The sequence below is a fragment of the Apis mellifera genome, linkage group LG2 (assembly GCF_003254395.2).
Source record: "Apis mellifera strain DH4 linkage group LG2, Amel_HAv3.1, whole genome shotgun sequence".
In the NCBI taxonomy this organism is placed as follows: Eukaryota; Metazoa; Arthropoda; class Insecta; order Hymenoptera; family Apidae; genus Apis; species Apis mellifera.
Genome location: NC_037639.1, coordinates 15,340,586 through 15,484,764, shown reverse-complemented (window position 1 = coordinate 15,484,764; position 144,179 = coordinate 15,340,586). Strand labels below are relative to the sequence as shown.

The following is a 144,179-nucleotide window of genomic DNA, read 5'->3' as shown; positions in this document are numbered from 1 at the left end:
AGCTCGGCGCCGTCAGTACACGCGCCTCGATGCCCGGGGATGCGTCCGTCGGCGAAGGGAGGATAGCGCGCGCGCCCACCTCGTTCCGTGTTCGAGCTCGGCCGGCCTCTCGGCTCGATCGGTAGACGTGCGTAACAATCGGCGGAGTGCGCGGATAATAGAGGAAAGAAGGGAAAGAAGAGAGAAAGGAAGGAACCGCGTATCGATCGGGACGCCTCTCATGGGAAGCGCGTTCACTCGCGTCCATTCGCGTATATATAATGCTACACGTTTCTCACGAGGTAACCGAGTCGTGACCATCACCGCGCGCGGACAACTCTATCCGTCGATCGAGCAGATCGATCGCTCGGTCGGTCACTCGCTCGCTCGCTCGACGAACGGGGAAGAGATCCGCAAAATTCGATGGAGGGGGGATCGAGGTGGTGATTTTCCGCCTGGGACCCATAACGCGACGGCTAGCGATATTTTCGAATGAGGAGGGGGGGAGGAAGGATTCCCCGCTGAATTCCAAGTGAATTATTAAGGATCGTAGACGGGGGAGGGGGATAACGAATCTCTCGATTCAACGACGGTGACGGTTGAACGATTCGAAAATCGAACAGAGATGATAATAATAATAATAATAATGATAATGATTCAATTTTCGCTCGTATCGGAAATATCGGCGAATCAAAATCCGTCCACGATGTTGGGGATGGAAGATGGATCGAAAATCGAATTATCAACGACCGTTAACCGATCGATCGAAGGGGGGAAAAAGAGAGAAAAACGAGAAGAGAGAGAAAGAGAGAGACGAATATATATATATATATATTCGTGCATGAGGCATTTTTTACCGACCGGTCACCGGTAGACGGTGATCGCGGGCTAATGGGTTTGTCGTTGACTTTGATAAATTCCTCCTCCGAACGGGATTCGTTATATTACGCGGTAATATAGGATAGAAGTATGAATTTTCAATGTCGCGCCCTCCCTCCTTCCCCCCTCTCCCCATTTCTCTTCTCACGCCTTCTTCGCCGTGCCGTGGATATTTCCACGTTTCCTCTTTCTCCGCGTTTAAACACTTCTAAGATTTCTGAAGCGCCGAGGAGAAGATGATTGATCGCCTGGATCGGCGGAACAGGAAGAAACGGAACAGGTGAAAATATCCGGTTAACGATCTTAACGATCGACACCGACCGAGGAAGGAGGAGGGGGGATTGTTAGGCAAAAACGGATACCGGTTGCTCTCGACACCGTTCTAGACGATTAATCCGTTTCCACGATGTAGTATTTGCATAGCTACACACGTATGGGTATGACGTATGCACGTATGCACGTGTGTGTCGTCGTCTGTCGCCAAAATTATTCTTCGGATTACGGGGCGACGCAACGCGATCGCGGGAATAAATCTTCTCCCACACACGTGGAAAGCGTATGGGATCCAAACTCGAGAGGGAGTTGAAAGTTTGCGAGTCGACCGATCGAAGGAGGAGGAGAGAAGTGGAAAAACGGAGATCCCGCTATCGTTCTTCCCGTCATCGTCGTTATTATTACTATTATTATTATTATAGTCGTATTAATACACGTTTTCCAAGGAAACGTTGGTAATTAGAAAATTCGAAGTTGATGGGTCAATCGAGGATAAAAAATGATGAGGTTGACGTTTCCGTTGATTGTACAGTCGGCAGGGAACAGTTGAAGGGGAAGAAGTAAGTTATCGGCGGGAGATTCGCGATCGTCGACTCCGTGATATTTAAGCCGCGCTTAACGCCGTCTCATCGTAACGAAGACAAAACGAGGAATTCCAATTTTTCGGGATTACCAAATTATCAAAGGGAGGCCATTCCTCCTCTCAGACGAGAGGAATGGATTCATACGAATCATCAAGATCAACTTATTTCCAGTACAATGCGAACCGAGCTATTAAGCTTTCCCTCTTCTCTCTCTCTCTCTCTCTTTCTTTATGTCCCTTCTGGTATTTTATCTATCTATCTATCTCTCTCTGTCTCTCTGCGAGCGAGTGGAAGCAAGCGCTCGCAAAGGCATTTCCCCCACCCCGGCCATTTCGTCGACGGGGCTTTTAAATCGGTCATAACGTTCGTTCGCGCGATTCTTTTCTGAGCGGAGACTATGTTTGCGAGCAAACAGCTCATCACACTGTAAACAAACGGAAGACGGTCGGAAATGGATGGAATTTTCCTTCGAAAAGTGAAAATCTCTCGCACCCGGGATCCTTGTATTACCAATCTGCTTTAGGAAGGGGGCAGAGGGAAAGCTTTTAACGGTGACGAAAATTCGATTTTCTTCCCCCTCCCGTTCCAGTTTTCTTCCATTCCAAAATTGTTGTAAAATCGGGCGCAAAGTGAATCGACCGCGAAACCGATACCCATCCTCGAAAGATTAAAGATTTCGAGGATACGAGAACGAGTCCAACAGCTTGCTGGGACGTGTCGCGTGTCCGTCAAGTGTCGCGTGCTCGTATCCCTTCCCTTCGTCCGAGCTCCCCCCACCACCACCTCTCCTCGATCGAGAAGGTTCGGTTCGTTCTCGAAGGAGGGCGTAATACGTCTGAGAAATAATTTTTCTCTCTGTTTCCGAGGATCAAGAGGAAAGGAAAGGGGAGCTTGATTTTCAACGAGCCGACGGCGGCCGGATTTCGTCCGTTCTCATCTCTCTCTCTTTCTCTTCGTTCTCGAAAAGCATCGATCACGCGTCAGCGAGATAAAACAAAGAGCTTATAATCTGACATCGGTTCGGAAAAGATTCGAGCCGATATGTATGGGGAGGGGGGCTGGCAGAGGGAACGGCGTTGTTCGTGAATCGATGTTTATCGAGGAGAGGTCGTGGCTCTTTTCCCCCTTCCCCTAATACGAACACAGAGAAAAAGAGAGAGAGAGAGAATTTTTCATTTAGTCCCGTCGTAAATAAGAGGAAACGGAGGGAGGTGCGCGTACATATAAGCTCGTTCTTCTCGTCGGGGAGGTGGTAAATTCCGCTTCCCACTGAAATCTGCGCCGCTGCTGTTAAATGGTCAGAGAGATAGTTATTTACGAAATGGCCGTAAAACAGATAATTATTGTCCCTTTCTTTTCCCTCCCCTTCTCTCGTGCGCGAAATCGCGCTTGTAAAAATTGGCAACAGCCTGACGAATGAGTCATCGATCGAGAATTGGAAAGGAGTCGTGATGATGAAAGAAAGAAAGAAAGAAAAGAGAAAAGAGAAAGGAAAGAAAAACCGGTAGTGGATGGTAGTGCACGAGGGAAGAAATAAGCGGTAAAAGGAGTAGAGGAGGGGGGATAGGCGAAACAGAGAGGTGGTAGAGGGAGGGAGAGAGAGAGAGAGAGGAGTCATTATTATTGTTCAGGTTTCTTTTTCTTCTTCACTTTCAGAATGAGGGTGGCACGGCTATTACTGTGCTACGTACTTCTCGAAGACTACAGTACCAATCTCGGCGGGGCTACAATTACCAGCGACGCCGCGCGCCAGGACGCCTCTGCGACGAATCCTACGTTATCAGGTACATACTTGTACATATACGTATATATATATATATTTTCTTTTCAATTTTTTTCTTTTTTTTCTAATCTAGAAGAGACGAGAGGCGATTTTTTTGGAATTATCGAACGATTAATTACGGGAAGATGGACGATCGAACGGTTGTTATGCGGCGATCTCGATCGAATCATCTTTTTCGTTTCCAGTTTCGATGTTTGCGCCGATGCGCGAAATTAATTTCGCGCCCCTAATTACGCGAGTCGAATCGCGAATTACAACTATTACCGCGGCGGCGGAACGTGTACCGAAACGATTTCGCAGGATTTTGGCTCGCGCGTACAACCGGTGATAACCAACTCGTGGTCCGAATTCCAAAAACCGATGATGACTGTGTTGCGGGCAGATTATTCTCGAGAATTATTCTCCTCTCCTTTTTCGTTTCCCTCCTTCTATTTTCCTCTCTTTTTATTTTCTCGAATTCGAGGACCGAGTGACAGATGTGCTCGAACTCCCGTCCAAGCAGGCACGCACGCACGTCAAAGGGTTTAATTACCGCGGCGACTTGGCTGGACGGTGGATGGACGGTGCTCGGCTCGGTTCGGTTCGGCTCGGCTCGGATCACCTAATCGCGGTTTTTCATTGGTCGCTTCGGTTTCATCCTATTGCCCGCTGCGACGTTGCTTTTATTTCGTGCCACGGTGCCGGATCACGGCTTTTTGCCGTGCGCGCGCGTTATCTGCCACCAACTCGCCTCGTATTTTATAGGACTAATCGTCACCTGTATATATATATATATACGTATTTTATTCATGAAAGAGAAAATGAGAAGAAAAAGAAAACGTTTCCTTCCTCGTATAATATTAGTTTCGTATGCTGATCGACAAAGAGAGAATAAAATAATCAAATATATATATATATGTATATATACGATGTATCTTTTCGATCGTAATCTCGATGACAATGGCCCTTTGTTTCGGGGGAATTGATCATCCGCGCGATCTGGATTACTTAACCCTTTTAAACGAATGGAAACGAAATTAGAACGGAATTAACAAACGGATGAGAACGGATTATCGTTCGATGGAACGGTTTTTGTTCATCGACTCGATAACTTCGAAATTACGGCAACAATCGATTTCATTCCGCCGAGAAGTTGGAGGAACAGGCTCCGATTCAAAGGATATATGTACGTTAAATTTAATTTAAACTTTGTCAGGCTTTAACGACGTCTCGGTCGTCGCGTCGCCGCGTCGAGAACGAAGTTTCATTACGCGAGAAGAGAGAGAGAGAAAGAGAGAGAGAATCGCACAACGCGTCTTAAAAAACTCGTCTCTAATACGCGTCTCAATTTTAACATCACGGTAAAGAGAGCCATCTTCGATCTTATTCGGGAACTTCGGTCGACTAGCGAGTGGGATGGGAGGAAGGAGAAGAGCGGTGCGAAATCGGATAAAGTGGTTAGCGATCATACGTATCCATCGTGGGATAACGCGTTAGCTGGGAAGCTTGTGCGCCGTTAAACGAGCGTAATATCCTTCGCGACTAAGCTATAAGGGAGAGGCGATAAGATGGAATCGAGGAAAGGATAAAAATTCGCGAAAGGGAATAATCTACGTCGAATCGAAATTAGACGGTGGCGCCGCAGTTGAGAATCTTCCGAATCTCGCGTTTCGGACTCGTTGAAAACAGCGTGGGAAAGGAGAAAGTTTACGGGTGGCGCGTACATCGAGAGAGGAAAGAAAGCCGCGAATAACGACGACGACGATGGTGTCCCTGAAGTTGAAGTAGCTCCACTCGGGCTCCACTCTTGCTGCTAGGGGCCCTAGGTTACTTCACCAAGTTTTTCCCTTTGAGGATGAAAGATATTAATTAAACTGTCACAGACACGGTGAGCGGCGGAGAGTTCCAACTTTATTTCACCGCTTACAAGTTTACCGCTTAAGCGATTGTCGCGCGTGCGCAGATCTTATCCCATGCCGGGATTACGAACGCCAACTGACCACCTATTCTCCGTCTCCCTAATTTCAATCTCCACGTTCATTCCACTCGTACGCGTCAAAATTACTCAAGAAGCGAACAGGTGTCGTTCGCGTTTCTCCTCTTCGAGAGAGATTATTCGATCAGCGTGAGGATCGAATCGTGGCTCGATACGTTCGACGATCCTCGGAGGGGGGGAGGAATAATATCAGGGCGGAGTTAGCATACTCGAACCCGTTTAATATCGGAGGCATCCGTGTGGCTCGCGTTAGAGAGACAACGAGGTCGGCGTTAATTAGCGACAGGTAATGCGGACGCACGTGACCACGCGTGCGAGGTATGCGCGCGGGATTCGACGGTTTGGCGCGTCTTAAGCCTCGTGCCACGTGCGGAATAATACGCGCGTAACTTGAGGTCGGGCCCTCGCATACCCGAATACATCGCGCAAAGTAAAGTTTTAAACGCAATTTCCGTGTTCGCGCTCGCACGCTGATCTCGCTCCTCGTTGAAATAGTTGCCGAAGTTTGGGGTTACGTAGTCGTCTTCTACCAACTCCTGCGAATTCCCGCTTCTTTTGTCTTCTTCCCCGACTCGGCTCGTCGAAAATTCCACGTTCGACGCGATTTTTCGAAAACTCGAGGACAACTCGTGCAACGTGCGGCGGATGGAAGGGGTACGGCGAAATTAGATTTTCGGATGAACGCCCCCGCGAACCTGCTCTCGCACACCTTGCATACTTTCCACCAACGCGCCCACCAACTTCCCATTCTTCTTCGCCCTTCCTCCGTTTATACCACCCCCCCCCCTCTCGGCCCCCGTCCCTGAAACGAATTCAACGGCTTGGAACGCGCTAATATATCCTACTCCCTGGATCCCGAAAACGATCCCGATTTCAATCCGTTCTCCCCGCGCAAGCATTTACTCGCGAATTTTCCGTCCTCCAAACTTTTTAATAAACCTTTTTTTCCTCCCCTCCTTTTCTGCGATGCAAGAAGGACCGTCTATCCGGGACGTATTAAAGGCGGAGGAAGCGTGACGCGAATAACGTCCAAGTATTCGTCCACGTACATATATATATATATATATATATATAGATACATACATATATATATATATATATATATATATATATATATATAAAGCACAGTTAGGAAACCTTCGTGTCCCGCATGTGCGATCTTACTAATTTCCGGCAGGATCGAAACCTGTCGTGGGAAGGGAGCAGAAGGAGAAGGAGGAAGAGGAGGAGGATGGTGGTCGGTTGGCAGATCCCGGGGACACGGGCGCGAATTCGATTAATTAAAGTACGAATTCGTGGGAAATGGAATTATCGCGGCGTTAGTCGTCGTTGACGGTGGCTACTCCTCTCCGCCCATCCCCCTTTTACCGGAAGAAGAACCAGAAGGGTCGAACCGTGTCCCTTCCTCCTCCTAACGAAAATACGTGGCGAGAGAGAGAAAGAGAGAGCGAGAGAAGAGAGAGAGAGAGAGAGAGAGAGAGAGAGAGAGAGAGAGAGAGAGAGAGAGAGAGAGAGAGAGAGAGAGAGAGAGCGGAAGAGAGAGAGAGAGCGGGAGAGCGGAAGAGAGAGAGAGAGCGGGAGAGCGGGAGAAGAGAGAGAGCGGAAGAGAGAGAGAGAGAGAGAGAGAGAGAGAGCGGAAGAGAGAGAGAGAGCGGGAGAGCGGGAGAAGAGAGAGAGCGGAAGAGAGAGAGAGAGAGAGAGAGAGAGAGAGAGAGAGACAACGAAAGAGAAGAGAGGAGAGGAGAGCGAAAGCGAGAGAGAGAGAGAGAGAGAGAGAGAGAGAGAGAGAGAGAGAGAGAGAGAGAGAGAGGAGAGGAGAGGAGAGGAGAGCGGGAGAGAGAGAGAGAGAGAGAGAGAGAGAGAGAGAGAGAGAGAGAGAGAGAGAGAGAGAGAGAGAGAGAGCAGGAGAAGAGAAAGAGAGAAAGGAGAGGAGAGCGAAAGAGAGAGAGGAGAGGAGAGGAGAGGAGAGGAGAGGAGAGGAGAGAGAGAGAGAGAGAGAGAGAGAGAGAGAGAGAGAGAGAGAGAGAGAGCGGGAGAAGAGAAAGAGAGAAAGGAGAGGAGAACGAAAGCGAGAGAGAGAGAGAGAGAGAGAGAGAGAGAGAGAGAGAGAGAGAGAGAGAGAGAGAGAGAGAGAGAGAGAGAGAGAGAGAGAGGAGTTGTATATTTACGGCCCTCTATAAAGTTTCGCGGTAAGGAAGATTCGAGCCGTGAGAATTTAAAGTCGTGGGGAATCGGGGGTAAAAGAGCGACCAACTTTTCCCCACGAGTCCGAGCACCGTCCCTATAATCCGCTTTCCCATCGTATTCCGCTTAGCCCACCGGGAATACTCCCGCAACTCCCGCACTCTCCAACGTTTACCGTCCAACGAGGACCGTCGCGGGAACTCGCCCGATCCAGGATCGATCCGATATATCTGTCCAACGACCGGTCGTCATCATTCAGTTTCCGTTCGGTTTGCCAGTTTCGATCTCCTCCTCCTTCCTCCTCCTTTCCCTTTTTCGAAAGAACGGAGGAGGGGAGGAGAGTAACGGTCGAAATAATAATAGTGATAATCTCGTTGCTTGTTGCAACGTTGCGAAACGCTGCAAAAACTTGCAATAATAATATATATATATATATATATATATGTATATTCTCACGATACGAAACCGCGAATCAACTTGTTCGGATGGATTTCATCGTCTCTCTCTCTCTCTTTCTCTCTCTCTCTCTCTCTAGTTGCTGCGGAACCTCGAGTGTTATTTTAGTAATCGGCTTTAGTTCTGCCCGCTACGATACGCTGTTCCGCGTCCAAGTTTCGGGGGAGAAGGGGCGTTTCTTGTACAACGAGATTCATCGATTCGTTAAGTTGGTCGGAATTCAGCTGTGCCCAGCTACAACATCCAGTCCGTGGCGCGAGCAACGGCGGAAGACGAAGTTCGATATTTGGAATTTTCTAGGAAATGGTGGGCGAACGGGATTAAAAACGGGGAAGGATATAGGGCGGCGAAGATTACAATGGCTAGGAGGATACAAAGCGCGAGAAAAATTACGCCGATTAAGAGGAAGATAACAAGAGCAAATTTACGACGTTGAGAGAGAGAGAGAGAGAGTTTTCGCAACGCGTAAAATCCGAGATTAACATCGAGGTTTCAGTTAATTTCCTCTATTTCGAATTCTTCTTCTTCTTCGAATCAATTGGAACCAATTCAATTCTCTTCCTCGTCGGAATTCTTTCAAATTATCTCCCTAAAAAATATCTTCTTCTAAATGCGTCTTTCGACGGATTGGAACGAGCGGTAAAAAAAAGAAAAGGAAAAAGAAAACAAGAAAACTCGTGTCACGCGATAGTTGTACTATCTCCTTTTTCTTTTCACGACAAAGACAGGCTACGATGATAAAAATCCTTTTGCGTCTGCATAATATCATAATAACTATGTAAATCAGAGCGACGAACCAGTCCACAAACACAATTGGGCATTCGTATGCTAACTTTCCATCCCTTCCCGCTCCCCCGTCCATTTCACTTTGCCTAGGTACTACCTATATACATATATAATATACACGTGTATATATATATAGATATATATATATATAGTACGTACCTGGTTACCCAACTCCGATAACGAGTTCAGTTCTCGAAAAAAAAAAGAGAAGGGAAGAAAAAAAAATAATAAAAAAAAAAAGAAGAAAAGGGCATTCCATACCACCTACTTTTCGACCATTATCCATAGCGAGTATCGCTGCACAGATTTATAACGAATCCTTTCTAGCAAAAACCGTTGGACCACGGCGCGTGTTGGAGCACGGCGGAGTTTCGCGGCGAGGTTATATTATATCCGTCGTCGGGTCCGAGGGGCGACTCGATTTTTCCGATAAAAGTTTTCTTTCTGGAATAAGTAAATAATAACGATGATTACGAGGAAATAATACGCGTATAATAACGCGATGGTATGGAAGGGAAACGATCGAGGTAAGAGGTGGTCGCGTTTCAATACGGATACTCGATACGCGATTTGTGCGTTTAATGAATTTAATAAGCATCGTAAACGCGTTGCAACGACCGAGCCAACGGGGGAAAAGGGTGGAGGATGGGGGAGGTGGAGGGGAGCGGTCGAACGAGACTTTAAACGGGCGGTCCGCAGATGGTGGCTCCCTCCTCCTTTCGCCGAGTGTTCGATCCCGCCGCATTTATTAATCGTAACGGTTATATAATTGCGCCTTGTGTACCCATCGTCGCGGTGAAATAGCTTTTATTATTCGTTGGCTCGCACTGACCCATTTTACACGCCGATTCCTACTTTTCGAGATATTAACGTATCAAATATTATCTATCGGTTGCCACGGTGAATTTATATTGTTCGCGGAAAATGTAATTAAATTGATCGAATTACGTGGCGAGTCGCGATTAAAAGTCGCGCGTATTATGGAAAGGGGCCGATTCCAACTGATGCGCGATTAATTAAAACGGCGCGGCCGGCACGAGATTGATTTTCTATACATATTTGTAATACGTAATCTTTTATATTCGAGTGAAATACGTTTACGATCATTGCCGTTTTCATTGCCGTTCTACCTTTCCCGTTCCGTTCCGTTCCGTTCCGTCCCGTTCCCCCGTTTCAGTGTAACTAGCTCAAACATTAATATCGTCCCTTTAATAAATGGATCCTTCTCTCTCTCTCTCTTTGCCTTCCTTCTCGTTCGTCCGCTCTCCGGGATATCCTTCTCTCGATTTTTATATCCTTTATTCCTTGGAAACGGGGGATAACGACAATGATACGACAATTCTCAGATTTACTCGTCAAATATGCCAGAGGATTTAATAAATGCAACGTCTCGCTAAAGTTTCGCGATGAAACTTAAATATCTCGGAAACGCGAGTTAAAGAGGGAGGGGGAGAGGAGGAGAAGGCCGCGACCGTGCCACGAAATTCCTATACTTTTATCTCTTCTTTTTTTTCTTTCTTTCTTTCTTTCTTTCTTTCTTCTTTTTTCACAAATTAATGCTTTCGTCGGAATAAAAATTTGCCGAGCTTTGCCCCGAAAAGAAGAAAAAAAGGAAGGGAGAAGAAATGTTTGCTCTTTCCGAAGCGAAGTTGCCTTCCCTTGAAAGTCAAGCTTCCTTCTGTACTCTCTCCCTCTTATCTTCAAAGTTCCCTGTTCCATCGTAATAACATGGAACTTTGTTAAACTCTCGTTTGAGGAAAATCCACGTCGCCGTGGATCTTCAACGTTAATAGCCGATTCGAGATACCCTTGCTTGCGACGAGAGTTAACGGGAAACGATACTCGCCGGATTTCTTTTCTTTTTCTCTCGCGTTTCTCTTTCTCTATCTCGGCCGCGACGTCGACTATTTCTCAGATTGCGCGCCTATCTTTCGATGGTAAAAGTAACCCACCGAGAAAATAATTTGTCGAGAAATAGAGAAATGCGTATCTTTACGAGCGAAACGGAACGATTCCTCTTTATTCGTGGTAAGTTGTAACGTAACGTGAAAAAAACATGTTCCTCGCGCGGTGGAGAAACAGAGAGAGGGAGAGAGAAAGATATTGCAGGATAGATAGATCGTGGACGACCGTTACCAGTTGCCGTCCGCGACGAGCCTCTCTCTCCCCGCAAACATCTCGCCTGAAATACGCGCTACGATATTTTATCCTGTCTCTACCGATGCTTCCTCTCTCCGTTCCAAACCCGTGCTATTCGCGATTCGATCTTCGGCGTTCCTTCTCTTCCGTTTCCGCTTTCCAAACTATCGGAGAAAAATTTCCCAATTTACGAGTGAGAGGGCGAATCCGTTGGTCGGAGAATATTATTTCGCCGGACGTATACGGCCCTCTCCTTCCCCGTTCCTCCTTTTTATTTACGAATATCCGCGCATCGATCCATCCTTGTTTACTTCTTCGCGCTGCCTTCGTCGGTGCTTCGCAACGAAATACGAAGATATCAACACGAGCTCGGTTTCGTTTCGGCTTCCACGCTGTGCTCGTTAATTTCATTTTCGTTCGCCGTTACGTTTAGATCAGGGGCGATCAGAGCCCCAAATGGACGGGGAAAAAAAACGGTCGCTCTTAGAAAAATCAGATTCGACTTTATCGAAGGCATTCGAATTTGTCCAAAGGTAAAAAAAAAAAAACTCTCCGTTTACCGACCGAGAGCATATCTCGGGATAAAACTCTAACGATAACCTGTACAGAAGCGGAGATTGAATTATTTTTCTGCCAGAATAATTTAGCCATAAAATAGAGGTGGGGGGAGAGTGGGCACGACTCGGTGCACCGCCGCTTTCCATTCCCTCCCGGTTTCTTCCTCTTCCTCGCCGCCCACCGCCACCTTCCTTGCTCGCCATTTTCCTCCACGTTTCCTCGTATTACGTTCCGAGATACCGACGCTGCAAACCTGAAAATTCCCTCCCCCTCCCCCCTCCCCTATTTCTCTCGGTGAATATCTTATCATAATAGGAACGGGAACTGTTTTCCAGGTCCGCCGGGCCCAAACTCTTCGAATAGCAAGAACCTCCCCCCCCTCTCTCTCTCTCTCTCTCTCTCTCTCTCTCTCTCGCTCTCTCGCTCTCTCGCTCTCGCTCTCACTTCCTCCCTCTCTTTTCACAAGCACTTTCGACTCGGATACATCTTGAAGCCTAGCACTCGACTCGACGCAGCTGCAGCCTCGCGTTTTTCCGTTCGATGCACACCGCTCGAACGAAGCGACGTCGCGTTGGACCGATATCACGCGCGCCGTTCCTCCCATTTTCGAACTTCGGTTATCGCGGATATCGCGCCATGTGGCCATCGCGCCTTCATTTTCGTCTCCTTTCCTTCACCCTTCCTTCTTCCTTTCACGATCTCTCCTTTCCACTCGGACTTCGAGAAACTTTCGAAATGAGGGGGGAGGAGTGTGCGCTCCCGGTAAAGTGAGATAAGAGATAAGCGAATCTTCCCCTTCGATTTCTAAATTTCGAGATCGACATTTCCCCCCCCCCCCCCTCAATTTCTTCCTCCGTCGATACACTTTTCGCATCTGCTCGACGTATCCAATTGAAGGAGGAGGAAGGAGGAGGATGGAGGAGGATGGAGGAGGATGGAGGATGCGGTATCGTCTTTGGAAACTACCATTCCTCTCCCTGATATCATAAAACGGGTCCAACGAGCTGTTAATCGTTGTCGTTGTATCGTCACGTACGCTTTAACGAGGGGCAACGAATCACGGGGCTATCGAATCTATCGCGCTCCCCCCTCCCGTTTGTAAACCATGTGAAATATGTTTCGAGTTTACGCGAAATATCGCGCACCTATTTTATCGGGTCGCGCCCATTTTTCCATACATTTTTCCCCTCCCTCGGTAAGTTGGTGTGGCGACGCGTGTTCGCGCCGATAAAGAACGGCGATCCACGGCGAGAGAGCGAGAGAGAGAGAGCGAGCGAATGGGCGAGCGAGCGAGAGAGAGAGAGAGAGAGAGGGAGGCGAGCTAATTCTAAATGGGGCGGGTTACGGTGCAAAGTTGTATACGCGTTGTTGGTAACGTTGCCCGCGAGAAGGAATGGAAAACGTTGTTGCGTGTATAACGAGACACCCTTTGACCGAAAATTAACGAGAAGCTCGCGAAACGCGAGGATAATGAACGAAACAGGAGGAGGGGAGTAGCGAAAAGCAACGGCGGAAAAGCAGCGAGAGTTCCATTCGTCGGACCTCCTCCCCTTCCCTTCCCTTTTTCGCTTCTCGCGGAATCGTTTTAAAAAAAAAAAAAGACACTACCACCATCACCACGATTCCATAAACCAGGAGAATGAAAACACAAGGATACTGGATTTTTGCAGATCTGCCGAGTTTCGCGGAGCCGATCGGTAATGTGACCGCGGCTATTGGGAAAGAGGCCGTTCTGCCGTGCACTATTCGGAAGCTAGGGAATCACAAGGTAAGGGATACGAGGAGAGAGAGAGGGGGAAGCGAGCGAGAGAGAGAGAGAGAGAGAGAGAGAGAGATATTCGCGCGATCCGTGACGGCGCGACAAATGGGTCACGTGGATGCTCGTGGCAGATGTCGCGCCGTCTTTCCCCCACCTCTCTCGCCAATCGCCTCTTCCTTCTTCCCTTCCCCCTCCTCTTCTTCTTATTCCAACGGTTTCTCGGCGTGGAAGGAGCAAAGGACGTACGAATTTTCGCTCGACGAGACGGGACGAAACTTTTCGTCGTCGAATTAATTTCGATAATCTCGAAATTAAGGAGGCGAGTTTAATCGCGTTTAATCGATGGACAGATAAACAGATCTTGTATTTTCTTACGTTTCAGCTTCTTTCACTACCAGCGGATAAGTAAAGAATTTTCAATTTCCAGCTTAAATTAAACACGTTAGTTAAACGCCCACTCTGTTTTCCATTTCCTTGTAATCAATGTACAAACCTTATAAAAATAAACCTTTGTTTACTTTTATTAATTTTTCAAGTATTATAATCTTTTCCTTAATTCATTAGGACCAAACAGAAATCGATGCCTAAATTAAATGTTCAGTCTAACAAACATGTAAAAAGAGATACGCGTGTGGGAATAACAGGAACGAAAAGTATAAAACATTTTATATTCTAATATTTTACGTTTAAAGAAGGAAAATTTGTCGAATATTAAATCTATAATATTAATCTATATCTATATATTGTTTCGCGTGTTTGTTCGTGGCGTTTAATGTGTTAAGTAACGTCGATCCGGAACGCAACTTTTCTTTCTCCCTCTCTCTCTTTCCTACACGCGCGTACACGCGCGTATCGCATTTAATAATAATAGTTAGATTTGATAGATCGTTGTTGCGGAGAAAACGGTAAAATACGAAGGGAGAAAAAAACGGAATGCTGAAGAAGGGCGCTCGTGGAAAGTTTCCGGGGGGGGGGAGTGGGCGGGTGCCGTGCGGCTTTACATGCTTTTTTGCACGACAACAACGCGAAACATCGGACTGAAAATTTTCGAAAGTTTATTTAAACTGGGCTGCGGTATACCTCTTCGAGTTCACCGATATATATATATATATATAAAACGAAGGAGGGGGGAGAGAGAGAAAAACCCCCCCGTTAAAATAACGAATTGGTATCTACACCAAATATGAAAAATCGAGTATATCGTTCAACGAGATGGAAAAAAAAGTCGCGAAAATTTGTTAAAAAAAGGTGGGGGAGAGGCGCGAAAACAACGGTATTCGGGGAAGGAGAGGGGGATGGAAACGTTTGAACGAAGGGGAATGCCGATTCCGACCGATGGCCCGAGGTTGTTTCGCGATACGTTTCCCGAGTAAGAAGGAGTTTTGAGCGCGAATCCACCCTAGGCTATTAATCGAACACGAACGACGACTTTCGACGGACGACGAGACAGAGAAAAAGAGAGGAAAAGAAAAGAAACATAGATAAACAAGATCTAGCCACGGGCGTGAAAACGTAATTTCTTCTTCCGATCTCGCATCGCCCGCGTTACTTGTTTCGTATATCTCGGCCGGCCAATTCGATTCCTTTCCACTTCTTTCGGCTTTTTTCGCTCGGCTGAAACTGCTCGCGATCTCCCGCACTCTGTCGGGAAGTGAAATTTTTAACTAACTTGGAATGATTTCACGTACAAATTTTATATCCTAATATTTTACGTATCTTTACGTGTAAAGGAAGAAAATTTAGTCGAATATTAAAATCCATATCGTTGTTTCGCGGGATATTTTTAATAATAATGTAATTATCGAGATTCTCAGGGTAAGTATCTGTTTTATTTTTCATCTTCTTACACTATATTTCTATTTCTATCGTTATTTTCTTTTTCTCTATCCTCAATTTTTCAACGAATAAAAATAATTTTGTTATTGGATAACAACTCATCTTGAACTAATATCGAACAAATAACTCGCATTCACCGTCTTTTTATACTACATCACTTTTTCCTTCTCCTCTCTACCAATCCCTTAATGAATAGAAATAATTTATTGAATAACGAAAAACTCATCTTGAACTAATATCCCAATAACGCGTTTTCACATTCACTGTATAATTCTTATCTTTCACCTTCTCTTATTACATCTCTCTATTTTCATCACATTTTATTTTATTACATCTTTTCCTTCTCTCAATTTCTTCAACAAATATAAATAATTTCATTTAAATAATTATTAAATAACGAAAAATCAAACTCATCGAATTAATTTTATTTTATTGTATTTCATGTTTACAAAAACTGAAAAAAATTTGAAAATAATATTTTTATCGCCATGACTGTCAAACTCGGAAGCATAAATTCCATATATTATTCCACGCTTTATAACACATTATACGTAAAAAGCTTAAGAATCTATTCGCGAAGCGACAATTTAAAAAAAATCAAACAATTTCTCTTAAATAAATATCGTCGCGATCGATACAAGCGAATGTGCAACTATTCGATCGCGAAGGATTAATCATCGAGTTGAAAAAAAAGGAAAAATCTACAAGCAACACACGTATTCGGCGTCGAAAGAACGGACGGTTCTCTCCCGTTTCGATCGAACCCGTTCAAAATCCGTTTACGCGTCCGCGCCTCGTCGTTCTCCTGTTATTTCGCATTATTTTCGGAGGATATGGAGGGGGAAGGATAGGGAGGGGGGACAGGCACGCTTTTAACGGCAGCCATCTACGACGCGCGAACGAAACACTCACGGAACGGCCAACTAGCCGAATAATACCCGACAACCGCAAATTTACATTCGTGCGAATCCATTCGGCGTAACTGCTCTCCTGGAACCTGGATCGCCGCGTTGTTAGCCTTCGACGCGAAGCCACTCTCCCATTTGTCCCTTAACCAATGTGTAGCGATATCGGCAACACCGCGCTCCACTTATTCGCACACGTTCTTCGTTTTTAAAGCAACGCAACGCAACGGTCGGTATACGTCGGTTTATTAGTGCAATTTTACCGTCCGAAATTTAAACGGTCGACGCGATAACTCGAGAAGTTGGCAATACTTATTTTTCGTTCGATTTCTTTAAAATATCGAATAATTTCGGCTTGATCCGAGTTTGACGCGGGAATAGAAATATTATTTTCAAATTTCTTACAAAGTAAGCGTGGAATACGGTAAGATTAAACTAATTAAAAGCGGAGGATGAGTTTGAGTTATTGAATAATTAATTATATTCGTTAAGAAATTGAGGATAGGGGAGAAATAGAGATGTAGCGTAAGAAGATGAAAAATAATAGTACCAGACGAGGATGCATCTTGGTAATTTATTATTAAATTACCGCGCGAAACGACGATTATACAGACTTCATAATAATTTCGACGAACTTTCCTCCTTCTTTGCCCATAAAAAGTGCGTAAAACGTTAAAACATAAAAGTTTCATACGTTGATCCGCGCGCGAGGAATACAACACCGGGAAACGATAAAACGATGATAATTTCCTCGCTCGCGCGCATGCGTCCTCGTCTCGTTCGGATTACTCTAAAAACGCGTGCATTATTCAGACGCGAATAATGCCTGGCGAGATACGAGAAGCGAGAGCGTCTCGGTTGATAAACAAGGGATCGCGATTCCACAGAAAAGCCGAGAGAGGGAAAAGCAACGCGCGCTAGTCGCAGCGCTCACCTCCGTGCAAGGGAAATCCAATTCGAAGGAATGCCGGCAAGTTTAACGTCGCCCCTCTGATCAAAACTTCACACGCGCCTCCCTCCTCTCCCCCCTCCCTCCCTTGACGCGGTTCCCCGCGAAACTCCTTTGATCCATTGTTGTTGGAACGCCAACACGCGCGAATTTTAAGACGCCTCTGTTCTCTCTTCTCCTCCTCTCTCTCTCTCTCTCTCTCCGCAGAAAGAAACCTTTCTCCATTCTTCTTTCACACGGCTCCTCCTCTCTCCCTCCGCCGCCTAAACCCCCGGTTAACCGTTCATGAATACGTAACGCGGATTCGCCGTGGGCCGTGCTCTTCACAAGAATTTCACAAAGGGAAGAATTTCGAAAATTCTTCGTTTTGTGACGAGAAAAAAAAAACGGAAGACGAGATTTTTTATTTAATTCGCCGATTTTTGTCTTTAATATGAGAGAGTATGCTAGAATATCGTTTCCTTTCGACGGATGAAACGACAGGGAATCTTTCCTCCTCCTCGGTCTGGCTTTTTCGAAAGATGGATGGATCGAGGGGGGGGAGGGTGGAAGGGGAGAGGGAACGATAAAAAGAACGGGAGAAGAAACGACTCCTCGAGGCTCGACCCGCGGTCATTTTTACATTTTCACCGGAGGAGGCGGAGGCGGAGGGGGGGATTTGAAACGAGAAATGTGCCGCCGCTTCAAAGGCGCGATTCTCAGGCAGACAGACGGACGGACGGACGGACGGGAAAGGAAAGGAAAGGGAAAAGTTAAAGTAAGGAGGAAGATTTATAGCTCTCGAAACTTGATCGGACGGGTTATATACAGAGTCGGGCCGAAAACATCTTTTCCCTCCCGATCGTTCTATCGGGTCCATCCGAATATTAAACGGTTTCTTTCTTTCTTTAAAGGGGTTATAAAGTGAAACTAGAGATGGACAATTTCTCTGTTCTCGGGAAAGTGGACTGGTTTCGAAAGCGAAAATGAAAAAGAAGGGGGGAAGAGATCGAAGGTCGATCGTAATCGGTTCCTATTCCCTTATTTATAGCCGAGAAAATCCTTCTTCCCTCGTACGTTCTCGCATAAAAAGCTCGTAAAACGGGGGAAAAAAAATACGATCTCGAGTTTCTCGAGGGTGGAGGAGGGGGAGAAGGAGAATCCGTATCCTGTATCGAGGGGGGAGAAAAATTCACCTTCCACCTTCACCGACGACTCGTCGATTCGATAATAAACGACGAGGAATCGCGTTTAAGAGACGAGGGACTCGTCGAATCGATCTCGTTCGGGCCTGCGACGTTTCCCGCTCAAACAAGGCAAATTAGCATGGGAGAAGCGGCTACCAGATTCGGCGAATCGCTCCAGGCTGTTCCAGTTTCCTCCTCCAACTTTAATTGCCCTCGGTTCCCACTCGTCCTTTCGTTCTCCACCTTTTCCTTCCCTCCCCCCCCCTTCTCTCCTTTTCCTCCTTCCCACATCATAATATTATAATTTATTAATATTATATATTATATATAAATATTAATATTTATATATAAATTTTATTGATAAATTATATATTAATATTAGTATTTATTAATACTATATATATGTAATACAATTATATATGTAATATAATATATATTTCCAATGCATCTACTCGTCCTTTCGTTCTTCTTTTCCTTTCCCCCCTTTTCTCCTCTTCCAATATTAATTTTATATATAATATATATATATATATATATATATATACGATATTATATTATAACAATTATATATATAATATAATATATATTTCCAATGCATCTACTTGTCCTTTTGTTCTCCTTTTCCTTTCTCCCTTTTCTCTTCTTCCAATATTAATATTATATATATATATATATATATATACACACGATAATTATATTATAACAATTATATATATAATATAATATATATTTCTAATGGATCCACTCGTCCTTTCGTTCTCCACTTTTTTCTTTGCCCCTCTTCTCTCCTCTTCCGTTCCTCCTCCTCCCACCATAATATTATAATTAATATTATATATTAATAAATACTAATATTAATGTTATATATTATATATAAATATTAATATTTATATAATAATATAAATAATATTTATATATAATAATTTATATATTAATATTAGTATTAATAAATATTAATATTATATATACACGATAATTATATTATAACAATTTTATATATATAATATAATATATATTTCTAATGGATCCACTCGTCCTTTCGTTCTCCACCTTTTCCTTCCCCTCCCCCTTCTCTCCTTTTCTGTTCCTCCTTCCCTCACCATAATATTATAATTTATTAATATCATATATTAATAAATACTGATATTAATGTTATATATTATATATAAATATTAATATTTATACATTAATATTAGTATTAATAAATATTAATATTATATATACACAATAATTATATTATATTATAACAATTATATATATAATATAATATATATTTCCAATGGATCCACTCGTCCTTTCGTTCTCCTTTTCCTTTTCCCCCTTCTCTCCTCTTCCAATATTAATATTATATATATATATATATATATATATATATATATACGATAATTATATTATAACAATTATATATATAATGTAATATATATTTCCAATGGATCCACTTGTCCTTTCCTTCTCCTTTTCCTTTTCCCCTTTTCTCCTCTTCCAATATTATAATATTATAATAATCTTATAATAATCTATATTATATATAATCTTATAATATTATATATATATAAACGATAATTATATATATAATATATATTTCTAATGGATCCACTCGTCTTTTCGTTCTCCTTTTCCTTTCCCCCCTTCTCTCTTCTTCCGTTCCTCTTCCCCCACCACCAATATTAATATTATATATATATATATATATATATATATATATATATGTATATAATATAATATATATTTCCAATGAATCAACGAAGAGGAGGAAGGGAGAGGAGAAAATGGAGAGAGCATGCAACGCAACGCCTAAAGTTGATCTCGTTCCGCGTGGATTCGTACGCGACGCCTCGTCCCCGATTAATGCCGGAAGTCTGGCAACTTCCCCTATCTCTCTCACTCCACGAGCCACCGGTACACCATCAACCATCGATGAACCGGACTATTTTCGCTGGCTATGGAGTTGCTTCTGCCAGCCGCCCATCCACCACCGATCCAACCTGCCTGTTCGAAGAGCGAAGAGATAGATACAGAGAGAGACAGACAGACAGACAGACGGAGAGATAGCGATAGAGAGAAAGAGAGAGAGAGAGAGAGGGAGAGAGAGAGAGAGTTGGCCGGAGTGGTGTTTCCCCGGGGTAAGCACGAGCATATACTTGCCCGGGGGCTTATTCAGACAAATCGGTGATTGCTGCGGGAGAGGCGAGCGAGAAACGGTATATAGGCGCGCTCGCCACACCGGCGGAGCATCGTCGCTTCCCTCGCCCGCCCGCTCGCCCGTCCGCGCCACCTTCCTGCGGGCGAACGAAGACAGGAGGCCGGGAGAGGGGACGACGGGGGGTTTAGCCCGAAATCCGCGATGGAGACGAAAAGGGAAGGAGACGAGAAAGATGAACGGATATAGATGTGGGAGGCGAGCGAGTTTTGGGAGAGGGGGGAGAGGATGGAGGGCGGAGGGGGGAGGGAGGGAAGCGAGATCGCGGAGGTTAGAGCGAAGAAGCGTCTGAGGGAAGGAGGGAGAGAGAGAGAGAAGAATGATTGTTTCCATGATTACAATGGAACGGAAGAGGAAAAGGGATGGAGGGAGGCTGGCCTGGGAAAAGGGTATGGGGAGCAATCTCTTAGCGCTAACGTAGATTCGTGGGCCGGGGTCTGCTCGAAATATTACACCAAAGGGGAGGGGGAGGTGAGGGAGGAGGAGGAGGTACGGCGAAAGGCCGCGCTTACCCGTCGTCGTATTCCCCACACAGGGGAATTTCCCGACTCCGTGGATAATGTGTGTCACCCGTCGAATCGCCGGAGCCGCGAAATTTTCCAAAGAAATCTCACCCGTTTATCTTCCTCGGCCGTGCGATGTAAGACGTGTACGTACGTGCGGGCTAACCCGTCTATCAGCAGGGCCCGGTACCACCAACACTCGTTTCCGATCCCCGCTCGCCGTTTATTAGGTAATATAGAGCGGGATACAGGCGAAACATCAACAATTCTCGAGGCAATTATCGATCGAATCGCGATATGATTTCGAAGGGCGAAACGTTTCTCCTTCGAGGAGTTCTAAGATCGAAGATCGAAGATCGAAGATCGTTTTGACCGAATTCGAATCACTTCCCGTTCGTGGAAAGAACATTGTTTTGTTTTAATCCGAACTTTCGTTACGTATGATTTCTCCAAAAATGTGCTCAGAGTACTCGAGAAAGATTGTCAGAGTTTATGGTATTCTTTTTGCTGATTTTTATTTTATCGAGGAATCTCGTGAGAAACGAATGATAAGAACAAAATACCGATGCTACATTTCCAGAGAAATATATTCGATAATACGATAACTGGAATCGCTCCTCGTATCTACGATACGCGGCATCTTATGCAGAGCGGCTATAGTGGCCCATAGTGTATCAGTGACATTTTACGTAGAGCGACTTTAATCGCCCGTAGTACGTCAGTCGCATTTTACATAGAGCGACTTTAGTCGGCCGTAATACGTCAGTAGAATTTAATCGCCCGTAGTAACAAAAAGGTTAAGTCGCGATGACTGCTGTAATAGTTTCCAGTCCCGTGCAACGATTTCGAGCGACACGCCGCGCGAGAAATTATTCGTTGGGAGAGAACGCGAAAAGATTCGAAGCCGGAAATTTTAATTTTCGAGAGACATCAGTGCACGGAATAAGTTGGACGAGTTCGACGAGTCAGAAAAATCGATATTCATCCGACCGAAATAAATCCGATTTACGTAATAAAATTTGAAAAAAAGAAGCACACCTAATAGCAATAATAATATATAATAAGACTCGTATCGAGGGGAAAGAAACAGATGCGCGAAAGTTGAAGCGACGATTTCGACGTGGATTCAAACGCTGGTGACTAGACGACTAATTCGATCGAGAGGAGGGGGCTTCTCGTTATTATCTCGGAGAGGGGATCGATCGAAGGTAGCGGATACATAGACGACGATAGACGGCCGTGTGTCGTAGAGAGAACAAGGGGAATTTCGCGGAATATCTGCGCACGCCTTGAGAACGGCGAACGCGTTAACCGATTCACCGAGTGGCGACGAGGGGATTGGGGGGAGGCGCGCGTACGAATGCGGTCGGTGCCGCGTGACATGGTGTAACCCGACCCATACGGGCACATACCTAGGCATACGGGGCATGTGCGCGCCACGACGCTCGGCCTCGGATTAATTACCAAGTGCGGCGTTATAGATAACGCGTAGGAGATGCGGGGAGGAGAGGGGGGCGATACGACGACGTTAAATTGAACCTTTCGCCGGGGTTTGATTCCCGCGGTGGCAACTCCTCCCTAAAACCAATTACCGCTATACCGTTGGCCCTATACGCGCCTATATAACACCTATCTGTCCTCGATATATCGGCTCGCCGCCACCCGTAAACACGCGTATATCCTTCATATATCGACACTCGAGTCGTCGCTTGTACGCTCCTTTTTCGACTATACGCGAATTCGTTCTTAGAAAGAATAAAGAATAAAGAGAGAGAAAGAAAGGAAGGATGGTATTCGACTGGCTGGAAACTTGTTTACATCGTTAGATGAGCATCGTCCGTTTGCCCTTGCTTTGTTACCAATACTGCTGCGTTTAACCACACCTCCCCACACCCGTTCCGTATATAAATAACATTATACGTATTTGAATGGAAACGTCGATATAATTAACCGCGCGCATATACAGGGGACAGCGCGCACGTGTGCGTTTATTCGGGACGGGGAATAACACGTACACGCGTAAATCTGTTGGATGTATCTAATTAATATTAACGCAATTAGGACAACGAGATATCTATACACGCATCTTATCGTATCGAAATGAATTTTTTGGAACGATTGCCTCAGGTGGGATGGATTCGGGTGGAGGACAAGACGATACTGTCGTTGGGCCAGCGAACGGTGACTCACTCGCCCCGATTCTTGGTCACGTTGGAGAGCGCCAAGTCGAAGAATCAAAGCGAGTGGAGGGACGAGGAGGAGGCCACCTCGCGGCTTCACATCCGCCAACTTCGGGAAGCCGACCGGGGATGCTACATGTGCCAGCTGAACACGAAGCCCATGTTGAGCCAGCTGGGATGCGTGGATGTCCTAGGTATGCCTAATTGCGCGTTATACCGCATTCCTACGGCCAGATACAGTCGGGTGTTTGCGGTCGCTCGTGTGCACACACGTCACGTACGCACGCACCGGTTTCGATTAGCCTATCTCAGAGAAGGGATGGAAAATATGCGCGCCTCGCCGCTAGAATACGTTTCAATGGGACCCCTGTACCACCATGCCTCACCCGTGTTGCTCGCCCGCCTCGCCTCTATTCGTTTCCACCATCCTCCGATTCCTACTTCCCTCCGACTTCCCCCCCCCCCCCCCTGTATACGGGATACAACGCGACCCAACCGTACATTACCCGTCGACCGTCCCTCTCTTTCTCTCTGCGCGTCTGCTCCCTGCCACTGGATAGGCGTAGTTGTGTAGCGTGCGTGTGCGTGGACACCGCGAGGGGAGGGGAGAACGAGAATTCATCGAGAGTGCGTATGCTTGCCTCCGGTATTCAACTCGAAAGAGCGATCGGCCCGAATGGAATGAAATTCCTTTGTGGGCAAACACAGGAAAGGTCCCGAGCATCCTTTTTTTCTCTCGCCCAACCCGAACTCCCCCCTATCTGTACGATATTTGTCCAACCTGAATCGCGTGTAATTGAAATGGCCTCTCTCTTTCTCCGTGCCTATCCTGAAAGAAACGAGATCTCATTGGGAGAATGTTCCTTCTGTTCCATCTCCCACGTCGAAAGGATAGACGGTATTTCATTTTTCTCGGGAGCAGGGAGCAGCAGTTTTGACTTGATTTCAAATCGAGAAGGGTCGGAGCCTCCCCCCCCACTCACCTCTTTCCCCGGATTTACGCCCGAAATTTTTTCGATACAACTCTTTCCTCTTTGTTTCCTCCTCTCTCTTTCTCTCACTCTGTTCACAGTTCCGCCGGATATACTTAGCTCTGGCACATCGGAAGGCGAAGTATCCGTTCTGGAGGGTGAAAACGCTACCCTCTCGTGTAAAGCTACCGGGAGGCCGGCACCTCGTGTGCTCTGGAGACGCGAGAAAAGTGGTTCCATACTTATGAGGGGTCTTCACGATCCGCTGATACCAGGTAAGATATTACATTTTTATCTCGAGTCGAGCACTCTCGCGAGCGTCGTTCCCGGTGACAAATAACCTTCGATTCTCTTCTTTTTATTAATTCTTAAGACCGCTCGAAACGTCCGCCGCCGCCTCCTCCTCCTTCTCCTTCTTCGATATCACTCTTCAAATATCGCCCATCCTCGAGTTTCCTTCGATTCTTCTTCTCCTTCTTTCCGAAAAATTATCCCTTTTTCTCTCATCTTCTGCCCGATACTCGATTCGATCTCGATTCGAGCCCGATCTCGATTAAAAAATGTCAAGATTTTCGTCGAGGCGCAAACAACGCTACACTCTTTCCACGACTGATCGTTCAAGATATCGAGGAGAGGAGTGGGGGAAGGTGGGAGAGAGCCGCGCCACGACTCCCGGCACGCCATCTAGATTCGGTTTAAACGGAACGTGAAGACATCGTAAATCCGGCAGGCCCACGTGATGCCGGTCGAAAGCAATTACGTTGGAACGCGAATCTCATCGAATGGAGATTAGTCCGTTCGAAACGACTTTCGATATATTATTTCCACGTGGTGCACGTGCTCCCGCACCACGATCGCTGCGCCGTAGTATCGTAGAATTCTAGACTAGCTTTTTCTTCGTCTCTCCCCGAGATGATCGACGGTACGCCGCGAAAATAATTCGGGAGGGGGAAAACAGTGTTGCCGTCGAACGAAATTTTTCGCTCGGACGCGTGGCAAATTCCGTCCGTCGTCGATCGTCCCGCGCCATATTAATGGTTACGAATTCTCGAACGGTTGTTGATAAATCGATACGCAATATTTTGAGTATACGTTGCGACAAAAATACACGTATTTTGAATCGAGAGAGAATGAGAGAGAGGTAGATGGAAACTTGTCAACGCGAACAATGAATCTCCCATTTTCGATGGATCTCATTAGGCGGGTTTGACACGTTTTATCGGTACGCGACGAGATGCGCTCGACGATTTATGTCGCCCGCGTTTCCTCGATAATAATCTAATTAGCGAGAGGTCGGTCGATTTCGAAAGCGTTGCGAGCGTGCACGCATAATTAAACGATAATACGATAAACGATCGTCAACTTTCTCTACGCTCTTGCCGCGCAAATTTCCCAGGAATTTTACGATACGGATCCTTCGCGCGGTTGAAGTATCGATTTATCATATTCGCGACACCAGTTGGCGAATACTTGTCGGTTGTACGTTTCAATTACCATACTTTCGCTCGACAGTTCGCATATGCATACCGTGTCACTCGTTCAACGATAATTCTTCCTTGAATCGTTCGTCCGATTCCCCGTTAACGAGTAATGAAATTTAAGGTCGTAATAGGCGGTGGTCTCGTTGTTTTAACGCAAAGGACGGTATTTCGCGTGTAATTCGGTGTAGTCGCGAACGTTGGCGTCCGGCCAGCGATATGTATACGAGAGCTTTCAACCAGATATTCATACGATGCGAGATTTTATAGTGGACAACCAGTCCGGTGAGAAGCTGGAATTAACAAGAGTGGACAGGAAGCAAATGGGAGCTTATCTTTGCATAGCGAAAAACGAAGTACCGCCGGCAGTCAGTAAACGAGTCTATCTAAGGGTAAACTGTGAGTATTTTCGATGATATTATTCTTCATAATGCTTATGCATCGATGAGATCGAATTAATTATTGAGATGTTTGTTTTATTTGCTTTTTTGGGCGATTTCAGTTCCACCTAGCGCAAAAGTTCCCAATCAAATATTAAGCTCACCTCTGGACACGAACGTATCGTTGGTCTGTTTGATCGAAGCTTATCCAAAGACGATTAACTTGTGGACCAGGAAGGAACAAGTTATTATGAGTGGGTATGTGTTATCACAGAACGTGTATTACACTTACTTTCTTTACGATTAACGCGCGGCACGTGAGACCGAACGTGTCCAAATATGACTGAAATTGATTCTACGCACACATACGTATACACATACACGCACGCGCACACACACACATGTATCCTCGAATTGCAAAGTTAAGCGATGTGTCAACACAGTGGTAGATACGAAATCGACGAACGGGGACATCCGGACGAAGAATGGAAGACAACGAGCGAGCTGAAGATAAGCCGTTTAGAGAAAACGGATTTGGGAGAGTACACGTGTTCAGCGTCCTCAAGCATGGGGAAAGCCGAGGCTACCCTTAGGGTTTACGGTGAGTCGACATATACGTATACGATCGACGAACACTGTCATTTTTCGACCGCCATTCCATGGAAAATTCTCGTCCCCTCTCCAACACTTTAACATCCGCTACTCGCTATTTCTTCTCTTGCCCTTCTTTCGAACAACCATCCACTCGAATAACCAACAAACTTCGATATCGAACTTTGCACAACGTTCACGTTTCAACGCCATCATTCGTTTTTGTGAATCTAAGAATGCCCCCTCCACTTCCCCACTCTTTCCTCTCATTACACGATACGATATAGGGAAACTGTTTTCAGAAATCGAACGAGCAACGATACGGACTACTTCGGCCAGTTGGAAGTTGAGCAAAGGAAAATCAAAATTTGCTCAAGTTACTAAAAATCGAATTTTTCACCAGATGAGTACACCAGCGATGCAAAAAAGTACCGTGAGAATCGTTTACAGCAAACACACGATCACTTCGACGACGGTAAATCCACGCGCGCCTTTCGTCAAAGACGAGAACTTATTCAAGAATCGCGACATCTCGAACGAGAGGAATTGTGCCAATGCGAGGAACGATAGCGGTATGCGAGTTTACGTCGTCTGCTTCCTCTTCTTCTTTACCATTCGATAAATGTTACCAACCGATCAGATTGATAGACGAGAGAAGAACTCTGTCGATAATGTTAGACGAACGAAATACAAATACTACGGGTGTTCGTTCGCGTTTCACGCGTATTGGAATGAACGAGAGATCGAACGATTGCGAATCGTCGATAGAAGGAACCGCGATTTTCAAAGTTCGTATTTCGTTTCATTTCCAGCGACGATACAGCGAACAAATCGATCCCCTTTCTTCCCTCCGCCTCCTATCTTTCTCTCCCCTCTCTTTCTCTCTCTCTCTCTCTCTCTGATGTATATTTTTCGCCAAGATAATAGTTCGTGGCGAATAATGTTGCGAATTTGAAAAGATAAATGCTTACGAATGTATTTTTTATGACCCTTTTATCCGTTTTGGAATACGGGGAAAAGAATAAAGTCGTGAGCGAAGTGTGTTCTTTAGTTCGACTATAATAATGAAATGTGACATTGTCGAGTATTTTTTTAACAATGAACAAAGTGAAAGAAATGCAAGATTTCTCGTATTGAAATTATTATTTACGATTTGTGGAATTATTAGAAGTTACGATGTAATTTTTATAACTTTAGCATCGAAAGCCTTACACATGCAGGGTGTCTATCTCAAGTGGGCCACCAGTGTCATTCACGAGATCATCGTTCGATCAAATGCGTTCGGAAAAACTTATACTTTCGATTGATTACTCCACACTTCGGAATTATTTCAACAATGGCAGTGGCGATCCAATTAAAATGAACATCCTTTATAATATCTCTTTACGTCGTAATATATATATATATATATATAATTATCAACGATTAATTATATTTCCAAGATTTCTGCAAGAAAATCGCGCTTTATCGCGATATTGATGCTGTTTAATCAACTATTCGATTATACTCGAACACAGACAAATAATTAGCATACTAATTTGTACGTAAGGGGTAATGAGATAATATCTTTATTTATCGGTACGATAACACGAGTGAATTGAGATTGCAAGTGGCATCTTAACGAATGTTAAACCCGTCATATCTAAGATTCATATCCGTAGAGGGCGCATAATACGGTATTACATATATTTTAGAAAGATATTAGACCTTACTTTTATGTATTATTTTATGTATTTTTTTAATTATCCGTAGGCACAAATAACGTACCTCATATGCCAACGATTAAACGAGACCACAATTATAAATATAATCAATCGGGGTTCACTGCGAGGAATCTATTTATTATCTATTTAAATTTTATTATCGCGATCATCGAGTTCATCTTCAAACTATTTTTTTATACATACATCTCGTAATCGATTGATTATCGTTATTTATCGTTATTTAGTATCTTTTCATTTTTTCCTTCTTTCTCCATTTCTTTTTTTTTTTTTTTTTTTTAATTCCCATATACATCACATATATATATATCGTATAATACGTATTTAAGCATATAAATTATTTGTGATAATATTAGGAAGAAAATAATTTTCCTTCGAGAAATGGACAATAAGCGTTCCTAATAGGTTGTGCTTTCTATCATTTTTCAATGTTCCTCGCAAAACCGCAATTCATACGTTACTCTGTAATTATGATCTATGTGCGAAATAGTGCGATTAGAAAGTCTCGATGTTTTTTACCGGATAACATTTTTAATCCGAGAACGTTGAAGCTTTCTTCTTGTACAGTTATTATCATGAATGTCTTCTATTACAGAGTACAAACTTTAGTCTCAATGCGTGGCTTATTATTATTAATAATATAATAGTATTTATCCGCGAAATAAACAAGAAAACACACATGTTAAATACATTTATTTAACAAATATTGTATATCGTAAAACACTGCTCAATATAACGACTTTACAATAACTATAATAAAAAAATGTTGTTGTTTATAGAAAAAAAAAAAAAATATATTATAAAAATATGATGAAAAATGTGCTCAAATTGGATAATTATATAGCTTTGGAGAAAACCAACATGTTGACAAATAAAACATACCATGCAACTAGTAGAGATGTTATTTTCCATTTTAAATTACTTACAAATAATTTACATTCTCTTTAAATGATTTAAATGATGAAAATTCAAATGCAAATATGTACGTTTATTTATAGTAATTGAATGAAACTTACTTTTTATTTACATTTAAATTAATTTACACCATTTTCCTTGTACAGAATTATATATTTATTTGAATCTTAGTTTTATTTGATATTATAATATTATGACCAAAACAAAATATTGAAAGCCATAAAAAGACAACTCATTGCCACATATGGACTTTTTCTTTCGCCAATTCTAGCGCACTTCCAAAGAGTACCCTGAAAACTAAACATAATATATTAATATTAATGTTATTAATATTATATTATAATTATATATTAATATTAATATTTTATATATACATATATATAAAATAAAATTATCACAAAATATACATACCCAACTTTTCCTAATCTACTGTCCAATAAACTGGGAACAATAGATCTAATGTAAGTACAGGTACATATCAATAACAAAATTACCGTCAATAGACTCTGAAAGTTAAATAGGGCAGACTATGTCCCCCAAAAAAACAGATTTTAAAAAAAAAACTACTAAATTAATGCATTCTTTTTAAATATTAAAGAGGTTATAAAAAGTTAAGGGATTTAAAAGTTGTTTATGATCAATCGTAAAATAAATATTTAAAATATAAATTATATAATTCGAAAATTTATCATCTTACCATTACGATTTAATAAAGATAAGTTTTGATATCGAATTATTGTAAATAATCAATTTGCACACAAGAAACAACTTCACATAGATCAAAATAAAATTTCGCCATAACAAAGGGTGAATATACAAGAAACGAAAACTTTTCAGAAGAATTAGCGTTTAACATAAAACTATCTTTATAATTATATGAATGATTACTTAACTTATTATATTATAATTTAATTAAAAAATATATATTATTTACTGTCGAAGATCTACTATATATAATATTATATTTAAAAATAAGAACAATTATTATTAGCGAACTTAATCATCTATATAAATGTATTATGTTAATGGCTTATTAGTTATAAAAGTGCTTTTAAACGAAACGTTATTTGATACGTAAAATATTTATCTTCGAATTAAATGATAAATGAATAATTATAGAAACATGTTGTCAGTATTTAAGAATATTTAAAGTTTATGATAAATATAAGACTGACTCCCTCTATGTATTCTACGATCAACGCGTGCAGTAGTAAAATGGCTGCCGTAAAACGTCAATACATTTTATATCAATAACAGCGTACTTTTGTAAATAATCGTGGTAAGGAGGATTGCAATAAAACGAATGCCGTTCAATTAATATTTTTAGTTTCCTTTTCATAGTCGTGTGTATGAAGGAGTGCATGTGAACAGAAAATGGCAGAATTTGTGCGTGGAGGTCCGAGCGTGTCGAACAGTGCTAAGGTATGTACGAATATTATTCATTCTACTTATTCATCTAATATCATGATAATATTAAAAATTCGGTGGAAAAAAACAAAATATAATTATATATTTAAAAATTTGTTCTAACTTTTAAAGTTTTAAAGATTTTTATAAATTCTTCATTATTTTTTTAAATATTTCGACGGAAAAGTGTTTATTAGACAAAGGTATTATTTATGAATAATACTTTGATAAGTTTTTGATAAGTTTCTATATTTTTCAAAAAAATAAAAAGTGGTACGTATAAAAAAAGTTATAAACAAATATGTAAACATAATATTTATGTTTTGTTGACAAAAGTATATGTTATCTTTGATATATAAAAATGACAGTCCATTTTAAAAATAAAAATATTTATATAATATATACTTAAATTAAAAAAATTTCTATTATTATGTTATGTTATAAATGCTTAAAACTTTTATATTTAATTTTATCTATAGATGGATCACAACAGTAAAGGAGGTTCTCCTAGCACTGGTAGTGAAGATGGTGGACAGAATGAATCTATGAATGCGGAAAATGAATTTGATCCTTTTCTTGAAAATATACCAGATGATATTCAAGATACAGAAGAACCTGATAGTGCTAATGCAACATTATTAACAGCTCCACCAGAAAATCAGTGAGATTTAATATTAATAAAATTTTGATTTATAGAATAAAGATATTATTTTTAATTATATTTGATATTTAATGAATGTAAAATTCTTAATAAGTGAATAATTTTTTAGATGGTATCATGGTAGATTAGATAGATTTACTGCAGAAGAAAGACTATGGGATGCAAGTAAAATGGGCAGTTATTTAGTACGTGAAAGTGACAGAAAACCTGGAAGTTATGTATTATCCTATTTAGGCAGAACTGGCATTAATCATTTTAGAATTACAGCTGTGTGTGGAGATTATTATATTGGTATTGTAAACATTTAAATTTAATGAATATTTATAATTTTAACTGATGAATTAATATTATATTTTATTATAGGAGGTAGACAGTTCAATAGCTTATCAGATCTTGTTGCATATTATACTCACTGCTCTGATCTTTTAAAGAGGGAAAGACTTATTCATCCTACTCCACCTCCTGAACCAGTGAATGATAAGAAGCGAATAGTTGCAATACTGCCATATACAAAAATGCCTGATACAGATGAATTAAGTTTTCAAAAGGGTGACATATTTTTTGTGCACAATGATATGGGAGATGGTTGGTTATGGGTTACTGCACATAGAACTGGTGAACAAGGTTTAATTTTTCGTGAATTGGTGGAGGATTTGGATGATTCCATTGATCCTAATACCGTGTTCTCTTGGTTTCATCCTAATGTTACTAAAAGTGAAGCTGTCGACATGTTGGTGAAGGCAGGACCTGGTAGTTTCTTGGTAAGTTGGTAATATCATTTTATAATCTAGAATGATTAAAAATAATAATTTTTTTATTTTTTATTTCATTGTATAGGTCAGACCTTCAGACAATAGTCCTGGAGATTATTCACTTTTCTTTCATATAAACAATCAAATTCAAAGATTTAGAATTGAAAAAAAGGGAGTACGTTATCTTATGGGTGGAAGAACTTTTGAATGTCTTGATGCTGTTATAAATAGGTATAATATTTTTTCTATTTTTTCTATTTCTATTTAAACTTTTATATTTATACGTTATTACGAAAATATTTATATTCGTAGATATCGGAAAGAGCAAATAGTTGAGGGTCATACTTTAGTTCAAGCAATGGTAACAGAGCCTGATGGTAGTGTAAGGGTTAATAGAGAAGTGCAACACGCGGAAAAGATATATGCAACTCTTAGAGAATGTCGGGAACAATCTGGAGCAAAGAAAAATAAAGGAATTAAAATGCAAGGATATTTAGAAAAAAAATCAGAAAAAAATAAAAAATGGAAAGCATTGTATTTTGTACTTTTAGTGGATGCAACTGACACTCATTTGTATTTGTATGACAATCCAAAAAGGACCAAACCTAAAGGTCTTATCGATTTAAGCTGTGCTTATTTATATCAGGTATAGCAAATTTTATAAATGTAAAACATATTTCATTTTTCCATATGATTGTGTCAGTTTTCAGACTGTCCTATCTTTAAAATATATATATGTCGTATGTATGTAATTATACTAACATTGAAAACAGCAAGTAAGAATTAATATTTAAATTGTTATTGAGATTCATTTCTCAGATATAGTTTTTTTAGGTTCATGAAAGCGTGTTCGATAGACCTCATTGCTTTCAATTAGTTGAACGTGCTTTACCATGTTTGGCAACGATAACATATTTGGCTGCTCCAAATTCAGAGAATGCTTTAGACTGGATTAATGCCTTGAAACCATTATGTGTATCACAACTTACTCGTGCTCCAAAAGTTGCTCGTCTACGTGAATTACGTTCATTACATCTGCATATTTTAGATGCTCATAGACTTCCATATAAACTAGTACCAAATCCATTCATTATAGTGGCTCTAAACAATGTAAAAGTTGCTCGCACAAAAGTCAAAACAGGATTACATCCAATTTGGGATGAAGAATTCATTTTAGAGTACGTATATGTTTTGTCTAAAATATTGATAAAATATTGATTAATATTTAAATAATATTTATCATAAATTGCTCTATAGGGATGTACCACCAGATGTTATGTCGTTTTCTTTAACATTATACAATAAAGGAAAACGTAGTAAAGATACCGAAGTGGCAGAATTGACCGTTGAATTGGCGAGTTTAACTAATGGAGAAGAAATGGATGAATGGTATCCATTGTCAGGTCTTACTCCAATAGGCGAATGGGGTGTACTTCGTTTACGGATAAGGTGAAAATAGATTCTTTATGATTTTTTCTTTTTAAAGAACAGAATTTTTTATACATTGCATATTGCATTTTTAAGATATCAATATAGGAATGTTTATATATATTTTCTATATTTATTACATTGCAGATATCGGCACGATCTAGCAATGCCTCCAGAAGAATATAGTCCATTGCAACAACTATTATTAGATCCAGAACTGCATGTTGTTAGAGCATTAGCAGATGTTTGTCACTTGGATAGAGTACCATTGGCAAATAGTTTACTTAGAATATTTAGGTATATAAACAAAAAATATAACATTATATATAATATTAAATATTCTTTTTTTTTTTCCTTTTTTTAATAATAAGATTATAATTTGAATGTTTATATTTAGGCATGAAAGAAAAGAAGCAGATCTTCTGAGATCGTTAAATCAAGCGGAAGTATGTATATTGATCTATATTGATATTTATAAAAAAGTAGATTTTTTCTTCTTTTTTTTTATTAAATATAATTAATTATTTTATTTAGGTGGATAAAGAAGATGAGACACCAACACTTTTTAGAGCTGCTAGTCTTACAACTACGTTAATGGATTTATATATGAAATCAGTTTGTACCTCTTTTTTGAAAGCCGCTTTACGCGATACCATAGTGAAATTAATTGAAAGTAAACAGAGCTGTGAATTAAATCCAACAAAAATGGATTCTCCGGAAGATGCGTGCAGCAACGCAGAATTTTTATTACAAGTAAAAATAAATATAGATTAATATTAAATTATTTTAAGTGAGTCATACTCTTTAATAAATATATTTTAGGTTTTAGACGAAGTGACATTAAGCATTTTTACGAGTCCTGATGCATGTCCAAGGACATTGAGATATATTTGTGGATGTTTACAAAGAGCAGTTGTTGCCAAATGGCCACATGAAAGACTAGTCAGAACGCGAGTAGTCAGTGGATTTATATTTTTACGTCTACTTTGCCCTGCCATATTAAATCCTAGGTCATTTAATTTAATAGCTGAACCGCCACCTCCAGCTGCTGCAAGGTAGGGTAGGTCTATATTAAACGTAAGAAATTTTATGTTGAAATTACTTTTTCAGTTAATTTTTATTAACTGATTCTGTAGATCACTGGTAATGGTTGCAAAATGTTTGCAAAATTTGGCTAATTTGGTAGAATTTGGTGGTAAAGAACCATATATGGAAGTAGTTAATCCATTTATTCTTAAAAATAAAGAAAGAATGGTCGTATTTTTGGATCAATTATCTGTAAGTATAAGCAAATTTTAATATTATGTAAATTTTATATATATATATATCATTTTAAATATAAATTTAAATATAAAATAATTTGAATTTACATAGAATGTAACCGAAAAACCAGAATCTGAAGGTGCAGATCCGAGAAATAGAAGTTATGTTTCGGATACAGCGAGAGATTTAGCAACACTGCATCATATTTGCGTTTCTCATTTAAAAGAACTTCAAGTTTTATCAAAAACTCAGGTATGTTTTGCAACTCTTAATATATACATATTATTAATAAATTATATATGTATTCATAATTTTCTTTTTTTTTTCTTTAGCCAACAATAAAACAATTAGTAACCGTGACTGAAATGCTAAGCAAACATAAACAAAAATACATGGAAATGATACGGTAGTGCTAAAGCCATTTGCCATGACTAATGCCAAACATAACAAAACAATTCATAAGATTTGACAACAGATACACGGTAGTATTTAATAATTACTTTAAGTGGTTAAGTAATTAAACGTACAGACTGACGTGCCATATATATATATGTATACATACATACATACATACATAGATACATACATGCATACATTCATACATATATATGTCTGTATATACATATATATATATATATATACATATATATTATTGTATACACACAAGCCTACATTTACTATTTCGTATGTAATTAGAAAATAGCTTATACGTATAGTAAACAGTACCATGACAGTGATATAGTTGACATACAGAATCATATAGGCGTATAACAATTTTATATTTACTTAGGTGCTCGAAAATAAATGCAAATTAAACCAAAAATATTGTGTTGTACATATAGTTTCCCAATTTTATTTTTATTTATTTTCCAAAAAATAGTAATAATTTTACTTTTAAAGCGGGTTAAAAAATTACATTTTTTATACGTATAAATGATTTATTAATTTTAATTATTTTATAAATTAATTATTACACTTGTATCGTTGCAATAGTTTTATCATGCCATTAAATGACGAATATTGTATTAAATTTAAGGTCCTAGTCAGTTAATACAAAAATTCTTAGAAAATCTGTTAACAAAAATATATATTAAATATCAAGATAAAAAACTAAGATGTATACGCACAACATTTGACACATTAAAATGTGTTTTTTTTATATTTGACTAATGTATATAAATGGTGGTACTATGTTACGATTATACATATGAAGTATATATTTTTGAATAAGGCTATTTTAAATAATGGATAAAACATGTCAAATCGTTATAAATTTATTTTCTGCTCCTGACATTAACGTGAACGAATTCATGAACATTGCAGTTCAATTATATTTTTTTACATTCACATTCTTATCTATTGATATATGCGGCTATTATGAATGAATATATTTTAGAATATGTATTGAATAAAAGAAAAAAAAAAGAAAAAAAAAAAAAGAAAAAAAAAACATTGCTTTATAATTTGTACTTATTGTGTATGCTTGTATAATAAGTTTTTATTAAATGATGTATTTCGAATAAAATAATAAAAAAATATTGAATAATGAATTACAGGCTTAAGTTTTTTAATACACGCCCATAAAATTGTGATAGTAAATTAGTACATAGTACATAGATATATAATAGTATATGATATAGAAAATGATGAAATATAGTGAATTTTGATTTAAAAAAGTAATTCTTCAATACTTTAGTACCGTTTGATATATATATATGATATATATATAAAATATTTTAAAATAAAACTAATGAAACAACAATTTATCAATTGTTCTTTGAATATTATAAAACCAAACAGCATAGATGACTTAAAATTGATATTTAAAGATAATCATTCGAGATAGAATGAATATAAAGAACATTTTTTGTACAAGATTTTATTATGAATTTGAACTACATAATAACACCTATGCTGTGCAATTTTATATATACACATATTCAATATTTGAAAAAGCTAATATTACAAATTTACGCGTTTACATATATGTTATGTATATAAGAATATTTGCAAATTGTACTATTTAGATCATTTAATAAAGTATTTAACCCTTGATTGTTCAAGTTCAGTCAGACTCGAGACATGATTATATAAATTGAATCTTAAATATTTCATTAATAGATTTTATTGAAAAAATTAATTCTTATATTATAGATTCATGTCTCGTTTAAATGAGATGATGATATTGTCTGAACAAATATTAAAATGTTCATAATTACAATAAAAGTTTATTATTGATATTCAAAATGTCTTAAAATTATATACTTTTCGTAATATAATTGTGATTTAAGAAAATGATATGAAAACGGCAAGATGAAGAGATATAAAAGTGCGATAAAAAAATATGGTATCTCTTAATTACTGCATAAAGATGATGACAGACATTTCAATATCAATTTAAACTTTCATTTCATTGTGCTTGATATAATCCTTAAATAAATTATATAGTCTTGTGTTTTTAATTGAAATAATAATGATTAGTAGAAATGACACTTACAATTGTACAATAATCACAATATGTAACTTCATACCTACCAATATTTCTCTACTATAAATGTATAAAAAAGTTACTATAAAAATTAACGATTTGTATTATTTTCTACAAGAATTTTCAGCGATTTAAAAAAAAAAAAAACACAAACAAAACTATATATTCTTAAAATGATAAATAGGCATTTTATGTAAAAATTGCATACTTAATTACAATAATATCTAACTAGCATGGCATGCTTAAGAATACTTAATCACAGCACAAAATGAGTTATCCAGGTTTATTTTCTTGTGTTTTATGGCTTATACATATATATATATATATATATATATATATATATATATATTTTAGAAAAATGGAATTTTTTATTATGCACTCTAAAATGTAGAAATAAAAATTAAAAATATATTTAATCAATGAATTAAATATATATTTAAAATTATGAACTAAATTGAATAAAACATGTAAAAAATGTATATGATGTTAAATTTGATGAATTATATATTTTTTACACTCACAATACTTAAAACTACAGAATTCTTTTATTGAATAATACTTTTGCAAATTTAATAAATTTAATAATAAAATATGGATAAATATGAACTTTAAAAAAAAACCATTTTTTTTTTTGATACTGACTATTCTAAGCAATCAAGGGTTAAAATTTTTTTTTGCTAATGGAATATTAAGAGTTATATGGCAGACTGTTGAACAAATAATGTATTTTATGAAATTTAACTTCAAGAATAAAAATGTATGTGATATATAATACAATACTATTATATATTTTGTTCTTTTTTTCCCTCCCAATGTATAGAAAAAATTGTGCTTGTAATATTACAATATTCTAGAGGAAGCTGCAAAAAATGTGCGTAAAGTGAACATAATCTAATATTTTTTTACAATCTATTTCCATATTAATGTATCGAATGAGGGAATTAACGTGATTCAATGACTTAAAGCAAACAGCATCGATGTTTTCTACGGTTCGCGTTACCTGTCTTCATACGTTTCTTTTTTTCTTTACCTCTATGTTCTTTGTCTTTCCGTATTTCTCTCACCTATAATTTTATTAATTATATTCTAATAAAAAAAAAATCAATATAAAGTTGAAATTATAAGTAAGAATATCAGAAATAATAATTATTTAATAATTATTTAATAAAATTTATAAAATATAAGTATATATATATATTTTTATATTTATATATTTATTTACCAGTGTATAAAAAGCATCATCTACTCCCATTCTCGTTTTAGCTGAAGTTTCAACAAAAGGCACACCATATTGACGGGCAACTTCTCTTGCTTGTGTCATATTTACTGCCCAAGATTGTTGAAGATCACATTTATTTCCTACTAAAACCATTGGTACTTCTTCTGCATCTTTTACTCTTTTTATTTGTTCCCTATATGTTCCAATATCCTATAATAATATACGATAATATTTTTTTCAGTTTTTATGCAGAATATAAAAATAATCTGAATAAATAAAAAAAAAACATACTTCAAAACTTTTTGCTGAATTTACAGCAAATACTAATAAAAATCCTTCTCCAGTTCTCATATATTGATCTCTCATTGCACTGTATTCTTCTTGACCAGCTGTATCTAATATATCTAAAAGGCATGTCTCTCCATCTATAACTACCTATATATAAAATATTTTATATAAATATACTATTGAATAATTAATTAATAATATGATAACTTATATATAACAACTTACTTGTTTTCTATAAGAATCTTCTATAGTGGGATCATATTCATCTACAAAATGATTTTGTATCAACTGAATTGTAAGCGCAGATTTACCAACACCTCCAGCTCCCACAACTACGAGCTTGTACTCTGTCATTATGTAATTTCTACTTTAACTAAAGCTGCAATTGCTTTTTTTCTATAAAATAAAAATTTACTTTTAAATCAATTACACAGTAAATATGAAATAAATTATTAATAGTCAATTAAATAAATAAAAGAAGCATATATAGAAGCAAATAAATAAGGGGTTAACTAATATTAATTTATCACAAAATATAAATTACATGTATAAAACATAGAAAAAATGAAATTCCTGTATTTTTAAAATTTTTCGCGATAATTTTTTGTCGAGTTAGAATCATTTTGATAGATTAATTCTATATTAGTTCATTACGAGCAATACATACTCTGTGAATAATAATTTGTGCCAAGATCGTATGCACTTTAGCACGATCAGTCCTTAAGTCATTTATATTTTTAATTTGCCAATCAATATCGTAAGTTTGAAGGTAATATACAGTGACTTTACAACTTAAAAACAGAACGAGTATGACAAACAAGCATACTCAATAACATTATCAAAGAAACATGTGGATAGACATAACTGACGATTAAATAGAATTTTAATACATTCTATATTATGCATTTTTTTTAGATTCGGTTAGAAAAGAGAGTGTATTATAAGATTTTCGTTTCAAATTCTTCAAATTAATGATGTTTAATGGGAGATATGTTTTCAAGTAAACATCAAACAAATGAATAATGTTATCATTGTAAAAATAAACGTTGTTATAATACAAAATCCTTTCCGTTCCTCATCTTACCAAAATTTAAAAATTCATTTCAGGAACATACACCGGCTTAAAACCACTTTTCTTAACTTTGATTATTACGAGTTATTCACTGGAGAAACCATCTGGAAAGAAGCATCAGTGATGCCAATGTACGAATCAATGACATATCTTAAGGGTGTGGATCAAGGAATAATAAAAAACTTATATCAAAAAAAATAAAAAATTTTATAAAATTCATTAAATTTTAATTTCTATTATAAATACATATTCAAATATAAAATTAAATTTAATAAATATGATTTTTAAAAAGGAAAAATTATCGCTTTTCGTTTATACAAAATTTAATAGAAAAACTTCATCTCGACCAATCAAAAATGAGTTTTTCTGAAAATTTCTGATTTCGTTTTATATATATATGTTTTTATTATATGAAAAAGTATGAATTAATATATTGTTGAATACAAATTTGAATAATTTTTATTTTATTATTACTATTGTTTTTCTATCAGGAGAGTTAAAAATTAGTTTCTAGTATATATTGCACAATAAAGTGTTGATTTTAAAGTTTTCATAAGAATTGAAAGTTTTTAATTAATAGAATAGGCAAAGAAAACAATAAAATCGAAGTTGTTTCTTGAACAGAGAAGTAAAATAAATTTTCCAAAACAAGTATAAGATAAAGAAAGCAAATACTACAAATAAAACAGAGACGGAATGAAAATTAAAAAATCAGCGCCATCTTTAGTAAATGAAACAAAACTTTAAATTGATATCCTTTAGATAAAGGAAAGTAGTAGAAGAATATGAATTAACAGTCTGCGCCATCTCTTGGTTACAGATATTTCTTCAAAGATAGGATAAAATAGAGTATGAATTGAGGATCTTTTTTAATAAAATGTTTTTGATACTCAACAGATGGTACATATAATCATTTTTTATCTTATTTCTATTCTTCTACTATTTTCTCCTTTTATCTAAATTTATATTTAATCTATCTAATTCAGAAATCCTGATAATAATAGATAATTTAAAATTTATAGTTAGCTTTAAATTACTTAAATTTTGTAATCTATTTATTATATTCCATATATGGATAAAATCTATGTATGATATATGAACAATTAATTATGCAATTAATATAAAAGATTCTATTATCCATCATATTATATTGTATGTTATTTAAATATTTAATTATTATTATTATAATTATAATTATTATTATTATAAGTATTTATTTAATTATTTAAATTTTTCTCTTATACTTCAGCCATTTTTATATCGATATTTAAATTTCTGTATTATATTACAATTTTTTCTAATTTAATTACATTAAAAAGATTTCTTTGTCGAATTTTTTTTTCTATATCACATTAAAACATATATGCATTTAATTCAATCTAGATTTTGTAATTTCTTTTTCTAAATTTTAATCATATAGATTGCATTGTAGATATAATTCTATTGATATTCGCTATGGAACAACTATTTAATTTTTAATTTTTTATTGTAAATGATGATTTTTTTAAAGTAATTTATATGTGAGATCAATAAATTGTGATTAATGTAAAAGGTTTATTTAATTAATAATTATTTAAAGATTTATTCCATTTTACTTCATATAATTATTTTTATATATTTTCTTTTTATTTATTTTTCAGTCTTTTTTAGTTTAATATTTATTTTAAATTCTTTGGTCATATTTAGTATTTTTTAGTATTTTTTAATTTATATATATTATATTGACTTTTTTCTTATGCTTTTTATATTTTCATAATCAGCATATTTTTGTAAAATTTCAAATATAATAAAATTTTGTAAAAATTTATAATTAAAATTTTTTATATTCAATTTTCGTATGTGAAATAAGTCAAGAAATAATATCATTCCAGCCAATCAAAAAACCGCTAAGGCCCAGCGTTAGACGAATCAATGTTCATAACATCAGTCTATTGTCAAGAATCGTGGGAAGAGTATGTGTTACACCGATACAAATATATAATTGAATGTAGAATTTGATATTGTGATATAATTTGTGAGAATAATAGATTATTAATGCTTTTGTTTAATTAATATGTATGTATTTAATCATTTATCAAATATTATTATATCAAAATTGAATTTTTTATATTTTTTTTATCATTATTCATTGCTCATGCATTTGACAGTTACAGTTTGTACCGATAGTTTGTATTATAAACGTTTGAAGTCAGATTTGAATTTATTAATTATTGTTTTATTTTAATATTATTTTAATTTTATATTATTGTTTTACAATTTTCATCTTTATTTAATTAATATTTAATATGATTTCGAAAATGTAATAAATTATGTATACATGTGGTAAATGGAAATGTGGTAAAATTTAATTTATTTTAGAAAAATTATTTTTAAAAAAACGTATAATAATTACTATAAGTTTTTTTTTGTTTTTTTTATTCATACAGAGATAAAAATAGATCAAATTCTAATCAATTTTATTTCATACATATATTTATGTTGCATATTTCTCATACTATTTATGTATGTCATATAAGATTAAAAACGTTTCTTATAATTCGATCTTTCTAGAAAATTATTATTTGTTTTTTGTCAACAATTTCGTTTCAGTTTTTAAAATTACGAACTAAAAGTATAGATTTTTATTTTTTCTTCTGAATGATTTAATTTTATGTATTACTTAAATCATAGCATGGTAGATGGCGTAAAAAACATTCTGATCTTTCTTGAAGTCGGTATTTCAGAATGTGACAAATCCCATGAGATGTCGCTTCTATTTCTCTGTTATACAAGTCTGATTTATTCGAGGTTGATATTTCAGAATAAACGTGATATAAAAATCTACAAGATGTCACTTTCATTCTAGTTTCACCCATATTTATTATTTCGTATTTCATTATATCTTTTCCGTTCCCTAATTTTTTTTAATAATGCAATATCGTTTTGAAAATTTGATCCTCTAACGATAATCGTTATTTGATATCGAATTATTTTTTGGCGAAGTTAGTAGTAGACTGAGTACACGTAGAATCAAAGGCGTGTAAGTTATTCGAGACTTTAGTGCGAAGAAACTCGGTAATTTTACGAATTTTCCAGTGAAGCGAATTAAGATTTGCATAACATCGGTGCACGGCTCGGACTTAAGTGTCGGCAAATGTAAATGTAGCCTCGTAGCTTAGAACTTTTGCTTCCTCTCGTTCCATCTCTTTTCCTCTTCGTCGAAAAGACGAAGAAATAAGAGGCGAAAGTAGGAAGTATCGAGTCTCTAAATTTTCGAGCTAAAAGTTGAACACGATGCTTTGTCCCGGTGAAACAAGAAATCCTTTCACTCGGCCCCATTATTTTTCAGAAGTTGTTCAGAAAATTATTCCCCGTTTCGTACGAAATTCGATCTTTTCCTCAACTCGATCCTTTATTTTGCAGACTAGTTTGCGGATTCATTCACCGTTTCGTTCGAAACGGAGAGTAATTCGGGAATGGAGAGAATCGTTGTGTTGGCGCTCGCGTTGCCAACGATATCGATATCTTTCGCCAATGTAGTGTAAACTGGTCGCATTACAACGTGTTCATGCGCGCCTCAGGTGCACCTGATTACGTTAATAATGAACGCAATTGGTGCTCACCTGCGTGACTCGTCGAACGTGCGTTTAATCCGTTTAAACGCGCGAACCTCGTTGCGTATATAGTTTAGAAAAAATTACCGATGCCGATTCCACCAACTAAATGCGATATAATATTATACCACGGATGAAACAAGCGTGAGTAAAATAAAAATTTTCTGGATTTTTTTAGAACGAAAAATAAATAATCGTGTCGAACATGGTCGATAATTATCAAGGGTTTAGCCGGAGTTTCCCTTAACGGGGGAACACGGGAGGTCGGATCACGCAATGCGGTAACGTTCTTTCCAAGCACGTAGGAAACTCGATGTCCACGGGAGGGGAAAAAAAAGCGAAAGAAATAAAATAGCGGAAGCAGAGGGCTGGGATCGAGAGGGTAAGGGTCGAGCCGTATTTACGGTATATTTTCGCATCGCCTACGGGCTGGTCAAACGTCAATTGAGCTCTGGTTCAACGTATTCCCGGCACGCTGCAGAATCAGTGGGAGGTGTATTTTCCGCGAGAAATCTCGTGTCCGGATAAAGTTGGTTATAGCGTGAACCCACGAATACAACGGATCGTGGCTTTCCTTTCGTTTCTCCCTATTCTCTCTCTCTCTCTCTCTCTCTCTCTCTCTCTCTCTCTCTCTCTCTCTCTCTCTCTCTCTCTCTCTCTCTCTCTCTCTCTCTCTCTCTCTCTCTGTGTGTGTGTGTGTGTGTGTGTGTGTGTGTGTGTGTGTGTGTGTGTGTGTGTGTGTGTGTGTGTGTGTGTGTGCGTGCGTGCGTGCGTGCGTGTGTGTGTGTGTGTGTGTGTGTGTGTGTGCGTGCGTGCGTGCGTGCGTGCGTGCGTGCGTGCGTGCGTGTGTGTGTGTGTGTGTGTGTGTGTGTGTGTGTGTGTGTGTGTGTGTGTGTGTGTGTGTGTGTGGTCTCTTTCTCTCTTTCTATATCAAGTTTTTCGAAATTTTTCTATTGTATCGATTAAATTTGAGGGAAGGGCGTTTGCTTTGAAGAAAATAGATTCGAATCTCTCGCGCGATTACGCGAGAAGATCGAATCGAACGGAATACCAACAATGAGAACAATGTCTAGCGATAGATTCAAATTTTATTGAATTATACAGTGTACCGGAGAAAATCGTTTAAAGTACAAGCAAATGCTTTCACGATCGAATTCGTGGTTGCGTGGTTTCTGCCGTGGAGCTTCTTGTTCCGCGTAATAAATATTTATAAAGGGGGACAGATCCCAAGGAGAAGGAGGAGGATCGTGGTTTTCTTTCTTTTTTTTTTTTTTCCTCTCCTCTCTCGATGAATGGCGCTAATTTTGCCTTTCGAGGTTGATCGTGTGCGCTCAATTTTCGATCTTTCCTCGAAACGTTTTCTCTCTTTCTCTCTCTCCCTCTCTCTCTTCTTCCTCATACCAGATTAGTCGAGTCTTTTCGAAATTTTATTTCACATTTTTCGACGAGCAAGCAAGTAAAAATCGTGGCAAGTAAAAATTAAATTTTCTAAAAGCTGAGATCCGATAGAGGAATGGAAATATCTCAACGCGGTGGAAGCGTACTGCTGATATAAATTGAGGATTCTTGAGCGAAGCGTGACTCCCACTCTTCTACTCTTCCCTTCCCCCCCCCCCCTCCCTTGATGATGAGCTTCCCGGTTGACGCGACGGTTGAGTAGAGGTCTCGTTAGGTCTCGGGATCGTAATTAGTTGTCGCGCGGATCGATAGACGCGGAGAGGTTAGAACGCGAAGGAAAGAAAATCTAATCGTCGCGATCTCGTATTGACGTGTTTTTTTTCTTCTCTCTCTCTCTCTGGATGGAGAATAAATTACGGGTTTTGGAACATTTTCATTAAACGAAACGGGGAGCTCGTCGAGGAGCATGCAAATATTTTTATTCCGATCCTCGTTGATGCAACCCGCCGGTGCGGGTTTTGGAAAGAGTGTATTTTATTCACGCGACGCAACACTGTACATTCGATACGTGCCGTGATAAAATTTTACTTCCGTCAATTGTGCGTATACGCGTTCCACGGATCTCTTTGGAAATACGTTGGAAATTCGTGCAACAACACGCAAACACACGCAAACGCGCCATTGTATTGTCCCGTCCTCTTCCCCCCTCCCCTCTCCGCTGTTCACCGAGCTCACACTCACACCGAACGCGTCACAGCAACGTTCCGCACTTCTCGCGCTATTCCCGTATTTCGAAACAGGCGAAAAAGAAAATGTACGCCATCTTTCGATCTACGTATATACGATCGATCAAATTCCATCCGTTTTTATCCCTCGTTGTTGCTTCCATGGGAAATATTCGTTCCCATGGAAACGGTAATATATATCCTCCACCCGTAAGAACACTTGGATCGTAAATGAACTCACGAGAGAGCATCACGAGAGAGTTCGGCATCGTGAAAATTTATCCTTGGTTATTAATCGGTTGTCGGCGAAAGAAATTGAACGGGTGCGCGAGATTTACAAGCTTTTCCCACTTTTTTCATTTTTTCTCATCATTCGCTCTCAACGCTTGTAACTGCGAATGTCGTCCAGAGCTTAGAGTCGAGAACGTAAACGCTTGCGATTCGTCGGAACGGAATCGGAGGACGTAAGGCAGGATTTAAAAAGACGCCTGTTACCGGCAGGGAAGACAATGGCGAAACGAAAACGTTTAATACCGACGCGTCCGTATGCCTTCGGTGCGCGATATGATTTATCGTCCCTCTCTCCCCTCCCCAAGATGCGCAAGAATATAATGCCGGTGATTTATCGTTCCATTATTCGTTCTTTCTCTCTTTCTCTCTCTCTCTCTCTGCCCTCGACAAAGTGGCGACCGTTTTAGTTCCGTGTCACTCGTAAATCCCTAAAGAGGGCCGATTTTCTGTCCAACGTATTTCTTCGCTATTTCGCTCACTGAAAACCAGACCGCGAATAATCGTCAAATATTTTGTTTCGTATAGCGTCGCGTCACGATTCAACTTAATTGGTCAAACAGAACTCTTCCTTACCTATATTCTCTCTCTTTCTTTCTTTCTCTCTTCTTTCAGTCACAAATATCATCGTCGAAACGTGGAAACGTCTGCGCATTGGCCATAATTGCCAATTTCTCTCGAATCTTACTTCTTTTTACTCTTGCCCTTCTTCTTCTTGATACGCTGTCTTGGTACAATTATGGGCGGCGGTGGTCCGGGTTCGGGCAACGGATTGTAATTTCGCGCCGCCTTGAATTCAATTTCGACAGTGCTGTCCAGTATATCGTTGGGCATAATGTGTCTTATAGACTTCAACGAGAGCATCTCTTCCTCGGGCTTTTTCGGTGGGGCGTGCTCGTTCGGTATCACGTGAACTTTGGTGCAACCAGTTTTGCATTTTTCACCTGTGCGCGATTGGACGTGTACGCAATTTATTTTTCAATTTTTTTTTTCTTCGTTTGAAAAGAAGGCGAAAGGGATATTATTTTACCTTCGGCATCGGCGCAATTAAAGTCAAAACTCAATTTTTCTTCATCTTCCTCATCTTCCTTCTCGAATTTTCTTTTACATTTCGGCACCTTGACGGATATGAAATTATTGCTTATTTCTTGCGTGATTTCATCGTACGGTGGTTCCGCGTTGGGGAGGGGACACGACGAATGAAGGCATCGGGGACAAACGCATTCGTTTATCGGTTTATCCGTTAACATTATATTCCCAATTTATGGATATAATTCTGAAATCTGTTACGCGTTCGGTTTCCAAATTTTCTTTTATAATTTCCAGGTTTGTCGATCGGTTGCCATCTTGAAGAAACAACGGAAGGAAAATCTGTTATCGAATCGAATCGATCGTGTTGAAAATCGAAATTAAAAATTTTTACATATTTTTATTAATCTAATTCTCGAAGTAAGAGAAAAGGTAACGAATAACTTTTTCTTTTCGACTTAAAATTTTTATTCCAGACGTCTATTTCGTAATCGTAACGCAATAATCGAAAAATCTCTCCACGTCAAAAACTTATCTCGATTCTAATCGAGATATCGGAGGATGCATCGCGGATAATCGCGGACGATAAGTTTTTCATCCGCGTAATCCGGAGAAACATTCATTGTCTCAACTTTTAAAAATGGTTTCATTCCTTTCCACGCGGTATAATTTTCCTGTGCTCAGACGTTTTACCACCTCTCCCCCCTATTAATTAAATTATTTTTACTGAAATATCTCTGACGCTTCTCTATATTAAAAGACGTGTTTAATTAAAATTTACATTCCGGACTTGTAGTTGGTGTACGGGGCGGCAGCAGAGCGGCGGCACGTCCTCTGAAAGAGCCCGGGTTGCGACGCGGGTAATTTTTTAAGGACGGTGTCCGAGAACTCGAAGCAATAGAGTAAACGATACCCGTAATAAGTGAAATCCGTTTTTTGTTGCTCCCCCTCCCCACTTTTTTTTTCCTTCCTTTTTTTTTTCTTTTTAATACGCGATCAAAGTTCGGGCACAATCGAGTTATCGGTTTTTAAATGAAATTCTTTTAAGCAAAGGGAGGAGGGGCCTCGCCACTTTCCTCGGAAACTTTTTAAGCTAACGCAATTTCTCGTGTAATTGGGGGATTAATTTGATGAATTAAACGGTCTGCTTGGAGTTCGTTTAAGTCGTTACACCGTGCGCGCGTGTATAATCGCTTCAACTCGACTATCCACCTCCTTTCTCCCTTTCTCTCTCTCTCTCTCTTTTTCTATTTTCTTTTCTTTCTCCTCTCTTTCCTCCTTCTTCTTCTTCTAAGCGACGCACGTTTATACGAGAGATGCTCCGCCTCGGTTCTCTCGCGTCTTTTCTTTCAACTCATTAACATAAGAACGTCTACTCTTGGAAAATTGCGTGCAGTTCCCTTTAGAAACATGTTTCACGATTCCGGTTCACGCCGGGTTCTCGCTTTATCCTTTTAAACGACGTCCCCCCTCCCCTTCCCCATACTCCATCCCACGGTACGTAGCTACGCTACGGCCAAGAAATTTTCGCCGGCACGCGAATCCTACTTACGAGAAACAACAACGCCCGGTCCCCTTAATACTTTTCATTTCCTACCGACGGAAAAATAAAAAACCGAGGTGTGTGCGCGTGTATGTGCGTGGCGTGTGTGTGGCGTGTGTGTGCATGCTGCTGTGCGCATGCGTGCGTGCGTGCATATGGCGTGTGTATGCATTCTGTGTGTGCGTGTATGCGCGTGCACATTGCTTTTGTGTGTGTGTGTGTGTGTGTGTGTGTGTGTGTGTGTGTGTGTGTGCGTGCGCGCGCGCATACTGCTTGTGTGTGTGGTGTGACGTATGTGGGTGTGTGTGTGCGCATATCTGTTTTGTGTGTGTGTGTGGTGTGTGGCGTGTGTGTGGTGTGTGGCGTGTGTGTGGTATGTGGTATATGTGTGGCGTATGTGTGTATACTGCTTGTGTGTGTAGCGTGTGGCGTGTGTGTGTGTGTGTATGCATATCTACTTTGTGTGTGTGTGGTGTGTGGCGTGTGTGTGGTGTGTGGTATATGTATGGCGTATGTGTGTATACTGCTTATGTGTGTAGCGTGTGGCGTGTGTGGTGTGTGTGTGTGTATGCATATCTGCTTTGTGTGTGTGTGGTGTGTGTGGTGTGTGTGGTGTGTGTGAGTGTGGCGTATGTGTGCATATCTGCTGTGTGTGTATAGCGAGCGAGCGAGCGAGAGAGGTGGGAGAGTGGGGGAAAGAGAGGAGGAGAAGGGGGGATGCGTTCTCTCTGTAAAATTTCGTCTGGTCGCGAGATCTGTTCGAATTCGGTATTTCAACCGTCGTCGCGTTGGTGACGCCACCTATTTTGCTTTATCGGTGGTTCCTTAAAGGTGCGCGAGAAGCGAAGAGCGAGAGATATATCGATCCTCGGTTCGGATAAAATTTTAATCCCGAATCGAATGCGATTCCCGGGCGGGGGGTAGAAGGGCGGAAAGTAAGAAAGGAGAGTCGAAAAATTCCATCAATCTCGTCGGTCGGCCGATATTTGACGCCGCCTATATCACGCGGCGGGGATACGCCGCCCGGCATACCAGGTACGATGGTATGCTAATGTTATGCGCTGTTTTCGTAACGACGGCAAGTCGTGTTTTACTTTCGTCGTATTTTCTTTTACAACTTTTGATAAAAAAAGGAGGAGGGAGGGATCGGCGGTGTTTTCTTCTTTCTTTCTTTCTTTGTTTTTTTTTCCAACTTTGTTTCGTTTCCAGAGTATAATAAATATATATATATATATATATATAGAAGAAAAAGAAGAAAAGAAAAGGAGAATTATTTTCTCGATACCGGATTTTCGGTAATTTGCGGGATTTTCAAGCGAAAAGAATAATTCTTAATTGAAAGGAGGTATATTAATATTAATTCTAGCTCGACGGCCTCTTTAGAGGATACGCAATTTTTTTTTTTTTTTTTTTTGCCCCCCTCGTCGGCTCGAAACTTTGCTCGTTTTAATTTCTCGCGGATTATTCATTTCGTGCACTTGAGCTTGTCAAAACATAAGCGAGCTTTATTTAACAGGGTTGCGGTTCTCCGGGGTATAATGTCATTGTACATCGACGTAGCTATCCATTCTAGCGGCTAACGAGCTAGCCGTAATATCGTTGGGCCGAGTTGGCAAGCACTAAACAATTTTAATGAGATATCCGAAAGAGAACAAAGTTGCCGCTCTAATTTCGTCGGCCCTGCTAATTTTACTTCAACCTTTTTTTACAAGTTGCCCAATTAACGTTATTTCATCCGCGTGAAAATAATTCGTTTCGTTGTTGCGTTGAGCGAGGAGAGCGATGCTCTTCCTGTCGCTGGGATCGATCGTCGAAACCGCACGCATCTTCGTTGATCGAAATAAAATTACGATCTCGATGATGATAATAATATTAATTCGATCGAAGGACTTTCGAATAAACTATTCTATCCTAAAACGCGTCAAATGATCGGAGACTTATGGCATAGTTCCCTAGTTTCCCTGAAATCATCGAATGATGCATCATGGGATTAATTGGTAATCAGAATATCGATGCCGCATAATGTTGACTAGCATATCGCTCGGTGATAGATATATCTCGTCCACGATACAGATATATCTTCCTATTACGTTGCTCGAATAATCCGTTTCCCGAAAATTTTCTTCGAAACGTTATTCCACTCAAATTATCTTCCCGTTGTTCCATTCGTTTTTTTTTCTTTCTTTCCAACATTTCGTTAAAAAGTCGTAATTGATTAAAATATCGTTTGAAAAGAAATGAAAATTCGAATTCCAATTACTCACTCTAAACTGATAACTGATAATAGAATTTTTGTTTCAGATATTTTTGCGAAATTAGCCGGAGAAGGATGGATAAAGAATAAACTATCCGTCGACGATCGTTACTTGGACGAGAAAGCTCGTATGCGTGGATTAACTTCAATAAAATCTCCATTTGAACTGTCGTTATGTGTGCGCACAGGTGGTATTTAGACAATTTACCTTTGGCAAACTTCAATTTTGTTGTACGCTGTAATAATCAGAGATAAATAAATTATCGTTGGACAAATAATAAACGACCACCAACGTTGTATGCAGCGGTTGGGAGAAAGGGTATATACGATAATCTGTTATAAATCTCGATATAGTTTAATGCCAAGGATTGTTTACAATCGATAATAATCCGACGTAACCGTACTGAAAATTCAACATTCGTTACAATCGCATTATCGATTCTATCGCTCTAATTGCGGCAATCTTCGTTTCGTCGAATTGTTCGAATCGATGCACGCAAGATTAACGTTTAACGAGGATAAGAATACATACGACTTTATAAATATATCTATCCTTGAAATATTAATCGATTTATCACTCGTAACGATCGAACGAATTTATATACTCTCTCCATATTCGTTAACCTAACCTAACTCGATAATCTCTTAACATTTTTCGCACTTCGTTCTGGTCTCGCAGTTTCCCACACATTTTTCCCTAACCTGTACGACCTAACCAACATCCCCGTTTAATTTCTCCCTTTCTCCAATCTAATCCGTGACGTTTGAAAAATACACTCGTTCCATAGGCACATTACCGACGTTTGTTCCCGTCGTTCGTTTATAGGCGGAATGTACAAGGCGAGCTACAACGTGAACATAGCCGCGTTTGAAATATACTCCTCGATCAATCGAGTCGATTTAATTAAGTCGACCTAATACATTAGCGCCACCTTTGCGGTATCTCTCCGAACAGAAATTTCGCGAGATTATCGATCATTTTGCCGCGTTCGCAAGCGGTCGAATATTTTTTTCTTTTTTTTTTTTACACGAACATTTTCCATACCCCGCGTATTTTCGTCCCAATATTTTAATATCAAGTATATACACACGTTCGAAGAAATTTGTTTCGCACCATTTATATTCCATTTGTTGCGAATGTTACATTCCATTATATTCCATTTGTTGCGAGCTAAGTCGAAATAGTTTTTCGCGTAAATTACGAGCGAGATATCGGATAAATTCAAGTTTATTCCATTATATACAAATTTACAATAGATGCTGGTATCCATGGTTATTTTAATTTCCGGTTGGTCACCTTCTCGGAAAAGCAAAGTCGGCGATAGGACATTATCGTTGAACCGTGCCTCCAGCCACGATACGTTACGAAAATTCTCTTCGCAGATTTACAAATGAATCGAACGATACCAGACTCGAATTCGACGAATAGAAAATTTATAATAGAATCGTTGACTTTTTGATATATCGTTATCGTCCTACGCTTATTCGTTAAATTCCTTGTTATAGAAAACGAGACACGCTATTTCAAAAATTCCGAAAATTTATTTTTTCCACTTTCGAAAAAATTATTTCATAATCTAGATCTAGAAATTGGCGTAGAATTCTTATTTCCGTAAAAGTTAAAAAATTCTCGACGTCGAAAACAACTTACTCTCGAATATATGGTTGTTTTCCCTTTCGTTATATATATATACAAGAATATATAAATTACTCTCTCTCCTGGCTCGACTCTAAATATATTTACTCGATTCGATGGGGGGGAAAAATTGCAAACAACCGGCGTAGACAAGGTAAGAAGTGGTGTAAAAGAGGCGAGGAGGTGGAGGAGGAGGGGGAAGGTCGGTAGGGAGGTCAGCGCGTGACAAATGAGGCTGTTTGTCTGAGCCTCGTACACACGGATAACGAGCCCCCTCAGAGGTCTCCGCTAGCTCCTCTTTGCCCCGTCGACTCTCGAGAGCCGCATCTCACGGTATTTCATCGCGCCATTTCTCCCCCCTCCTCGCCTCGCCTCGCCTCGCCTCGCCTCGGCTACCCGACAAAATTGCGTACTTTAAACACACCTGGCTGCCATCCTCGAGGATGTCGTTCCGTCTAATTGACGCGGTAATTAGCGACGAAACGGACGAGCTCTAACGGATTCGCGAAAACTGGGAAGTGGAGGGGAGAGAGGCGGCGAAAAGCCGAAGAAGAACGGAATTCGCGATTTGGCGACGGCAAAGGGAAGAATGGTAAGAAGAAATTTCGCTGATTTTGCGGGGGAATTTAGAGGAGGACGTGGTGGAACGCTATGTTTCTGGAATTCGTGAAATGTACGTGGAAGTATCGGGGGAAGGGCGCGAACGTGTCCGGCATCGAAGAAGCTTCGTTAATTAGCCACTGTTTCGAATCCATCCGTAATTACCTATTGCGCCTGGCCTGTCTGGGCTGGGAACGGAAACTCGGCAGCTCGAGCATCGCATTCGCGATCTTTAATTAGCCTGTTCGATAAATCGAAGGTCGAGTCGCAGCTTCTCCCTTCCTTCGTGGATGCAAATTGAAAAGTAACGGAGTTTCGTTTCCTCGTTTAATCTCCCTTTTCTTCCAACTCATATTTACTCAATTTGTCGAAATATTCGAAAATATTTTGTATCCGTCTGTTCTGGAACTGGAATCTGCAACGTAAGAAAAGAGGCTTAACGAATTATTATCTTTTAGTTTGGTTTGTCGATCGACTTCGAGAGAATACGCTAAACTAACGTGGAAGATACAATTCAGCGAATGTAGATTGAATTATCTCATTACACATAATATACATATTAGATACGCGAATAAATTTTTTCTCCTTTTTTTCCAAATTTTGTCACGCCTTTTCGCATGTTCCGTAAGATACAGCGTTCTCTGCCAGTGACGCGCGAATCGTTTCGATAGTTTTGACAGCCAATTTCCTAACCTTCTTGCGCGCCGTATCGTTCGAAATCGTTGCACAGAATTGGAAACTGTTACAATGGTCGCAACTCTTCTTAACGCGTGATTCCAACGAAGTCTTCTTCGAGCCACGCACACTGCTGTATTAAGCACTAGATTCTTCCTACAACATTTTAGTAAAACAAGTCACTGGTCGTCGTAAGAATAATCTCCCACATCATTTGTTTTCGTTACATTCCAGAGGTCCTTACTTGTCACCTCGCCACTCTATACGAACAGTTATACCACTCTTCGAATCTTTGCCAAGTAACAAGTAGTATAACTGTTAAAATTCGTTCCAATATTGAAAAGAAAAGTGAAAGAGTTACGTCTTAATGAGTCACATAGCAGTATATAATAGCGGATAATAACTTTTCGTCAGTTTATATAGTATAGAATGTTTTAAAGTTTTACGTTTTAAGTAATTTTTTTAATAAACCATTTTCGTATTACTTTCGTAACAATTCAATAGTTTTATTACACCTTATCGAATATCTTTCCAAATACCTACGAAGATCGTTCGTAAATAGTCGAATAAGCGTCAAATGCGTGACAGTCACGTATTAAAAAGAACGCTGTTTCAGATGGCGCCACGAACTAATTCGAATTCGGTCACGGTTACGATCGTGGAAAAAAGGGAAGGGAAGGAACTTGTTTCGCGCGCACCTAATGGAACATCGTGGACACAATCATCATTTCGACTTTACCGATCGCACAATCGATATCGATCGAGTTATATAAATTATCATCACGCGATATAAAATAGATTATGCGCATATTGTCGTCGTAACGAGGGGCGGAGAATCGGTGGCCTGTTTGAATTGCAAATAGAAACGACGCCCGTAACGCGAATGAAATTAGCGTTAAATCCATTGACACTGATAAAGCGCGAATGGACTCGGTCCGGAGGAGTTGGGTCAACGGTGACCCAACCGCGTTTTCTCCCTCCTTCGAGCGCATCGATTTTAATTAATCCTAGCTGTAATAGTCGTCGTTGGACCGTCATACGGTAAATCGTGGAAGGAAAAAAAAAAAAAAAAAAAAAAAAAAAAAGAACAAAGATTCTATTTCCACTCGACTCGATAATATCGCGGCAATCGTTTCCAACCCGCGCTCGTTTCCGTCCGTGAAATATATATAAATGAAAGGGAGGAGAAGGGAAATCGATTGGAAAGAGAGAGAGGGGAAAAAAAAAGAACGAGAGAAAGATGATCAAGCGATGATCGATATCGGCCAAGGATAAAAATGGCTTGGCTCGTAACATATGGCGCGATATCGTAAGGGAAAAAAAAAAGATGGAGAGGAAATTTCAGATTCTATCGCGTTCTTTTTCTTTCTTCCTTTCTTTCTCTTTTTTTTTTTTTTTAACCTTCCCCGAGCTTAGAAAGATAAGGAGACGAACCGTGATAACGATATCCGGGACTTACGCTACTCTCGAAAATAACTGTGTATCACCGTTGCTTGCTCGACCTCGTAAACCTAGAATTTCCCGTATCTTCTTCCGTTCAATTTTTCCCTTCTCCTCGTTTAATTTCCACCAACATCCGAGCGATCGTGATTTAGTTAAAAAAGTGAAAAAAAAAAAAAAAAAAAGAAAAAGAAAAAGTATATATATATAGTTTCTTTGTCTGACGAAGAACATTTTTTGCTCGTGGGATTTTGATTAGATTCTTGATTGCACGTTTCGCGCGACTGTAGGTAACCGGGATATGCAAATTGGATCGTAATAATATTTCAACTATGGAGGCGCGCACACGGATGGATATCGAAGAAAAATTATTGCTCGTTACATGGAAAATGGAGAAACGGGTGGAGAAATGCCGATTTTCAACGGCAGTTTAAACAGCAGGAAAGTCGGCGACTCGGCGATGATCAGCTTCCTCACCTTTCGCAACTTCTCTCTCGACTTCTAGGATTTTCGCGTGGAAGGGAATTTGCATGGCCGATCAAAGCACATTTCTCATCGTAATTCAAAAACGCCGAGTGTTGCGAAAAAGGTGGGCAAAAGACGGAATTCGTAAATATACAGAGTGTTTATAAAAATGTGGGACACGTTTGGATTCTACACATCAAAAGGATAAAAAAAGTTCGTGTACGTGTACGACCAATAAGGTTTATTTAACCAGTTATATATTTTAACTTTGTATTAGATATAGCGCTCCAATCGGCGCAAACTTCACTTCACTCGTCGCTGCGTCAGCCGTATCCACGTCCGGATCCCAAATTTATTCTACGCGTTTTTCCCGATTTTATTCTCCAGCCTATTCTTCGCTGCATTAATTTGCAGAAATTAATATTCCAACGAATCTCGATAATGATAAAAAAGACGCTAGATATACGATATTTGGTGGTTCGTAAAAAAGTAATTTCATTTCTTCACACGAGTGTCGCTACGTGTCGAACGTTTATCCACAGCCAACTTCGTTCTAACCTTGTTGTTATATATTTTGAGAGTTGGCATTTCACGGTTTATAAGAAAAATTCGTTCGATTCGTTGTACGGTTGTGTTTCTCGTGCGCAATAACGAAGATGCGAGATCAAAAGGAATATTTTCAGTGTGTTTTACTTTTTTATTACGGAAAAGGTTAAGAATGTCGTTCAGGCAAGAAAAAAGTTACGCGAAATGTACGAAAAAGGTGTATCAAGGTAGTGTCAGTGTTAAGACGCCAGTTTTCGACATGAAGATAAAATAAAGGCTATTCGAAGCAAACCGACGAACAACGACTCGAGAAATTGCTACGAGATCGAACTCGTCGAATTCGATTGTTCGCAATCGCATGAAATGACTTGGTGTTTTATGTGTCGTGAAAAAAAATAAAATTACTTTTCGAACAGTGGATCCAAAATGTAATCCTTCGAATCGTCTAATATATATATATAGAGGACGTTTATAAAAATATGGCACACTTTAGGAGGTTAGATTTTAAACATCAAAAGGATAAAAGAAGTTCATGTACTCGTATATATCCTATAAAGCTTTATTAACGAGTTATATATTTTAACTTTATATTAAATAGAGCTCAGCTGAGTGCATGCAATATCGTATTAGTTATTGGAACTCTTGATAAAAGTAAATATATTTTTTTATATATAATTGATTATTTCAAACGAATTTTAATATAATATAATGTACATATTGTGCATCTCCTTACTTATTTATCAAAAAATTATCTCGAATAAGTTTTAGCAAATTCCAGAATATTAATATATACACCATTTTATTTAAATCCATGGATAAATCATTTTATGGTACAAACATATTATTTAAATCTATAATTGAATTGTCGTACGATGCTCAATCTATTTAAAAAATCGATATATTTATTTTCAATGAGGGGTTCCACTACTTAAACGACATTGCAATACGGCACTGCCAACTGAGCGTTCTCACTCTATCTAATACAAAGTTTAAATGCTTATAATAACTCATTAATTAAATCTTATCGAACATACGCGTGTATGAACTTTTCTCATCCTTCTGATGTCTAGGATCCACCCTCCTGTGCCACATTTTCGTAAACACCCTATATATAAGAGCCGCGCGAGAGAAATGGATGAAGCCGAAGACAGTGCGCTCGGTGGAAGGACGACAACGTATTACGGGCGCCGATCGAAACCGATAAATCACCGGATGGTGGTCGGTCCCCGATGACGTTCGCCATCGATCATTCGCGATTCGCGAGAAGGGATCGTTGACCCATCACAGGCGAGGGGCGTAGCTAAACCGATCGATATTCGACCATTAAGTATAGAGACCACTTAATTAAGATCAATAAGGCTTTTGATATGACGTTAACGCCCCACACGACGTTTCGCTTTGACACAATATCCCGCGGACACGAGCCACATCCGTCGCGTCTCCTATCGATCGCCATTTCCTCCGATCTCTCCTTTTCTCTCTCGTTATCGCTGCTCGATTATCACCGCCGCTTCGTCAAAAATAATAAACTTCGAAATTCACTCACGTCCCGAATTCGTAAACCTTTTAACGTTACACGCGCAACTTACTTTTACACGATTCTCGTCTACGAAAAACACGGTTCGCACGCGGTTTACGCGTAGTTACGTGTGCAACTTATGGAGACTAGAGAGAGAGAGAGACAGAGAGAGAAAAGCCGTTATTTTTCGAGATAAAACACGCGCGCTAGAGGGAGCTAGTTTATCTTGATATTCGTGGCATTTCCTCGATACGTGAAATAATAACGTCTACTCTTGTGGCGATGGAAAACGGGGGGATTCGTTCGTTTCGCACGATAAATTTCGAGCAAACAAAGTTACGCTCGCGCCATAAGTATTTCGACAAATGTGACGGAAGGGCTGTTTAAATTTTCACACAAGGGTGATTCAACCGTTTCGAGGCAGGCTTGCCGAGGTTTGCCAAGATACTTTCACGGGGAGGAGAAGGGTTATTCGTCGCGATTTAAACCGCCTACGTCTCTCTCTCTCTCTGATTCGAGTTCAAGTTTATTCGAGATAATTGGGACGAGAGGTTAGAGATCGTTCTTTCCACGAGGGAGATTAAATTCGTTTCGTTCTCGCGCTTCTCCCATCGATTCTCTCAAGTGAACGACGATCGAATTTGAAATCGGATACTTTTGGAATCCCTCTTTTTGTCCAATCTCGTGTAAATGGTGTAAATATTCGAAATAAAAATTTTCATGTGATCGGCGAGTGATATTATTTCCAAATTCGAAGCGATTTTATCGATCGACCGAGAGTGGTGGGGAGAGAAGAGACTCTGATCTTTATTTATTGGCGGTGGAGTCGGGGCTAGCCGCAAGCTCGTTACAGCGGCGCATTACCCGAATTGCGGGCATCTCGTTGAGCCATTCGTTGGCAACCCTTTTCTTGCCCCCGTCGACGCGATAATATCCGTTTCAACGCTTATTATTTCCACCCGGTTTCGATCCTCGCCTCGAATACATCTCTCGTCTTCCGTTCGCTCGATTCTCCAAGCTTCTTGCGACGATCTTCCTCGACACCTTACTCGAGAAACAAAAGGAGGAAAAGTTTTATTTGCGATGTTGGAGGGGGGGGGGGAACTCGCGCATTTCGCCGATTTAAACGTCCAAACTGTGCAAACTTATGGCCGTGACCTGTATGAATCCATCGGTGGAACTAAAGTCGCGGGAATAAATCGTGGGTTTAGTCCCACGTGAGAGGAGACAGATTTATCTTGGTCGAGGAACGTTACAAGTATTCGCGGTTGGCGAGATATCTCTTTCGCTTCTGAAAAAAAAAAAAGAAAGGAAAGAATTTTCATCGACGATGAATGCGAACGGACGCAACGGCATTCTCCTCGCGATTCTTCGATAAGGTTAGGTTAGGTTAGACGAGGATAGACGGTATTACATACATGCGTAATGTTAAGCGTTTTCAATCAAATACACGTGGCTAATGAAAGTATTCGAACGCTTATAAATGCAATTTTGAATAATATTATGAAAAATTCGAAAATTCACCAATTTATGCAGTTATAATAAATTATATATATTAATAGGTTAGAAACGCTTCATATTTAATTTTTATTATTTTCATTATTTAATTTTCATTATTTAAGCTTGTATTTGCAATTTTTCATGAACGAGATGTACACGTCGAAGAAATTTGTTTAAGACAAGAAGGATATAGAAAATGATTTACCAATTTATGCAATTATAATAAATTATATATATTAATAGGTTAGAAACGCTTCATATATTATTTAAACTTGTATTTGCAATTTTTCATGAACGAGATATACACGTCGAAGAAATTTAAGACAAGAAGGATGTAGAAAATGATTTACCAATTTATGCAATTATAATAAATTATATATATTAATAGGTTAGAAACGCTTCATATATTATTTAAGCTTGTATTTGCAATTTTTCATGAACGAGATATACACGTCGAAGAAATTTGTTTAAGACAAGAAGGATGTAGAAAATGATTTACCAATTTATGCAATTATAATAAATTATATATATTAATAGGTTGGAAACGCTTCATATATTATTTAAGCTTGTATTTGCAATTTTTCATGAACGAGATATACACGTCGAAGAAATTTGTTTAAGACAAGAAGGATGTAGAAAATGATTTACCAATTTATGCAATTATAATAAATTATATATATTAATAGGTTAGAAACGCTTCATATATTATTTAAGTTTGTATTTGCAATTTTTCATGAACGAGATATACGTCGAAGAAATTTGTTTAAGACAAGAAGAATGTAGAAAATGATTTACCAATTTATGCAATTATAATAAATTATATATATTAATAGGTTAGAAACGCTTCATATATTATTTAAGCTTGTATTTGCAATTTTTCATGAACGAGATGTACACGTCGAAGAAATTTGTTTAAGACAAGAAGAAAATAGAAAATGATTTACCAATTTATGCAATTATAATAAATTATATACACTATTAATAGGTTAGAAACGCTTCATATATTATTTAAGCTTGTATCTGCAATTTTTCATGAACGAGATATACACGTCGAAGAAATTTGTTTAAGACAAGAAGGATGTAGAAAATGATTTACCAATTTATGTACACGCGCTATTAATAGGAAAGTATTCGAATAATTAATATTTGGACTATTTTTGATTTTTTTTGATTTTGTAAAATTACGATCGATGAAATTCCATGTTTCTATAATTTTTTTCTTTAAGCATCCGTTTCGAAGATGTTTGAAATTTTTCAAATTTTGCCCAAGTAATCTCGAGATTTCGCTCCTTCTATACACGTTGTCTTAAATAAATCCCTTTCACGTGTATATTCTCGTTCATGAAAAATTGCAAATGCAACACTTTCGTTGGCCACGTGTATATTCGGTGGAAAACGCAGTTGCCTCGCGATAATCGTTGCCCTGAAATCTCTCTTTACATTTGCCGGAATAACAGATCTACGAGGCGAAATCCTACGTGATCTTGGGATGACGCTGGCAAACCTCATGGATACACAAAGCAAATACATATGTACGGGGTTATATCTTGAGCAGCAAAGCCACCGTGCATAAGAGGATGGAGAGAGACAGAGAGAGAGAGTGAGAGAGACGCGGAGAAACGGAAGGAAAGGAGGTGCGGCTATGTATACACGATTACCCGGCCACCGGTGTAGAGAGAGAGAGAGAGAGCTAACAAGAGGGAAGGTATGGCAAGTTTGGTAAGCGTGCGAGGTTTCCTCCGGACGAGGACGATTCGCCTCGGTTCACCTCGGCTTGATCCACCACCACCACCACCGCCACCGCCACCATCACCACTACCCACGTGTGATTGAAGCTCATCCGGTGAATGAAGCGAATCCGCGAACGTCCAGCCAAAAGGAGGCGAATCCGCTCCTCCATCCTCTTAAACCGTCCACACACTCCGTCCCCGTCCAAGATAAATCCCTCGACGTGCCGCTCCTCCTAACTAACTCGATTCCTCGAAATAGCGCGCTTCCCCTCCCCCCACTCTTGCTAAAATGCTCCCACGACGATACCCGAACGTCCTTTCCTTCCTTCCTTCCTTCCTTCTTTCTTTCTTGAAAGATTCGTTGAACAGTCGCCGTCGTGCCAATCTCCACTTTACGTACTTGCTTTGTCTATACATTGCGCCGCGAGGCTGTAATTAATTATTTCAATCTCGTTGAATTTTCCTCGGGGCCAACGGAAACGAGATATTTCGATTGTTCTTTGCGCGTACAATGCGCTCTCTCGTAGCGGAAACATCGAAGGAAATACACCGTCCCATCAGGTAATTACAGTACCAGGATCGACGGTAGGTGGCGCTGCGTGTCGTCTTACGAACTCTTCCATTTCTCGAGTGTGGCAACGTTGCACAGTCGAGGCTACGCTCTCGCTTCGTTCGATTCGCGCGATTTCGGGAGGGAACAATCGATTCGTTCGGAACAGGCGACGATCGTCCGAAAACGTAATACCGACGAAACGAACGAACGAACAGGGGTCGATTGTCCGTTTTAACGTCCGTTTGTTTTATTTTTATTTCGCCGGCCCGTGACACGCGAAAACGCTCGTAAAAATGTAAATTTTAACGGGCGATTAAGTTGGCGGGACCTCGATTAACGCGACGCCATCCTCGTGACCCGAATTTATCCCCTCGTAATTGCGATTTATTTTCAAGTTGGACGAGTTTCGCCTCCTCGACCGTTCGGAACCCTGTTGTTCCACCATTGGTCCCACTTGCGCGGACTCTGCAATTTTAATCTCGCCGTTTACCCCGACGGATCGTTCCACTCGAACGTGCAAAGTTTCACGTTTTCCTCCTCCCACGTATCCACGTCTTCTCGAACGTTCTCAAACAATATTCCCCTCCGATTCCGTGCTTCGAATTCCACGCTTCTGCATCCATCTACGATTCACGAGAAATTTCAAGATGTATCGGCGAAACGAGTGTCTCTTGTTTCCTGTCTCGGGGAATCGTCGAATCAAATTTCGAAATAATAGATATAGATATAGATATACAGGCGGAGAAAACGCGAAACAAACAGAGCGAGAAAACGCGGGGCGAGCCGAGCGAGAGGAGCAACGACCGTTTAAACCGCGAAAGGTTCATCTTTGGTTACATCGTAAAAGTCAAGTTGCCGCGATATTTTACCACGGAATTCTCGTTTTTACAAACGGTCTCCGCCCACGTATTCTTCATTCGTAGTATCGATACAGACTGCCTCGAGCATAACCGTAACGGTCGTTCCATCCAGATATATACTATATATATATATATATATATATATATATATATATATATATATACTTTTAAACTTGCATTTATTTCGCGTTCACCGTCGATTTCAACCGTTCGATAAATCGATCGATCTTAACCGCTCGTAAAGAAACGGCGCAAGAAAAAAATTTCTAATCACACTCGATTTTAAATTCGCAATTTCCTTATCGATTTTCCCTCTTGGTTAATATTATTCGAGGTGTATAAGGGAGAATCGTCAGGTTCCAACGCTGTCCACGTATGCAAATGTAAGCCGAGTTAAGCCGAGTTTTAATTATACGGGCAAAGACGAAATATAAATACATAGGGATCCTTTCACGCTCTCACCTCGTCGTAATAATATTATTTTCCGACCGTTTGTCCATCGTTACTCGTCGAATTTCACGCGATTTCGCGTGAAACGGAAGGATCGGTTTCCTTCTCGGCGGGGAATCGAGAGGATTTTACGACCCCCGCGAGCGTTTGAATCCGGAAATAGAGCGTGGATAGCGAAGAGCGCGCCTTCAGGGACAATACACGTACCGTGCGTGCGTGCTATGGTATGTTGATTTTTTTCTCTCTTTCTTCTTCATCGAGTCTCGATTTAATCGAGCGCGACATCGAATGTATTATTATATCGCGTTGATTCTCTCTCTCTCTCTCTCTCTCTCTCTCTCTCTCTCTCTCTCTCTCTCTCTCTCTCTCTCTCTCTCTCTCTCTCTCTGATTTAGAAATTAAAACGCTCGTGTCTCAAAAGTCGCGAAAATGTGAGCTAGCTACACGTCATATCGTAGGAATTCAAGAGGGGGAAAAAGTGAATCGAGTACGTGACTCTACGCGTCCCCTCTCGCTGTTTAAACCGTTAATCCCTACCTACTTTTATTCCCATTTTTCCTTCGTTATTTTTATCAGCGACCCCTCGATCGATCCAAGGATAAACCGTGTACTTCCATCCTCCTTCGCTTTCTGTTTTATTTTAAACGTTACCCGAGGTAGGAAAAATTATACGCCTCTCTCTCTGTCTCTCTCTCTCTCTCCCCTCTCTAGCTTGCTCCTTCTTCCCCCACTCTTGTTTCTCTCCCTTCCACGTTGTACGGAATCGTAGGATCCGTTTGTCTAAGTAAATTGACGTTACTTCGAACGCGAGGAAATACACGTGATGGAATGTGGATTTTTAATAAGAATTCTTCTCGTTTTAAACTCAGGAAAGCTTAGAGAACAAGCTCGTACGTTAATCGAGACAAATTATCATCAGCAAAGATGGTCCAATGAAATATCAATGTTATATCGCATATATGAAACGTTCGAACAGTTTTCTAACCTATTAATAGCGTAGTGTATATAAATGTATTGTAAGTATCTAAATTATACGTGTTATAATGTATTATAATAAATATATTGTAACTATTTAAATTATAATTATCTGTATTAAATTGTTTCGCTGTTAATTGCTTTGTTGTTAAATCATGAAAAATTGCAAATACAAGCGTTCGAATATTTTCGTTCGTATATTAAATAATATTATAGCTCGAATACTTTTCTAACCTATTAATAGTGCATATATATAATAAATACAATGTATACTAAATTGGTGAATTATTTTTAAATTTTGTCCATGTAACCTTGAGATATCCCTCCTACTATAAACCTATCTTAATTGTCTTGAAAAAGTTTTTTTAACGTGTACATATGTTGTTTATCAAAAATCGTTAATATAATTCGTTCGAAAACTTTTCTAACCTATTAATAACGTGTGTATATAACAAATGTATTATAATTATACAAATATTTGTATTATCATGTGTTATTATATATTTATTATATTGTTAATTGTTTTGTTGTTAAATCATGAAAACGTTCGAATATTTTCGTTATATTAAATAATATTATACGAAGCTCGAATAGTTTTCTAACCTATTATTCGTGCACATATATAATGTATTACAACTATCTATACTAAATTCGTGAATTATTTTTAAATTTTGTCTCCATGTAACCTTGAGACATCTCTCCTACTATAAATCTATCTTAATTGTCTTAAACAAGTTTCTTTAACGTGTATATATGTTATTTACCAAAAATCGTAAATATAATTCGTTCAAAAACTTTTCTAACCTATTAATAGCGCATGTATATAACAAATATATTATAACTATTTAAATTATATATATTATCATGCATTATTATATATTTATTATATTGTCTATTGTTAATTATTTTGTTGTTAAATCATGAAAAATTGTAAATACAAAAAATCGCAAATGTAATTCGTTCGAAAACTTTTCTAACCTATTAATACTGCGTGTATATAACAAATGTATTATCATATATTATTATATATTTATTATATTGTCTCGTTGTTAATTTTTTTGTTGTTAAATCATGAAAAATTGCAAATACAAGCATTTGAATTTTCGTTATATTAAATACTTTTTCATCCTATTAATAGTGTATGTATATAATAAATGTATTACAACTATATTAATTAGTATGCTAAATTGGTGAATTATTTTTAAATTTTATGTAACCTTGAGATATTCCTCCTATTATAAACCTCTCTTAATTATCTTAAATAAGTTTCTTTAACGTATATATATTTCGTTTATCAAAAATATAATTCATTCGAAAACTTTTCTAACCTATTAATAGCGCGTGTATATAACAAATATATTATAACTATTTAAATTATATATATTATCATGTATTATTATATATTTATTATATTGTCTCGTTATTAATTTTGTTTAATATAATTGTAATGTTAAATATAATTCGTTCGAAAACTTTTCTAACCTATTAATAACGCGTGTATATAACAAATGTTATAACTATCTAAATTATATATATAAATTATATAATCATGTATTATGAAAAATTGCAAATACAAAAAATCGCAAATAATTCATTCGAAAACTTTTCTAACCTATTAATAGCGCGTGTATATAACAAATGTATTATCATGTATTATTATATATTCATTATATTATCTCGTTATTAATTTTGTTTAATATAATTGTAATGTTAAATATAATTCGTTCGAAAACTTTTCTAACCTATTAATAACGCGCATATATAACAAATGTATTATAATATATATATCTAAATTATACATGTAATCATGTATTATTATATATTTATTATATTGTTAATTGTTTTGTTGTTAAATCATGAAAAATTGCAAATACAAAAAATCGCAAATATAATTCGTTCGAAAACTTTTCTAACCTATTAATACTGCGTGTATATAACAAATGTATTATCATGTATTATTATATATTCATTATATTATCTCGTTATTAATTTTGTTTAATATAATTGTATTGTTAAATATAATTCGTTCGAAAACTTTTCTAACCTATTAATAACGCGCATATATAACAAATATATTATAACTATCTAAATTATATATATAATCATGTATTATTATTTATTACATTATTAATTGTTTCGTTGTTAAATCGTGAAAAATTATCCACTTTATAACGACGTGACAAATCATTACCATCGAAAGTGATCCAACGAAACATCGATATTAAAATAATATCATACGAAGCTCTACTTACGTTACCCACTGTACGTGTCCCCGCGTAAGGATGCTTTATTACCGCGCGAAAATTTCGCGAACAAGCGGCCGCGTAATGGATAATAATGGGGGAGACGGATGTTTCGGTTCACGGCGGTTTATTTATTCCTTCCGCCGATTGGCACGGATCGAGGAAAATATACAAACTCGAATGTACAAATATCTCGTTAACAGCGGCGAACAGGTGAAACCGGTCGATACGTTCACGCGTATCTCTCCGATCCTTTTTTTCCACCTTCGTTCGTTCGTTCGTTCCAGTTTTCTTCCCCCCCCCCCCTCCTCTTTTTTTTCCTCGCCGGAGAACAATTTTACGCGCCCCCAGCTGTGTTTGCACACGTGGATAATACGTATTCTGCTGTATCCTGTTCAGAGGTAGACGGAAGAGGAAACGTTTCCGCGGGAAATCTTGGAAAAGCGAAGGGCGGATTCGCAAGCCTCGGGCAAACTTTTAGCAAGAAATATACGTATGTATGTATATATATATATGTGTATATAAATACGTATAACGTCTTGAGATAAATTCCTTTCCACGTTCTCCATGTTTTTTTCTCTCTTTCTTCCTTTTTAAAAAATGTTTAGTAGCAGCTGAATAAACGCGAAACTACGCGAAAATACTATATATATATATATATATATATATGCATGTATGTATGCATATATGTATATTGGCCTCTGTCACGACCTTATTACACTTTTAATAAATTTTCTTCCCCGTGTACCTTCGACGGGGCGTATAACGCTTTTGGCGGCGCGTGAACGGCCTTTTCGACTCGGCATCCATTTTTTTGACTTTCAGATGAGCGCGCCACCCATGAATATTTTTCGCGGAACTAACGTTATTGAACGCGTACAGCTTTCGCTGCCCGCGCGTAAACTTCTCCGATGGTGTTTGCAGCGCCTGTGGAAAGGAAAAAAAAAAAAAAAAAAGTAAAGTCGAAAGGTAAAAATCACGTATGCTCACACCTTTTTTTTCTTTTTTTTTAATATCCACGTGTTTTTCCTTTTTTTTCTTTTGTCAATCGAAAAATTTCGTCAATAATCGAACTGAAACTCCGAATCGCTAGTTCTTCGCGCAAATTCAAATTTCGTCCTCCAATATTCAGTATTCTTCCATCTGTATCCATCCGTAATGGACAGAGTTAAAATTCGCGAGTATTGATTTCTTTTTTTCAATCTTTTACTTGAACCGAGACGAGGGAAAAAAATTCGAAGCTCTTTTTCGCATAAGAAAAGAAAGAGAGAGAGAGAGAGAGAGAGAGAGAGAGAGAGAGAGAGAGAGAGAAACAAAGAGCCGAGATCTCTTAGCGTCGCGATAAAATGGCGCGCCGTTAACGTTAAGAAGGGGAAACACCGTTCTCGTTTCGAAAACAGGAGAGGAGAGCTGCTCGAAGATAAACGAGCCGAAACGGGGGGGGGCGAGAAACTTTAGCGAGTCGAAAATATCCCCCCCCTCCCTCTCGTTTCATTGGTACGTCGAATCGTCGCTCCTCCGAACGATATATCTTATCGATTATCTGCGGCGTGCGCAGAGAAGCGTTAATGAACCGCCGCCGCAACCACGCTTTCGCGGATGCAACCATATATTATCAATGATTCGGCCGAGGCGGTGACCGCGGTCGAATAATCGAAACCGCGTCCGAATTGATCGGGCCGAGCCGCCGTTGATGGCCTCCGCTGCATCGTCGAACGACGTGGTCGTCTCTCGATCAGTAATCGTCAATCGTGTGTTCTCCGAGGAGAGAATTCGATGGATGTACGATTTCTCGTTTGTTTTTCGTTTGTTTCTACGTTTGAGACAACAACGGAGAAAAAGACAGAGAAAGGGAGTGAATCGAAGGTAAGAATGAGAAAGGAGAGGACTATTAATTTTTATCGACGCCTCTTGTCGACAAAAAGCGGAGGAAAAAACGTAGGATAAATAACATCGTCGCTCCTTTCGCTAGAGTGACTTCATCGGGTCTCCCCTCGCTCCCCTCAGCTTCGTATTTCGCTGCTCGTGTATCCGTTTAAACGGGTCATAATTGAACACGCGAGGGAAAGGAGAGTGGAGGGGGAAGAGTCGAGTCGAGTCGAGTCTAGTCGAGTCGAGTCGAGTTCGAGACCTCGTAGAGCCGAGTCGGGAGAAGGGAGGGGAGAAAAAAAGATAATTGTATTTTATGAATTCGAGATAAGCCGAAAACTGTTTTCAAGTGGAAGCTCGGGAGAGGAGAAGCGGTGAAAGTCGAGGAGGAAGCGACGGTCGAGTGGGATGTACGAAGAAAGGGGTGTCCCGCATAACATCAACATAATTTTCAAGAGCCGCGAGAGGTCGCATTTCCATAATGGGATGCATCGAAAGCTCCGGGAGCTTGGCTTGGTTCGCTTCCATCCTCTCCTATTCTCCTTCCCCCCCTCCCCTCTTTCCCCCCTCCCCATTCTTTATCGCGGTAATTCGCTTCCAGCCTCCCCCATTCGGAGAAAAGGGCGAAAAAAAAAAAGGGTTGCGACACCGTCGCAAAACGTCCTCCCCTCGCGCCTGATGGATGAGATTCCACTTCTTTCTCTCTCTTTCTTCCGTTCCGAGCTCGACACGAAACCGGAGGTTTTTTTCCATTCGATCCCTGGCCTCAAATTATTTTTCCCGGTGAAAATTTTTGCCAGATCGGTCTCCCTTATACCGTGTACCGATATCGACGCGCCATATGTCGGTGCGCTTTACAGATGTTCGGCCCTGATCGACGCAAACTTCGCTTCGCTCGTTGCTGCGTCAGCCGTTTCCCACGTCCGAATCCCAAATTTATTCCACGCGTTTTTCCCGATTTTATTCCCTCGTCTCGTTCTCCACTGTATTAATTTGCCGAAATTAATATTTCGTCCAACGAATCTCGTTAATGATAAAAGAGACGCTAAATATACGATATTTGGCGATTCGGAAAGTAATTTCTTTTCTTCACACGAGCGTCGCCACGTGTCGGACATCGGATTTATTCACAGCCAACTTCGTTCTATACCATATTGTTATATACTTTGAGAGTTGGCATTTCACGGTTTATAAGAAAAATTCGTTCGATTCGTTGTGCGGTTATGTTTCTGGTGCGCGATAACCAAGATGCGAGATTAAAACGAATATTTTCGATGTGTTTTACTTTTTTATTACGTTTTTTATTATAAAAGGTTAGGAATGTCGTTCAGACAAGAAAAAAGTTACGCGAAGTATACGCCAGTGTCAAAACGCATTTCGTTCCGACATGAAGATAAAATAAAGACACCGATCGAAGCAAGCTGATGAACAACGACTCGAGAAATTTGTACGAGATCGAACTCGTCGAATTCGGTTGTTCTTAGGGATCGAAAAACGGTTTTGAGGAAAGGTATGCACGGTCCTGCTGCTCGTCACGCGAGGATCGATCAACTTTGTGAATAGTGTAACCCGGCGTGTGTACAGATGGCCGAGCGCGAGCGCTCGTTTATCTTTCGGAGTGCGCGTAATCGGAAATCGCCGACTAATTTCTCTTCGATCGACCGACCTTTTTTCAAAGTGCGGAAAATGCGACAGGGCGAGATGGACGATTCCCTTTCGATTCGCGGTCAGTGTTCCATCCGCGATCCATCAGTGAACGGTATACCTTTAAAGGGAATCGTGTAGCGGAAACGCGTTCGATATCACGTACACGTTTGAAATCGGATCTATCCGTCGCGAGTTCCTTTCGTAACTCGTCATTTCGGGAATTGGGAAAGGTAGCTTTCTCTCGTACGTGGCCCGATATCCGGCGCGATAGGCGGAGAGAAGAAGAAAGGAGAAGAGGAAAGAGATAACCGTAGAAAGTGACACGACCGATCGAGTTTCGTGGTCGAGCCACGACCACGATCAAGTTCTATTGGCTGGAAAATATCGATCCGTTGTTGCATTCGCATTACGTGCGAATAATCGGAGCGGAAGGAACGCGTCTTTTTTCGAAATCTTCGAGAGGGTGCAATAAGTGGAAGAAAGGAAATTTTTTTTTTGGCGTGTTCGACGGAGAAAAGGAGAGTTTATCGTTTATCGAGGGTGAGGTGTACGTAGGTCGGTTAGACGGTGGTCCGTGATGCTGGTCTCGATCCTCAAAGACGGTCGAGAGTCTTCTTCGGTTCCTGGCCGGGAACCGCACCCGAGCAAATAAACTGTCGCACTTAAGAGCCTTTAGAGAGAGAACGGGTTCACCTAGCGAGGGTCTTACAGTTTGCCCAAGGTGACAGATAGAGCGAAGATGAAAGAGAACCAAAGTAATTACATTCGGCTCGTGGCGAGACTTTAATCTTGGGCCCTGCTGGAGGAAAGGAGGGGAGAAAGAGGAGGAGGTGACGTGTTTCGCGTTGGATCGAGAGAAAAAAAAAAGAATCCTCGATTTTCTAAAATTGTAAATTTTAACCCATTTTTAATACACTCCAGTTTCTTTTAAATCGCGAAATAAATACGAATTTCTCTCCTTCCATCGAACAATTTTTACGTTTCATATCGAAAAAAAAAAAAAAAAAATATCAAGCGTTGTCGATGACAACGAAAATTCTGGTAAAAAACGATTCGATAGATATTTCAAATAACGATTGAGACAATAACGAATTTAGTTTCTTCGCGAAATGAATATCGACGAACGCTGTGCCAAACCGCGAACCCGACACGATTTGAAGTTAAATCGCAAGGCGGGGGAGAGGGCAATAAGAAGGCGGAGGTAGAGAACAATGGGAAACGCGACGGTTCGAGGTGGACAATAGGACGGGTTCGATTCGTGGGTTGGAAGCAATTAGACGGAGGGGACGGCACCTGCCCTCGTGTATTAATAACGAACGGTGACCGGATTTGTTAACCTGTTGGGAACGATGCGATAACACGAACAACCGAGAAAGCCCCGAGATTACACCCGGCCCCGCAGACTCGAAAGGGTCGGCATGAAAATTAGCCCGGGCTTCTTGGTCAATTTACGGGTTAAGATAGCATGTCGAAGTTGGCCAAGTTTACGACTTAGCCGAGGATTCACGGCCCTGTCCGCGATAACGTTCGGCTCGAACGCCGAATCCGTGGCTGGGAACCACGGAGCACGACGACGAGGACGACGAGCAGGAGGCAGTTAGGTAGCCGGTTTCATTAACAGCCGCGGGTATTATCAAATAATAACTTGGACCCTTCCTCCCCTCGAGGAATAGCGTTCGTTCCCCCTAAGGGGATATCGTATATACCTCTATCCAACATCGATCCTCCTAGTTCTCCCTAGTTTCTCCCTAGTTTCTCGTTCGACGATTACCACGAGATCTCTTCGAAACGTTGTAAATGGAAAGATTGGATATTATTTTTTTTTTTTTTTGGAAATTTTCTCTCTCATCGCCAATTCGAAAAGAAATTTTATACATTTCTAACATTGATTTTAGTTCTTCCTACTTTCTCCCTAGTTTCTTGATTACCATGAGATTTCTTCGAAACGTTGTAAATGGAAAGATTGGATACTATTTTTTTTTTTTTTTTGGAAATTTTCTCTCTCATCGCCAATTCGAAAAGAAATTTTATACATCTCTAACATTGATTTTAGTTCTTCCTATTTTCTCCCTAGTTTCTTGATTACCATGAGATTTCTTCGAACGTTGTAAATGGAAAGATATATTGTTTTTTTTTTTTTTTTGGAAATTTTCTCTCTCGTCACTGATTCGAAAAATTTTATATATTTTTATCTAACATCGATCCTAGTTTTCCCTAGATTCTTCCTAGTTTCTCGATTACCACGAGATTTCTTCAAACGTTGTAAATGGAAAGATTGGATATATCATTTTTTTTTTTTGGAAATTTTCTCTCTTGTCATCGATTCGAAAAATTTTATATATTTCTATTTAACATCGATCCTAGTTCTCCCTAGTTTCTCCCTAGTTTCTCGTTCGACGATTATCACGCGATCCCTTTGAAACGTTATAAATGGAAAGATTGGATATACCGTTTTTTTTTTTTTTTTTGGGAAATTTTCTCTCTCGTCACCAATTCGAAAAATTGTATATATATCTCTATCTAATATCGATCCTAGTTCTCCCTAGTTTCTCCCTAGTTTTTCGATTATCACGAAATCTCTTCGAACATTGTAAATGGAAAGATTGGATATATTATTTTTTTTTGGAAATTTTCTCTCTTGTCACCGATTCGAAAAATTTTATATATTTCTAATATCCTAGTTCTCCCTAGTTTCTCGTTCGACGATCATCACGAAATTCTTTCGAAACGTTATAAATGGAAAGATTGGATATACCGTTTTTTTTTTGGGAAATTTTCTCTCTTGTCATCAATTCGAAAAATTTTATATATTTCTATCTAATATCGAGCCTAGTTCTCCCTAATTTCTCGTTCGATGATTATCACGAAATTCTTTCGAAACGTTGTAAATGGAAAAATTGGATATACTGTTTTTTGGAAATTTTCTCTTTCGTCATCGATTCGAAAAATTCTATATATTTCTATCTAACATCGATCCTAGTTCTCCCTAGTTTCTCCCTAGTTTCTCGATTATCACGAAATCCCTTCAAATGGAAAGATTGGATATACCAATTTTTTTTTTTTAATAAATTTTCTCTCTCGTCACTGATTCGAAAAAAAATTTTATATTCTACTTAACATCGATCCTAGTTCTCCCTAGTTTCTCCCTAGTTTCTCGATTACCACGAGATCCCTTCAAATGGAAAGATTGGATATACCAATTTTTTTTTTTGCAAATCTCTCTCGTCACCGACTCGAAAAAAAGTTTTATACACCTCTACTTAACATCGATCCTAGTTCTCCCTAGTTTCTCCTTACAATAATTAACACGAGATCCCTTGAAAAAGGGTTAAAGTTATTAAAGGGTTGGATATACAATTTTTTCCCTCGTCGAAAAGAAGTTTTCCAGGTTAGGAGATGAGGATACCGTGATAGGAGTAGGCTCCAGCCGGGGAAAGGGAGAGAGGAAGGCAGGAGAGAAAAAAGAAAGGGGATGAGAGAAGAGGATGAAAATAGATGGAGGGAAGGAAGGGGAGGGGAGGCTACTCGCAAGATTTGCCAAGATTTACGTGCTCGGAATTTTTCGCATGAATGCCCCGGGTGTAAGAAATTCCTCGTATACCTTGGAACGAGTTACGACCATGCTGAAAACCCTGTTTCGCGTTGCCCCGCGTCGACTCGTTTCATCTTTGCGATTTAGTGAATTTTCTCCCTTCCCTCCCCTCCCCTCCCCAGTGTTTCCCGTACGCGACAATGGCCTGACGAAACAAACACGCGATTCCTCCTCTTCTCCAATTCTTTATTTTCTCCCTTTTCTTTTTTTTCAAAGCGAATCTCGTTGTATCTCGTTTCGCGGGCAAAGTACAAAGCGGGGAGAGGAAGGGATCAAGGTCGACGGTTATAGGAGTTTGGATTTAATCCCTTTTCCATTGTCGTTGTACGAAAATATTCCAACGAATTATATTTTTCATGAGATATATATATATATATATATATATATATATATATATATATATATAAAATTGTTTAAGGCAGTGAGGAATGGGAGAGGAATGTCAAGATTAGTAAAATTTGAAAATGATTCGTTAATTTATGCGGTGTTTGTAATATGTTATTTGTTATTATATACACGTGAAAAGTATTGTAATTTATATATACGGTATTATTTAATATTGATATTTCGTTGCATTATCTTTGGTGGTGATAATTTGTCGTTGTAAAGTAATAACGAAAATTTCGAACGCTTGTATTTGCAATTTTTCATGAACGAGATACACAAATCGAAGAAAAAGTAATTGTAATACATTTATTATATATATGCACTATTAATAGGTTAGAAAAGTATTCGAACGAATATTTGCAATTTTTCATAGTTTAACAACAAAACAATTAATAATAGACAATATAATAAATATATAATAATACGTGATAGTACATATAATTTAGATAGTTATAACACATTTGTTATGTACACGCGTTGTTAATAGGTTAGAAAAGTATTCGATTATTTAATATCGATATTTCGTTGGATCACTTTCGATGGTAATAATTTTGTCGTTATAAAATGAGTAACGAAAATATTCGAACGCTTGTATTTTCAATTTTTCATAATTTAACAGTTAACGATATAATAAATATATAATAATACATGATAATGCATATAATTTAGATAATTATAACACATTTGTTATGTACACGCGTTGTTAATAGGTTAGAAAAGTATTCGATTATTTAATATCGATATTTCGTTGGATCACTTTCGATGGTAATAATTTTGTCGTTATAAAATGAGTAACGAAAATATTCCAACGCTTGTATTTTCAATTTTTCATAATTTAACAATAAAACAATTAACAATATAATAAATATATAATAATACATGATAATGCATATAATTTAGATAATTATAACATATTTGTTATGTACACGCGCTATTAATAGGTTAGAAAATTTTCGAACGAATTATATTTACGATATTTGGTAAACTAGATATATACACGTTATAGAAACTTGTTTAAGGCAATGAGAGTATAGTAAGAGGGATATCTCAAGGTTACATGGGCAAAATAATTCACCATTTGATATAGGTTATAGTTATAATTTAGATATACGTTTGTTACGTATACGCGCTATTAATAGGTTAGAAAAGTGTTCGAACGCTTCATATATGCGGTATAACATTGATATTTCATTGGACTATCTTTGATGGTAATAATTTGTCTCGATCGATATTTCGAACACTGATTTCGTAAAATTATTATCGATGGAATTCCATAAGCATCGAATATTTAACATATAAGGAGTGTATTGTATACTCGTACAATCCATTCTTTCTGTCCCGTCGAAAGAAGTAAGTCTTCCAATAATTCTAACTTATGACTATTATCTTTGAGTTTGTTCTTTAGAATATCTATATGTTTGTATCTATCGAGTACTCCGTCGATAAATACTAAATTCGCCGTATAACTAGCTGTCATGCAATCCCACATCACTATGTTTTATCGTTTTACCGTTGAATTAGAAATATTAAATTTAGTCCCGTCTAAAGTGTGCATGGCTCGGCTAGAAGGGGAAACGCTAAGTTTTGGAACGAGTTTGGACACGACCGGTTATCGGTCAACGTGCAATATTCGCCTCGTATTGTAAGACGGGACTGGAACTTGCTCAACTTCCGTGCAATTTCCCCCTTCGTCAACGAGTTAACACTATTCGCTCGATCGTTTCAACGCTCTCTCTCATCGAGGAATAACTTTCCAAATGCAAATAGAATCGACCGATTGTACGGATTCATCCGCGTGTAATTCTATATTTCTTATTTCCTTTTTTTTTCTTTCACAAATTCAACAAAGATTTTATTACATAAATCAGGTACAAGATATCGCTTATCTCCCATTCTTTCGCTGATCGTTTTTCAAATTAAAATTTTAGGCTTTGAATTTTTTCGCACGTTCTATAAGATAAGCGTGTTCTGTCAGTGGCGCGTCAATCGTTTCGATTTCCTAACCTTCTCGCGCGTCGTATCGCTCGAAATCGTTGCACGGGACTGAAAACTATTACAGCGGTCATCGCGACTCTCAACGCGTTGACTGCCGCGCGTGTTTCCAATGAAATCTCCTTCGGGCCACGCGCGCCACTGTGCTAGGTTCTTCCACTGATATTTTAGTAATGCGAGTCGCTGCTCGTCGTAAGAATAATCTCCCGCGTCATTTGTTTCCATCGTTACATTCCAGAGGTCCTTACTTGTCATCTAGTCATTCCACACGAATAGTTCGAATTTTTACCGAGTGGTACAACTGTTAAAATTTCTTCTCTAATTCGTTCGAATGTTGAAAAGAAAAATGGAAGAATTACGTCTTAGTGAATCATATATAGTAGACACACAGCGGACAATAACTTTTCGTCCTGACTAACTTCAGTTTTGTATAGAATGCTTTAAAGTTTTACGTTCTAAACAATTTGTTTAATAAACCATTTTCGTATTACTTTCATAACGATTCAATAGTTTTATTACACCCTATTAAATATCTTTTCAAATACTTACGAAGATCGTTCGTAAATAGTCGAATAAGCGCCACCGGAATGCGTGGCAGCCAACGTATTAAAGAACGCTGTTTCAGATGGCGCCACGAACTAATTCGAATCGGTCGCGAGTTACGATCGTGGAAAAAGTGGGGGAAGGAACTTGCTTGCGCAAGCCTAATACAATTTTATTCTCGTTTATCCAGTATAGAATTTAAGCGGGGGATCGGAAGATTGTTGGAGTTGTTGGAGAATATTTGGCAGGAGTTGGCAAACGATAGCGAATGGCACGAGAAGTGTGTCCGCTTTGTGTATCGGGCGTGAATCGCGTAGAGGAATTCTCGGGCAAACGATGGTCGAAATTCGGATTCCAGAGAACTATCATATCACTTTGAGGTTAACTTCTCCCTTATATATCGAGAGCGCGCGCTATACATAGGTTATACCTTTCGATCATATTTCATTCTTTCTTCGAATTTATTCTTTTTCTTTAAACGTAATATAATTACTCGTTTCGATATACGTACACATTCTTGATTTTCGATAACGATGGAATAATAGAATTGTCGGTAAACAATTCGTTTGAAAGTGGAAATATTTCAGACCTTTGAAATTTTAGTTTCGTCGGCGGAATACGTTATATACGCCACGAGACACAAAAGCATTCCAATGGTAAAAGTATCCGCGTCTCTGTCGGTATATATATACATACACATATATATATATATATATATAAAACACGTAACGTTGTAAAATGAAAATTCAAATTTCACGAGATAACGAGTGTTAACGAAATGGGAAGAGAGAGAGAGAGAGAAAAGAAAAAAAGTGAAGTATTTCGATTCCATTCTGGAACGCTATTTGAATTAATATTCGTTCGATTACCGGGAACGTAATCTTCGCCGCGGGCTTGTCACGTACCTCGTCGAATTGCTCTTCGTTTTATTTGACGAAATTGAGGGTCGGACGAGCGAACAATTCATAAAGAGAGGAAAAAAAAAAAAGTAAAAAGAAAAAATGAAAAAAAAGAAAAAATAAAACGACGAATAAAGATTTCGAAGCGCGGTAAAAAAATTGGAGATAAAGGGACGAATCGATCGCGATCTAACCGATCGTTCGTTCGGTTGTTGATCGAAGATCAAATTTTTTTTCCCTCCCCAGAAACGCGACAGCCTGTAATTTTAACCGGTCGCTACATCGATATTCCTCCGCGAAAGAGGGGGCGAATTTTCCGATTCGATTAATATTCCGTTCCGCGGCGCGATTCGAATCAAATTTACTCGGACGTTGCCCGATGTTACCCTTCGATCTCCCTTCCTTCCATTCCAATCGCCCCTTTTCCCATTTTCGATCGACGATAAATCAGAGTTGTAAAAGCCGCGCGTCCACCGTTATATACATATATATATATATACATATATACAAATATATTTTATTCCGCCCGTGTTCGAGTTTAACGAGCGATATCGATAACGCGAATACGAATCGGATCGCGCGGTGAAATTTGGCGTCTTAACGCGCGATTGCAAACGAAAGGAAGATGGATCGGTTCGCGACGCGTGAACTGTAAATTGCGGCCCGAATCTCTCCACCGAGATTCCGCCCGAGCTCCTAATGCAAACGTAATTCAACCAAGGTCAGTGGACGCCGCTTCGCTACCCATTAATTCCGCTGCGAGGAGCCACCGTCATTTCCTTCTTCCCCTCCCATCTCGGCAAAATTTCCACGCGAAGGTCGTCCAAAAAACCGGAGAGAAGTAAAGAAATAATAAATCTTTGCAATCTTTGCCTTCGTAAATTACGTGACTATTCGCGGTGAGGATCGAAACGTAGCGTTTCGACGTTTGCGAAGAATACATTCGTGTGGGATGGAATTACCGTTAGCTCGATGTTTGCAGCGTGGATTCGTAGCCACAACGCGGTTAAGAGTTTAGATGTTTTGGCCGAGGCGATTCGACGGTATTAAATACTTGCACGCGCACACAGCGATCGCTTATCTTTTTCCCCAACACGCGCTCACCGCGCTCTCTGTCGAAAAAACACATATACGGGAAATATGAACCGCGTCACGCGCGCTGTGTGCTTTATCCCCTCCCCCCTCTCCACCGATATCATCGTTTTTATAAACGAAATCGTTCATCTATGGGGGGAAGGGGGAAATTGGTTTATTCATAGTTCTCCACTTAGGGAAAATTGAGGACGGAGAACGTATGAAATATATATATATATACACGTGTGAAATATATATGCGCGGGCTTTGTTTCGAATCGCTTTCGATTATACCCGTTAAAAAAAAATCCGTGACAAAAGTGACTCGTGAAACGCGGCGTTTCTCTCTCCGATTTAAATAGATATAAATAGATGTATAGATGATAGATATAAATCGATGAATGGATGGATATAATCGGTCGGCCCGCGCATGCGCGATTGCTTTATATATATCCACATGTATCCACAAATCTCTCAACCTCTCTCAATCTCTTCCTCCCTATTTTTCTTTCGAGAGGGTGTCCGAGGTTGTCTCGGATAAGGAAGAGGAATTATCGTTGCGTCGCTGGAACGATGATAAAAGCAGAAGAATTAAAATTATCCGTAAGAAATTCTCCCCTCTATAATTTTCGTTTCTCTCTCCTCGTGGATTTCTCGCGGATGTATCGCGACTGGTGGCGGTGGTGGTGGTGGTAATTGGCTACGGTCGTCGGGGACTTTATCGGAAATTAATGGGCGCACGATCGAAGCTAAATCACGTCGCGTTCCGCGTATTATCGCGCGTGCGGGAAAATTCGATGAAGGAGGAGGAGGAGGAGGAGGAGGAGGAAAACTGAATTCCATTCCGTGACGTAATATATCGCTTCGACGACTGTGGCGGCCTCCGCTTTCGAACGCAATCTGCTAATGGAGGCCGCGAAAGAAACGCTAATTTCGACGAGCGAAATAACGTCGAATCGCCGCGAGTGCGAAAGGAGGGACGGCAAAGTCGGAATTCGTGATTCTCGTCGATGGTAATATGGTAGTAGTGGTTGCGTAGCCACAGACTTTTACGTACGTGTGTACCTTTTTTTTTTCTTTCTTTTTCTCTCCTTCGTTTTAATCGCGTCGAGGAACCGGCGCGCTTTTTTCATTAACATGAAAGCGTTTGTTCCATCCCCGGGCTGTGGGGATACGTGTCGCGATTAAATCACACCGCTCGCGTTTTTTCGGCCCGGGGAAAGGTATTCGATTAGAGAGGAGGGGCAAGGATTTTCAGGTGAGACTTATACTCCAGTTGAAATACAATCGGCTAATGGAAGAGAAGTAAGTAGATCGGGGAGGGATAACGAAAATAGAATTGGAAACGGGTCGAAAGCCGGCATTTTCTTCTCCCTCGTTCCTTCTTCTTCTTCTTCGACAAAGCCTCCTATATATATATATATATATATATATATATATATATATATATACCCAGTGTTGCGTTGTCGGACCAAAAACGAATGGCTGTAGATTTTCGAAAGAAAGGCTCGTATCCTTCCTTCGCCTTGGATTAAATTCTACCTGGCCAGAGGGCGCTGCGATCGCCGATAAAGCGCTCTCCCTCCTTTCCTTTCGGCGATCGAGAAACGCGATTCGCGTATTACCAACGTTCCTCTCCTCGAAGCGTTTCTCGCTCGAGCGTCTTTCGAGCGCAAAGGGCGCGCATGCGCCGCGTCTACGCGAGGCGATACGAGGCAATCGGAAAGCCGAATTTAGGCCGGGATTACGGGCGAGCTTAAACTCGGTTTACGTATCCAGCTTGCGCGCGATTTCGAAGCCTCGTCTTCGCGTCGCGTCTTTCGCGTGCTGCACAAGTGCTAGGCTAACGAGGTTGAAAAAGGGACGGCAGGAAGATAGGTGGGGAGTAACGAACGATGGATAATTTGGATCACGGAAGCACTTAGCCGCGCTTCGCGTTCTCCGCATCCGCCGACTATTGTGCCGCATAATTCCTTTGATTGCTGAATATATATATATATATATATATATATATATATATATATATATGTACTAATTTTTGAACGCTTGTATTTTTCATATACGAGATATACATGTCGAAGAAATTAATTTCAGACGAAATGATTTTTATAATTTAGTATAGGTAACTATAATATATTTGTTATATATATATATATATATGCATTATTAATAAATTAGAAAAATATTCGAACGATTCATATATTAATTATAATGATAATTTGTCTCGTTATAAGAATGGTTCGAAAAAAATTTGAATATTTGTATTTGCAATTTTTCATGAAATAGATGTGAAAAGAAATTGTTTAAGACAATAAAAAGATAAATCTTCAAACGATTTATATATACAATATTATTTATCATTGATATTTCGTTGGACTATCTTTGCTGATGATAATTTTTTCTTTAAGCATTCACTCATAATTTATTTAATTTTTTCCCATTTTAACCCATCAATTTTCCATAGAATTTATATCTGGTTATATTTGGCTACTGTCTTTCAGATTCTTCTTTAAAATATTTGTATCTATCGAGTACTCACAGAATTTAATAAATTTAATAATTTAATAATATTTAATAAACATTAAATTCAATTTTGACGTCCTTTGTATATTTCGTTCATGAAAAATTGCAAATACAAACTTTGACAACGTTTCTTATTTTTTAATTTTTTTTTAATTTTTCGCCGTCGATGAAAGAAAGAAAAGGGACGATTTTTCTCCTCCAAGCTTTCAAATAGTCGTTCGAAAGATGTGAAAGATTTACAAAGTTGCGGTAGAAAGTTGATAAAATATCGAGCGAACGATTTATTCGATCGAATCCATGCCCGTAAAAGTGAATAACACACGAACGGCTCGAATCGAATTTGCTTACATTAGCGGGCCTATTGTTGACCGTAATTGCCGTTGAACCCGGTCCTCGCGCCTCCATAGTCAGACGATCACCACCTCGAGTATGTACGTAATGCCGGCTTATTACGCGCACACCCGAATGCATAATATCGACGGAGCCCTCCTTTATGCCGTCCACGTACATCGTGATCACGCGCAAAACGCTACAATCTCTATCTAATTCCTTCGCTAATCCCCTTGCAAATTGGTTTTTCCATCTATCCTCTTACGAGTTTCCAGCGCGTGTGTATATATATATATATATGTATATATTCGTTACATATTCCAGTGTTTGTATTTCGGTTGGAAGAATGGGAAAAAAAGGAGAAGAAAACGTGGCATCGATGGACGACCTCGTCCGTCACGCGCAAAAAATCGCCCCTCGTTTCGAGAGCCGTTCAGTTCGCGTGCGCGCCGCACTCGTCATTTTGACCCATTTGCGAGCGACGCCCGTTCTTTTGGCGTTTTTCTATCCCCCCTCCTCAACGCCCGAATTCGATCGAGTCGAGCCGAGACACGCCGAGGACGCAAAGGAAATATTCGCACGATCCAAGTTAGACTTGCTTTCGTTTTCGTCGAAACGTTTCGAATTGAAATCGGTATCAAAGTTTTAGTTTTTTCTGCCTTGTTTCGTTCTCGTGACACGATGGTTCTAAGTGTATTAAAAAATTAATTTAATTTTGAAGTTTACGAAAAATAATTGTTAACGTATAATAATCGTAGGTTAAAACTTTTTAATCCTCTTTTTAAACGCTTAAACGAAATAATTGATACACACGTTTCGATACTTGAGAAATATCATGTTAAATTTTATTAAGAAGCGTTTAATTTTATGAATTCGAAACACGTTTATTTAAGTCGTTTAAATTATCGATAAATTTTTTTTCAAGCTTAAAGTTAAGTAGTTGCTTCGTGTTAGAAATTCATAACTGCAATGATTTTTTATACGCCGTTCCACGCGATGAGATATACGAAAAGTAGAAACTTTCCATGAAATATGCCTGCCTTTAATCTAGCCACTGATATTTATGGACTAATTTTAACCTATTTTATATTATATGCATCGTTGTTGTTTCTATCGTTGTTTATTTATTTTGGACAAGCAATAACAATATTCCTAACTTTTTGGTCGGCAATATTTTTATTCCTCTTTCAATTCGATATTTTTATACATTATTTTATATATCGATTATTATACATTTCTATTTATACAATTTTTAAAAAAATAATAAAAATTAATATAATCTTCTAAAATCTCCGTATAACCTCAAAAACGTCGGGGAAAGGAAAATAATTTTCCCTGTCGTTCTTTTCCCCTCGTCGTTGAAAAGTCTGCACGTATGGACGACGACCGATTCGATCCTTGGATTTGGGGGATGGGATTTCGTGACACGAAGACGACGGTGTCAGCCTGATTTCCCGGTGTCGACATGGAGCGGAGAAGTTCGACGAAGCGTAAAAAAGAAAAAAAAAAAAAGAAAAAAAAATAATAATCCTCGAACCTTTCTTTTCCTTCTCGAATTCCTCGACTAATCGGCCGAGAGTAATCAAAACGATTCGAAAAGATTCGGTGGATGAAACATGGATGATGGGTTTTTTTTTTTTTCGTCCAACGCGGTGGACGAACGCGCGGTGGACGAGAGCGGTTGAAAGCGGTTGTTGAAATGGAGCGGAAGAGGGGTGGGGGGGAGAGAGGAAAGCTGGCGCGGACAGTTGGACGAATCGCGAGTGTGTTGCGGTGGTCGAAAGGTCAGTGGGTGATAAACGAGGTCGTTTGTCCGTGGCCCCGGATGTAAGAAAATGAAGTTTCCTTCCCCGCCAACCATCGCGGTGCTTTGTTTCACCGGACGCCGCCTTTATCCCCCGCTAAATTACACCGGGGAACGTGGCGTCGAGCTAAAGTGGTTACCACCACTACTCCCTTTCCACTAGCCCTCCCCCACTCCTTCCCTCATTTATCCAACTTCGTTAAACTGCGGCGATAGGCAGGCAGGCTATCCCCCCTCCTCCCCACTCTCGAATTAATATCGGCCTCGGTTGAATTGTTTCGTCCAATCCCCGATATCATTGTTGGACGGGCAAACAAGTTCCCTTTCGCGCGATCGTGACTTTCGATCGAATGCGAATTAGTTCGTGGCGCCATCTGGAACAGCGTTTCTTTCCTTCTTTTGAGAAGAGTCCGAGGCGAGCGCTCTAACGGTTTTCAGTTTCGAGCGAGCAGCTCGGGAGATCGAATGTCGAAGTTGTCGAAACGGTTCGCGCGCCACACGGAACGTTGGTCGTGTTTTACGGAATGTGCGAAAAGTCGTGGCAGAGAAGATTTGAAAATTTTAATTTGGAAGATCGTTCGGGAAAGAATTCGAAAATTCGAAAAGAATCGACAAGAAAGAGAGAAAATCTCGTACCTGATTTGTGTAACGAAATCTTGAATTTGGGAAAAAAGTTAATTTGCACGTCTGATATTAATTATCGCAAGGGGACAAGGAGGCGTTCGTCTCGGTTGATTCGGCGACGAGAAAGGAGAAAAAGCTGCGTGATTCGTTAGTCGGTGTTTGGCTTCTGGCAGTGGACGAAAAAGAAGAGAGAGAGAGAGGGGAACCGAGAGTATGCAAAAGCGAGAAATTATGTAAAGTAGCGGAGCTACTGGTAGGGATTCGAGAAGGGTGAAGCAGCAGGGGTGGATTGTTTTTGCGCGGCGGTTTATTCGGCGCGAAACTCTCCGAGGCGCCACCTTCGTTGAATTATCGAGCCACGAAGCAGGATTCCGAGGTCGAAACGCGTTAAATCTTAAGCTCGCTTAATTCCGCTCCGAGACGTTGAAACCTTCCCCCCTTTCTCCCCTCCCTTCCACGCCGGACTATGCAAATTCTCCACTGGAACTAGAATTCCAATTTAACATATACGCGTATACGAAATTTCTCTCGTCTCGCCAGATTTTTTTTCCCTTTTTTTTTTTCTCCTCATCGAAATTAATCGTCGAAACTATCCCCGTCTCCGTGTAAGTTTAAGCGGTTTATTCGAAAGGGGGGGGGAGGATCTTGCCAGCGGCCATTTGTAATTTTCCGCCCGACGTGGCACGAGTTTTCCGCTCCGCGATTCCGAACTTTTAGTTATTCGCCCCCTCCCCCCTCCCGAGAAGTGTTTCGTTTCGTTTCGAAGTATCCTTCCCCCCCTCCATCCGGTTATATTTAATTAGAAAGAAAAAATTGACGCGGCGCGGTTCGAGAACGAATTGAATGTTCGAGAATGAAAGATAAGCGAGACACCGATCGTTAAAAGGTCGATAAAACTCGCGAACAGTCGATAAAACAGCGCGCGGTTGTGGAATTTGCATTGTAGAAAGGAAGCGGCAACGGTGGGACGGTTTCCCGTGGCGAGGGGGGAGGTGGGGCGCGAGAGGTGTATCCTCCCGATATTCTCCGCGCCCGTGATCCGCGCCTTGCCACCGGATAAACTCCGCCACCGGAGCATTATATCGGTTCGAGCCGACTCGTGCCGTTGAAAGTAATTTATGTCTCGAATATGCTAAAACTCTTCTCATAAATATGAAACAAGGGTCACGGTTGGCCCCCACGAAGATAACGAATTTTACAAACCGGGGCGCGGGGGAGGGGAGGTTCTCGCGATAATAACGCTTCTTTTCTTCCTTCCTTCCCACCCATCGCCTTGTAACACGTTCCAACGCACGAATCTCGTCCACGATTATTCTTCGTCCTTCGAATCGAACTCGCCGCCCGACTTTTTTAACACGCTCGTTTAATCTCAATTCGAAAGCTGGAAAAATATTATACATAACGTTACGGAAGAGAAGAGCCCGTTCCCTCGAAGATTCGAGGTAATAATTTTTGCTTAGGATCGTTGGCCGATTCGCGGGTCACAATCGATGACGAATGCGGGATACCGCGGGGGGAGGTAATCGGATTAAATAAATCGATGGATAGATTCCGCGGTGGTTTCTAAATCCCGATGGTGCGCGCCCTGTCTGATGCGCGTTGTAAAATAAATCCGCGGGACGGATTACATTGTGTGCGGTGGTCTCCCGACTCGCATTAATTCTTGTTCCCAATCGTTGTTTACCAACGTCTCCGTCCGTCCATTCGCTCTCTCTCTCTCTCTCTCTCTTTCTCGTTCCATCTATGCCAATTCCCCCGTGAAAATTATTTTATTTTCCCCTCCTCTTTTTTCCATTTTACCATTTTTCGTCGCGATTTCATGCGATTAAATCGCAGAGAGAGCGCCTATAGAGGATAACGTTCGCGTGTACTACTCCACGACCTACTAAATCAAGTGGGCGCGCAGCTGGTTGTCGCGCACGCGTGTCCTTGACAAACTCAAAACATTCGGTAAATTATCGTCCTTTCGATCACCGTTTCTTTCGCGCCGGACAGCGTGCGAGTGACGGTTCGCGAGCCGAGTTTACACACCTTTCGAACACGACTCGTCCAAAGTGTCGCTTGCTCGAATCTTCGATAAATATATATCTAACCAACGGTCGAGAGTGAGAGAGACGCGAGTTTCGTCGTAATAAGCGGCCGTGTAACGTCGGGACGGGAACAAACGCAGCTGTGTACGTCGTTCGTTTTCATTGACCCCATAAAACATTGGCTAAGCCTCTCTAAGCGCATAGCTAACACGACGCGAATCCTCGCGTGTTATTTCCCCGTCCTTTCCCTTATCCGTAACCGCGATTCCTCTCGCCTAATATCGTCCAACTTTGCCATAAATTATATTTTTAATTTTCGTATGAGGAGGAAAAAGGAAAGAGAGGAAAGATTGGAAAGTTGGCGGTACGGTCGAGAAACGATCCATTAGATATCTTTTACGATCGTGCTGGACATCGATCCTATTCGTCACTCGTGTCCAATGGGATAGCACTTGGTGCGTGTTTATCCCCGAGAAACGACGAGTGTCGCTATAAATTTATACGCCAGAGTATCCATCGTCGGATAGATATCAACTATTTTTCCGATTTTATTTTATTTATTTAACCCTTTAACTATTTTTAGCACAGCTCTAAACACACACACAAAAAAATATTTTATTAAAAATCATAATATATCAAATCATAATACTTTACAATATATAATTCTAATTATTTTATAAATTATAAAAAATATACAAAGAAGTAAGAAAATATCGTATAACAAAGCGTAAACGTACAGAAACCAAAAATCTCAAAATTTATACTAAAACTTTATTCGTCAACATTTTGATCAACGTGCCTTTTTCTTGAAGAATTGGAAAAGAAAGGCTTATCCATATTACAGAAAGTTTGCAAAAATATACTTTGAAAGAGACTCGAATAGCAGTCGAAATAAAACTAAATTTTTATCTTGTACTGGGACAAAAATAGGATAAAAAATAAAACGCCGACCAACCGTAAGTATATATTTTATGATAAGAAAAATAAAAATAAGTATATACGTTCTAATTTTAAATTATATTATATTAGAAGTGATATTCTATATTTATTTTATTTTATTGTATTTATTTTATTTTTATTTTAGCGGTATGTAAGCCACAGTTATTTGATATTAGCAAAAAAAAAAAAAATAACGCGTTGTTTATATACCACACTCGTCTCTAACTATAATTTTAATGTGTTGTTTATAAACCAACTCGTGGTTAAAATGTTGTAAATCCACGTCCATTTTAGCCTCTCGACTTTCTTTTTCGTTCCACCGTTGCCACACCGTCTCGCCGGCAAGAAGCGGTGTTAGATAGAAGATTGCGAGGATGCCGATGTAAAAATTCGCGAGACTGCTCGTCCGCTCTCCCGTCTTTTTCTCCTACTCTTTTCTTCTTTCTTTCGCCACAAACGTCGCACGCGTCCCTTCCCTCCTTCCTTTTCGAACGGAAAAAGAAAGAAGAGGAAGGAGATAGTTGGAGATATACCGGCCCGCGAAACGGGACGGAACGAGATTCTTTCTCGATTCTTTCTTACGACTTAATCCGGACCCGGGTTTAATTAATCGGTTCTGGATCGGTTGTTGAAATACCACCTCGCCCCAGGCGATTTTCACATCGTGTTAATCAAAAGCTCGGCCGGCTCTTTGTTTTAATAGAGTCGTTATTCAACGGGATCGATGAATGTCGGTTTATCGAGCGGCGAGCAATTTCGCTTAGCAAACCGACAAATGAATCCCGCGGACGGGACGGGATAGAGAGAAGTCTGAGCAGATTGATTTTTTCCCCTCGGCGAACTCGGACGAATCATTTTCGGATTCGAGACTTGGATTTTTTTTTTTTTTTTTTTTATTTATTTGAGTTTTATATCGCATCGATATGTCTGGGGCAGGCATGTCAAACTCGTTAACCATCGAGGGCCATATTAAGTATTATATATTAAATCGCGAGCCGCAAAAAGAAAAAAAAACAAATGGAAATAAAGATGAAGCATGGTTTATATTATAAGCAAATCAATACAAAATAATAATATACAAAGTATAAACGTATTAAAAAATACATATGTAGAAAAGTTTCTTTTTTTAATTTAACTTTATTTAATTAAAATACTATAATTTTTTTTTTTTTTTGAAGAAACTTGGCAACGTTTTTCATTAACCAAATCTTGAATTTGTTGAATTGTAGTTATTTTTAAAATTGCTTTCACGTGCTTGATCTAGATCTTTTCGTAGTTTTATTATTTTTTAAAGTGAAAAACAGTCGTGCTACCGTAGATAAAATACATTTAATTACTAATTATACATTGGGAAATGTACGATCGATGTGCTTCGACATATACAATAGTTTCCCCTATATATGGAAATGTTTTTTGATACACGTTTATTTAATTCCATGTACTTGTAATTTTAATTAAAGAATCCAGTGTTGTCGAAACGTATTGATTATCAGTCAATGCGTGTTTGACATGCCTGATCCAAGGATTATATTACATTATTTCATCAATTTAGCGTCCTTTAAAAAGCCTTTTAAAATCATTTCAAGTTTTTCTTTTTACCTTCTTCTTGAGTGTGGTTTTTTTGCCAGTTTCAATCGAAATGTGTGATTCTAGAATATTTTCTCCTTCTCTTCTTCTGATCCTATTTCCTGTTTTATAAATTCTTCATTTCGTTCTAGATAAAAAAAAAAAAAGGAGGGAAAATTCGAAAATGCCTTCTTTCTTTCGAATCTCGATAAAAATCTGGATAAAATTAAAATTAGCATTAGAATTCGATTCGTGTGCACGAGGGAGAAGGGTATAAATGCATAAATCGATACGAATCCGAAGGCAGGTTTCGTTAATGAACAGAGTTCGAATTTGCTTTGGTTACTTTGATGTTTGAAGAGGGAACGGATGGAGGATAGAATTTTATCGATAAACTCGGATACTGGGTGAATACTGGTACCTGCTAATTCAACCTGAAATCATTTCACGTACGGCGAAAGAACATCGCTTTTACGAGATTTACTCGCTCTATTCATTTATTAACTTGGATGGGCCATTCTTCAGCCCCTGATGAGATTACGTTAACGCTTTGAAAAATTAAAGGTAAAAAAACATCTTTGATGATGTACCATCGTCATTATCATAGAATAATCGTTGAAAATTAATTCGACTTAAGAATTATTCGTTTTTTCGATTATTAAATTTCCAACTTTTTTTATTCCCCAAAAATATCCGCTCCTTGATTATCGATCTCTCTCTGCATTATCGACGTATCCTTTATCGACTGCGCTTCGACTCGGATCCTTCGACGTAAGAGGACGAATTTTTTTTTAATTTTTAGAAATCTTTGGAACACAAGAGCGACGCATACGATTTTCTGAAGTGGTTGAAACCGGGAAATATTCCTCTATGAAACGCACTCTCATCCGCTACTCGTTCGTTTAACTGTTATCCTCGGATAAATAAGACGTAATTGTGCCAGTTTTAAAAAATTGTGGAATATTTGAACGGCTGTATTTCCGAAGAAATGGCAGAGATTGCAAATAATAATTTTATTTTTCAACAATTTGGAAAGATTGACATTAATAATTAAAAAGGAATATAGAAAAAATCGTACTGTAAAAAAATTTTTTCATTTCGAGGGTATTTACAAAAGGATATTTTTCCTGCTTTTCAAAGGCAAATGACTTGTGAACAGTGATATCGTTGTTGTTTAAATAAAGGATCTGGAAAACGTTAGGAAACTGTACCCGCTCGTAAATGTCTATCAAAATTACGACGATGATGAAGTTATATCAAATTATGAGCAACAGCATGAAAACGGGATATTTGATGAAAAATTCGATTTCTTTTGTGAAAGTACATCATCATACGAATAATTGTGTATTTCGTAATTATATTACACTTCGCACGATCAAAAACCAATTTTTTATTGTCTCGTATTTCTTAATAATTTAATTTCCATAAATAATCTCAAAAAATAAATTTTATCGATTATTTTATATCCACGAGATCGCGTATATAATATCTAATAGCATAAAGAAAAATAGGAACAAATACGCGATTTCGGTGGAAAAATAGTTCTTTCCGCTTTCGAGAGGCAAATACTCGCACCATGGAAGCGAACTCAAAGGTCCACTGACGCGACGATCGTTCCTCCAACCCCCCCCTCCTCGGTACATTTTCACGAGAAGTGAAAGGATCGAAGGAAAAAGCAACGACGGTCTTCGACGGTCGAGTTGGAATAGAAGCGGTGTGCGGTTCAGATAGAATCCAGCGATACGATACAGTTTGCATAGAAATACGGTTAGAATGATCACAGTTAGCCGCGAACAGTTAAAGTAGCGCCATTCGTTCGTAGCTCTCGAAGCTAGGTTTAGTTCGCATCACGTTTGTGCGAAAGTCGCTCACCTTTCGACTTTAAAACGATTGGCGAGATCCGAATTCGAAGAGTAATTAACTTCGAGAGAGCGAGAGCGTGGAGCAGGACGTGCATCTTGTATCCAATCTACTTGGCACGCTCCTCGGGGATCGCGTAATATATATTGCACAATTTAATTAAACCTGTCGTACCTGCGCGCCCTCTGTTACGTCGGCATCAACAACGTCAGTTTTAAGCATTAATCGGCTACCGCCGATGGACGGATCAAGAACGGGTGCAAATTATTATTTTCGAAGAAAGGTATACGCATTTTCCCTATCGGTATTTAGATTCGACGGATCGGGGACACGAACCTTTTTTCCCTTTGTTGATTTTGTTTCGAGACGTATCCGCCCCGATCTTGGGCGATTTAATCAAAAAAGTTTGAAAAGTTAATCGCGTAGCGACACGCGGAGAAAAAAATCTTCCCCCCCCCCCCCTCCTCCAGAAAAGTAAACGGCGAAAAAGTTGGCCGGTCGGAAAGTTGTCGGTCGGAATTCCGTGGACTCGAACCTTTCCTCGCCCCACTCTATCGATAATTCACCTCGTATTTGGAGAGGTAAGAGGGGAGGGAGAAAGAAAAAATCGCTCGAAGCGTTTCTCTTTATTTCGATCCCACCGAATGATGAATCAACCAGGGGACGTAATAATTTTTCTTGGATGGAAGAGTTTTATCGCGATAATATGTATATATATACGTACATATATATGTATATATATGTATATACGGGGGAAAGAGGGACTAGTTAATACGAATGGACGGTCGTTCAATTTTCAAGTAATGCAGCTTTTGCCGGGAAATAATATTTATCGACGGATATTGAATCACGGCCGACACGTACATTCCGCATTAATGCACGATACTCGGTGAAAATATTTCGACGATGTAATCGGATTCCCTGATAAATTGCACCGACCGAGGATCCATTCCGACCGTACTTGGGAGCCTCGTGTTATTATTTACTTTGGCCGAAACGACTCGTGCCCCCACCATTCGTCGAATCCTCGTTCCGCCGATCGCTTGAACATGGTAACTATTCCTGGTAATTCAGTTTACCATCAAAGTTTGTCCCTTTAGAAAATAATACCGCGAACGTTCGCTCTTTATTTCACTTATCTTATCTTATCTTCCCCTCCTTTCCTCCGACTCGCGATCCCATCGCGTAAGCAACGATCGCACGACTCCTTGGTCGACTCGAGATTTTTTCGGAGCGATGGTGACCGCGATAAAAGTAACCGCGTTGCAAACAGCGCGTAAATGAAAAAGATACGAGACGAGGAGGTGGTTGGATAATAGTTGGAGAAGAGCCTCTTATTTTCCAGAGAACTCTTTCATAAACTCGTAAAGTTTTCTCGCCGCGTCTCTCCCTCTCTTCGTTTCCCCCTCCACCCTTCTCGCTTATCCCATTGCTCGCTCTTCCTCTCCCCTCTCCTCCTCCCCTTCCTCGTGTTCTCGTTTCGTTCCCCACCAGTTTCGTTTACTCGTTGTAGGGAGACGGCTTACTCGGTTAGAAGCACGCGAAATAACGCGTTGCTTACGAGAGATAAAAGTTGGTCGCCGGGGGCAAGAGAGAGTACTAAGCGCGATGCGTCCAGTTTCGATTATTTGTAACGCGTTCTTAATATAGCAAGGAAATAATGCTAGTATAATTTTGATCGCGATACGAACGTGTTTTTATCATATATATTTATTTTAAATATTAAAATAGAATATAAATAAATTAAAAATTATTTACTAATTTAAAAATATAAATTCAAGATTAATTGTTTATTAATTAAACGTTAGATAGATAGGTAGATAAAATCGAGTATCTTTTCCAACGATTAACAGTAGTCGGTAGCACGTTTTAACCTTCCTTTATGTTTTCGATACCGATCTTCGAATAATCATAAATTTGGACATCGAGCGAGATTCGTAAAAATAAACGAGACTCGTTACATGTACAAAAAGGATAATCGACGCGCGTTTTTCATCCAAAAATGAAAAATCTTTTCTTTTCGATCATCTTTCGAAATCGATGGAAACGGTTTATCGATCGACTTTGTTACTATTATTGCGAAGAAACGAGAAATGTTTGATCTCGATCCGTTTACCCGTGACACGAATCGCGCGCGTGTCGTTGAAGAAAACGGTAACCGTTTTCTGATCAATTTCCAGACGAAAGCGGTGTCAAAAGCGGTGCAGAAAACGGATAACAGTTCATTGTTGCCGCCTGGTATTCATGGTATCCATCGTCCACGGTTGGCCCTTTGTCCCGCGACAAAAAGGACACGATTGGAAATCGAAATCGGGAGAGAGTGAAACGGGCGAGAATGGAGCGAGGTGGGGGGGAGGGGGAGAGTTAATATCCGGGAACTAACAGGGAAATGTAACAGCTGTATAGCTGTATCGGTCATCGATGTCCTTCAAAGAAAACCTGTGCCGCGTACACTCTACGCTGCTGCCTTCGATATTCGCACCACTACCACTCTCTGCCGTAATTTTTTTATCAATCGTTTCGTCTCTCTCTTTTCTTTTTTTTTTACTATTACGTCCCTATAAATAATAAACATCGAACAAAACTAACGAATCTTTATTTACCTGTTTCTACGATGTTTCATATAATCAGTATATAATTGTATAGAGGAGGGAGGGGATTGGTAAAATAATGGATGTTGATGAATGATTCGAGAATAAAAAAAAAAAAAAGAGAAAAAAGAAGCTAATATTTTCGCGTATACCTTTTCGCTTTGTTTCGAATCCGGTGCTTGCCCTCTTTTTCGATAAGTGTACTTACATACGCCCCTCCTTCTCCTCTTCCCCCCACCACTCGCCAGAGAAACGCGTGACGCGCGCCAGAAATAGAATCGGTAAATTTTTCCGTTTGTCGAGCGCGCAACGATCGGAAATCGAAGCGGGGGAGAAAGGGAGGGAGAAAGCAGGAGGAGGATGGCCGAGTAGTACAATAAACGCTCCATCTCGTTCCTCGAATAGCAATGGATGGAAAGTTGTGATGAACGCGTAACGGTGATCGATCGTAGATCGTACGCGCGAAACCCGTATTCGCTACAGATTTCCATTAAAGTACATCGCGTTCGTCCGAAAGTGATATCGGATCGCTTATTTCCCATCTATTCACACCCGTTTTCCCCGTTTTTTTTCCTCCCCTCGTTCCTTCTCGAAAAAATTCCACGCTAACTTCGTTACGCGTGCGCGCGCAACCGTTTCGCGTATCGCGGAACGGTGGGGGAATCGTCCTTGAGAGACGAGTCACGTGGTCATCGCTCGAGGCGTTTTCGACCGTTTGGCGTCGCGTCGCTCTAAGCCGTGTCTCGCCGCGACAAAGAAAGAGAGAAAGGAAGGAAGGAAGGAAGGAAATTTATCAGTGTTCTATTGAGCAGAGGTATACCGCCTTGTTAGAAGAAGGAAGAAGGGAAAAAAGAAAAGGCATTCGATTGGACGGGAAGGAAGAGATCAAGTCGGAGGATTTTCGAAATGGTGAAAGGAGAGAGAGAGAGCGCTTGACTCTGTGTTTGGATCTGTCGCTAGCATTCCCGCCGCTGCCCATTAACTGTCTCTCTCGCCTTTCGTTCCCACCGATGGGACACGACACCGCGTCTTCTCGGCTTTGGGACGAGTTTGCCGCGTCTCGTCCTGCGATCATGCATTAAATAAGCGTTTGCGCTTCCGTTCCGGGCTTCAAATCATTCCCTTCGCTACGATAATTCTCGTCCACGCGAGGCATACGATTTCAGACATAACCTAAAATCGATCGAATTCCAAAGTGTTCGTCGCGTTCTCGACGTATCTGTTTCGCTCGACAGAAATGTATTCTCTCCGCAAAATCGTGAGTGAATCGATGTGAAAATTCAAAACGATGAACGACTTTGAATATCGCAGAAACGTTGTGGCTTTATTAAAGGTATTACTCGAAGAGCCACGCATTGTGCAGCACTGTGTACAATATTATACGAGCTTCGAGCGAATGGTGGTTCACTTTAACCGTTCGATAGACGATTGTATCGTTGCTGAATTCCATCCGATCTCAATTCTATCGGAATTTTATTCCAATTGATTCGATCTAAAGCCTTCGTCTCTCGACCATTATTTTTGAAAATAGAAACTAAGAGGAAGTTAAACAAACCTGTAACAATTAATAAATTACTTCTTAATAATTTAACATAATAATAATAATAATAGCGAATAAAACGAGGCTACGAATAAATATTATTCCATCACTTTAACAAGTAATTATTTAAACTAACTTTATTCTAAATTTTTAACTACTACTTTACTTTCAACGTCGATGCAACTTGCACACAAGCATGAACCTTATCATTGCTGTTATTATCTCCGTTATTTAAATTGGAAGAAAACAATTGGACTACTCGCTCCGACTCGAACTATTGAAAATAAATCTTCACTTGCGAATCTTTGCTTCGATCGAATTTATTCGCGTTACCTACAAACCTGGCTTTATAATATCCCCTCCTGGCATTGAATGGACTCGTTATGATAAAAGTAGGGTGAATCGGAATCCCCGATTCGAATCGGCGTCTCTCGCCTCGATCTTTCCGGTTAATTTCCACGATTCGACGGTTGGCCAACGGTTGGAAAGCGCGATAAGTAAAGTAGCTCTCGTCCAGCTTGCAAAGTTTTCTCGAATTCTTCGGCGCCCAACCGTTTCGCAATCTTGGCGAAAAAAATTTTCTTTCCGCAAGCCCCCCTCGGATATCGATCGATCGGTCCCATCACGCTTTTAACTGTAGTATATAAACAATTTAAAATATTTTCGATGTAAGCACAGAGTCTGAAGAATACAAATACCTTTCTAAATAATTAATAATAACTTATAACAACTTATTGTTTCAAATCAATAAATATTTTTGAATACATATGAACAGCCACATTCTATTTTAGTAAAATATATTTTTTTTTCTAAATAATAAATAATAATTTACAACAACTTATTATATTTTTACAAACCAATAAAAATTTTGAATATAAAATAACGATGAACAGCCACATTCTATTTTAGTAAAATATATTTTTTTTTTTCTAGGTTTACCTTTCTAAATAATTAATGATAACTTATAACAACTTATTGTTTCACAAACCAGTAAATATTTCGAATATAAAATAACTATAAAAAGCCAAATTTTATTTTAATAAAATATTTTTTTTTTCTACCTTTTTTTTTTACCTTTTTAAATAATTAATAATAACTTATAACAACTTATTACATTTCTACAAACCAATAAATATTTTGTATATAAAATAACGATAAACAGCCAAATTCTATTTTAATAAAATATATTTTCTTTTTTTACCTTTTTTTTTCTAGGTTTACCTTTCTAAATAATTAATAATAACTTATAACAACTTATTGTTTCACAAATAAATATTTTGAATATGATGATGAACAGCCAAATTCTATTTTAATAAAATATATTTTTTTTTCTAGGTTTACCTTTCTAAATAATTAATAATAACTTATAACAACTTATTGTTTCACAAATAAATATTTTGAATATGATGAACAGCCAAATTTTATTTTAATAAAATATTTTTTTTTTCTAGGTTTACCTTTCTAAATAATTAATAATAACTTATAACAACTTATTGTTTCACAAATAAATATTTTGAATATGATGAACAGCCAAATTTTATTTTAATAAAATATTTTTTTTTTCTAGGTTTACCTTTCTAAATAATTAATAATAACTTATAACAACTTATTGTTTCACAAATAAATATTTTGAATATGATGATGAACAGCCAAATTCTATTTTAATAAAATATATTTTTTTTTCTAGGTTTACCTTTCTAAATAATTAATAATAACTTATAACAACTTATTGTTTCACAAATAAATATTTTGAATATGATGAACAGCCAAATTTTATTTTAATAAAATATTTTTTTTTTCTAGGTTTACCTTTCTAAATAATTAATAATAACTTATAACAACTTATTGTTTCACAAATAAATATTTTGAATATGATGAACAGCCAAATTTTATTTTAATAAAATATTTTTTTTTTCTAGGTTTACCTTTCTAAATAATTAATAATAACTTATAACAACTTATTGTTTCACAAATAAATATTTTGAATATGATGATGAACAGCCAAATTCTATTTTAATAAAATATTTTTTTTTTCTAGGTTTACCTTTCTAAATAATTAATAATAATTTATAACAACTTATTATTTCACAAACCAATAAAAATTTTGAATATAAAATAACGATAAACAGCCAAATTCTATTTTAATAAAATATATTTTTTTTTTCTACCTTTTTTTTTTTACTTTTCTAAATAATTAATAATAACTTATAACAACTTATTGTTTCACAAATAAATATTTTGAATATGATGATGAGCCAAATTCTGCTTTAATAAAATATTTTTTTTTTCTAGGTTTACCTTTCTAAATAATTAATAATAATTTATAACAACTTATTATTTCACAAACCAATAAAAATTTTGAATATAAAATAATGATAAACAACCAAATTCTATTTTAATAAAATATATTTTTTTTTCTATGTTTACCTTTCTAAATAATTAATAATAACTTATAACAACTTATTGTTTCACAAATAAATATTTTGAATATGATAATGAACAGCCAAATTCTATTTTAATAAAATATATTTTTTTTTCTAGGTTTACCTTTCTAAATAATTAATAATAATTTATAACAACTTATTATTTCACAAACCAATAAAAATTTTGAATATAAAATAATGATAAACAACCAAATTCTATTTTAATAAAATATATTTTTTTTTCTAGATTTACCTTTCTAAATAATTAATAATAACTTCTAACTTATTATTTCACAAAGCAATAAATATTTTAAATACATATGAACAGCCACATTCTATTTTAATAAAATATTTTTTTTTCTAAATAATAAATAATAATTATAACAACTTATTATATTTTCACAAACCATTAAATATTTTGTATATAAAATAACGATAAACAACCACATTCTATTTTAATAAAATATATTTTTTTCTTCTTTTTTTAGAGATCGATTGTGTAAAAGCAGCCGCGGTTAAAGGGTTTAAACGACTTCTACTTCTTCCACGGAGAGAGAGAGAGAGAAAAAAGTTTTTCCTCGCGAGATTCGCTCGAAAAAAAAAAAAGAAAGAAAAAGAAGCTTCGAAACTCGATCCCTCGTATTTTCTCGCCGAGACGAAAGAAGAAAGATGGGATCGGAAAAGTTGGAGGCGTTGTTCGTTAAACGCGCGATTTGTCGGCCAATTATCAGGCAGAGATCCGAGCGGAGAAAGGAATCGACGTTGCGACGCGTTTGCGCGCGCGGCGCTTCTGTCCGGAACAGGACATCCCCGGCCGGGTTAGGTCTAGGCGGGAGGAGCGGAGGCGGGAAGCGGGAAATTAGCTGTTCCCACGATAAATTGGAGTTTGCGATTTTCGTTTTGCGGTCGTCACGTCAACGTCACGTCCCCGGTGGCCATCCCCCCCTCCCCCACTTTCCTATCCACCCGACCTATTTACCAATTTCTGATAAATTGAGTTTCGTCCTCCGTATCGCATCCGTTTTCTATGCCCGTGGACCAGGCCAACGTTCAACCTCGCCCGAACGCTGTCCACCGACTATCCCCCCTCCTTCTGGATTTATCGGTGAAAATCTGCGGATATATTTAAAACCGGGCTATTATTCGACCGAACAAACGAATAAATATACCTCCTAGAAATTATAAATTGTAATTATAATTGTATTTTAGAATTTAGAAAATTTAATTTCGTGGCGAGATAAGCTTTTTCTTCGTTTTCTTCGGTTAAAAAACCGAGTTCGAACGAAAAAGAATCGAAAATGGGGCCTAGATTTCGAAAGAAAGTGGAGGAGCATGTACGTTGTCCGCGCGAAAAACTGCGCGAAAAATATGGCACAGAACGACCACGTCGCTCGACCAATATTCCGAGTTCGATTCGAAAGGATTTTCGAAAGGAAAAAGAAAAAAAAGAGAGAGAGGAAAGGACGAATTATTGGCGTTATCGAATTTTTAGAAAATGCGACGAAAATGTGATTTTACACGCACCAGGATCGAAATACGTTTTTCTTTTTATTCTATTCGAATATCGCTTATCCGCGTTATATTCGTTCGTTGGCCGCGCTACTCGATCGGTATCTTCGGTGGAAGAGCGCACACTGCCCCGCGCTGCTTTAATATCGGCCCTATCTCGCGATAGAAGCCGGCCGGGTGCGTGCATTCACGCTCGCCGTCCCGCCAGTGATCCGTAATTTAACCGAAGGCTCGCCGTTTTAAACCTTACCCGTCGCGCGCGAAAAATTTCTCGGGACGCGTCGAATTTCGCGGCTCGAGTCGAGATCGAATCTCGTGTTAATTTTTTGCAGAGCGCGAAGGAAAAGAAAGAAAGAGAGAAGGGAAGATCGATTGGTCGATTTTTTCGTGTGAAAGACAGAACGATACGATCGAACGATATGATATAAAATTTTTGGCGAGCTTAGCCATTAGGTCGGGTACGGAAGGCACATTAATGAAATGGGGCAATACGCCGTGGGAGATGTATGAAATTTCGCGTGTGTACACACGCGAAACGGGAAATTCCTGCGGAATGGCATCATTCAATTTAACGCGGTATATCAGGGCCGCGGTGATTTAATGCGTGCTCGAATGCGTTAATATATCGACAACCGGTTCGATTAAGGAAAATTGAATTCCCCCTAGTTGCGCGGCTTTAATTTCGCGTCAACGGTTACAATGAAAGCGGGTCGGGGATTATACGCTCGACGATTCCGCATTTCGATCAAATTTGTCGCTTCGAAAAATATATCCTTACTTACTTACTTACTTACAGATTTATCGAAAATACAAATCCGTATCCTTTCGAATATCGAGAGAACGATTTTTTTTCTTTTCGAGAATTAATTTTATAACAAATTAAAATTGGCCGAGCGAAATTAGCGGCCAACTGTTGGATACGAATCGATCGATATTCGAGGTTGAAACGCGTCGAGCCGTTGGATGCCAGTGAAGCCGATATTGCGAGTAAACGGGCGTTTCGAGTACACAGGACGCGATACAACGCGAGCTATTTTTCAAACATCGAAGAAGGTAGTTTTCTGAGCAGTTGGTGAAAATATTTTCCACTCCCGAAGTCTATGCCAAAGTCGTTCGTATGCACGTATGCGTTTCTGTATACGCGTTCGCGTAGGCGAGCCGCTTTGCTCGGGAATTATTCGATTCGTTGGAAGGGGCGGAGGAAGGGGGGGGAGAGGCTGGAAAACACGTTCACGGAGAATACACGCGCGCGCATTTGCCCCTTTAACGGGCAAATCTTGCCGATCGGAATAATATTGCCGACGGTTGAAATGCTATTCAACCGGGGATATTAAAATTTGAAGAGCATTTACGGCGAACCTTTGTCGGGATTCTGACCGAGATTCTTCGAAGGAGGAAGATAGAGAGGAGTTATTTCTACGTGGACGGCGGAACGAGCGCGCATAGCTTCGCGTCTATAGGTAGATAGATGTCGCGCGAGTCGTATCCTCTCCGTTATTTCATATCCTATATCTATATATATATATATTCTTTCGTGGAGAAGTATTCCTGCTTGTTCGAATCTCGCCGCCTCGCGGCGTAAAATTGTTAAGATGGTCGCGGTTGAGAGAATTTGCGGAAATATGGAAAAATTATATTAAATATATATATATATATATATTCTTCTTCGTTCCATTGCATCTATAATTAAAATATTATTTTAAGGTTAGGTGAACTACGTTAAATTAAATCGATACCGCGTATCCATCGTATTGTTCCACCGAGTTTTTCAAGTTATTTCGATCGCTGTATCCGGTTACAGATCCTCGGTTACTACGAGAAAGAAAGAAAGAAAGAAAGAAAGAAAGGAAGGAAAAAGAACAAAATAACAAACTAAAAAACTTTCCACAACTTTTAACGAGGGAGCGCTCTCTGTCCGTTCTTATTTACCTTCATACGGCCAAGTATATTTAACGACCGAAGCTCGACCGAAAGATATCGCAAAAAAAGACGGAGAAAGATAGCTGCCACGACGAGGTTATTTTCGCGATTTCGCCGAAACGAAACGCTCGGTTCGAGTGGAAATGAAGGAACTGGATTGCTGATCCAAGAAGGGAAAGGGAATTGGTGTACTCGTTGCTTGATTAAACGATAGGAAGGTTAAGTACAAGGCGGTGGCGAGCAAAGGAAGGTTTTCAGGAAATATCGTGAATTGCGGAGTTCGATGGAAGACAAACGGTTCGAACGTTTGGACGTGGATGAACACGGGTCCCGGGAACACACGGGGCCGGTAATCCCCGAGAGTGGGGGAGGAGGGAGGAAAGAATATTTGTTCCAGGGATCGAAGGCCAAATTACGGAAGCGGAGAAGGAAAATCGAGACGACGCACGGTGCGCAGTTCGAATAATAGGAGCGGACTGGACAAAAATTATTTTCTCCTCCTCGTCTCGAGCTTATTAAGGGGATTTAATTTTTTACAAGAGTAAATATTGCTTTCTATCATAATTATTATTTCGTTAAAAATACGTAAAAAAATTGACATTTAATTATAATATAAAATAAAAAAATGTGCAATAATCGATATATAAAAAATATATATAAATATTTGTGATTATGAAATATCTGTGTGGCAGATAATTTGGAAAATGCTTCGAACTTGATAAATTGGATTTTGAGAATTGAAAATGGTATTCTAAAGAGACAAATGTGATAATTTGACAAAATAAAAACAGTGAAAATGAAAATTGTAAAATGAAAGAAGCATTGTAAGATAGTTTAAAATTAATTCATTAAATTCATCAATGGCTAGATTAAGGTACAGTCAGTTGTTCTAAACGCAAATACATCATAATACTCTTGGAACATGGCTGTTCATCATTACAGTATTTATTGATTTTCGAGACAATAATTGTCATCAAAATATTCAGAAAGATATTCGTATTCTTCAGACTACATTTACATCAAAATTAACAAAATTGACATGTTGTTTATATATGCCTCTGATTATAGTTTTAGTAATCACACTCTTAGTTAAATTTGTTCAAAAAATTTTTTATTTCATATTTTTAACGAAATAAAATTTAGTTAAAGGTTAAAGAATCCAGTGAATCAAATGAAAGGCATTCGATATTGCAAAAATAAGAAAATTTCTATTCTTATTGCGGAACCTAAAAAGAAAAAAAAATCATATTTGATATTTCCAATACAAAGAAATATTTTAGTATATTTTAATAGTTGATTTAAATAAATCACACTCTTAATTAAATTTGTTTAAAAAATTTTTTATTTCATATTTTTAACGAAATAAAATTTAGTTAAAAGATTAAAGAATCCAGTGAATTAAATGAACATTCGATATTGTAAAAATAAGAAAATTTCTACTCTTATTGCGTGTGCTAAAAAAAAAAAAAATCACATTTGATATTTCCAATACAAAGAAGTACTAATTACTCAAAGTAAAAAAAAAAAACAACAACAACAAAAATTATTTAAATTAAATTAAAAATAAATGGTTCGAAATGTTACGAGAAATAAATTTTTCACGATATTTCTCAGCTATTGAAAATATGATACGACCGATCATCATTTATCCGATCAATTCTATGCCTATATAAATCCATATATATATATATATATACATATATATATTTTGTTCAATCTGTAAACAAATTTATTTTGTTCAAAAAAAAGGATTTAAAATTTTAACGCGTAAGAGTTTTAACGTGAAACATTGTTACAATTGTTCCGATCGAAACAATCGTTTCCTTTATTTATTCATTCGAGAACGAATTTCGTCCGATTTATTCGAATTCATTTTATGCCATATCTTGATCGCAAGTTTAACCGTGTAACGAGGCAGGATCAGGGAAAAAAAAAGTAGACTCGTCCTTTTCTTTCCCCCTCCTCCCTCCCCCCTCTCCTTGCCTTTCGAAAGATTCTCTCGCGCGACCAGTTTTCCGCAACGAGCGACTTTTATATTTTAAATTGGCTAAGAGAAATATTTCATGCCCTTAATACCGTTATTTGCTTATTTCGCCAACTGGTTTTACCGTCCCGGAAACTTGTTGGATTAAAATATTTAGCTCAAAGAGGGAAGGAGAGGGAGGGAAGGAGAAAGCGAAGGGAAGGGAAAAACGGTTTAAAAACTCGGTTCGACCGAGTTTTAAAAGATTAAAAATCAAGATCGACGAGACGAGATCTTGATGCGAGAAAAAGGATGATTTTCGAATCCTTTCCTCCACCTTGAAAATCTGGAGGAAAAAAGCGGGCGTAATTTCGTCAAGCGATGAGCGAGATCGAGAACGACGGATGCGCGAGGCGAAATGACGTGAAACCGAGCCGAGTATCGCTCGGCTTAAAATTTACATAACACACCGACCGACTCTAAACTCCTGTTGCATCCGCTCTCGATGCTCGCCTCTGAGCGCAAACGCGTATGTATAATATATATTTTTCTACCGTTTGCTTATCGCTCCTCCCCTCCCCTCCCCATCTGCCGTTTACTCGCCATTTTTACCGTCCGTGATTCGTACGACGAGAGCCAATGAGAATCGAATTTTATTGGAAAAGATGAGACCGAGACCGAGACCGAGACCGAGACCGAGACTGAAACCGAGACCGAGACCGAGACCGAGACCGAGACCGAGACCGAGATCGAGACCGAGACCGAGACCGAGACCGAGACCGAGACCGAGAGCGAGACCGAGAGCGAGAGCGAGAGAGAAAGAGAGGGGGAGATGATTAAAGACGCGTTAGGCGTGGTGGAAGTTGACCGGTGCTTTAAATCGCGGTCGTTAAGTCAGTTCCCTGTAGTTTCGGTGAAAGGGGAATCCTAACGAAGGAGCAGGCAGACGCGCGGATTAAGTTGATCATAAATGATTAACGACAGAGAGAGAGTTGCGCACCGGTTCCGACGAGCCGCGTCTTAACAACGAACCATCAACCGGAGCAAAGTTTCGAAACGACGATGTTACCTCGCGAAACGAACGTCTGCCGTTCGCGTCTTGCCTCGTTTCTATTCCCACAGCGCGTAAACCCGTCCCCACCTAACAACCTTCTTATCTATTATACAAGTGCGCGTGCGCGAAACTTGCCAATTTTGTTTTTGCATTTGGGAAATTTTACTCCTTATAAAAGCGGAGGAATGTTCTCGAATTCGCAACAATTATTCGTACAGAGGGGGAAGAAAGGAGATTTGCCGACGTTTGAACTCGAGATTATCTCCGAGGTTTTCCACGAGAGGTGGGAGGGAGGGGACGCGGTTCATTAAGAAGCGTCTCCCCGGGCCGAGATTGCGCGCCGCGGTGTAAAAATATCTCTAACGAGCGACCGTGTCTGTTGGCCAGGGGATTTCCCACTTCTCGGGAAAACACGATTCTTTCTCTTCCCTTCCTCGCTTCGAACGATCCTTCAAATTTCAAAGAAGAATTTCGGAAGAAGGAGAGATATTCTCAACGGTCGTCGATAATTCAAGCCGAGACTGGTTTCGAAAAAATGTCGGCCGTTTAGTCGAGAAGAGAGAATATATATATACGGTGGTATAAATCTTGGGGTATATATTTCGCGAAAACTCTGGTCCGAGGGTTTGAAAGGAGAAATTTGTCGGTATCGATAAAACTCGTTTCTTATCGATGTTCGCGACGCTAACCGACCGAGCAATAACGGAAGTGCTCGTACAATACCGTCACTCGAACCGGACGAGATGCATGCCACGAGTCGCATTCGTCACCCGACCTCGTCTCTCTCGTCTATCGCTCACTTTTCCAATACTATCTTTCTCTCTCTCTCTCTCTTCCTCCCTCCCTCCAACGCGATACTCTTTCGACTTTCGGTTATATCTTTTTCCTGTTCGGTACTCGCGAGGTGAGATTCCGGTCAACCGATTAATTCGAGCACGGTCGAACGGAAATGATCGGGGGACCGGTCCTCGGAGAAGGAAGTAATAACGCGTTTGAAAGGGAGGATTGGATACGTATTGGGTACGAAAATGGAGAATGGAACGGGTGGTGCGTGGAGCGATCAGTTGGATGAAACACGATGCACGTATTCCCGTACGTGCGATGCTTGCCCATTCTGGACAAGAATACTCTGACAAATATCGCCGATATCGGAAGGGAAAGCGTACATGACATAAACAAGATTCGTGCTCGGCGTACGGGAACGAGAACAAAGACACGGATGCTCGTATTTCTTCGACTTTGCTTTATTTTTTTCTTTTCTTTTTTTTCCCGGGATCACGATACCATCTCTCGATTTTTTTTTTTGGTTATCTTTTTTTTCTGCATTCGTGCGAGTAGCGAACGAGTTCGTGAGATCTCGCGACTGGGCGACTGCACCATACAGACGTCGAAATAAAGAGGAAAGGATCGAGAAAGGAGTGCGAACGAAGCGTAATAACGCGTAACGTTCGCGTTGCTACCGCTTTATTGCCGATGCCGTAGTTACAAGAGCGACCGTTTTACGAGCGATGCGCTACCATCGCGACCATCCAATACCGAGCGAAACCAAAGTTATCGCCATTTTCTTTCCTTTCTTCTTCCCTTCTCTCTTTCTCGATAGGATCGGCCTACTTCGGTTGCTTCGAATTCCGCTCCATGCGCCGAGAATTACCCTCGTACCAGCCAACAAGCGTCCGCCGCTTTCTCCTGTCACGTTTCGGACGAAACAAAAATCCCGTCGACTCTGTCGATCGTATCTGTCGATGATACAACAATAGCGGAAATAATTTTTCCCTCCGATCAAATTAGCTCGAAGGTAAGAAACGGAATTGCAGCAGAATCGGTCCACGCCTTTATCCCGGAGGGAATTGATCCGTCGCCAAACGAAACGTCGTATTCGTACGACGAATTCGAGCCATGAATCGAGTTCTCTCTCTCTCTGCTTCCGCGTCGTTGATTCGTACCGATTCGGGAATATTTCTCCGCGCCTAGCCTCCAGCCAATATCCCCACCCCATGGTTATCGCGTCTTAATACTTTATGATCCCGATAGGTGTCTCCACATAGAAAGCTTTACGATCGTTCTAATACCATTTTTCCACGATACCGTGATACTATTTCTCGGATATATAAACTTTCGATTTATAAAGAACGTCTCTCGAACGGAAATACAGGCGTATTTTGGATCTAACGAGTGGATTTCACCGGTTAAACTACGCGAATCTAAACTGCACACCGTCGCGTTTTATACACGCGCGATGCATTTAGCTAGGATGCGATTTGTCAGGCTGAAGTGGCACAATCAGCACGGACATTGGACTCGTTAGTTTCGGCTCGCACGGATTGCTGTGGAAACACGCATCGAATAATTACCGTTCATCCATCGTGATAATTTTATCGTTTAATTTTTCCCTCTTTTTTCTTTTCTTTCTTTCTCTCTTTCTTTTTTTTTTTTTTTGCACAGTCCAGCCGTCGAATCAACCGTTGATCCAACCGAGAAAGTAATTCGAATCCGATAAACGATAAAAGGTACGTACGAAACGAAAAGTCGAGACGTATTTACGCGAGAAATTCTCGGAAACTAATGCCTCCGTTTGTCATTTTCAGCCGAGGCATTCGTCTCCTCCGTTTCCACGACACACTCGAAGCACATTCGTCTTCTTAATCCACGGTGGCGGCCACTCAAATTTCCCCCTCTCCCCGATATTTTTCATTTTCGAGTTCCGCGGATTTACTTATCGTTGTTTCGCAAAATGCGCACGAATACCCGGGGATTCCGCTCGTCTCTTCCGCCGTTCTTCTCATCTTGACAGATCCGAGCAGCGGATGTGTAACTTTTCTCGCGCGATAACCGTACCGTGAAACGAGCTTTTTTGACAGAATTGCCAACTGGCTGGCGCGGTTGACATCACGCTCCACCAACGCGGATCAAAATGCACGCTCCTCCCAAGGGCTCGGATTTTCTTTGTTCCTCCTTTGCTCGCCCGTCAGATGATCGAGAATTTTCTTTCGGCCGAGTTGACCGTTCTTCAATCGTGCTTATCGACCGTTTTATTTTTACGTGGTAACGGAAGGAAGAGAAAACGGAAAAGGAAACGAGAGTCGTCGCGTTTCCAGGAATCGTCCGCTAAAGTTTCGCTACTTTTATTCTCGTCGATCGAATTAAATTTGAGAGAGTTGTTCGGAAACGTGGCGGAATAGCGATGGTTCTTCTCCTCTTCGTCGAAGAAAATGCTGAAAGAATGGAAAGGAAATGGGGGAGTGTGGAGTTCGAACGTGGTGTTCGACGTCGCGTAACATCGTTCTGGGTGAAAAAGTGGCGAAACTTCGAAAGTCCAGTTCCAGATCGATTTCTGGCCGTGAAATTGATGAATTTTTTCTATATTTTTTTTTCAATGCTTTCCGCTCGGAAAGAAAAGGTGGCCGATGTTGCGGTCGACCATTTATCGATCTATACTCGACTCTCTCGCCCCCCCCCCTTCCCTTCACCTTCGTTTCGCATCCTCCGCTTCGCTCTACGCGAGACGGATACTTGCTTAATGCACGAGTTCCATTCGTGCCGGCAGTTTACGAGCAGCTTAGAACCACGAGTACCAAATTCCACGTCTCGCTCGGCCAAATTGAATTCGCCCGTCCGAGGAAACGTCCGTCGCGTTCGCAAAGTCCAGTTCCTTCCATCCTAACCATCCTCGCTCCCAGAAACTCGATTATCAAATACCCTCCTCTAACATCTATCCAACCCGTCTTACCTTTTCCAATATTCTTGTATATATATATTTCACCGTCAAACTCGATTAATCGAAATATTTTCATCTCTCCTGGAAATTGTTTCACAACGTTATTTTTCCGTATGAAACTTGGAAACTCCTCTTTCCCCTTTCGAGCGGGGAGGATGCTTGCCTGTGTTTCGGTCGCTTTTCGCGAGATGTCGTATTCTTCACCGCTGAAAGGAAACGCCTATTTTTATACGCATCTTTGTTTCTATCATGGTATTCGTCACATATGTACTAATCCAAGCGACGATCCGCGTCCAAACCTCGATGCATTAGAATGCAAAGAATTTTAACGTATTTGAATACAATACACGTACGATTTGTATTCAAGTAGTTAATATAATACGAATAAGCTAGACGTGTTATCAAAATAATTAATAGTTTCGAAAATATTTCAATCTTTTAAAATTTAATTTTAAATTTGTAAATTTAATTGTGCAATTTATTTTTAAATTTTAAAAATTTTAGTTCAAATCTATTTAAAAAATTATATTAATAGAAATAGTTATAAATAAGATAATATGAATAAATTGTTTTAAAATTTAATTTTAAATTTTAAAAATTTTAGTTCAAATCTATTTGAAAACTATACTAATAGAAATAGTTATAAATAAAATAATATGAATAAATTGTTTTAAAATTTAATTTTAAATTTTTAAATTTAATGATATAATTTATTTTTAAATTTTAAAAATTTTAGTTCAAATTTATTTAAAAAATTATACTAATAGAAATAGTTATAAATAAAATAATATAAATAAATTGTTTTAAAATTTAATTTTAAATTTTTAAATTTAATGATATAATTTATTTTTAAATTTTAAAAATTTTAGTTCAAATCTATTTAAAAAATTATACTAATAGAAATAGTTATAAATAAAATAATATAAATAAATTGTTTTAAAATTTAATTTTAAATTTTTAAATTTAATGATATAATTTATTTTTAAATTTTAAAAATTTTAGTTCAAATCTATTTAAAAAATTATACTAATAGAAATAATTGTAAATAAGACAATATGAATAATTGTAAATAAGATAACACGTTTTAAAATTTGATTTTAAAATTTTAAATTTAATAATATAATTGTGCAATTTATTTTTAAATTTTAAAAATTTTAGTTCAAATCTATTTAAAAAAACTATACTAATAGAAATAGTTATAAATAAGATAATATGAATAAATTGTTTTAAAATTTAATGATATAATTGTGCAATTTATTTTTAAATTTTAAAAATTTTAGTTCAAATCTATTTAAAAAATTATACTAACAGAAATAATTGTAAATAAGATAATATGAATAAATTGTTTGTTTTAAAATTTAATTTAAAATTTTTAAATTTAATGATATAATTTATTTTTAAATTTTAAAAATTTTAGTTCAAATCTATTTAAAAAATTATACTAATAGAATTGTTTGTTTTAAAATTTAATTTTAAATTTGTAACGATTATCCCAACTTCGCAGGTAAAAATAATTTTGAATATTCAAATATCCCTTCTGCTGTGTAACGTATAGTCAGGATTGTCAACAAAGCGTCTGAAGTGGGGATAGGCGGTCCTAGCGGACAACCCCTCTTGCCCCTGTGCCGTCTCGCGAGACCACTTCTTTTCAGCAGAAGTAAACAGTACGGTTTTTTTGGTGTATATATATACAAATACAAAACAACGATCCGTATCTAAATATGTATTAGCGTAGGCACAAGAGAATTTTAACGTATCGATGTAAAATATGAAAACTATTCTATCTCTTGTAATATAATTACAATTCGTATTCGAATAGTTAAAATAATAATAAGCTAGACGAAATGATTAATAATTAATAATTTGGAAAATTATTTCAAGCTTTGGATGATTATCTTAACGCGAATGAAAATAACTCTTATGATTTTGAAATTATTCAAATTATCGTTCGTTTTTCAGATATATCGGGTGTAGGAAAGTATCGGGCGAAATCGAAAACTCGTGATCGCGATTCTCTGCGAAAAGAATAATAATAAATTAGAAGAGGAAATTAGGAGGAGCGACGCTTCTCTCAGAGAAGTATTCGTTCGTTATTCGAATTAACGAAGAGGGAAAGTCTCGAGGAGGAGTAAAAATTGCGCGGAACGATTCGAGTTCGATGCGACGGTAACAGTGGCGGGGAGGGGAAAGAAGCGGGAGGAAACGTCCGAGACGTTCCCCGAGGCAAAGTGCGAGAAGTAGAATTTTGACCCCCTTGGGGGAACAAAGTTGTACACTTTTGTTACGCCAAAAATCAACCTTTCCGACCGCTCTTTGTTTTTCTTCTCGGTGTGATAAAAAATTCAACGGCTCGATCCCGAGCTTGGCGAGCAACCCGATTCTCAACGGGTTGAATTTTTACGTCTTCTCTTCCCTCCTCCTTTATTCTCTTCTCTTGCTTCGACGGCAAAATTTCCATCCCCGGATCGCAATATACGAAAGGAAGGAAGAGAGAGAGAGATCGACGCGTTCCACCTATTCCACCTCGACGACTTGTAAACTTAATCGTTTCTTTTTTTTTCCCGACGAGAAGGGAAAACTTTGAGATAGAATATGGAGGAATAAGGAAGGAATAAGGATGCGCGATATTTCCAACGGATATCGCCACTGCCGAGCTTCCTATCGCATAAGGGATTCCTTTGAGCAACAGAAGATTCGTAGCGGGAGAAAAATTACAATCCCCGTTTCTTCCTTCGGGATCTTATCTCCCTCTCTCTCTCTCTCTCTCTCTCTCTCTTTCTCTCTCTCGAGCTCAAAGGTACACGGAATATCCGTCGGATGTCTGACAGGTCGAACTGGTCGGGTTGGTAGCGGAATCCTAATACGATTTCGAAACCCATTTCGCAAAGAGAGAGAGAGAGGAAGTGAGTGGGGAGCGGAGTGGGGGTTAAAGGTTGGCCGAGCACCGACCGGCAACTTCTCTCGTAAATCAATCGAATCGCGTCGATCCCTCGCCAACGTCCCGGTAAAAAAGATTACACTCGCCTCTCGCTCTCGCCTCTCGCTCTCTCTCTCTCGCTCTCTCTCGCTCTCGCTCGCTCGCTCGCTCGCTCGCTCGCTCTCTCCCCCCACTCTTCTCCACTCGCCGTGTTCGTGCTCGTCCAGCGACGGGACGGGAAAGACAGCGGATTCCAAACATTGTTCGCGGATCGTTAAAGAGGCCACGCCTCCCTCGGCCTCGATCTCTGCCTCTTTCATTTTTAATGCAAACCTCGCAACAGGTGAGCGTGTTTTGTCGCGCGATTTAACGCAACGAGTTCCTCCCCTCCCGTTTCACATTTTTCCCAACTTTCTCCCCTCCCCCCGATAATTTTCAATTTCGGACGAATTTTTAAACTTTGCCTTCCCTTCTCCTCCTCCTTTTCTCCTTCAAGCTGGAAACACGAGATTACGAGAGTCGGGATCTTTTTCACAATGGATGAAAATTTCTTGGAGATTTTTGGAAGACGAAGGAAAACCTCCTCGTTATCTTTGTCCCCTTTGATAAGTATCGAGGCGAATCCTCGAAAATTTTTTCTACATTTATCACAATTTTCCTCGATAGTTTGTTAAAACTTAGGGATTTCTTGGAAAAAAAGAAGGAACAATTCTCTCTATCTCTTTCTATCGACGTTGAAAGGACGAGATGTTTCTGCGAAGAGAAAGGTGAAAAAGGCAATGAAAGAAAAAAGAAGGGGAGGAGGTAATGTTAAATTGATCGCGGTGGGAGAAGGAAAGAATAGAGGGGAAGGAGGAAAAAAGAAAGGGAGAAGAAAAATGTCGAGGCAGCTTCCTCTTTGCGTTACGCGTTAACCCGTTTCCGACACTCGAAGTAATTACGGCGAGATATATCGTTGGTTCCGCTCGAGGCACGATTAACCGGCTTCAAAGGAGCTTTTTTTCCCCCTCTCCCTTCGCTCAAAGCTCGTCTCCGCCATTCGCTTCCACCGAAGAGAAAATTTTCAAAAAAAAAAAAAAAAGAAAGGAAGGGAGAATTCACTCGATGAATTTCCGATCCGATTGTTGGTCGAGCCAGAGGCCAGATTTCTCTCGTCGTCCTTCGAGGCACGAGATTACGCCTCTCGCGGTTTCGGGCGAGACGGGATTCTAACTCGTCGGATCGATCGATTTATTTCTCCCGTTTCGCCGCGAGATAAACGAAGTAGTGGGGGGAATAAATTCGTGACCGAGAAGCGAGTGCCAAAACAAGGAAAAAAGAAAAGAGAAAAAAAAACGGAAGAGGAAGGGGGAAAGAGGAGGGGTGCGTGCGACATGAATATTCAGCAGGGACGCAGGACGTTAGTTTTTAACTTATCCGACGGTCTATTAATCTTGCGGCGCCATCTACTCTTCACCCGCCGCGATATTCGTAATGACGGCAGTCCGTCGATTATGCATCGTTGACGCGTAACGACGTTCATTGGCCGAGTTCTCCGTCCCTCTTTCTCTAACGCTTCGATAATATCGATCCTTCATCTCGAGACTCCACCGAGACGATAGTCCTTCTCCCTCCCTCTCTGTCGCTCACTCTGTCTCTGTCTCTTTCGCGCGCGCGATTAACTTTCGTTCGAAAAATTCGAGCGAAACTCGATACACTCCGTACATAGGATACACGTGTGCGAGTTCGAGTTGGAAAAGAGAAGGGTGGGGGAAACTGGAAGGAGGAAGGGGGAGAGAGAGAGAGGTATAGGTTTAACGAGATCGATCGAGCCGCAAAGCGGTTCGGTAACCGAAGGAGAGGAAGGAACGAAAGGACGGACGTGTTCCGGAGACCCGGCGCCACCGAAGCACCGAGTCCAGTCGTGTTAACATCGGTTTAATGGCGGCCCGTTAAGGGGGCCGGGCGAGCTTTAAGCGGTGAAATAAACCATCCTGATGCTCCCGGTCACGGGACCGTCCTTTCTCGCTCCAACGCCTCGTCCCCCTTCCACCGTCCATCTTCAACAACCCGTTGTTTCTCTCTTCCAAGGGGAGGGGGGAGGGAAGGAGAGAGAGAGAGAGAAAAAGAAGTATCCCAAGTTTGAACAACTACTAAAGTCCGAAACTTGACTTTTATTCTTCCTCCAAATATCCTTGCTCTTTGATCTGTCGCGCCGTACGACTACGGGGATTTCTGTTAACGTGCTTCGTTCAAGAATAAGGAGCTCTGGTACACGCACGAGATAAGAAGGAAGGGAGCATCGTGTTAACATTCGCTTAACGGCGCGACATTTGTAGATCCTTCTCCTTCTCCCCAGATATATACCACTCTTTCCGACACATTGACTTTTATCGCGCCAGATATACTTCTCTCTCTCTCACTCTCTTTCGCCTCTCCAGACGAAAAAAGTTCGATCGAGCTCTACCATTTAAACGGTAAATTTATCATCGCTCGCGACGTTGGATCGACGAATCGACGCGACTCGCGTCGATGAAAAGCGAAAGGGTCGACATTTCTTCTTTTATCCTTTGTTAATTTGCTGGGAAGGAATTTCGCGACGATCGGGCGAAACGGTGGGCCTCGACTCGCTTCGCTTTATCTTATCTTATCTGGTTTCCATGGCTACGAATTAATTCGCGCCACGATTCTTGCCAACTCTGCCATTTATCCCATCGAGTTTCGGGTAATAAAATAATCGTCGTGTCGATCGAGGCCCAACCAACGATTCTTCGTGAATTTTTTAAAATTTTTGAAATGACTTCACGAATCAACGTGTAAAACTCTTGTATTCTGATATTTTTGTACAATGTTTAAATGCGATACAAAGGAATCGCCAAGCATCACGTTTAAAAATTTCGATATTTCGTCGTTGAGAGCGATTCTTACATTCTATTATATTTCTTATCTCTATTAATTTATTGTTTTTCTCCTCTCTATCATTTTATTCAACACATCGAATTTTTTTTTTGATCATCGCTACGTTCTTACGCTTATTACTGATTCCGAGGATGTATCGGATCCGATCCGCGACCTAATTCGCGACCAGGCCTTTTTCGCTCCGACGACTCCACACGATTTCTCGCGCCCACGTTGAATTTCTTAAAAATTCTTCAAACTTGAAACGATTTCACGCGCGAATTAACGTATGAAACTTTTATATCCTGATATTTTACGTATCTTTACGCGTAAAGAAAGAAAATTTGTCGAGTATTAAAATTCATATCGTTATATTTTAATAATAAAATAATTATCAAGATGCATCCTCAGATATCAGAATAATACAATTTCAACAACGTGCTATCGTTCTTATTTTTCATCTTCTCTTATTACATCTCTATTTTCTCTCCTTTCTATCCTCGATTTCTTAACGAATAGAAATAATTTCGTTATTCAATAACGAAAAACTTAAATTAATATCTCAATAACAGTGTTCTCACATTCACCGTCTATTATTCTTTTATTTTTCACCTTCTCTTATTACATCTCTATTTTCATCACTTTATTTTTCCTGCTCCACTATCAATTTTTTATCGAATAGAAATAATTTCGTTAATTTCGTTCGAATCAAATTCATTTTCCCTCGAACTAATTTTTTCATGCTTACAAAACTGAAAAATTTTGAAAATAACACGTCTACTGTCAAATTCGAACCAACACCAAAATTATTCTTCTCGCCCCCCTAATCTATTTACGAAGCGATATTTAAAAAAAAATCGAGCACAAAATAATTATTGTTTCGAATCGAAAAGTCTATCTCTCGAACGATCGCAAGGGTTTCGAGGAGGTGAGAAATCACGGTGTTTAATTCGTGTTGGTGACAGGAAGATCGAGCGACACGTAAAAGTTTTTAAAAGTTGGGATTTCGGCTCCTTCAGAAGTTAATCAACTCCCCACAATCAACTGCCTCGCGTTTCTCGATTCACCGTGACGCGCGGTTGCCGATACTTATTCCCTTCTTTCTTTCCCTTCCTTTCTTTCTCTCTCTCTCTTCGCCGAGCAAAATTTATCTAGGTGTCGGGTGAGAAAAGAAGGAGAGGGGGAAGTAGCGGAGGGGGAAGGCGCGGGGCGAGAGGGGGGGGAGAGGTAACTTACGCTCGGTCGCAACGATTCCCTTCCGTGCGAGTTTGTTTCGAAAAACATGGGGACCGTCTCGAGAAGAAGAAGCCGTTCTTTCTTTCCTCGAGTCTCGTCCCGTATCCCTCGTCTTCCAGGTGGAGAGGGACGAGAAAACGATTTAAGAGTTAAGTTGGCAGGATTTATGACTCGGGATAAACGGGGGAGGAGGGGAGGGGGGGGGGGAGGAGGAAGGAAACTCGAACTCTATCGAGCCACTTTGCCGCTATCGATTATCCTCTTTTCCCCGAACGCTCTTCTCTTTCTTCCCCCCCCCCCTCCACTCTTACACGTACACGTTCGAATCTGCCTCTCCGCGATCCAAAACGACACCCGTCCTGTCCATCCTCCGCTTTATAACTCGAAGAAAGGCGAAAGTTTCGGGAACGAGATGGAATGTTCGTTTCGTTAACTGGAATGGAACTTTTTTGAGAGAGAGAAAGAGAGAAAGTGAGAAGAAAAAAAGAATAAGAAGAAGAAGGGAAAAGAATAGCCGGTTCGAAAAGTCATCGATGGTATAAATCGAGCGGAAGGGACGGAAAGTTTGTCGCGAAAATTTTCATAATCCCCTCCTCTTAGTCGACGCCGAAATCTCGCTCGTTATTGGATCGAACGGGAGGATGTTTCGCTCGGAGTTGGTGGCAACTTTCCCATCTCTTACTCGCGATTCGTGTGATTCGCGTAACCAGAGAGAGAGAGAAAGAGAGAGAGAGAGAGAGAGAGAGAGAAATGTCGCGTTCGCAGTTTTACCTCCCTTTTAATCCTTCCCCCCTCCCTCGATTTATAGCAGCACGCGTCCAAGACTTTCTCCCTCCCTCCCTTCCTGCCTCGAAATCGTCCGCCTTTTCTCCGCGTTTCGAAAAGTTTCGAGCGACGAATCGATGCGACGAAACGCCTTTCCCTCGATAATGCAGCGATCGGGATGGGAGGACGAAGGAATTCGTGATGATCCGTGGTTAAAATCGCATCACGAACGGGATTACGAATCGAATTACGAATACTCCGCGTCCGCGATTACGGGCGGATTGGATGGGATGGAAAAGTCGGGCGAAAAGTTGAGATGGAAAGTTGGAGGCGACGTGGAGTTGGACAACAACAAAGTTGGATCGAGATCCGGATACAACGCGGAAACGAGATACAAGTTTTTTTTTTTTTCATCCTCCCCCCCCTTTTCTTCGAAACTTCTATCGATAACTTTTCCATCGATTCGATTCGGCTCGAAAGAAGGGGGGAGAAGGCGAGGAAAATTGGCGCGAGTCGATTTCGGAATTAGTAGGTGTTCGCGTTAGCACTTATCGAAGAGAGAGATTTACGAGCGTTCGATTCGTTCGGTTGCGAAAGTTGCCCAAAGGAGCAAGCTTCCTTTCCCGTTTTTACGGTTGGCAGGCCTCCGTCGAGCCTGAACAAGGAGCGATGCTCATTGGTCGGCTGTTCTCGAGATAACACCGCGTGTTCCAAACACGGCCGACGGGTGGCGTTGTTCCTATTCGAGGAGGCCTGCTTTTGTATATCGCCGTCCAAGCGAAAAATTTTCCTCGAACTTGAAGGTGTTAGGGATCGAGTATTATTTATTGACGCGAAAATTGTGACTCTCTCTCTGGTTTTTCCCATTTTTCATAGGATTATCGTCGCTTGTAACGCGATAAATCAACTTTAAACAACAAATATCGTCTATTCACTGCTTATGGACACCTTAATACTATTGCAGGCGCGAACAGTAAGAGCGGTAAGGGAGATATCTCTCTCTTTTTCTTTCTTTCTCGTTTCGAAGTTAATAATCGCTTCGCGAAGAAGAATTTCGAGTCGATCGAGATGCCGCGTATTTAATAACGGGACGTTTATTCGTTGCATCGTTGTTTACGTATCCGGATCGCTTCGACGTCCTAGCATTTATTCGGAAGGAAATCTGTTGAGAGAATGAATCGATCCGTGAAAATGCGTGCATTTCGCGACTAGATGATGGACATGACCGAATGGTTCACGTGTTTTTCTCGCCTTCCCCTACCCATCCGTTCTCGAAAATATACACAGGGTGTCTCGAAAATTGTATTTCAAGATTCCTTTTGTACTCGAAACGACAAAAAACACTGGCCAATGCGGGTTATATTATTATTGTTTAGCGACACAATTCGATACAATTTTTACAATCGTAATAATCGCATCTCGTATTCGACGTATTTACTTTCTACGACGTATATCGCTTTGATTTCGAGACAGCAATAACTCGTAACGAAAATCTGCTCAAAGGAGAGATATCGCTCGAAATTGTCTCCAGTTTACGAATGTTTCGATGTTTTTGGGAACACCCTGTGCACACGTATACGTATAAACTTCGATAGCAATCGGAAATGTGGAATCGGAGTGCTCGAAAAAAAAAGGGAGGGGAAAAAAAACGAGTTGGCTCGCGGAAGCTACGTATTTCACCTTGTGACATTTTCCATCCGCACTCTCTCTCGTTTCGCTATAATAAAAACGTCGAAGCAATATCCTGCGAATAACGGATCGATTTTTATCCCGACCAAACAACCGACCAAGTTTCTTCGATCCCTTCGCCCCCCGAATTCTCTTTCGATCGGTTCACAATCGGTAAACAGGATCCCTTTCGTCCCGCGGTCGATAATCGCGATCGACCGGGAGAAAAAATTTTGGCCCTCGCGCGTGCCTCTTCGTCGCGTCGCGTCAAACCGATCCGCTCGAACCACGATGAACTTCCATTAGAAAATTAACCGTACGCGAAACGAACGGGCGAAGGAGAATTTATCAGTGCGTGTTGCCAATAGCAGGCCGACCGTTGGAATTTTCGAAAGGAGAAACGACGAGGTGAACAGAGTGGGGGGGAAAAAAGATTTGCAATATGGCATTTCCAGTGGGTTGACAAGGGTTCTCGAACGAAAGGAGCGGAGAAGGAGAAAAAGGAGGAGGAAAACAGCTGTGGAGAGGGGGCAAGAAGAAAAGAAAGAGAAAGAAAGGAAAAGGAAAAAATTGAAAGGAGCGACAAAGTGGCGTTGAGAGTCTAGCTCGGTATCGGATAGAAAGAAACGTAATTACAAATAGTCGTTCTACCTTTCGTCCACGGTCGCGAACTGGCTTTTCCACGTCTTTCGTCTCCTCCCCACCTCCATCTTCTCGTCCTTCTTCTTTTCGCCTTTTTCCAGTGACGGAAACCGCGACGGGTCCATCGCTGGATTCTCTCGTTCAATTTGATAAATGGCCGCACGGATTGTCCACCCATCCCGTCGTACAACAGGTAATTCCCATGTTTGCCACCGGAGAGAAGAAAAATCCTCGTTGCTTTCGTCGTCTCTATCCGTCCCCCACCACCACGCGGATCCCTTCCTCCTTTTGCCCGATATTCCATCTTCCGTTTCGTGACCGTGGTGCGGCGCTTCGAACGAATTTTTCCTGCAACCTGATTCGTTAATTCTTAAGCCAATCGTAGGAGGGAGAGTGACGAGCTGAGCGAATATTCGTCTCAGGATTTTGCGCATATAACGCGCAGTTGGAAATATAATTTTCGAAGTGTGGCGATGCGAAATTGACGCGTTCGAATCGGACGGAGGCACGCAGTGTATCGTGGACGAACAGTGTCATCGGTTCGGTGGACGGAGCAACAACGGGGAAAAGTCGAGAACACGGATATTTGACCCGCGAACGTGAAATTATTGCATGGTGGAACGCCGTTCAACCGCAAACTCGAATCGAATACAAAGCAAATTGGCGTATATAGCTCTAAACAACAGTATGACCAATTGCTGCAAATATACATACCTATCAAATTTCATCGCTTTAATCGAATTCGCATCCCGTAAAATAAACGAAAAATTTAAAACTTCTCTTTTATCCTCTCTTCCTTTCTCTCCCTCGTTTTTTATCCTCCGAATAATATTTCATCCCGTATCGATCATCAATGTCGCCCTAAAATTTTTAATCCGCATCAGTGTCGTTATATTTTGCGTGACGTTATTTGGAAACGAACGATAGAAAGAGAGAGAGAGAGAATTTTATCGATCAAACGAAAAGTACGCGAAATAATGGAACGATGAACGTATCGTTAACCTGTCAGTCGAGACGGTTGTTGCCCCGATCGAACGGTTGCCACGCATCAATTTTAGATTCGTCCGTATTCGCTGCTCATTGCTTGTTTCGTTTCGCGAAATATTTGCAAACATTTTCCAAGCCACGATAATAATATAAACGCGAAATAATATACACACTCGACGCTTGAGATTCAGTAAGTGGAATATCCTCGTCGTCGATATACCGCGTCTAGCCTTCCCCATCGATCGATGATGAAACGACGATACAGCAAGTCTTCCAACCTTGGGCCGAATCTTCAAATCGATCTTGAAGCAAGTTTCGAATAGTTTCGAGCGTAAGTTTGACGCGACTTTGGAACGAGCCCTCGTGATCGTTTCCCCCTCTCCTTTGAAAAAGAAGTTCGATCTCGAAGCTAACGGAAACGCTTTGGGGCGACGCGATGCGTTTCTCTTCGTTCGAAAAGTGCCGACAGATTTGATCGCGTACGAAAATTCGAATATAAAAAGCGAAACGAACGATCGGACATATCGAACCTATCGAAATTAGAGAAAATTAAAGGAGAATAATACTCGAGGGAATTTATGTTCGTGCGAGCTGAAATGAAACAACCGTTTTCGCATCACGGGATACGAAATTACGAGCAAATAACGTGGTTGAATAAATATTCGAAAGTATCCGAGTATTAAGACGAATCAATTTCGAAATTTCTCAAGTTTTTGAAGAGCGTATCTATCGATAACGATGAAAGAATCTTTCCTCGTTGTCGAAGGAAAGTCGCCGAAACGAACGAGAGAGCAATTAACGGAATTTTCTCTCTCTCTCTCTCACGCTCCATTTCTAGTCTCATTCGATGCTCGAATCCGGTAATCGTTATCTAGCTCTCCAACTTTTTCATTTACCCCTCCACACGCGCCACTTTCGAGATCGCCGAGCCCTCGTTTCTTCTCTCGTTCGTTCGTCGTTTGATTTGTTACGCAAACGTTGTCCAATCTCGAAACGGGCATGCGCGAAACGCGCCTCCCCCCTCCTCCTCCTTCTCGAATGTCCGCTTTTTCCTTCCCGAGACGATGAATTTTATCTCTGACGATCTCAACGGTTTTTCGCGAAACGCGAGGGTGGGGAGGGCAAGGGAGAAGCGTTATCTCGATGAAAAAAATTCCAACCACTTTAACGATTCTCCAAGTTTTTGACCACGTTCTTCGCAACGTCTCTCCTAAATATCTTCGCACGATATCGATTTATTTATTTTATTTAAAATATTCGTTTCGTGAAATCTGGTAATTGGTAAACCGATAACGAGAATATATATATATATATATTGAATTGATTGGAAAGTAATTTTGTTTTTTCACACGAGTGTCGCTAGTCGAACGTTTATCCACAGTCAACTTCGTTCTAAACCAGCCATGTTAAACTCGTTAACTATCGAAAGCCGTATTAAGTATTATATATTAAATCGAGAGCCGCGAAACAAAATAAAAAAAAAAAAATAAATGGAAATAAAGATGAAACACAGCTTATATTACAAACAAATCAACACGTACAAAATAATATTACACAGAATATATGAAAATTTCTTTTTTCCAATTTAAATAAAATACTATAATTTTTTTTTTTAAAAAACTTGGCAACATTTTTCGTTAATATAAACGGAAGTTCATTTAATTCTACGAACTTGTAATTTCAATTAAAGAATCCAGTGTTGTCAAAATTGTTAAATAAACGTATTGATTATCGATCTTGGCGTGTTTGACTATTCTAAACCATGTTGTATAAGAAAAATTCGTTTTGTTTGCATTTTTCGTGCGCATATAAAAAAATTGCGAGATCAAAAGAGAACACATTTTATTCTTTTATAACCAACTGATCAGAACTAATTTTCAAAATTCCGACACGAGGATAAAAATAAAGACAACGACTCGAAGAAATTGCTACGAGATCGAATTCGATTGTTCGTGATCGATGAAATCAAACGAAACTTGCTTGACGTTTCACTGTCATGAAAAAAAAAAAAAAAAAAAAAAGAAAGAAAGAAAATTACTTTTGAACCGAGAGAGATTAATTAGATTTGGCCTAGGAAGGATCGATCTCGAAAGAGAAACGGGAGGAGGAGGAGGGGAGGGGAAAAGAAGTTTGTTATGGAAGATCGGTTTATTCGCGGAGCGGTGGAATCGAATCGAGGAAGGATTCTAATTGGACCGCGAATTGACGGGCGTCCAAGTTTATTAGATTTCGTTTTGACGGGTGGGGGAAGGGAGAAAGAAAAAGAAACGGAATCGATGGGGAGCAATCTCGTGGCTCGGTGCGGTTTTCGAATTCGGTTCGTCCCTCCCCACCCTTCCTACTCCCTCCCCTCCCCTCCCTCCCTCCTTCCGCGCGAACAAACTTGAATTATATTTGCCTGTAGCGCGAACGTTTCCCCGAAACGTTGCCTTCGAATAATTTAATACGTATTCTCACGCTCCAAGACTTTCTAATTTTCATCCTCCCGTTTTCCCAATATTCCCTAGCTCCTTCTCTCTCTCTCTCTCCACACACCTCCTATTCAATCAGAAGCCATCTTTTATCCTTTATAACGAAGAATGCCGGGCAAACCTAACCTCCCCTTTGTTGTAACGATCGATGGATAAAGGGATGTAAAGAGTGGCGATATTTCGAGGATAATTACGAAATTGGCGAAATATCAGTTAAATTCTCGGCGAATATTATATTTCTTTGTTTTCGAGAGAAAGAGAGAGAAAAAAATAGTTAATTTCCAGCGAGAAATAAATCGGAGCCGGGCGGAGGAAATTAACACGGAGGGGGGCGGAAACGAATCTCATTAACCCTCGTCTTCCTTTCCTCTACCTTGGAGAAGAGGAAAAATTTGGATGGGAAGGGAGAGCGACAAAGTCGAGTCGAAACGTTATGAATTAGTCATCCGTGGTGGTGGAGGGGAGGGCAAAGTGGAGGAATTTGCGAGGGTAATAAGGCGGGTGAATTCGTTACGTTACGGCCCGTACAATCGGGATACGCGCAAACGCATAAACGAGTCGGAGAATCAACAAAGCGCGACACTGGTTTTCCGCCACGGTGAAAGATATGCAAATTGCTCGGATGGTTGGGAACGGACGAAAAGAGAGGAGATGTAACGAGGGAGGGCGAGGGAGTTGGGAGAGGAAAGGGGATTGGGTGCTCGAGCGGATACCACTTGATCTAAATAGGCGTGCGTTTCGAGGACGATCGAAACAAGCGACGTGTAACGACGCGTATCCACTGCATCGAGTGATCGATGCGTCGAATAATCGTTACGTATCACCTCGTTAAATCAACCTTGTGAATAGAGAAATTCTTTTCATTCTCCTTCTTCTTCCTCCTTTCCAGCGTTAGATCGTATCAGATCGGTTTATTTTCGACTACCATGAGAATATTTTCCGGATCCGGAATCGAAAAATCCGATTTGTTGCGAATCGAGTGGAAACAAGTCGTGGAATTCGATCGAAAAAGGGAGAAAAGGAGGAGAAATGGAAATCTGCGTATCTTCTCGACAGCCGTCCAATTTCTATCCTCCGTGTTCTACGAACAAAAGCGGACGAGACGACGACGACGACGACGACGACGACGACGTTTAAACGCGACGAGATTGGACAAACGAGAGAGGGAAAAGCGAAATTCACCAGATTTTCTTTCCTCGCCTTCCCGTGAATTGTAACGGCAAATTCACGATGAGTTCAATAACGAATTTCGATTCTAGAATACGAACAATCTCTCCTACGTTATGTATTAATACGTTGCTTGCACCTACAGTAATAGCGTATTATAGCGGTAAGCTAATAGCTCGATGTTTGTAGAATGTTCTTCGACGAACGAATGTTCTTCGTAACGAGTGGTATATTTCTTAAAGACGAGTGGAATGTATTCGTGCGCGTGCTACTGGGTCTCTTCCAACTTCACGGTCACAGTAGGACGTGTTTACAAACAAACTAATCGTATCGGACGGTCAAACTACGACTTGTTTATAATGAGACTCTTTACAAGTGAAGCTCGTGCCTTTAGAGAATCCCTTCTTACTTCAATAGAGAAGATCTCAGTTTTTCGATTTTCACGATAATAATCGATAATATAATCGGACGATCAATACCCAAGTTAAAGGAAAATTTTTCGGATTAGATGTCGAATCAGCCGTGTCTGGAATATTTTTAGAATTCTGCTGCCAAATATGTCAAAAATATACAATTATTAAGGTAGACTAAACTTTTCACAAAATAATCTTCTCAGATAACGTCTTTGTTCAGGCTTAATAGAACGGAAAAGGATTTCTATGAAGGATTTCTTCGAATAAGTAATAAAAGCTCGCGCGTTTTTCGTTCTTTCTCTTCGTCCGAACAGATATGATGTATTCGATTCGACTCGACGAGGCGTGCAATCGTGTCGATCGGATGAAAAACGCAGCAAGTTCGATATAATTCGAGATCAACGCGTTGTTCACCGTGACGATGTCTCGAGTATAACTCGTGTTTATAACACGAGATGTCACTTGTCAATTCTCGACGAATCAGAGAAGCGCGAGGAAGGGAAGGGGAAAAGAGAGCTCGAAGGAATCGAATTCGCTTCTCATAGCTACATTTCGAGCGAGACGATGGTGAGGCGAGGTCCACGATTCTAATTAGACGCCTTGAAAATTTTCTCGAGACTCGTCGAAAAAATCGAATCATTGGGAATGAATTTGGGAGCCACGCGAATTTCGTTACAAGCAGTGACTATAGTCAAAAAGGTTCTACTATACCTGTAGAGTATCTCTCGATTCTGTTGACCTGTATTAGATTTTGAACATTCTGGACATCGAAACAAATGTTCTTCTGTATTTTTTCTATTCGATAGTGAAGTATTTAGATAGAACACAGTGCAAAAGTATTGCGATAAAAAATCTTCCTTAAATCGTTACAAGAAATTGGAAAAGAGTGATTATTGTGTAATTTTAAAGATTAGAAACGTATATTTGAAAATTTGTGTACCGGTAGAAAAAAAATGTAGCGCAAACGACAAAATACGCGAATCTAGGAATATAAAAATTGTAACATGGATCCTTGTTTTAAAATTCACCATTCTCAATTAAATTACTAAGAATTATGTTTGCAATGTAACACTTAAAAGAATGTACATACGAGAGAATACCAAGGTGCACGCTTTTCGACACGGTGACCCGTTCAGTGGCATCCCTTCGACGAAGTGGATTGCCGTAAGAAAAAGGTTAAAAGAAATCGGATTTTTCTTTCTAATAAAAAGAAAAGGGAGGGAGCCTCCTTAAACCTCTCCACTCCACTCCTTTCGAAGAATAAACCGAGACACACACCTCCGCCCGACCCGACCAACTTTTAATTAAACTAAATTTCAAACTCCTCGGAAAATTCCGCTTACGCGTTAGAGACGACGAGTTTTATTAAACTCGCATCCGACTTTGACCGAATTCGAAGCGATCGCGATCATCCACCTTCTTCGCTAGCTGTCGCCGCCGTCGTATTCCTTTCGTGTAAACACTCGCGCCTCCCCCTCCTCTTCCTCCTTCTCCTTCTCCCACTCCTAACTATTCAACGGAGTCTGAAAAGGTTGGCGTAAAGCGTCGTACCCGCGAATGGCGGTTGGGCTCCCGTTCGCCCCTCTGTTCTTCTTTATTGCGACAGTTAAACAAGCGGCTTGAATATTTGATTGGCAATTTCACGCTACCACAAAAGATCAAGACCGACCCAGACTGACTCTCGAGAGGGTCGAGAGGGTTTCCCCGCGAGGGCGCACGATCAACCGCGTATAATCAAACATAAGCCCTCCCCTCCCCATATCTCCTCATCGCGCAACGTCTTGCACAACGTCTTCGCTCTCCCCTCCCCTTCGCTCTCCCCGCCCAGGGGAATAATCTCCGATTCGTCGACCTTGAAATCGCTATCTCTATCCGACTGCTCGTTACTCCGACTTCTCCTCCACGCGAATTAATTTCCCCTAACCTATCCCCACTCTCTCTTCGCGCGTTGTCGCTCGATTTCCATATCCCTTTGCTCTTCGAGCGGAGGAATTTCGAATTTCCTCCTCGACGACGGTGACACGGGGAGGGGGGGGAGGAGAAAGAAAAGAAAATTTTGTAATACGCCTTCTTTCGAAATTTGTTAATTTTTGGAAATTTTTAATTTCTCGCCGATTAGTGAAAAAAATAAAAAACTGAAGCAACGTATTTGTGAACGAAGCTCGTTCAGACTAAGAAAATTAATAAAAGTTATTATTAGATGAAAATGAAAATTTTATTACATTTACACTTTCAAGTGACGGAAACGTTTGACAAAGATGTTCATCCTCAATTACGTGTCTTACAAAATAATAATTTTTACGATAGAGTAAGAAGAGAGGTTAATAATCAAAGGAACTTTGACTTTTGTAAAAATATTTGTAACGAAAGATAAAGCTTTTTGAGGGAAAAAAATGATATTTTCCAACGAGTCTAAGTTTAATACTTTCAACTCGGATAAAAGAAATTACGTGTGGAAGGCCAAAAACATCCCAAACGTAACGCTCAATAGTAAAACATAGTGGTTCCGTCATAATGTACGGCAGCTGGCGGAGAATTTACCGACCGAGTACTCGATAAATACAAATATCCACGTATTCCAAGGAACGAACTCAAAGATAGCGGCTATAAGTTGGGATCGTTGGAAGACTTTTACCTTCTGCTTTCGACGGGACGGAAAGAATGGATCGTATGTTAAATACTGGAGAGTCCAGATATAAATTTATACATGGAAAATTGATGGGCTGAGGGAAAAAATTAAATAAATAAATCTCTTCGAAGCTTGAAGAAAAAATTGTAGAATTCCATCGATCGTAATATTACGAAATTGGTAATTGAATAAATTGAACAAAACGTCGATCGAGACGAATTATTATCACCAAAAGTGGTCCAATAAAATATTAATATCTGTATATATAAAATTAAATCGACGAATCGTTTTCAAATTCTGGCTACTGAAATTTAATCCAGAAATTTCTCTTATACAATTCGTGAAAATATAATTCGAATACTTTTCGTTACCGACTCTACTTAAGGGATTAATTCGATCGAATTAGAATATTCAACAACCTCGATGTAACATCTTTACCATTCGAGGAGCGAAGTAAAGACGATTAATATCCTCGCGAGACGAAATAATGGCGGACGCGTTAAACGAGCGCAATCAAAATCGAGCGTACGTATATATATATACACATATGGAAGCTCGTTTAAAACCGAGAGCCGCCCATTTATTTATTTCGCAAGAGAGGAGAGCGATATGTTTAACTTTGAAACAAAATTTCGATCGAGTAATACGAGTCGAGAGCAATTAATTCGCCAAGTAAATCGTTTAACAAAAATTCACCCCCGTTTCCTCTCTCTGTTTACCTTGGGAATCGTTAATGGGGCGGATTCGTATCTCTCGACTTCGCGAGATCCCCCCTCCTCCCCCTCCCCCCTCTCCGCCGCTCGAAACTCGTTTAATATCGAGAGCTGTTCTTTCGCGGAAGGGAGGAGGGGGGGGGAGGATATTTTAATTTTCAATCGAGGCGAGGAGGGGGAAGGAAAGTTTAAAGTTTAAACGCGAAAGATATTGTTCGAAGGAACGGTTCGAGTCGATTGGAAATCGGGTCGAAAATCGGTTTAATTCCGGATCGGTTTTCAATCGCGGGTCGGAGAATTGGGCTGAGAAAAGGGACGGGGAATAAGGGGATCGATGGAAACGAGGTTCTGATTAACCGTGAGAGAGAGAGAGAGAGAGAGGAGAGAGAGAGAGAGAGAGAGAGAGAGAGAGAGAGAGGAAGGAGAGAGAGAGAGAGAGAGAGAGAGAGAGAGAGAGAGAGAGAGAGAGAGAGAGAGAGAGAGAGAGAGAGAGAGAGAGAGAGAGAGAGAGAGAGAGAGAGAGAGAGAGAGAGAGAGAGGTCGTTCGCGTGGAAACGATGAGTCGCACCTGGCGGAGCGAAACTTTCCACCCGTTTTGAATATTGTTCGCGGCTGCGAGTTGGAGAAAGTCTCGAGGGAGAAGTGGGGGGAGGGGAGAAAACGTCGCTCAACGTCGAAGAAACGTGACGCGTACGATTAACGCACGGATGGCAAACTCCCGAAAGAGACGACTTTAATCGACGGGTGTAATCGAGCTTCTCTAAACGAGAACTTCGAGCCTCTTTCCCCCCCCTTCCGCAAATTTATCGAAAGAACCTTTTCAAGAAAATTTCCAAAACAGCAAACACGGCGTTTGAATCCGATCGAATCGTCTTCCGAGCGATCGACGCTTTTTCGGGGACGAATCGATCTCGACAACCGACATACGTTGCTACAACGGCGGCAGAACTGAACTGTTGAATAATTGACGAGCAGTCGTCGGGGAGAATGGCCTCCGCGTCTTCCCCCTCTCTCCATCTTGCAACGTTGTTTCGTCGCAGTTTCGATCCATCCGAAACTTTAATATCCGTCCGGTGGAAAAAGCCGGAAATAAGTTGCGGATCATCGATGCAAACGCCACTCCCCCCTCCCACAATTATAATCCCTTCCGTTGCGAAATTTGGCGGCACGCGTTCGATATCCCCCAAGAACAGGAGGGAAGTCGCCTACTTCAACTACTTAACCCTCTCCGTATCGATCGATTTCGTGTAGTCGACGAGATGAGTTATCGCGAAGAGAAGAAGGTGATTTCTCCACCGCGATTTATCTGGACGACGAGGCGGTGGACGGTTTTCCGCGTGGACGGGCCGAGTTTCGGCGGAAAACACGCCGAGCGGAAAATTACAAATAGTCGCGTGGCAGGGGAGGCCGAAACCGAGCGAAGAAAACGAAGAATGGGCGGGCTCGGTGGCGCATGCGACGACGAAATAAATAACCGACCGACGCGTAAACTCCGTAAACTTGTTCTTCTCTGTTCGGATAGATGCGGATTCTCTCCTCGAAAGGACGAGGAGGAGAAGGGAAGGATTCCTGACGAATAAGCGATGAGAGAAGGAACCGAGAGGTAAGGGAAAGGAAAAGTTTCCCCTCCTCGAAATAAACCGAAATGAAATTGAATATTTCGCGGAGGAGCGACTCGTTCGTGTTTGTATTTCCGCGAGCGAATCGTCAGGAATTCGGCGCGGCGTCGCTGTTTTGTTACGCGAGGAAAAAAATTTCCCAATCCGCAAGTGTGCTCAAGGAAGGGGGAGGGGGAAGGGGACGCAAGACGCCGCCCTACTCGGTGAACCTTGGTTTAGTAGACTCTGGTTTGGAACCTGGCCAAATAAGACGGTAAGAAGGAGGGGGGAGTGGAGAAGGGGAGGGGTGAAATTTGGCAACGCGCGACAAGTCGCTACGATTCGCGCGAGACGTCGAAAAGGTGGGGAGGTGGAAGAGGAGAGGAGAGGAGAAACTAGGGAAGAAGGTAGGAAGTCGGAGAGGTACAGGTTTTGGAGGAGAGGGGGAAAAAAAGGGAAAGCGAATCGCGCGATCTTTCTCGAGACCGCCTTTCCTCCCCTCCCCTCCCCCATCCTCTCTCCACTTTGTCGAGATAACTTGGCGAACGTACTAACTCTATCTCTATCGATATACCCGATTTTCCAAACCGGGCAAGGAGTGAAATAAAACGTGAAATCTCGATAGAGAGAGAGAGAGAGAGAGAGAGAGAGAGAGAGAGAGAGAGAGAAACAAAGGGACTCGGTTAGTCGGTCGTTAAATCTTAACGAAAATCCGGCCAAAGGGGAGAGAAAAAGAGAGAGCGGTATATACACAGGGGAAAATTCGTTCAACTCTCTGACAGCCAATTTTCCATCCCGATCCTTTCCCGATATTTCGATTCGTCCTCCAAATATATCGATGTATCGATCGATCGATCGATTTTGCTTTGTGCTTGTGTCGCCGAGAGAGAGAGAGAGAGAGAGAGAGAGAGAGAGAAAGAGAGAGAGAGAGAGATTTGCTTCGACCGGCGCGAATTTTCCAAAACGCGAGCATGATCGCACGATGATGGAATGGAAATGAGCGACGCCAACGGTGTAAGCGTGCCGCGTCTCATCTAGTCTCGTCTAGTCTCGTTTCGTCTCGTTGGACGAGAAGAGAGGAGCGTGGAAAGAGGGAGGGAGGGAGGGAGGGAGGGAGGGAGAGAGAGAGAGAGAGAGAGAGAGATAGTTGGAGAGGCCAAAGACATGTCCCGCGGGATTAAAGCAAAGCTCTGCGAAATTGCACGAAAGCCACGGAGTTTCAATAAACCCGACCGCCGGCATGGTTAAAGCTGGCTCGTGATGGATATTGATTTTAATTTGAAATAAATCCGGTCTCTTTCGCGCGTCGGTTAACACGCGACGAAAACGGATCCGCGCGAGGATACGGGAACGAGAGAGAGAGAGAAAGAGAAAGAGAGAGAGAGAGAAAGTGGTCGGTCACCGATTGGAAACAGTTCCCCCCCTTCGAATAAACCAGAAACGAAAGGGTGAAATTCGATTCGATTCGCCGTATACGTATACGGTACATGGTGTATGTATAACGCGAAAAGAAACGAGCGATCGATATCGAGAGAATGAAAAAAAGGGATAAAAACTCGGATCGAATTTATATTTTTCCGCCGGTTGTTTCTTCGCGTTCGATCGAAATCGAAGATAGATCGAAAGCACTCGATATCGGCTTATTTGCAGGTTGAAAGGGTTGATGCAAATTGACGGGTTCGTCTTGGGGTCGAAGAAAGCGGAGGAAGAAGCTTACCGGAGATAATCCTTGCGATTCGCCGACAAAGGGAAGAGAATTCTACCTGTTGGATCCGTTCGATGCGATTCACGTTCGACGATTCTCTTTCGCATCCTCATCCGTTATCCTAGGCATGGAAAATTGTGCCTATCGCATCGACAGGCACAGAAAGAGAATTCGCGTAATTATCGAGATAACGGAGAACGCGTTGCATTAACGTTTCGTGTCTCTCCACTCGTGTCAAACTCCTCCCTCCATTAATCGTCTCGACTCGATTCGACTCTCTCTCTCTCTCTCTCCCCCTTCGCTTTCGAACACCAAATTAACCGTCGTTCTTTCGCTTCGAAGGTTGAAAAACTCGTCAAAAACTTTCACCTTTCCCGACTTTTCTCTCCCTGAACTTTCCTCCGATCGATCTCGCGCGAGAAACTTCTCGCGAACCTGTTTCGCCGCCTGTCGTTAACTAAAACGGCCCAATTTCGGTCGACCAATGTCAATCTTTCTCTCTGCCCCCCTCCCTAATGTGCGTTCCACGCGAGGTCCTTCCCCTTCCAACTTTCCATCTCCACCAACTCCTATTCGCCAATCATCGCGGCCCGTCGTTCGCGAGAAGTGGACAACAGAAGCGAGAAGAACTTGCCGCAACAGTTGCTCGTTTTCTTCGTGTCTGCACGGTCGACGGAATCGTGGCGAGAATTCGAATAACTCGGTGGCGGCGTAGGTGTCGAGAGTTGATAATTATTCTTGGAAACGTAATAGCTGTTGCGAGGGAAGAGCGCCGCGGTCCACCGCTATTACGTTGCGTCGTCGCCAGGATAAGAGCATGGGGAGGGTGGGGAGCGAGGTAGTGAGTAAGAGAGGAAGGAACGAAGCGAAGAGGAGGGGTGGCGAAGGAGCTAGACAAAGTAGCTTCTCCGGGGTTTCCTTCCTATTATCCGTGGTTGGCGGTCCGCTCAGCCAGCATGCATACAAAGCAGTATTTATAGGCAACGTAGCGGCGCGCACGGCCCGGAGGGACGAGTTGAACAAATATTCATCCTCCGGAGTCTAAAGTCGAAACACGATCGCCCCCCTCCCTTCCTCCTTCCCTCTCTTTCCGCTTTATCCGCCTCCCCTCCCCTCTATCCTGAAAATCACGACCATATTGTTCAACCACCCGATCTTTCGATTATCACAGCAGGTTAAATACTAAGAAACATAAATTTTTTTCCCCACGTTTCTGGCGAGAAACCATCGATTTGTCGTCGAATCTGTTTCGAGTAGAAGGAGAAGAGATTTTCGAATCGTTGACTTTTATCGTTAAACAAAAATTCGATCGGTGGTGGTGGAAAAGAGTCGATTGTTGAGACGAGATCCCTGGACGAAATCGTTATGATGGGAGGGGAGAGGGGAGGGGCAACGGCGAGTGTGGCGACGCGCCTCTTCACGACTCCGCCACGTCGATTGGTCGATTGGTTGGTCGATTCGATCGAGGATTCGACTTTTCGAACGCGCCAAGAGAGGAGGGGGGTGTTCTTGGATCTTCTTGGGAGGATAAATCGGGGGATAATAAGAGAGGATTTCCCGGATCGATTCTTGCGCGATTAAAGCGCGGGGCCGGTCGAGCGAAGAGGTTAAATTCGTGCGCGAACGGAAACTGAGATAAATCAACCGCGTGATGGGATTTCCTTGCACGAGGGACGCGAGCAGATGACTTTGCAAATTTCATGACTGGGAGCGATCCGATCTCGAGAAGGAAGACGGTCGATCCGTAAATCCGTGGTGTAGTAATTTTAAATTTTTTAAATCGCTGTTTTATTTCTTGACTTTTCGAAGGGAAGAAGAATCGAACGGAGATAAGAGGAGACGGGGGGGGGGCCAGATCTCGAACGACGAGTGCTACTTCGCACGTAGATTCCAGCTGGAAATCTCCTTATGCGGTCCTTCTTCCCTCTTTGCATCGGTTTTACGGGCTGGCCGTCGGTTTGCTACCTCTAAATGCAATTTATCGGCCCCGTGGCGAGAACAAGCACGGACGCTTCTCTCCCTCTCTTTCTTTCTCTCTCTCGAGGCCACCTTTCGTGCCAAATCTCGATTCGTCCGTATATTTCTCGCGACACACCTTTCTCTCGTCCCTTTGTTCTTTACTTTCTCAAAGAAACTCTCGATCATCAGCCCTGGAAAGTGGTGTATGATAAGCAAATGGAAACAGAGAGAGAGAGAGAGAGAGAGAGAGAGAGAGTTAGACGTCTCGAGAAGAAGATCAAAGACATGGATCGCGTTAGCTCGCTTATTCCCTGACAGCTCGATTCGAAGGAACAGGAGAGCGACACACGCGAGCTCTCGCGAGTAAACCGAGCGAAAAGTTAGCCGCTAACTCGCAACAAACTAACGGCCAAATAGCTTTTCATCAAGAAAATACCCGCCCCTCCATACGCTTCTAACGTTCGATATCGAAATCTTTTATATAAATATATATATGTGTATGTGTGTTGGGTTGTTCGAAAAAATTTCGTTCTTTTTTCATGATCAAGTCATTTCACGAACAATTAAATTCGATGAATTCGATCTCGTGGCAATTTCTCGAATTGTTATTCGTTGGTTTGTTTCGATCTGTAGTTTATTTTATCTTCGTCGGAATGAAAACCACTTGTACACCGTTGATATCTTCTTCGTATACTTCGCGAAACTTTTCTCTTGCCTGAACGACATTCTTAAACTTTTCGTATGAATAAAAAAGTAAAATATACCGAAACTGTTCTTTCTGGCCTCGCATCTTTGTTATTGAGCACGAGAAACACAATCGCACAACAGAATCGAACGAATTTTTCTTATAAATAAACCGTGAAGTGTCAACTCTCACATGTATAATTGCAACACGGTTTAGAGTGAAGTTGGCTGTGGATAAACGACGTTCGACACGTAGCGACGCTCGTGTGAAGAAATGAAATTACTTTCTGAATAATCCAATATATATTAAGTGTACAAGTTCCTTCCTTTTTGTTTCTACGATCATAATTTCTGATCGAATTCGAATCAATTCTCGTTCGTGATGCTAAAAAGCGTTCTTTCGTTTTTAACAGTTTTTAACAGTTTTCAGTTCCGTGCAACGTTTCAAACGATACGGCGTGCGAGAAGCATCGTTCGCTGTTTACTTTTTACGTTCCAGGTTAGGAAATCGACCGTTGAAGCTATCGAAATGGCGGCAGAGAGAATGTGCGAAAAGTCGTAACAAAGATTTAAAACCGGAAATTTTAATTTGGGAAACGGCTATCATTCAGATGCATCGAGAAAATTCGACGAGTTAGAAGAATCTCTCGACGAAGATCCGACCCAGACGTGAGAAGGATTGACAAGAAAGATTGGGAGTCACCAGAGACAAGCTATATCTATTCGATTAAAACAATTGGGTAATCTTTTATCTGATTTATGTAATAAAATTTTGAATTTAGAAAAAAAAAGGGGAAAGAATTTATTTGCACACACACACACACGATAATAATACGCTTCCATCGATCGAAACGATCGATTTTTTCTTCGAAAAAAAAATCCATCCGACCTCGTTGCTCCTTATCGCGCCACCAATTTTTCTCACGCATCGTCGCGCGTCGTTCTCGACACGACACGAGAAATTCATCGACATCTCCTCATCTCACTTGAAAATTCACCGCACCACAATCGCCTTCCCACGTTAATTATCCACCAGACTCGCGAGACGATCGAGCGATTACTTGTTTATTCAACGGGACAACCACGGCCGTGGCGATCGATCCACAAGGCGGGTTTTAAACCAGCGACGGGAAGAAATACGAAGCAACGAGAAGAAGTGGTCGAGAAGAAGAATCGTAAATACGGGAGCGAATCGACTCGGGACAAAAAAGACGTACTCCTCGAAGGATACTCGACGAGTGTCGGAGTATTCGCAAAGGGAGCGAAGTAGTCTCGACGAAGGAGAGCCTTTTTCCCTGCAAACTCGTGCAAGAATCCCCCCGTTCTCCCGTCTCCTTCGATTCCTCCTCCCGTTAAACGAGGAACGATCGCCATTCTTCTCTCGGTTCGCGTCTTTTCCTCGGATCTCGCGCGTATCGCTCGATTTAACGATTTACAAAAGTCGATCCCGCCGGTGTTTGTCCACCGTGTTTACCACCGATTCGCGCCGATTGGACGAAGCGAAGAACTGGATTCCAATTAAATCGGGAGTAAAACAAAAAAAGAGGAAGAGGGAGAGAAAGAGAGAGAGAGAGAACGATCCAAACAACAGTGGCTCTCGGTCGATAAAAACTCTTCCCGTCCAATTTCGAGGACAATGGCTCGGACAAAGTAATGGTTCTCGCCGAAAAATTCACTACACTCGTTCGACATACGACACCTCGGCCGATTAATTTCGCCCTTTTGTTTCCAGCCATCTCGTGTCGTCGCCAATTGTCTCGTTTCGATCTTCCCGATCGACGACCATCGCAATCCGTGCGGAACGATGATACACAGCTAGCTGCTTTATCGACCGATCGATCTGTTGGCAGGGTGGGAGGGAGATGAAAAGAACAATACCAATCGCCGTCGGTTTATTTCAATTTTATTATAAAATATAATAATGCGATGCAACATTTACTCCATATCGAATATTCATTTCGTTACTGTACCGTGTAATATGTATAATATGTACAACGAGTAAACTTGCTCTATGCGAGTGGTGTTCCTTCGGATGGATCGGAATTCGCCCCCCTCCCCTCTCCCTTAGGAGAACAGGGACGGCGATCCGACCGTGCGCGCGTATTTCGCGTTCGTGTTCGTGTGTCGCGCGCATGCGCGTGTACGATTTCCATCGCGGATAACGGCACCGCCGCACTCTTCGAAACGTCCAGTTTCCGCGCGATTGATTCTCGACCGAGCGATTCGAACAGAAGAAGGGGACAGAGAGAGAGGGAAGAAAAAGAGAAAAATACAAACGCTAAATTTACGCGTCGATGACGAGTCCGTTTCTGCTGCGACTTCGTAACGCATTATCGTTATTCGCGCGTCTCTTTCTTTCTTTTTTTTCAACCCAATCTAACGAATTCTTCAATGTTCGATCGGACGAATAACAAGCGAACAAAGAGAGAGAGAGAGAGATACTCTTCCTTTATATTTTTCTCCGTCGTGTTCCCGCCGTGTCGTCGCACGGTCGGCAATTTACATGCAAATAAGGAGCAAAGGGGAGTTACCGGTTACAAAACCGTCGCGATTCGAATTTACCTCTCCTCCCTCCCTCTCCCGAATACCCTGTCAAAGAGTTTACGAAAACGATCTCGCTGTCTACGAAAACGAAGGCTGATCCTGATTTTCGAATCCTCCTGCTTCTCTTTCATCTTTCGCTTAAAGTTACGTAATCGCTGTCCGCTTTTCTCCATCGATCTCCGACCGTCTAATTGGACATCGTTCACCTTTCTCTCTCGTCTCTCGAGTCCGGCCTATATATAGCTTTATTCGCAACCGTTCTTTTTTTAGTTTTTTTACGATGATAACGTAGATTTATTTCCGTTTTTTTTTTAATTTTTTCTATCTCGCTATATGATTTCCCATTCCCTTATGCAGGATAGTTTCTCGTGTTTCACACTTTTATTAATGAAATAACGATAGCTCGAGTGAACGTAAAAATGCTCTCGTACTTTCGTACCAATACTTTTGCAATTTGTTAATAAATATATAACAAACATGTTACAACTACAATGAATCATTTTCAAATTTTGAGATTTCCTCTCTTATTAGAGAGTCTTAAATAAGTTGTTCCTTTCATGAAAAATTGTAAATATAATACGTTCGAATACTTTCGTTATCCATTGTATAAATGAATATATTCCAAGTTACGGAGTTTTAATTGTTCGAACGATCGGAAAAAGATCGAATTCTTTCGAAACACAATCTCTCTCTCTCTCTCTCTCTCTCACGAAAGTTAGGAAGTTAGAAAGGATTAAGGATTAAAGTTAAAGCGCGCGTCTCGAATTTGATCGAAACATCGGAGGCCGTTAACAAAGGAAAATTTGATCCGGTGCGGCGAGGAGAACTATTTGGAAATTGCGCGCATCTCGAACGATGGGGGGAAAAAAACACGGTGGTCGAAATATCCTATTTCGCTTCGACCTTGCTCGAAAGCAAGGAATTCTGGCAACAGGTCGAACGGAAAGAAGAACTCGAGAAAGGGGATGGAACGAGTTTTCCAACTTTTGTTTCATCCCGACTTTCGTCGATAACCATTCGCCCCGGGCTACTTTCCTCTCTCTCTCTCTCTCTCTCTCTCTCTCTCTCTCTCTCTCTCTCTCTCTCTCTCTCTCTCTCTCTCTCTCTCTCTCTCTCTCTCTCTCTCTCTCTCTCTCTCTCTCTCTCTCTCTCTCTCTCTCTCTCTCTCTGTGTGTGTGTGTGTGTGTGTGTGTGTGTGTGTGTGTGTGTGTGTGTGTGTGTGTGTGTGTGTGTGTGTGTGTGTGTGTGTGTGTGTGTGTGTGTGTGTGTGTGTGTGGTGTGTGCGTGCGTGCGTGCGTGCGCGTGTGCGTGTGCGTGTGCGTGTGCGTGTGTGTGTGTGTGTGTGTGTGTGTGATATTTCAGCATCGCCAAGTCCTCTCTCTCTCTCTCTCTCTCTCTCTCTCTCTCTCTCTCTCTCTCTCTCTCTCTCTCTCTCTCTCTCTCTCTCTCTTTCTCTCTACGTCCATCGAAAAAGATGGAAAAGGAACTAAAGTCGCGCTCGTTTAATGGAACTCCATCGGTGGTGGCTTTACACCAATACCAAACCGCTCGCGCTTCCCGTTTTCGTGCTCGCGGAAATCCGATCCCTCGAAATCGATCCCCCCCCCTCGTTGTTTCGAGGGAGATCGATCAGATTTAAAAAAAAAAAAAAAATCTTGGATACTCGATCCCGTTCGAAGAACGTACTCTCGCTACTAGAAAGAGAAAAGAAGAGAGACAGTCGCGAGATGATAATTTTTATTTGCGGTGTTTGCGGCGAAGGTTGGAACGACAACACCGCATTGATTCAAACGCGCGAGTTTTCGCGTTTTAAATTCAACTTGGCGATTACCATTTAAATTGCCGTTCGTTTAAGCCGCTTCTCCCTCCAACGAAGAAAAAAAAGAAATCCTCGGTTTAATAACAACAATTGCGCGAAAAAAAAAGGGAGGGAGGGAGGGGTTGGAGGCTTCTCGATGGGGCTCCGTTGTTTTCTCGAAGAAATCCCTAGTAAAGCGGGGGATTCGATCGAATCGAGTTTCGCGCCCTCTTCCTCCTACTCGATTCAATAATCCGAGCACTTTTCGCGAGAAAAATCCCTCCTCCCTTTCTCTCTATTCCTGGCATCGTGCGCAAATTAGAGGGGGGGAGAAGAATCGACGTGGCTTTTTATACCGTTCCGTCGGACCGTTTTTCGTCGCTTTGCGCGAAATCTTTGAAATTCTTTTGAAACGCGTACGCGCTTTTCGAGCCACGGACGAGAGAAAGTTTTTAGCGTCTTTCGAGCGAAGGGGAGAAGGGAGAGGGGAATCAAAGAGAAACGACGAGATGCGTCCAGTTTCTAGAGTCGCAAAGATCACAGGGAGAGAAGTTTTGCGGCTAACGAACTCTGTTGTACGTCGTTACCTGTCCGAAACATTTGCTGTTTCAAACGTTTCCCTTTTTGTTCTCTCTCTCTCTCTCTCTCTTGAGCAAAAGTTTCGAAAGCGTGTCGAGAGGGAAAGCTCTCTCGTTACCGAAAAAAAAAAAAAAAGGAGAAGTCGAGGAATGAAAATTGGATCGAACGCTCGATCGAGAATCTCGCACGGTTCCCAACGCTTTACGCTACTCGCCCGATTTCCACATATCCCCTCTCCTCGTAGAGAAGTTGGTCGCGAAAAAACGTGGTGGAAACGTGGCAACGCTGTGCGCACGAGTGGATGGAGAGTAAAATTTCGTCCTTAGATAAGATAAAACGATCGGGTAGTTGGGTGGGAAGCGTGCGTGACGCGTGACGCGTGGCTTGTGCGACGTTGTGTGTGGTTTGTCGCGTGACGGTGTGCTCGTACCCGGATGAGACGCTCGTAGAGGTGATTCTCGATGCTTCTATTCCTCCTTCTCCTCCTTGCTGTTTCTCTCCTGTTCCTCCTCCTTCTCCTCGCCCTCCTCACGGCTCAACAGACCGTGACGAAGGAGAGAGTGGTCGTCTTCGGCGAGGCATAGGCGTGAATCGATTGAGAGTATCTCGATTGTCAAATGCGCAGAGGATCGGTGTGCGGGTTGGACGGCTTGTGTCGCGCGGCGCAGAAGCTCAGCCCGAAGCATAGCATCAACAGCGCCACCGAGCCTACCAGCAGATAGCTCGACCATGAAACGGAACACTTTCCTGCAACAGATGCGTCGTATTCTCGCCATTTTCTTCTCCCAAATCATTTTTTTTCTTTCTTTTCTTTTCTCCTTTTCTTTTTTGCAAGATTCGAATTAGAGAGAGAAAATTCGAAACACGATCGCGCGCGTTTGTAAGAAAAAACCTTTACCTTATATATACTTTTACCTCGTCGGTAAGGAAGTACATAAGGTATGAAACGTGCTTAACGAAGTCGAACTCGTGGCGGAAATAAAAGAAAGATACTCACCTAGATTGTACACGTTAGCACCCTTCCCGCAAGACTCCCGCACCTCCCTGTTGTCCCATCCTATCGGATACATGACCAGACCGCCGCATATCATCGCTGCTGTAACGAGAAAATGGGAATGGAACGGTTGACGAATTGGATTGAAATTATTCTCCCTCTCTAACCATTTTTCTTTTTTTTTTCTTTTTCCACGTGAATATCGGCGCGAGATCGAGGACGACAAGGCTCGGAATGGGTATTGGACTGGCGCGCGCGAGAGAGAGAGAAAATGAAACGCGTCAACGTTTCGAGGAAGAAACGATATTCGAGTAATATCCGTTTGTCCGACTGTTTGCACGAGACGTCGCCGTCTTACTTCCCCCCCTCTTTTCTACTTCAAACGGTAGACGGTTTTCTCTATTAACGTTCTCCTCTTCCTCTCCGTTTATCCAAGGAGTTTCCCCTCGAAACTTTGAAAACGCAACGCAACGATAAAATATTATCGCATCTCTCTCTCTCTCTCTCTCTCCTCGACGAGATCAGCCGAGAAGGAGATCTCGAGGATCCTATATTATCGAGACGTCGATTTTAAAACCATATATATATACACACACACACACGTCGTATATCTACGTATTATTACGAGATCCATTACAGCGTTGCCAAGCGTTCGACGTCTCTTTTTTCTACGATTATTGCTCTTCGTCTTACGATCGTTTCTTTCTCTAGCACGATGGTTGCGGGCAAAAAGGACACAAAGTGAGAATATCCCTTGCTGTAAATTCGTCCACCGAATGAAATATATAAGCTATTTGCAATTAAAAAAAATAAAGTTCATGAATTAATTTTAGTTATTGAAACTATTATATAAATTGGAATAAATTTAATTAATGTTGATATTAAATAAATTTGTTTTCAATTTATTATTTCATAAGAAAAGATTATTCAATAATGAAAAGGAAATGTTCCAATTTTTAAAAAAAAAAATATAATTTGTACTATAAAATTAAAAATATCTGTTTTAATAAATCTAATTGATGATAAATAAATAATAATTATAAAAAATAAAAAGATTCTAGAAATTACCGATACTATATAATAGATTAATCTTGGGATTTTATTAGTAGATTTAATATTAATCAGTCTAATTCTAATAACAGTTCCAAATTCTATTAGTTTATTCATTGAATAAAAATATGTTTGGAGGGGGGGGGGGGAGAGGGAGACAGATTAAAACGGCTACTTACCGGCGAGCAACTGGAGAGAGCCAAGCACCCTGGTGTGCCTCGGAGTTTTGAGGATGTGCGGGAGGAAGGTGGAGGCGGCGGCGAGCAGGGTGAGGGCCCCGATCACCGCGATCGCGACCCCGATCCCCATGGTGACCGTGCTCGCCTGCCACCAACCGCTCGGAATGTCCCAGAAGCTGAAATCAAATGTCGCGTGCTCTATTGTAGCGCACCGCCGCATTCTCGTTAAACCGTATTGTTGACAAAATTCCGAGAAAATTGAATTTCACCGTTGTAAATTAACGGGCGCCCAGCGCCGAGGGGCGTAACTTTGATTTAAAGCTAAAACTGAATCGGCTGCAGTTGCTCCCCTCCCCTCCCCTCCACTTTAATTGGGATCCTCGGATTTTCACGCGATTTTTTTTTCGATCGTAAGCTCGAAATTATTGTTAATTAAATATAAACGGTTTGGACGATTTTTCCTTGGAAAAAATCCGTGTGAAAACTCGTACGAAAGCCCGTTTTCCCTTCCATATCGCGCCACAAATACACGCCGGATATACGTACGATTGCATTAAGGTCGCCCCCGTTAATGCCGGGTTGAGCGCGGCGTGTATTCCGATTGAATTGAAACCGAGGGAAGGATGGAAGAGGGAGTGGAGGGAGAGGCTGAAACGCGAAGCTTTTCCGATAAAATGTAAACACCGCGTGAAAAAACGCGTCAGAACGCGAAACCGGACCAACTTTTTCCTCCCCTCCCCTTCTCGCTACATTTAATTAACGAGTTTGGATTCGAAATTTTAATCTCGGACACGGATAGATATTTCGCTCGAATCGCAATCTCTCTCTCTTTCTCTTTCATCTATCTCGGTATATACATAGTTTTCGAAAAAACTAGCGCGATTCGCCATTTGATGCCATTCAATCTCGGATCGGATAAACGGAAAGTAATCCGCGCTGAAATGGCAGCGATCTGTAATTAGCTTTTTTTTTTTTTCCTACGTCGTTGTACGATTGATGCAATTGTGAAAAAAAAAAGAAAAAAAAATAACGAAAGGACGTTGGGAAAAAAATTTCCAGCATTTTCGACGACGGCGAACTATTCGGATAAATTTATATCCCGAAATACAGGGCAGCGTTACGTATTTATCGGGAGGAATTATGTTTTTAAAACGCAGCGTTTCACGATCAATTCGAAGGATATGGCAAACGCGCCTAGAGAGCGAGATATCGTTGGCCGAGCGAGGACGAATATTTTTATTACCACGAAAGCGGGCTCGGTTGATAAAACAGTTTAATAAATAGGAACGGAGGAAGAAAAAACCTCGACGGTAACAACGATTTGTTCTTAAAATTTCGCGGGATCTGGTTAAAAAAAATTTGGAATTACGTACCTGGAGTATCTGGCGCACTCGTAAACTATTTCGGGAGCGGCGTTCGCCGCCCTTATCCGTGGATAGTTGCACCGTCGAAAGGAACCAAAATACGCGTCCGCCTTTCCCAGCAGTCGTCCCTGAAATCAGCAAAGTATCGACCAAACTCGACACTAAGCCCTCCGAAAGTAGTCTTCCCGGAGGGAAGAATTCTCGAGAATCGAGATATTTTCGAAAAACGGTTTCCATACGCGCCTTAAAACGGACGTTTCTTTATACACAACAGGGAGGAAAGAGGAGGGGGGGCAGTGTTTCGTATCTCTTAACTCGGAAGCAAAACCGTTGACCCGGTGCCAAGTAGTTTCTTCTTCTTCTGGTAGCGAGAGATTAAGTTTTACCGAACGTTTCCACGTTTCTTGCGATCGCAAGAAGACCGATCGTAAAACGCTTCGCCTCGCCTCGTTTCGTTTCGCCAGTGGAATAAAGCGGGCAAAAGTCGGACAGGATTTCCCGGTGTATTATTCTTGGCCGAGGACACCGAGGCAAATTCGATGGGTCTGGTGGTAAGAATCGGGTCTCGAGTAAGAAGCGAAATTCTTCCTTCCCGTAAATCATCCTCTTGCGTTCCCCGGCAATTTCTTGGGATGTGAAAAAAAAAAGAGAGAGGAAAGAAGAGAGAGAAGAAAAAAATCCTTAATTAATCCCAGCGCGAAAGTAGGGAAAAGGTGGTCGTAACGATCGCCGCTCGTAGAGATTGTTTTTTCGCCGAGAAGGGGAAGGGGGAGGAGAGGAGATTTCTCCTTAAACGAACGGATCCGACTGCTTCTTCTCTCGGACCGAACACGTAGAGGTGCTTCTCTACGCGGGCGAAGAAGCGAGCGCAGGAAGGCAAATGTAAATTCACTTATGCATTTATTCATCCCGCTACTCGAGTATTTTCAAAGCCATTTAGAGCCCCCTTCTGCGTTTCGCTGCTCCACAAGGGATATACGTATACCTATGTACGTATATATATATATATTTCGAAGGGATACTCGTGCACGGATGCCGCGACGTCGAAATTATTCATCGACTGTTTTTACGCCCGTTTCCCCTGTCGGTTTAATCACCAGCCTTGCCGCTAATTTAACCAGTTCGTCATGATTCCTTTACCCGTCCTCGTCCTTTTTCCTGGAGAATCGAGGGCTGGCGTATAAAAAGGAGAAAGGAAAGAAAAAAGATAAATTTACTCGGTCGGTAAATTTAATTCCGTCGAAACTATCCACGTACGCAATAATGGGTAGGGAAGGGAAGCGAAGGGAAAAGAGAAGCGTTAAAGAAGACGAGTTTTTTTCCACGAGAAAGTTTCTTTCTTTCTCACAGAGAGGTTCCTTTTTCACAGAGAGAGAGAAAGAGTCATACTCGAGCCCAATTTACGAAACAAGCATCGTTCTCTCCGTTTCTCTTTAGTTAAGTAGGGGTTCACGATCGCGGGGAGATCCAGCGCGTCGATGACGTCGTCGCGAGTCCTCTCCACGAGGAGCGGTTGGAGATTGCGAGTTGGTTTACGATCTAATTTGACCGGGAAGGGGCGAGTAGAGGGGATAGAGAAGCCGCCATTGGCCAGGTAACACCGACCTATTCCTACGAGTTTCCAAGTTGCCTCGTGTCGCACACTCTCTTTCTCTCTCTATCCTCCGGTAACGAAGGTAGTTCGTTTCGCCTGGCTGGATGACCGAAACTTTTTCCAAACTCGTCGTCTCGTTATCCCGAAAACGGGCGACGCGTGCACGCGAGAACAAGTTGGAGAGCGAGACTTCTCGAAACTCCTTCGTTCGTTCGATTCCGTAATTGGCCTATTTCTAAATTTCGTTTGACACGATTTCGACTTTCACCGGATGCATGGATAAATGGACAAGGATCCAAGACATTATATTTATATATATATATTGGATGGAACGAAAATTGTTTGGATTCGAAAATGGAATTTACCACCGCCACCGCTGATGAGCGCAGTTTCGACACAAAGAGAGGGAGGGAGGGGGAGGGAAGAGATCGAATAGCAGTTAGTCGATCGAAATACGAGGGGAGGGGAGGGGAGTATATCGGTCGTCGAGTAATCGGATCACGCTTAATTACACGGGGAAAATCAACAGTTAATGAAGAGAATTAGCGAACCGTTTGCCGGGAACCGAGGGGGAGAGGGAAGGTTAACGAGGTTCGAGGAGAGAAGTCTTGAATTTCGCGTGTTCCCCCCAAGTTTCGTCGTCGTTTCGTCGTTTCGGGCCGCGGTCGGTAAAGTCGTTCGCTATTTAATCGTAATATCTCGAGAAAGTTGTCTCGAGTAAGTAATCTCTTCTTCCCTGACTCGCTCTTTCATCCGCGAGTATTTCTTTCGAATCTAATAATAATCTTTAATGGTTGGTTCGAGTGAGAGGAAAAATCCATTTCCGGCCGCAGGTATACAACACAGGAGGGAGAGAAGTTTGCGAAACCTATCAACGTTTGCCCCGCATCAGCGGAGACATTAATACGGGTTGTCGCTGGCGATAGAGTTGGCAAGCAAGTTGGACGGGAGGGGAGGGGAGAGGTGATTGGTTGGTTGGTTGGTTGGACGTGTCGCGTGCTGGGACGTTTTCGAAGCTCGAAATTGCCGGAGTTTTGCGGCAATTTAACGCTCCCACGATCGACGGGACAATTTTCCTCTCTCAGCCTTTTCCTCTCGCGAGCCCGATCGCGTGCATCGTTGTACGCGGAAACGTGCGCAATTCCTCCTCCCCCTGCTCTTTCGCTTCGTGCATCTAGACGCCTTGTCGTCGTCGTCGTCGTCGTCGGACAAAAACGATCTCGTACGGTTTTATGACTATGTACGGCGACGGCTAACGGCTCGATGAAAGCTCGATACCGTCAAAGAACATCGAGAAAACGTGGACGTCTTTTTAACATCTCCTTTCGATCGACCGAATGCTTCCACGTATAGCTTCTTTGTATAGAACTTGTTCTTCCTTCTTCTTTTTCCGAGGTGACATCCTCGTCAACCGAGAAAGAAAGAAAAAAAAAAAACACGCGAAGATCGATCTTCTTTCGACGACCAATCGCGAAAAAGCGAGATATAACCTTGTACGTGATATCCACTTGTATTATATTTAGCAGCGATGCTCGGTCGAATCCCTTTGTCGAAGCGAAGCGAAAAAAAGCGAAGCGTTTCACGGGAAGCAAACGCGAGATATTATTGTTTCTCTTTACACGCCGCGTTACGAAAATCCATCCATCCGATCGCTGTTTATTAATGCAACGAGCGTGTTCGATGCGTGAAACTCGTTGGGAATGATATGTGGGCCGATCGATCGCCCGTCGCAATTAATATCGCCGACTCAACGACGCATTCGAGACGACGTCATCATCGTCGTCGTCGTATCAAGACACGTATGCGTATTCGATTTCGATCCGCGCGCGTAAATTTCGAGGGGGAAAGGGAGGAGAGAAAGAAGGCCAACGTTCCATTATCGATCGATCGATCGATCGTTGATCGGTGATCCGCGTCCGTCGCCTCCGTGAGGAACGAAAAGGAAGGAGAATCCTCTCCCTCACCTGAATCCAATAAGGCAGGTAAAATCCGGAACAGGCGAGGATCGATGCCACGGTGGACAGTGTCGCCCACAACGCGCACAACACTGTCATCTCATCGGTCGTTTCGAATCGTCCTCTCTCTCTTTCCGTTGTTTCTCTGCAGCTCGCTTCCTCGCCGATGTCCCCGCTCTCCTCTTCTCTTCTCTTCTCTCTTCGTCACTCGCGCATCGCGAGCGAATCCGCTATCCAACTCTCGAAGCCGGGATCCCCGACGTTTCTTCCTCCTCTTCCCTTCGTTGATCAAACTTGATCCACCAAAAACTAATAAACCGAACTACACTAAAAAAACGAAACTTCACTTTTTCTTTTTCCTCTCGTTACCGTTACTTTTACACTTTCGAGGATCGACGCGACCTCGCGCGCCCGTCTACGCCAGCCGACCGACCGACCGGATAAAAATAGAAACGCGTTTAAACGCGAGAATCGGAAGAGGAGACGACTCACGGTCAAGGTTCGAGAGGGGCGAACGCTATGGCCTCTAACGGCGGCCACGATCCATCTGTCGGTCGACGTCTCACCACCGCGTCTCGGAACGAAGAACGTTTCTCGAGTCGAGGAGAGGTCGGTCGGAGGGGCACGCGTCGTTCGGCATGATCGCGAGACGAGAAGAACAAGTGAACGCGTTAGAAGGAAACGTAGTTGTTAATTATAGCCGAGAAGCGGAGAAGCGGCGGAACACGTCGAGTCGGAGTCGGCGGTTCTCGGGAAAAAATCATCGCTTCGTCGTTCAGCGGTTCAGCGGAGGAGGAGGAGGAGGAGGAGGAAGATGGAAAAAAAGGGAACGGACAAAGAGGAGGTACGCGCGCTCTCCTTCGTCCCCGACACTTTTGCTCCTCCACCGATGTTTAATTATAGACGCGCGCGCGCGAGCGCGAAAGAGAAAGAGGCGGCCGAGTGGTGGTGCACGGCGCCGCTTCGTGACTGCGACTGAACCGAAGGAACGGCTCGCTTTTCCGCCGGCTCGCTCCGCCACGCCGCTCTCTCTGCCTTCGTGCGCGTCGCCTCGCCGAGTGTCGGGACGCGCCGCGCCGCGGCGCGCGCTCCACTGCCCTCTCTCCCCCACCCTCCACGACATGTGTGCGCTATTCCTATACCACTCCTATACTCGTTTCAACGCGAGTAGCAGCTTGCTTTTTTCCTCTGCTCTCTCGTTTTCCTTTCTCTTCGCATCGATGCGTTCGAGAAGAAGAAAAGAGGGAAAAAAGAGACGGGGAGAGAAAAAATATCTTTAATCAAGGTGACCACCTCGCCTCCTTCCCCCTTTGGCTACCTGTTGATGCCTTCCTTGCCTTCGTCTCCCGATTCTCGTCTTTATATAGAATAATCGAGGCGAACGGTAATCGTTCACCGTTTATTTTACCGCTAATTTTACATCGTATCGATCGGATTCCGAAATAGCGTATACGGTCGTGCGTGATCCGTCCAAGAGAGCGTGTGAAAATACAGGAGGAAGGGGAGCGCAGTTTTATTTTTCCACTATCCCCTCCGTGTGCCGGTGTA

The 144,179-nt window shown here is 40.5% G+C and overlaps 6 protein-coding genes and 3 long non-coding RNA genes across 15 annotated transcripts; 3 read left to right on the top strand and 6 right to left on the bottom strand.

The window, feature by feature from the left end:
* Nucleotides 1–2: 2 nt before the first annotated feature.
* Nucleotides 3–29,130, top strand: LOC725091 (lachesin). Of its 2 annotated transcripts, none has more exons than XM_006568774.3 (9): nucleotides 3–281; nucleotides 3,372–3,499; nucleotides 13,267–13,364; nucleotides 23,042–23,288; nucleotides 24,167–24,340; nucleotides 25,814–25,942; nucleotides 26,046–26,181; nucleotides 26,367–26,524; nucleotides 26,817–29,130. In XM_006568774.3, the coding sequence occupies exons 2-9, from the start codon at nucleotides 3,373–3,375 to the stop codon at nucleotides 27,134–27,136; spliced, it is 1,389 nt and encodes a 462-aa protein (XP_006568837.1). In that variant the 5' UTR covers nucleotides 3–281; nucleotide 3,372; the 3' UTR covers nucleotides 27,137–29,130. The 2 variants fall into 2 exon arrangements, with proteins under 2 accessions (XP_006568837.1, XP_001120980.3); XM_001120980.5 differs by lacking the exon at nucleotides 3–281 and adding an exon at nucleotides 1,003–1,138.
* A 163-nt stretch (nucleotides 29,131–29,293) lies between these two features.
* On the bottom strand, nucleotides 29,294–29,979 carry LOC725059 (protein kish-A). Its single transcript, XM_001120955.5, has 3 exons — nucleotides 29,848–29,979; nucleotides 29,562–29,677; nucleotides 29,294–29,447 (listed from the first exon to the last, which is right to left on the bottom strand). The coding sequence occupies exons 1-3, from the start codon at nucleotides 29,848–29,850 to the stop codon at nucleotides 29,342–29,344; spliced, it is 225 nt and encodes a 74-aa protein (XP_001120955.2). The 5' UTR covers nucleotides 29,851–29,979; the 3' UTR covers nucleotides 29,294–29,341.
* A 199-nt stretch (nucleotides 29,980–30,178) lies between these two features.
* On the top strand, nucleotides 30,179–35,745 carry LOC410811 (ras GTPase-activating protein 1). 3 transcript variants are annotated; one of them, XM_026438854.1, is made up of 16 exons: nucleotides 30,194–30,429; nucleotides 30,492–30,572; nucleotides 31,037–31,218; nucleotides 31,328–31,509; nucleotides 31,582–31,979; nucleotides 32,056–32,201; nucleotides 32,283–32,616; nucleotides 32,805–33,148; nucleotides 33,228–33,419; nucleotides 33,546–33,695; nucleotides 33,796–33,844; nucleotides 33,933–34,151; nucleotides 34,221–34,453; nucleotides 34,535–34,676; nucleotides 34,773–34,913; nucleotides 34,994–35,745. In XM_026438854.1, exons 2-16 carry the CDS (start codon nucleotides 30,525–30,527, stop codon nucleotides 35,069–35,071), a joined length of 2,838 nt encoding a protein of 945 aa, XP_026294639.1. In that variant the 5' UTR covers nucleotides 30,194–30,429; nucleotides 30,492–30,524; the 3' UTR covers nucleotides 35,072–35,745. The 3 variants fall into 3 exon arrangements, 2 of the variants coding, with proteins under 2 accessions (XP_394287.5, XP_026294639.1); XM_394287.7 differs by having other exon boundaries at nucleotides 30,179–30,572; XR_003304114.1 differs by lacking the exon at nucleotides 34,994–35,745 and having other exon boundaries at nucleotides 30,179–30,572; nucleotides 34,221–34,458; nucleotides 34,773–34,912.
* A 2,026-nt stretch (nucleotides 35,746–37,771) lies between these two features.
* On the bottom strand, nucleotides 37,772–39,893 carry LOC410812 (ras-like protein 1). 3 transcript variants are annotated; one of them, XM_006568776.3, is made up of 5 exons: nucleotides 39,741–39,893; nucleotides 38,882–39,052; nucleotides 38,660–38,803; nucleotides 38,372–38,578; nucleotides 37,772–38,213 (listed from the first exon to the last, which is right to left on the bottom strand). In XM_006568776.3, exons 2-5 carry the CDS (start codon nucleotides 39,008–39,010, stop codon nucleotides 38,109–38,111), a joined length of 585 nt encoding a protein of 194 aa, XP_006568839.1. In that variant the 5' UTR covers nucleotides 39,011–39,052; nucleotides 39,741–39,893; the 3' UTR covers nucleotides 37,772–38,108. The 3 variants fall into 3 exon arrangements, with proteins under 3 accessions (XP_006568839.1, XP_006568840.1, XP_016773635.1); XM_006568777.3 differs by lacking the exon at nucleotides 39,741–39,893 and adding an exon at nucleotides 39,324–39,728; XM_016918146.2 differs by lacking the exon at nucleotides 39,741–39,893 and adding an exon at nucleotides 39,201–39,225.
* Nucleotides 39,894–44,949: 5,056 nt separating this feature from the next.
* LOC102654309 lies at nucleotides 44,950–48,463 on the bottom strand. The gene is made up of 2 exons (XM_026439142.1): nucleotides 46,763–48,463; nucleotides 44,950–46,676 (listed from the first exon to the last, which is right to left on the bottom strand). Exons 1-2 carry the CDS (start codon nucleotides 46,980–46,982, stop codon nucleotides 46,417–46,419), a joined length of 480 nt encoding a protein of 159 aa, XP_026294927.1. The 5' UTR covers nucleotides 46,983–48,463; the 3' UTR covers nucleotides 44,950–46,416.
* A 1,259-nt stretch (nucleotides 48,464–49,722) lies between these two features.
* Nucleotides 49,723–53,709, bottom strand: LOC113218542. The gene is made up of 2 exons (XR_003306557.1): nucleotides 53,488–53,709; nucleotides 49,723–53,209 (listed from the first exon to the last, which is right to left on the bottom strand). It is a non-coding gene; the product is annotated as an uncharacterized LOC113218542 (long non-coding RNA).
* Nucleotides 53,710–87,139: 33,430 nt separating this feature from the next.
* LOC102654142 lies at nucleotides 87,140–93,861 on the top strand. The gene is made up of 2 exons (XR_411270.3): nucleotides 87,140–88,132; nucleotides 88,371–93,861. It is a non-coding gene; the product is annotated as an uncharacterized LOC102654142 (long non-coding RNA).
* LOC102654200 lies at nucleotides 93,490–134,219 on the bottom strand. The gene is made up of 3 exons (XR_003306559.1): nucleotides 127,944–134,219; nucleotides 116,258–116,603; nucleotides 93,490–93,574 (listed from the first exon to the last, which is right to left on the bottom strand). It is a non-coding gene; the product is annotated as an uncharacterized LOC102654200 (long non-coding RNA).
* A 1,106-nt stretch (nucleotides 134,220–135,325) lies between these two features.
* On the bottom strand, nucleotides 135,326–143,676 carry LOC724852 (LHFPL tetraspan subfamily member 6 protein). 2 transcript variants are annotated; one of them, XM_006568778.2, is made up of 6 exons: nucleotides 143,124–143,669; nucleotides 142,641–142,958; nucleotides 139,092–139,210; nucleotides 137,719–137,894; nucleotides 136,493–136,591; nucleotides 135,326–136,242 (listed from the first exon to the last, which is right to left on the bottom strand). In XM_006568778.2, the coding sequence occupies exons 2-6, from the start codon at nucleotides 142,728–142,730 to the stop codon at nucleotides 136,109–136,111; spliced, it is 618 nt and encodes a 205-aa protein (XP_006568841.1). In that variant the 5' UTR covers nucleotides 142,731–142,958; nucleotides 143,124–143,669; the 3' UTR covers nucleotides 135,326–136,108. The 2 variants fall into 2 exon arrangements, with proteins under 2 accessions (XP_006568841.1, XP_006568842.1); XM_006568779.3 differs by having other exon boundaries at nucleotides 136,493–136,588; nucleotides 142,641–143,676.
* Nucleotides 143,677–144,179: the final 503 nt, after the last annotated feature.

Excerpts from the sequence above, each read along its gene's own strand:
- LOC410812 (XM_006568776.3), bottom strand. The coding sequence starts at position 39,010 with ATGACAGAGTACAAGCTCGTAGTTGTGGGAGCTGGAGGTGTTGGTAAA. Across the intron at positions 38,579-38,659 it reads ATTCAGCAAAAAGTTTTGAA|GATATTGGAACATATAGGGA; the intron begins GTATGTTTTTTT and ends ATATTATTATAG. Across the intron at positions 38,214-38,371 it reads ATGATGCTTTTTATACACTG|GTGAGAGAAATACGGAAAGA; the intron begins GTAAATAAATAT and ends ATAAAATTATAG.
- LOC102654309 (XM_026439142.1), bottom strand. The coding sequence starts at position 46,982 with ATGTTAACGGATAAACCGATAAACGAATGCGTTTGTCCCCGATGCCTT. Across the intron at positions 46,677-46,762 it reads TAATTGCGCCGATGCCGAAG|GTGAAAAATGCAAAACTGGT; the intron begins GTAAAATAATAT and ends AATCGCGCACAG.
- LOC725091 (XM_001120980.5), top strand. The coding sequence starts at position 1,095 with ATGATTGATCGCCTGGATCGGCGGAACAGGAAGAAACGGAACAG. Across the intron at positions 3,500-13,266 it reads GACGAATCCTACGTTATCAG|ATCTGCCGAGTTTCGCGGAG; the intron begins GTACATACTTGT and ends GGATTTTTGCAG. Across the intron at positions 24,341-25,813 it reads TCACGATCCGCTGATACCAG|TGGACAACCAGTCCGGTGAG; the intron begins GTAAGATATTAC and ends GAGATTTTATAG.
- LOC410811 (XM_394287.7), top strand. The coding sequence starts at position 30,525 with ATGGCAGAATTTGTGCGTGGAGGTCCGAGCGTGTCGAACAGTGCTAAG. Across the intron at positions 32,202-32,282 it reads CTTGATGCTGTTATAAATAG|ATATCGGAAAGAGCAAATAG; the intron begins GTATAATATTTT and ends TTATATTCGTAG. Across the intron at positions 33,845-33,932 it reads GATCGTTAAATCAAGCGGAA|GTGGATAAAGAAGATGAGAC; the intron begins GTATGTATATTG and ends TATTTTATTTAG.
- LOC724852 (XM_006568778.2), bottom strand. The coding sequence starts at position 142,730 with ATGACAGTGTTGTGCGCGTTGTGGGCGACACTGTCCACCGTGGCATCG. Across the intron at positions 137,895-139,091 it reads GAGTGCGCCAGATACTCCAG|CTTCTGGGACATTCCGAGCG; the intron begins GTACGTAATTCC and ends ATTTGATTTCAG. Across the intron at positions 136,243-136,492 it reads TGCTAACGTGTACAATCTAG|GAAAGTGTTCCGTTTCATGG; the intron begins GTGAGTATCTTT and ends CATCTGTTGCAG.
- LOC725059 (XM_001120955.5), bottom strand. Across the intron at positions 29,448-29,561 it reads AGTAGATTAGGAAAAGTTGG|TTTTCAGGGTACTCTTTGGA; the intron begins GTATGTATATTT and ends TATTATGTTTAG.